This window comes from Castanea sativa, chromosome 6, assembly GCF_040712315.1.
Source record: "Castanea sativa cultivar Marrone di Chiusa Pesio chromosome 6, ASM4071231v1".
Classification (NCBI taxonomy): domain Eukaryota; kingdom Viridiplantae; phylum Streptophyta; class Magnoliopsida; order Fagales; family Fagaceae; genus Castanea; species Castanea sativa.
Window position 1 is genome coordinate 11,063,092 of NC_134018.1, and position 144,179 is coordinate 11,207,270.

General features: G+C 34.5%; 3 protein-coding genes, 3 long non-coding RNA genes and 7 pseudogenes across 6 annotated transcripts; 6 read left to right on the forward strand and 7 right to left on the reverse strand.

Annotated features, from left to right (window-relative positions):
• Positions 1-4,960: 4,960 nt before the first annotated feature.
• On the reverse strand, positions 4,961-79,764 carry LOC142637853 (uncharacterized). The gene is made up of 4 exons (XR_012844918.1): positions 79,522-79,764; positions 5,639-5,921; positions 5,406-5,472; positions 4,961-5,119 (listed from the first exon to the last, which is right to left on the reverse strand). It is a non-coding gene; the product is annotated as an uncharacterized LOC142637853 (long non-coding RNA).
• LOC142639163 (uncharacterized) lies at positions 6,394-8,150 on the reverse strand. Its single transcript, XR_012845136.1, has 3 exons — positions 8,070-8,150; positions 6,569-6,670; positions 6,394-6,473 (listed from the first exon to the last, which is right to left on the reverse strand). It is a non-coding gene; the product is annotated as an uncharacterized LOC142639163 (long non-coding RNA).
• Positions 29,619-32,149, forward strand: LOC142638802 (FBD-associated F-box protein At3g52670-like; annotated as a pseudogene).
• LOC142638803 (F-box/FBD/LRR-repeat protein At4g26340-like) lies at positions 37,567-40,371 on the forward strand (annotated as a pseudogene).
• LOC142641240 (expansin-A23-like) lies at positions 48,278-49,942 on the forward strand. The gene is made up of 2 exons (XM_075815640.1): positions 48,278-48,395; positions 49,326-49,942. Exons 1-2 carry the CDS (start codon positions 48,278-48,280, stop codon positions 49,940-49,942), a joined length of 735 nt encoding a protein of 244 aa, XP_075671755.1.
• Positions 57,260-59,972, reverse strand: LOC142638283 (FBD-associated F-box protein At4g10400-like; annotated as a pseudogene).
• LOC142641619 (F-box/FBD/LRR-repeat protein At4g26340-like) lies at positions 60,852-63,335 on the reverse strand (annotated as a pseudogene).
• Positions 66,632-67,338, forward strand: LOC142638288 (expansin-A9-like; annotated as a pseudogene).
• Positions 79,765-89,683: 9,919 nt separating the features above from the next.
• Positions 89,684-95,051, forward strand: LOC142639432 (expansin-A9-like; annotated as a pseudogene).
• A 4,017-nt stretch (positions 95,052-99,068) lies between these two features.
• LOC142637858 (uncharacterized) lies at positions 99,069-102,336 on the reverse strand. Its single transcript, XR_012844920.1, has 3 exons — positions 102,198-102,336; positions 100,419-100,504; positions 99,069-99,399 (listed from the first exon to the last, which is right to left on the reverse strand). It is a non-coding gene; the product is annotated as an uncharacterized LOC142637858 (long non-coding RNA).
• A 3,740-nt stretch (positions 102,337-106,076) lies between these two features.
• Positions 106,077-110,068, reverse strand: LOC142639433 (uncharacterized). Its single transcript, XM_075813615.1, has 6 exons — positions 109,896-110,068; positions 109,226-109,743; positions 109,097-109,115; positions 108,439-109,024; positions 107,036-107,688; positions 106,077-106,461 (listed from the first exon to the last, which is right to left on the reverse strand). The coding sequence occupies exons 1-6, from the start codon at positions 110,066-110,068 to the stop codon at positions 106,077-106,079; spliced, it is 2,334 nt and encodes a 777-aa protein (XP_075669730.1).
• Positions 110,069-116,736: 6,668 nt separating this feature from the next.
• LOC142641473 (sesquiterpene synthase 2-like) lies at positions 116,737-119,594 on the reverse strand. Its single transcript, XM_075815913.1, has 7 exons — positions 119,472-119,594; positions 119,092-119,359; positions 118,630-119,002; positions 117,710-117,928; positions 117,480-117,618; positions 117,143-117,391; positions 116,737-117,071 (listed from the first exon to the last, which is right to left on the reverse strand). The coding sequence occupies exons 1-7, from the start codon at positions 119,592-119,594 to the stop codon at positions 116,778-116,780; spliced, it is 1,665 nt and encodes a 554-aa protein (XP_075672028.1). The 3' UTR covers positions 116,737-116,777.
• Positions 119,595-133,865: 14,271 nt separating this feature from the next.
• Positions 133,866-136,489, forward strand: LOC142641663 (sesquiterpene synthase 2-like; annotated as a pseudogene).
• The last annotated feature ends 7,690 nt before the right edge of the window (positions 136,490-144,179 follow it).

Here is a 144,179-nt window from a genome sequence, read left to right on the forward strand (position 1 = left end):
TGTCATTATAGAGCAGCACACCATTGTTTTAATAGAGCAGCACACAGGTTATTGCTGTTGTGTTTCAATTGTCAATTGTTTCAATTGTTAATGATGTCCACAGGAAGCAATTTCTTAGTTGTATTTGATGGTTGTGTTTTATAAAGGTTGTTCCTTAGTTTTTTTTTTTCATGTTTCATTGTATTATAATAGATGAAAGGAAACAGTTCAATTGATGAAGATAGCCTTTGGACACCACAACTTGAGAAACTATTTATTGACATAATGTTGAAAGAGATCAATAAGGGAAATATGGCAGATGGGCAATTCAGTTCCGATACTTGGAAGAAAATGTTAGCTACATTGAATGAATTAGGTAAACAGAGTTTTACAATGGCTCAATTCAAAGGGAAGTTTAATAGGATGCGTTTGCTACATCCTGAGTTTTCTACACTCATAAATCAAACTGGTTTTGGTTGGGATGCTGAAACCAAAACTGTTCATGCACTTGAGGAGTCATGGCAAAATTATTGTCGGGTAAATATCGTTGAATACAATATAGTGTTTTATTTTGAAACATTATCCCCCATCATTTTGTTTTTCTTACTAGATGTCTTTATATTTTTAGGCACATCCTAAGGCAAAGATGTTTCGAACCAAAGGACTTTCAAATTATAATTTGCTTGGACTTATATTTAATAAGTCTACAGCTATTGGGGTCCTACATTGTGCATCCACCCAAGACCCTCCTAATTCAGATGAAGAGAATGCATTGGAAGAACCACTCATTCATGGGGGAGTTCATGTTAATTTAGAAAGTTCTACCCAAGACCCTGTCATGGCAATCCTTGAGTCTGACATTACAACTTGATCGAACAAGCGTCCTAGTGATAGTTGTGATCTAGTAAGAGTAAGCGAGAGTTGATAAGCTCCCAAATGAATGATGCCTTACAATCAATGGCTGAGGCCGCTAAGGCTAGGATAGAGGCATCTAAAGCAAAGGCTAAAAGGTATAAGAGGTATACCATTGATGAAGTTAGTAGCAATATTGCACCTACAAATGACTTCTCCTTAGGCAAGTGCATTAATATCCTTGAGACCATGGAAGAAGTCAATGATGAAATATTTATGAAGGCTGTTGAGAAGTTCAAGCAAGATCCAGATGATAGAGAGATCTTTGTTAGTATGAGTTTCGCCAGGAGGATGGTTTGGTTGGGTAGGCTGTAGGGGATAATGTCCAAACAATAATTTCCTATTAGATTATGCTTATTTTAATGTCTTCGAACTATGATTTGGTACTATTCTATGGTTATTTAATGTTGTTAAATGATGGTTTATTATTATTTTATGGAAATATTGTTATTTATTTATGTTCATAATGTTTTATTTATGTTAATAAAAAGCACCATTTGAGAACAAATTTGCTGTTTAATTCTCCAGGATGAATGTTGAACCAAATTATTATAGCAGTTCATCCTCTTCAGATGAGAAAGAGGACGATGATATGTTCTTCCTACTAATGTTTGTTGAGAATAAAAACAACTATATTCCAAAGGAGCCTCAACGTATCTCTATGTTGACTGGTGATGTATTTATAAAAGAGATACTGAATGGCAATCCTCGAATATGTTATGAGTTATTCCGCATGGATAGGCCGACATTTACAAGTCTTTGTAACTATTTGAGAACAAATAAATTCTTAACAAACTCACACTAGATCACAGTGGAGGAGGCAGTTGGTATGTTCCTATTAATAGTGGGACATAATGTGAGGATACGGGTAATAGCAGATCGTTTTCAACACTTAACTGAGACAGTGGACAAGCAATTTAAGGAAACTATAAGAGCAATATGCCGCCTGGGAAAATTCATTATACGTCCTTCTCAAAGCAATGAAGTGCATCCTCGAATTGCTAACAATACCAAGTTCTTTCCATATTTCAAGGTAATCCCAAGTTACTATTCATTTTATCATACAAATATTATTTGCTCGCATATGTTAATACTTGTGTTTATATATATATATATATATATATATATATATATATATATATTTTTTTTTTTTCTAGAAATGTATAGGCACAATTGATGGAACATATATCAGTGCATGGGCTCCAGCATCAAAGCAAGTCAGCTATAGGAATAGAAAGGCCACAATCACCCATAATATAATATGTGCATGTGACTTTGATATGAAGTTTACATTTATTTACACGGGTTGGGAGGGTACAGCCAATGACTCACAAGTATTCTTAGATGCACTTCAAAGGCCAGAAAATAATTTCCCATGGCCTCTATCTGGTAAGATATATTGTTGCCTCACTTACATATTTACAATTTTCAAGTTTCATTCATTTCACCATGTCATACTTCTCTTTATCTTATTATTTTTTTGTTAGGTGGCTATTATTTAGTGGATTCTGGTTATCCATGTACCTTGGGGTTTCTACCTCCGTACCGTACTGAGAGATACTATCTACGAGACTTTCGAGGTGGGGATCGTCATGAAGGTGCTAAAGAGCTTTTCAATTATAGACATTCCTCTCTTCGTAATGTAATTGAAAGATGTTTTGGCGTTTTAAATGCACGATTTCCAATCTTAAAATTGATGCCACGTTATAAACCATGTCGACAAGGGAATGTGATGAGAGCCTGTTGCACAATTCATAACTTCATTCGAATGGCAACAAGAAATGATCGCTTGTTCACTCAATTCAATATTTATAATCTTACTGTTGAAGGTGAAGGTAGGGATAATTCAGGTGAGCCATCGCACACTGTTGACTTAACTGATCAAGCCGCTGAAGCTATGGCAGCTTATAGGGATCAGATCGCAGGATTGATGTTGGCAAATAATAGGCATCATTGATGCCACGTTATTTTATTTTAGTTTTTGATGAAATTGATTCCATGGCATTGATGCCATGTAGTAAACTTTTTAGTTATTGATTATCTTTTATAACACTTGATAATTGTTATAGTTTCAGTCTTACTTATATGATTAAAGTTTTAGGCTTAGTTGTTATGTACAAAACAATTGATATATAATTTCTTTAGCTGTAAGGTTTTTAAATACTTTGGAGCAAACATGTTTTTGAATTAGAACAAATATTATTTAAAAAAAAATTAACCAAAGAAAACAAAAATTCAACTTTTTCAAAAACAACTACCAAACAAATTTCCTGAATTTTGTTTTTGAAAAATGTGTTTTTCTTTCCAACTAACCAAACGTGTTTTTCATTTTGAAAATAGGAAAAAACTATTTTCTTCTTTTTTCCTTAAAAACAAGAAAACGAAAATAGAAAACGAAAACAGTTACCAAACATGCCCTTAGTTACCTTTCTCTCTCTTTATTCTACCTTATTTCCAATCTAGTCTAACTCCACGCCCCAAATCTAAGTGCATTCTTCAACTTCAATTCCAATCCATTCCTTTATTTAGGTAAGTTTTCCTTCTATCACTTTACAAATATCTTTAAGAATTTAATTGACTTGGAAAAAGAAATTTAGTTGATAACATGTTCTATATTTTTTTTTAATAATTCTTCTTGATATCACAGATGTCAGCTTTGGGGCAATTGTAGCATGAAGTTCATGGTGAATGGCTAGTACAATGAAACATTTTTAAGAGCTTATTGATGGATTGAAGGCGATCTCAAAAGTATTATATCACTATTTCTTTTATATAAATTGTTTAGAGTAAAAATCTTTGATAAAATTAGAATAATTTTCATGTTAGTTAATGACTGTGAGTTCTGTGCGCTCACTTTTGGGGTTGTAGATGTGTGATGTCTGTACCTCGACATTATTATCTTTTTCTTGTATTAGTTATTGTATGAAGTTATAAGAGCATTGAGATTTCAATTAAAAAAACGTGTGCGAGAGTTTTGTACTTAAATTGTAAGGTTGATGGATATCCCTTTTTATTTCCTTGAATGATTAACTTGCTTTAAGTTAAGGAAATTTCTTTAAGTTGATGTTTGTATTTGTTATCATATCAGTATATCACTTCTCTTAAATAACAAATATAAACCAAAGAAAACATCATAAATTAATGAGGATAAAACCTGTCCAAAAAGATTTTAAAAAAGGGTAGATAAAGATCTACTTGCATGTAATCAAATTATTTGTGCTTGTGGAGTTCAATTCTCGCCTACACCAAAAACTGATTGGTGTCTTGGTTTGATCACACTACAAAAAAAAGGAGCTATAGCCGCATTTTTAAAACGTGGCTATAGCTCCAAAAAACGTGGCTATAGGACCATTTGGTCTATAGCCGCGTTTTTTTAGGCCACGTTTTTAACCATGGCCTAAAATGCGTAACTATAGGCCTATGGCCACGTTTTTTGTAGCCGTGACTATAGGCAGACCAATGGCCACGCTTTTAGAAACGTGGCTACAGGACATTCTGTAGCCACGGTTTCAGAACCGCGGCCATAGCCACGATCTATAGCCACGTTTACAACGTGGCTATAGGGCAATTGGTAACTTGCCCTGAAGCAAGATTAGCCGCGTTTAAAACACGGCCATAGACTTCTTCAAAACGCGGCCATAGAACATGGCTATGGCCGCGGTTCTGAAACCGTGGCTACAGTATGTGCTTTAGCCACGTTTCTAAAAATGTGGCTCTAGCCCATTACTATGGCCGCGTTTTGAAAACGCGGCTATAAGCCCTGTAGCGTTTTTTGAATTTTTCTATAGCCGCATTTTTAAAACGCGGCTATAGACTTTTTAAAAAAAAAAATCTGTACACATTCAGATGCAGCAACAAACGCTGCTATAAATTATAGAAACGCTACTATAAAAAACCTGTCACATACACAATTCAACCTGTCACATACACAATTCCAACTTCTTATTCCTGTAAAATTCCAACACATGCAACAAAATAACAATCTCAAATCTGTCACAATCTCAATCAAGCTTTAAAGACTATGGAAAATTATCAACCTTCAAGGAATATACAGTTGAATACAGGCTCTTGTCTACATAAATAAGCATCAACATATGATTTTTCAACCATCCTCAACTACAAACATTACATAGATGCTTCTAGGGGTTCCTTCCATCTCCAAGCTCTTGTCTACATGTGAATACCCTTGTTGCCTTCCAGGTAGAATACAGTTTATGTTTCAATGGTGCTACAAAAATATAATGGCAGTTAGACAAGATTTGCAACTTTTTACCCACTTTTTCGTAGTAAATAGTAAAAATTCATAACTTCTCAGTTGTCATACACTCAAAAGCAATAATAATTTCATATCATTCCCTATGCATGTCTCTTCCTAGACAATGTGACAAGTATAAACTTTACTCATCACTCTTAAACTAGCCCACTCGAAAAGCAATACAAATTCCTTTGAATATCAAATGTCAAATTCTTTCTAAACAACAACAAAAACAAATCTTTTAAAAGTGACGTCATACCTGCAACTTGCGAAGGTACTGAGGCTGACCATGTCCTGTCTTAATGGTCCTAGTGCGCTCCAAAAGCCTATCAGCAAAGGTAGGAATTGCCATTATCAACATAAGCGATAATGGAAACTTTCCTATACAACAAAATTACAGAAATTGAACTAGCAAAAAGTACTAAAATAACAATATAGAAAACAAATCAAACCACAAATTATGAAATGGTATTGTTCAAATTTCAAACTTACAATGAGAATGCATGGCTTCACTATTTAATCCTCTTGGTCTTCTATGTTGTTAAAGCATCAATGTAGTTGTCTACATATACAAAAGATACAACTACAAGGCCGTGTGTGCACAAAAAATATTGGCCATCTTTGAATGGCATGATTGACATGTGTATAATATCAAAATAATAATAATGTCTACCATACTCCTTCATGAACAGCCAAAATATTGAAACTCTGTAGATAATACAATATACAATCACAAAATATCCACGAAGAGTCTTCAATTCGATGCAGTGTTACCCTGAATACATTAAACACATCGTGTTATTTCTAACGTAACAATTCATTGCAATAAACCACTATTTTCTTTAAATTAAACTAAACACAACATTTTTAGTACCTAGAATTGCAGCTGTGAAGCAGTTATAAGTGGGCGTAAATCACGTACCATCTTGCCCATTACTTTCATCACCTCTGCCATTTTTTCGTCATGCCTTGCTTCTGATTGGGCAATTGCTGAGGTGAGTTCCGCCTTATGCTGCTCATGTAACTCCGCGATTTGCTCCTAATGCCTCTGCTCTACCTGGGCAAGTTGGTCCCTCAAAGTTTGGTGCGAAGTTTCCAATTCATTCATTCTATGGGTTGTTTCGATGGACAATAATGGAAATGTGTAGCATGAACGATTGGACCCATTTCTTCCTGATGGAGTTGGTCCAAAACCCACCCCACGAACACGTCCAGAATGTTTTACCCCCATCACTTGGGCAAAAGCATCATCCTTTGACCATAGGATTCCTTCGCGGCGTGATCCTTGTAGTGAGCTCCCACGTGCCAAAATTTCAGTCATTTGTTTCTGTTATCACACAAGAACCAAATAACATAGGCCATTGTTAGCTAAACAATTCACGCACAAAATACAAAAGAAATAAGTTACGATATACGACTTACGATCTTCTCCCCCACATCAGGAGTAACAGGATGCCCTTCTTTGGTGCTGTATACTTTCGCAAAAAGCACGGCACGCTCCACTGCCTGCCCAGTTTCTTTTGCCTACATATTCAACATTCTTATTACAATAGTGAAAATTTATGTTGGTGATATGAAGCGGCAATCGACAGTCAAACTTAGCAAACAGAATTTCACTCATAACATGCAGTATAATGTATACTAAAATACTAATCATTACATTATTACGTTCAAGAAGACAAGTTTTGTTATCTTTATGCAAATGCTTAGTATGAAACGGTTTTGGTCCCTATCTTTATGCATAGAAGCCAGCTTTGGTGTTGTATGTCATTGCATAGAAAAAATTGACCAACATGTAAATATACATCTATGACAACTGTTTATAGAGAAGCAAAGTGGACGAGTTAAAGAAAAAGAGTAAATATTACGCACATGTTTATATTCATTGAAATTAACTATACACTCAAGTTGTATGGTTTGTCATTGACTCAATATTAAGTAAAATGCATTACGCACTCGAGAATTACACCGTTGTAGTATAAAATCTAAGTTTTTAAATAAACTTAAATGACAATGTACACAACTCCTTCCATATGCATATTCCTTAATGGTTCATCCACTTTCATACATTCTTCCAACTCAACTATGACAATCATTTTTTCAATACCCTATTTTCTTTTAATATGGTTCACTTATTCTTACTTTGTTTGTACGAAAATAGTTCAGAAACATATTTTGAAAACACCAAAGTTGTATCCTTGTGTCAATACTTCTATCTTGTGCAAAGTGTAACAAATAGGTGTACTTTGATAGTACCTTCCATGCACAAGTTAAATCAGCTTAAGTTTAGATGCAACTATGAGTTTGGTAATTAATCGTGTGATAGCCGTGTTTATCAATCGAAACCACCAACTAGGCATCCTACAATTGTACATTAAATATAGTCACACATTATCACGCTGCATTAATCACTCCTATGTGTTGTATGCATGCACCAATGTCACATATGCATGCCAATTGTATTGCAGTTGTCCACTTTCAACCTATTTAGTTTTCCACAGAGAATGTAATAAAGGAAAGAACATTCAAAGAACAACCAATCGCTATATACCAAACCAATATAGCAAGTTCACAATGTGTCAAACATAGTTCTTAATGAAATCACTAATTAAGAATAGGAAACACCACAAGAAATGTGTATTCACGGTCATGAACATGCAAAGAAGCCAAGTCTTCCTTACCCCATCACTGTGCTCTCATTTGCATCAACATGAAACCTCACATGGTCCTCTAACCGAACGTTTTATTACGTAATTTTACTAATGAGGCAAGCAAGGCTAACAATTCCATATTAATTCACACAAAATGCTCAAGATTCTTCTGTAAATTAGTTTCAACAAACTCTTTATATTCTTTACCTTTCAATCTACATACATGTACAATATTAAAACCCTGGGTAGTTGTTATATAATGCATTTCTTACCATATCGTCTGCAGTTTGGGCAAAACTTATAGGCCCTGATCTTGCGATCTCCTTCTGTTTACCACGACGTCTTTTGTTCGTACTACTTAATGTCTACGAACAAAATAAAAACTAAAAGAAATCAGTGTGTCCATAAACTATACTCGGTAAATTCAAATACCGCATCCTATGTATATTACCAGTAACAGATAAAATAGCAAGAAAATTTTCATACCCGCGTGTCTTCATGAAACCAATAGTCAACTAGCTGAATAAACTCCTGCTCGTCAGCCCAATCTAGTCTGCTTTGAATGACATTTGCTCTCAACGCATCATCTTTGTAGCATTTCCTTTTCAACTTGCCCCGTCGATTCCTCCTCAATTCCCCCAGCTGGTGCATTGCCCAAGTCATTTGATCAGCTGGTTGGATAATTTCTGGGTCAATGATCCACCGTTTCTGCAATGCAAAAATTGAGTTAGCATAGTACAATAGTCCACCCTACTGAAAAATCCGAGACTTACCACACACACAATTATACATAACAGTTTAAAGTAGCTTAATTTGATACTACCTCAATTTCCGTCCAACTATCTACTTTGTGGCTAGTCGGGACACGTGTCCAAGCAGTTGGCACAAGTGGGCAGTAGACGTGGCTGAGGCAAAAAGTGCCCAACCACCTTTTGAATGTTTTTCCGCTCTCCCCAATTGGTTGTCATGTGGGTGATCTTCAATAAGTTTCACTTAAAATATCAATTTATAATTATCATAATTATAATTTTATTCTTTAAGTATAATTATATTTTTGTACTAACTCTTTCTTTTTGCCAAGAAAATAAGAGAATATAAATAAGTTCATTGGATATAGACCTAGGTTCTAATGATAAGGGCCAGAGCCAGAGCTAGAGCTAGAGCCGCTTCATTTTGTTAGGATCAAGAATTACAAGTCCCAACCGGATTCAAAGTATGTTGGTGTTGGATCCATCAACCCACGTTGGTAAAACATAATGTGTTTGTTTGTATAAACAAAAAAAATAAAAAGAAGATAAAACATAATGTGTGGCTAGTCATTTTTTTAAAGTTTTAACTCTTTCAAGAATTTTTTGTTTTTAAAATTATAAACAAGTTTGGCTATATTCCTTGTTTTTGGTCTATTAGGTTAAGTCCAAAATTATATGTAGCATCATATATTCTTGTTCTAGATAGAAGAAGTAGTTCTTGTCTGTTTATCAAAAAAAAAAAAAAAAAATTTCTTGCCTGTTTAACCAAGAAAAAAAACAAGGAAACAAAAAGATAGAGAGGTGTCTGCAACATTTTAGGGGTACGTTACTATGCCCAGCGTCGAAATATACATGCCAACACTTTCCCAAAAGTGCAACATGCTACATGAGGATCCCATGCATGGAAGATCTGAGCTTTGATGACAAAACTAAATGCCAAAATGAATGAACAACACAAAATAGATTTGGATATGGTATTGATTAGTAACATATATGATGAAAAACAGCTTGTAAATTTATCCAAGAAATGTAGCAACAGAAAGTATTGCATTTTTATCACATAGTTTCATGGAAATATAAAGAAGTTTCACTAACCTTGTTGCTGCAGACATTTAAGCAAGCCAATGGTGCAGTATGCTCAGGCTCTCAGAACTAGACCTTTCGTCTATAAAATGAAAACCAAAAGAAAGAGTTATAGAGAGAGTTTTAAGGAGAGGAAGATAGAAGAGCTTGAAAATATTAGAGCTATGGTGGGAGAGTGTGAGGGGTATATGTATATATAGAGGGTAGCGAGAGTGAATGGACGGCTAGGATTTCATGTGAGAGAAAAGCCAGATTTGGAGGCGAAGAAGAGAAAAATGATGAGAAGGAAACGTGACGAGGTTGAATTACAATAATCATGAAGATATCATCATGATTTTGACTAGGCTAGTTTTCTCTTTCACTAAACAATTAATAATAGTGAACGTAATTTAGCTGTCTTTGATATCGACATGTTTGAAACATGCTTGCTTTCATGGGCTTCTCTTCTATTTTTAATCAATCTTTTTAAAATTTATGTGAGACTTTAATATATATATTTTTTGTTTATTTTTGTAACTGTTATATCACTTTGATGGCCATGGCTATGTATTTCACTGCAATAAAATTATCAAAGATACATGCCAAAGATTCTTTATTTTGTTTTCTTTGAATTCTTTTTGGATTCATTTGGGGGAGTTTCAACTGAATGTGGGAAGCAGACTTTTGTGGCCTAATTAAAAGGGAATGAAAGATTATTATTACAATATTAGTAATTTTGTTATTATTCATTCATGGTAACTATCAATGGGAATGGACTAGACTAACAAAGACAAAGGAGGTCATTGTTAATTACTAGCTATTGTAGGGGCACAAATAATAAGTACTTTTGTTGATAAAATGATGTCGTTGGTTATACCAAATAAATTGGCCGGATGCTGAAAGACATGTGATGTGAGGATAGGGCGACACACATTGATCGAGTAGACTAATACACCATAAAAATTTCAACCAATGTGACAAGTTGTTATTGGTAAGTTAAGAACTAATGTCACCAATAGGTCCAAGTGAAAATTAATTAAAACTTGTTTACTCAACTATTGTGAAAATTATTGTAGAATTCACCTTTCAACTAGGTGTGGTCAGTACAATTCTGGAAGGTGATTCTCAGGTTCTCATGGGTGTTTTGTAGTGAAAATTTTGTTTATTCCTTAACAACCACAATACTTGTATATACAGGTTCTAAATTAATTGGGCTATTTTCATGTAAACATCAATGATTTTCAATCTCATATTAGGTTTAAACCTAAAATCAAAACCCTAAACCTAAAATCGAAACCCTACAATCACAAAATCGAAACCCTAAACCTAAAATCGAAACCCTAGAATCACAAAATCGAAACCCTACAATCACAAAATCGAAACCCTAAACCTAAAATCAATACCCTAAACCAAAAATTGAAACCCTAAAACAAAAATGGAAACCCTAAAACATAAATCAAAAAAGCCCACTTTAAAATACTTACTGTTAGTTGGCCCTCTCAGTGTCTTGAGTGAGATTGAGAGTTCGAGAGAGAGAGGGAGAGACTTAGGGCAGTGCTGGTGTGTACGATCGGTGGTGGAGATTCGATATTTTTAGGGGTTTTTATTTTTATTTTTTTCAGGGTAAGGCTTTTTGCCGCCGCATCGGACTTCGGTGCGGGTGAGGGTGGAGGCGGTGCCACAGCGCTTGGTCTGGAGGTCAGTGATGATGCTTTGATGAACGACGGCGCGGGCGGTGTCGGGTGGGGCGGATTGAGTTCGAGTTGGGTCTTGAGGGAATCGGGTTCGAAGGGCTGTAGACAGAGCAAGACTGTTGTTTGGGTAAGGAGATTTTTTCTAAACTATTTATAGTAGGGATTGTGGCCGCGTTTTTTAAAACGCAACTTCAAGGATTCTTGAAGCCGCGTTTAAAAAACACAGCTTCAGGGTAGACTATGGCCGCGTTTTTGAATAAACGCGGCTTTAGGAGAGGACTGAAGCCGCATTTTAAAAACGCGGCTTCAAGACATATATTAATATATATATATATATATATATATATATATATATATATATATATATTTCAGATGGGTCTAAAGCCGCGTTTTAAAAACGCGGCTTCAGCCCATTTCAGAAAAACGCGGCTATTGGTCCAAAAAACGCGGCTACAGAGTTGGGCTTGGGCTGCGTTCGTCACACACGGCCATAATATAGGTGCTGTGGGTGCGTTTGTTAGAAACGCAGCCCAAGTAGGGTCTTAGGCCGCGTTTTTACAAACGCGGCTGAAAAAAACGCGGCCTAAGACCCGCGTGTTTTGTAGTGTCATAAAGAGTTATCATCAGAAGCGAGCACCTTAAGTTGAAACTCTATAAAAAAAATTATTTGTACTTTTTTAGATTTTAAGCTACAACTTGCAATAGTAGGCTATAGACTAGAATATAATAAAACAATAGTTTTCATCTTATTTTTCCTTATATTCATAATCTTTTATTGTATAGTACTAATGAACATGGATTAATTAAATAAAAATATCGAAGCCACAGGCCTGAAGCTTTTTAATTATATTGCTCAAAATTCTTACCTTGTCTTTCTTTTCCCACCTTACTTTGTATGAAGTTGTGAAATAGAGATGTAACAAAGTGTCAAAAGTAGGGAATTAATCATACTCAAGAACATTACCGCTAATCTTGATGTTTGGAACCCAATGATATTTGGGGACTGAATAAAAATATGATGATGTTAAGTTTTTGAAGGATAACTATGTTCCTACTAGCCTATATGCATGTGTGTTGCACATGTTCAAAGACTCTTTTATTTTATTTTATTTTCTAAAAGACAACTTTTCATATAAACTATTTTGGAGTTGATGCATTTTCTAATCACATCATTTCCTTGGGTTTGATGATATTTATACATTTGTGAATCAAATAAAAATTTCGTGCTACATCTTAATATCTTATCACTCTCTTAGGAATTTTGGTGATTGAAAAATGCATCAATCCCGAATTAGTATACTATTAGGACATATGTGATTCATGTTAGGATCATATGTCACTATTTTATGTAATTGGCTAATTCTTTGACAAATCATTTTTTTCTTGTAATTGGGTAGATCTAGGATGTGTTTAATACTTCAAGAAACCTTGTTTCAAGTTCAAGTTTTGAAGCCATACAAGTTTGTCCAAGATTCAAGTGTGAAAAGTGTTGTTCATTAAAACTCAATAGCTAGTATCTATTAAGGATTAAAAGAGCTGCTTCAGCCCGTGGCTCGACAGTTGCTCGATAGCTAGAGTATCTGTCGAGGTTTGTGAAACTCAAAATTTCTGGTCTGCTTTTCATCTAATCCGTGATTGTATGTTTGGGCTTTCTTTTCTCACAACCTTAGACATATAAAAAGATTATTTTAAGGGCCATCAAAGGTTGCACAGCCAAGACACAAGTTGCACAAGTGTTGAGCAAAGTTTGTTCATGCAAATTGTGACCGAGAACAGAATTTGTCCTAGTTCATCTTTCTTGTGAAGAAGCTGTTGTGTTTGTGCACCATAGGGTTTTGTGACCAAGGAGCTTCTCAATCTTCATCGTGTGATGAACTGAAGAACTTTGCAGCCAACAATCTTCTCTAGTTGGTGATTGAAGTCCTCGACTTGAAATCCGACACCATGAAAACCTCATGAACCAGTCTTACCACCGTCCTCGTCTTGAAATCTAACACCATGAAAACCTTACAAGTCTTAGTAACGCAAACAACGCCGTTTCCCCAAAACATGCACTCAACCACATTCTCGTTGAAGTAATCTTGCCTTAGAATTGAGAGATTAGGCTCGATCAACTCCGCGTGAATGTTGTAGCGATAAATAGTGCCGACTTGAATGATATAGACCAAAGTATGATTGTCACTCCACGACAAACCGATCAAGCGACGACCGAGGTTCTTCCAAACGGCGTCGGAGAGGGAAACGCCAGCAGAGTTGAAGAGGCGAAGCTTTCGGAGCGCGGACTTGGAGTAGAGCTAGACGATCTTGGAATCGTCGTGGATGAGAGCGACCGGACCGCCAAATGGGGCGTAGGTGACTTTGTGGCGGCTGAGATCAATGTGCTTGCATTTGATCGGAGAGTTATGGTTCATGAGCCTTTCCTTTTGCACTGTGCTGTGTCTGGGTTTGTGGGGTTAGTGTATTCTAGATTCTAATTTTGTTTTGTTTTGTTTTGTTTTTTTTTAATTTTGTTTAAATTGATAAATTAATTTAAAAAAAATCAAAAGATTAGTGTATGCTGACGTGTGTTTTTTAATTATTATTTTATGCTGACGTGGCATTTTAAAATATTATTTTATTGGCCATGTTAGCCCAACAGTAAACTCTGTTTGTCACATCAGCATTTTCTGTTATTTGGGTGACAGTAAGGACTTAAATGTTACGCGTTAATTGGTTTAGGGACTAAAAGTGGTAAAAATAAAAATGTAGGGACCAAAATAGAAATCGGGTCAAAATGTAGGGACTAAAAATGCATTTATGCCTATAATTTTTTGCTTTTCTAACCATAAAAACTAGTAAGTCCCACACTTGAATCTATTGTTTGGTTAATGTTCTTTAAATAATTTTTAGAAAATTGGATTTTATTTTCCTTGTTGGCACAATTGTTTATCAGCCTTGATTTAGTTGAACTCTTGAAGACACTTGGTTTGGGGTACTACGTGGTATTCAATGACTCAAAATTTTGCTATTATATTTTGCCCACAAAGTTTAAAAAAAACCAAGTAGATCATTTAGTGTGATGTGAGAAGTAAAATCAAACTAATGTGGGGTTTATACTTTATATAGGCTGCATAAGAAGTTTCTCAGTTGCTTTAATTCTCAAATATCTTTTAAGAAATGTTTGAAGTGAACAGAAAAATATGAATATTTTTATCCGGATATTTAATTATTTACATTATTCATTCAAGAGGTTGGGTTTAATTTGTCTATTCACAAAAATTTGCTATGATTAGTTTATCTATCTTATCTTTTGTACTTTTCTTGCCTAGTGGTGTGATGAGATATATGCCTTTGGGAGAGCACAAACCATCATTACATGATAGTACAAACTCAATTATAAATTTTATTTACAATAACAAATGTGCAAACGTTGATATCAAATTTTCTCCTTTGTTGGCTAGACTTTATCGTTATCCGTAACAACTTAGGTGAGTTTCACTTGAACTTTATATATATATATATATATATATATATATATATATATATATATATATATGCACGTTTTTAAATTAAATTAGTTTGCGTGTTTAAAGGCTCTTCTAATTTTTTTTCTTCTAAAGGTTAGTTTCTTCCATTCATCATAATTTGGGGTTTTTACATTTCCTAATAAAAAAAATACTTACAAGTGTGATGAGATTTATATACAAAAAAAATTATTTCACCTACATGAGGAAGAGTTTTTTTTTTTTTTTTTTGAGAGGAAGAGATTTATATACATAAGGAAGAGATAAGATTTTGTGTGTGTGTGTGTGTAACCGTATATTAAAAGACTGTAAATAAAGAATTGTAAGACAATTAAGCTCAATTTTTTAAAAAACAATTGAGGAAAAACTCAATTATAGAGATACCCAAAAAAAAAAAGAAAAAAAGAAGTACAAGAAGAATATTAAAATATTTTTTTTAAAATCAAATGGTAATGATTTTTTTTAAATGGGAGGAAGATATATATATATTGTAGGGACATTGGGCCCAGTAATCTACAAAGGATGGTCCAACAAAGTCTCTTGGGCTAAAAACCCAATCCAAGAACGTTAAATGATCTATGAGTACATGAATGTACCTCATAAAGAAAATGCCAAGTAAAGATGTAATAAACGAGTGAACAATGATGTCCGAGGAAGAGATTAGTCCTCGGATATTAAAGCCGAGGTCATAGAAAGAGAAGTTTAATATCCTCAGGCTATGTTATAAAAAATCCTATGGCTACGGGAAGACACAGTACACGTGGAGGACAATGGAAAGAGTTGTGAAATATCTAAGGTAAAGCTGCTACCACCGCCCACACATTAAAAACTCTGCAATTGATATACTGACTGCATTAATGGAGACATGGGACCTGAGCATGAGGTTTGGAACTTGGTCCCTGACCCTAGAGGATTTCGAGGAAATTTGATGGGACAAGTATCCAAAGCTAACGTTACAACCATGAGGTGGAAGATGATAAAGAGAAGAAGAGGAAGTATAAATAAGAGGAAAGACCTTCAGAAGAAGGGGGGCTTTTTCTTGAGAAAAAAGAAAGAATAGCACATGATAATCTGACGATCTATAATTGTAATCAACCTTGAGAAGCAATACTATAAGCTATCCTCGGATTGTGTCCGAGGAAGAGCTTTCATTTATATTCTTATAGTTAACTTCTTGTTTGTGCCATTGGGCCCGAGGCCCATTATTTCTTTGTTGTTTGAACCACTCTCAAAATTTAGATTTCAAGCACACTCTCTACAAATTTATTGTAAAAGGCCTTTCAAGCCCATTCCCTTTGATTGTGGATTGGAGGTTCGAATTGTGTCCTTACAATTGGCGCCGTCTGTGGGAATTTAGTCTTTGAGGAGGTTTAAGACATCATGGCGGGCTCAAGACCACAACGCCGTGCAGAGTCTGTGGGCTCCCAACATGAGGATCACTCCCTGCATCCTGATCACGAAGAGAACTGGGAAGGTAGTGTGCATACTACGCACACTACCAGAAGTACGAGTCATTCACAAGGGGAAAGCGAAGCTCCTCATGAGAAGAATACCAGGACCATACAGAAAGAGATTGACAGCCTAAAAAGGAAATTGCGTCATGAGAGGCGGAAGCGAACTTCTTATGTCTCTGATCCCTCTTATGAGGGTTCCGAAGATGACAATTACAGACAGAGATCTAGGACTCCCCTAGATGAATCTTTTTCTTCCAAGGAGGACAACCTGCATGGGAGGCATGATAGAGACTACTCCTCTAGGGGCTTGGGAAATGATGCAATGGATAGGGCGTTACACTAAATCTCTAGATCACCCTTCATACGTAAGTTGGAAGAAGGGAGGCTACCTCGGCGCTTCACACAACTGGCCTTCACTATTTACAATGGCCGAACGGATCCTGTGAAGCATGTGAGCCATTTCAGCCAGAGGATAGCGGTACATTCCAAGAATGAGACCTTGATACGTAAGATCTTTCCTTCTAGCCTGGGGCCCGTGGCCATGAGATGGTTTGATGGCTTGAGGGCAGGCTCTATCAATTCTTTCAAAGAGCTCACTAGAGCATTTGGATTTCGTTTCATCACATGCAGTAGATTTCCTCGGCCTTTGGATTCATTATTATCCATGGCCATGAGGGATAGAGAAACCCTGAGAACATATTCAGACAGGTATTGGGAGATGTTTAATGAAATTGACGGGGACTTCGATGACGTGGCGATAAGGACCTTCAAGGTCGGCCTACCTACGGAGCATGACTTGAGGAAATCTTTGACGAGGAAACCTGTCAGAAGCGTACGTCAGCTCATGGATCGCATTGACGAGTACAAAAGGGTTGAGGAAGATCAGCAGCAAGGAAAGGGTAAGGTGAAGGTTATCCCACAAGAAATGAGGGATTCAAGGTCGGACAGATACAACAACAACAGGCCTGCAAGAGATTTTTCCAGACAAGCTGGTCATACGCCCCCAGTGCAGGTGGTCAACACCGTTTTCAAAGAACCAGTGCAACAGCTGTTGGAGAAAATCAGGCATGAGTCATTCTTCAAGTGGCCAAATAAGATGGCAGGGGACCCTTTGAGACGTAACCAAAATCTCCATTGCCATTATCACCAGGAGAGGGGTCATACCACCGAGGATTATCGGACTCTGTGGAATCATTTGGAGCAATTGGTTAAGAAGGGAAAGTTAAAACAATTTTTGTATCAGCCTAATGGGCAAGGAAACCACTTAGGGACGACAGGCCATGGGGGTTCTTTGTCAAGGCCTCCTCTAGGAACAATCAATGTTATTTTTGTGGCACTTGGAAGGACTGGCTCAACTCCTTTTAGGGTGATGTCTGTGGCTCAGACCCTGGCCGAGGAATCAAGGGATCAGTCGAATAGGATTAAGGCAAGTATACCACCAGTTTTGGGTTTCTCGGAAGAGGACAAAATCGGGATTATCCAGCCACATGATGACGCCTTAGTTGTTACCCTAAGAATAGGGAATTACGATGTGAAGAGGGTGATGGTCGATCAAGGCAGTGGCACAGATATCATGTACCCTGACTTGTTCAAAGGGTTGAATTTAAAACTTGAAGATCTTATGGCGTATGATTCACCCTTGATAAGCTTTGAGGGAAAGACTGTCATACCAAAGGGGCAAATTAGGTTGCCTGTACAATCAGGCATAGAAGTGGTAAATGTAGATTTCATCGTGGTGTACGTCTATTCTCCCTATACGGCTATTGTGGCAAGACCTTGGTTGCATGCTTTGGGTGCTGTTTCCTTAACATTGCATGTCAAGGTTAAGTTTCCTTCTGGAGATCAAGTGGTGGAGCTGCTTGGAAGTCAATCTGTAGCTAGACAGTGTGTCACGGCTGCAATTTTGCGTCAACCTGAACCGAAGTCCTCAGCCTCGGCTAACGGAAATTCGTAGCAATCAAAGTCTTTGGCCACAACCAAGGTAGATGAACCTGCATGTGAGGAATTGGAAAGGATTCTCATAGACAGCGACCCTGAAAAGTTCTTTCAGGTAGGGGTTTAATTGCCACAGGAGGAGAAGACAAAACTGATTTTGCTTTTGAGGAGAAATATGGATGCATTTGCATAGAATGATTACAAAGCCCCTGGGATTGATCCAAGTTTCATTTTTCATCATTTAAAAGTCAATCCAGCTGTGGTACCGAGGAGGCAACCACCTCGAAGGTCCTCCAAAGAGCATTCTGAGGTTGTGAAGGAGGAGGTGCTCAAACTCAAAAAGGCGGGTGCTATCAAAAAAGTTTTCTACCCTGAATGGTTAGCCCATACGGTCGTGGTGAAGAAGAAGAATGGGAAATGGAGAGTCTGTGTGCACTTCACAGATTTAAACAAAGCTTGTCTGAAGGATTCTTTCCCAATGCCTCGGATTCTTTCCTAATGCCTCGGATTGATCAGTTGGTGGATGATACTGTCGGGCATCCTCGGATAAGTTTTCTTGATGCTTTCCAAGGTTACCACCAAATACCTTTAGCTGTGGAGGACCAGGAGAAGACTGCATTTGTCACCCCCACAGGAAATTATCATTATAAGGTAATGCCCTTTGGCTTGAAAAACGCAGGGGCTACCTATCAAAGGATGATGACGAGAATGTTTGAGACACAGCTGGGAAAAACTATCGAGGTATATGCGGATGACATGGTGGTAAAGAGTAAAGTGGTTTCTACGCATTTGAAAGATCTGAGCAACACTTTTCAAATGCTAAGAGAGTATAAATTGCGACTCAATGCATCTAAATGTTCTTTTGGTGTGGGGTCGGGCAAGTTTCTAGGCTATATGGTGACTTACCGGGGAATTGAGGTGAATCCTACTCAGGTTAAGGCCATTAGTAACTTACATCCACCTCGAAATCCTAAAGAGGTGCAGAGACTAATAGGTATGACCTCTACCCTCAACCGATTTATATCTCGGTCCGCGGACAGATGCAGGCCTTTCTTTCAGTTGTTGAATAAATGAAAGGGTTTTGAATGGGCCGAGGAGTGTGCAGTGGCTTTTCAACAGCTTAAAGAGTATCTCTTGCAACCACCCATTATGTCTCGACCAGAAATTGATGAAGTTTTGTTTGCATATATTGCAGTAGCTAACTATGCAGTTAGTTTAGTTCTTATACGGGATGATAATAATGTCCAAAGGCCAGTTTATTATGTAAGCAAGTCTCTGCATGAGGCTAAGGTGAGTTATTTGCCATTGGAGAAAGCGATCCTGGTGGTGGTGCATGCTACGCGAAGGCTTCCTCATTACTTCCAGTCTCATACGGTTGTTGTCCTTACACAACTCCATCTTAAATCTATACTTTGAAGTGCAGATTATACGGGAAGAATTGCCAAATGGGGCACTATCCTAGGGGCTTTCGACATCAAGTATATGCCTCGCACCTCTATAAAGGGGCAAGTCATCGCAAATCTTGTGGCGGAGTTTGCTGAGCCCACATTAGAAGAACATATTGAAGGATCAAGCATGGGTAAAAAATCAGTAGGCATGATTTCATACAAAGAGCCTCCGTTATGGAAAGTACATGTTGATGGAGTAGCAAATCAAAGAGGATCTGGTGTAGGGCTAGTTTTGGTATCCCTAGAGGGAATTACTTTTGAGAAATCTTTGAGATTGGGGTTCTCGGCCACCAACAACGAAGCAGAATATGAAGCCGTCCTCGCTGGAATGAACATGGTTTATAAGATGGAAGGGAAAAGGATACAGATGTTCTCGGATTCTCTATTGGTGGTAGACCAAGTGGAAGGGAAGCTAGAAGCAAGAGATTCAAGAATGCAAGGATACCTAACCCAGGTCAGATATATGCAATCCAAATTTGAGTTTTTTTCTTTATTGCATGTATCCAGATGTGGGAATACTCATGCCGATTCCTTAGCCACACTGGTAACCTCCTCGGCGCAAAGCCTACCTCGGGTCATCCTTATTGAAGATCTGTGGAAACCCACTAAGACAAGTGGTAGCACCACTCAAATTCTTCAAATTAGGGTAGGGCCTAGTTGGATGGATCTAATTGTGACATTTCTCAAAGATGATATCTTGCCTAGAGAAAAATCCGAAGCAGATAAGGTTCGTAGGAGAGCACCTCGGTTCTGGTTATTCGAGGACCGGAAATTATACAAACGCTCTTTTTCAGGACCATATTTGTTATGTATGCACTCCGAGGCAACTGAGTTACTTTTAGAAGAGTTGCATGAAGGGATCTGTGGAAGTCACATTGGAGGAAGGTCTTTAGCTCATAGAGCCCTTACCTAGGGCTATTGGTGGCCCAATATGCAGAGGGAGGCACAAGATTACGCGAAGAAGTGTGACCAATGTCAAAGATTCGCTCCAAACATACATCAACCAGGAGGTGTTCTTAATCCTCTATCTAGCCCTTGGCCTTTTGCTCAATGGGGCTTGGACATTGTTGGGCCTTTCCCAAAAGCAACAGGAAACAGGCGGTGGCTCCTCGTCGAAACGGATTATTTCACCAAATGGGTTGAAGCTGAGCCATTATCAAACATCAGAGACATGGAAGCAAAAAAGTTTGTATGGAAGAACATTGTTACCATGTTTGGCATCCCTCATACTCTCATTTCAAATAATGGTCTACAATTTGATAGCAAGGCCTTTAGGAGATACTGTTGTGATCTAGGCAGCATGAACATATATTCCACTCCAGCTTACCCTCAAGGGAATGGGTAAGCCAAGGCCGTCAACAAAGTGATAGTTAATGGGCTCAAGAAAAGGCTGGGTGATGTTAAGGGAAGATGGGTGGAAGAACTGCCACATGTCTTATGGACATATCGAACTACACCATGAAGGTCCACAGGAGAGACACCCTTCTCCATGACTTATGGAGCCGAGGCAGTAATACCCCTAGAAACTGGGTTCCCAACCCTAAAGAAAAGCTCCTTCATTCCAGATAGCAACGATAATCTATTGAGGAGAAATTTAGACTTAGTTGAGGAATGACAAGAGAATGCCATGGTTCAGCTAGCTTGTTATCAACACAAGCTCAAGCAGGGGTATGATTCTCATGTAAAACTACAACCTCTTACACCTGGGGACTTGGTACTGAGGAAATTTTTGGGTACAACAAAGAACCCAGTATGGGGAAAACTGGGGCCCAACTAGGAAGGATCTTATCGTATTACTTCAGTCGCAGGCATAGGGGCTTATAATCTTGAAGATCTAGACGAACATGTTGTACAACGTCCTTGGAATGTAAATAACCTACGAAGGTATTATTATTAAATATAAAGAACTTCCGCCATTTTTGTTAACACTATATTACGTTTATTATTTTCTTTCACAAAGTATCAAACTGAATCTTGGTATGCCTGTATCCTCAGACCACATACCTCGTCTAAATTGATATGTTTTACCAAGTGTTAAACAGAACCTTAGTTATGTCTGGTTCTCGGATCATCTACTTTGGGAAAATTAACATTTTTTACCAAGTATCAAGCTGAAGCTTGGTATGCCTGGATCCTTGGACCACATACCTCGTCTAAATTGATATTTTCTGTCAAGTGTTAAACAGAACCTTAGTTACGTTTGGTCCTCGGATCATCTACTTTGGGAAAATTAACATTTTACATTTTTTACCAAGTATTAAACTGAAACTTGGTATGCCTGGATCTTCGGACCATATACCTCGTCTAAATTGATATTTTATCAGGTGTTGAACAGAACCTTAGTTATGTCTGGTCCTCGGATCATCTACTTTGAAAAAATTAACATTTTTATTTCTTTCACTAAGTATCAAACTGAAGCTTGGTACGCCTGGATCCTCGGACCACATACCTTGTCTAAATTGATATTTTCTATCAAGTGTTAAACAGATTCTTAATTATGTTTGGTCCTCGGATCATCAACTTTGGGAAAATTAATATTCCGTTTCGTTTTTATTAAGTATCAAATCGAAGATTGATATGTTAAACATTTGACAAAGCTTACTAAGGGTTTTTACCCCTTAGACGTGCCCCATTTAAGTGAAATTTAACCACTTATATCTTAAAAGTTTCTTTGAGACAGTGATAAATGGATAAAAATCCATGAGCATCACTTAATGCATCTACAGACATATTGAGCATATCTATGGTATAAAGTTCAATCCAGGTTGTTGCTTTAACTTTAGTAACTTAATAAGTGTGAAGTGGTGTAATCAAGGCAAAACAAAGGTAAAAAGCATCAACAAACAAGGAAAGTAGAACTTATGCTTTCATTCAAAATTCTCTGGAAATTACAAAAGTACTTACAAAATTATCAGAATTAAACTAAGTAGAAATAAAGGAAAGGCTAAAAACAAGAGAAGAGCAGTCACTGCTTCAACTTTATCTTCAAAGGGCCTTTAGGGTCTTGAGGAAGTGGAGGCTACACAGAAGACTCATCATCAATTCTTTTGCCTTTTGGATCATCCTTTAAAGTTATCAGATTCGCTTGATCACCCAGCACATTCTTGGAAGATTCATAAAGGTCACTTGAGGGCTATATGTCCTCTAGTGCCTTTTCTTATATTGGATCATCTTGCTTAGGGAGTTGATCTTCATCAAGAGTTGAGTCTTCAGCCAGTTCACCTCTTTTATCCTCAGATGGTAGTTGGGCAGCATCATCATCAGCTTGAGGAACGTCAGAGGCTCGAATGGCTGGAGGATAGTAGACACTCACTGCTTTCCAAAGAGTAGAAGAAGCATCAACCCCAGCTTGGGAAAGTGCCTCGTTCCACACTTGGAGGCAGTAATGTCTACATACCTCAGGAACCTGAGCCTTGAAGGTTTTTGTGATCTCCTTCACACCGATCTCGTAACCTTCCTGTTCAGCTCGGTCCTTTGAATTCTCGGCCTCTTCTTTTGCCTTTTCAGCCTCTTCTTTTTCTTGAAGGGCTTTCTCTTTGCCCTTGATGGCCTCCTCCTTGACCCTCTTAGACTCCTTCAGATCTTTTTTAAGATCCTCAATAAGCTTTCATGCTGCAGCAAGGTTCTTGTCAGTTTGTCGGAGCAGCAGTCCTTGGTCCTCGGTCTGTTTAGCAATTATTTTGAGAGCAATCTCTAAACCTAACCTCTCACTCTCTGCCTTAATCAGTTTGTCTAAGACCTCCTGCAGCTTTTTCTTCTGTAGGTCAGAGATCCTTTGGGTGGTTTCGTGCCTTAATTCCTCGGCCCTCAAAGATTTATACGAGCTGATGGCGATCTCTTCTGCTCTATGGGCAGATTGAACAGCCTGTGAATAAAAAATAAATAAATAAATAAAAAAAATATAAGTTTTATGAAATAAGAAATAGAAAATAGACAAGGTTTAGAAGAAAACTTACCATCGCAAGTTCCTTCTTCAGAATCATGAAAACATTGTGGTCTCTCTTCTTTCTGAGCTCACCCATGTCCTCGGGGAGTAGCAAAGCTTGCTCCAATGCATCTGCTACGCATGCAACAGTCCCCTCATCAGAGTTTCTGATGGACGCGTCAACAGTAATGGCACGGTCATCCATAGTCATGTCAGGGAGCCATAGTGGAGTGTGTACGGCCACGTGAGATTCGGTCCGTTTGTCCGACCTCGTCTGCATGGTGCGGGCTTGCTTCCCACCTTTTTCAATCTTAGGCTCTTTAGGGAGAGAGCCCTATCCTACCTCCATCACTTCCTTCCCCTTTTGCTGATCCCTTTTCCTTTTAAGGTCAGTCGGATTGGTACGTTGAGGTTGGGAAGGAGGAGGAGGAGGAGGGAGCCTAGACTCAGGGCCCTTTTCAGCACCCTTTATCTTGGACCCTAGGGCGTAGTTCCTTAGGAAGCTCTTGAGAACCTGCGTGACCCTCAAGTACATCTTTTAAGCTGAGCTTGGCCTTACGCTGAATGCCCATATTATTGGATTGTTGAATAATAGCTTGTGAGACTTAAGAGGAGGTGCCTAGGATAGAAATTGGGTCTTTAAGAGAGTGGGGTTGGTTGAAAATCTCGAACTTGTCCTCGGAATCAGATACTTCGACGATGTCTTTTTCTTCCTTTACGATAGGATGGGAAGAGGTTGCTTCACCAAGTGCGTTTTGTGTTGGAATAGGGACTAGGGGAATCCCAACCAGAACAGATTGTGGGGGTTGTATAGGTTGAGTAACCAGAGTACCCTGAGGAATAGGAGCCCCCTCGGGTAGCAGGAAACCTTCAACGGCAACGCTGATCCGCGGAAGGCGGGGGTCCTTGGCTTTGATCACACACTTCGGCGCTTGAAAAGCTTTGGAAATGGGATCGTAGCCGAGGATGAGATGAGTCGCTTGGAGTTGGCTGTCTATGTGCACGAAAACTTCGGCTCGTAGGATTCTGTCCAATCGACCAAAATCGACAAGGAGAGGATGACGATCTGCTGCGTGTGGATCTGTAGAATTATCCAAAAAGAAAAGGGGTAAGAATAAATAAAAAGACAAAAAAGGGTGGTTTTGAGGGTTCTAGATAAAATCCAAAAACTTCACTTGGGGTCCTCTCTCTTGTCAGACAGGGTAAGCCGTCGTGCCAATCTCCTGATACGATCAGGAAGTCGTTTTTAGACCCTTATTAGATTCATGTAGACACTAAATTAGCCTAATTATTGGATGTCTAGATTTTAGGTAATATTCATCTTTCTTTGTTAGGTAGTGGAGGTTATAAACCCAGTTCACGTCGTGATGGGTGAGCCCTAGGTTCATCTTCTCGTTTAAGGCATCTATGGAACCTAGGATTCTAAAGACATTTGGGGCGTACTAGGTGGGAGCTAATCTAAAGGCCCTAAGGTAATCCCTAGTCACAGTCCCCATTGGGATTCTCATTCCCCCTTCGATGAATGCAATCATCGGGATTACTACCTCCCCCGTTTTTCTTTTTACAAAATATTCCTCCTCATTACAGTAGCTAATAGATACGTTTGAAGGGATTTGGTATTTAGCCTTAAACTGCTCTATTTTTTCGTTTGAATCCACCAGAGATGCAAATCTACCCATCTTTGAAAAAGGGGGTGTAAAGAAACTAAAAAGACTATGCCGAGGACAAGAGAGTACAGAGAAAAAGAAAAAGAAAGGGAAGAAAAACAAAAGAAACAAAGAGCTGATAAGAAAGGGAGAGAGTGTGGGAGAACTTACTTTAAAAAAGAAGAAGGCACGGTCACCTCGGACAGGGTATTTGGAAAAAAGAGAAAGCACGTGAAGATAACAAATGTGGCAGGTACGTTATAGGGATATTGTGATGTGAGAAGATTTGAAGGAAATTAGTATTTATATATCAATATGAATTATAAAGCGGGAGAATTCCTGCCTCAACCCAAGAACAGCTCTCAACAGTTGGATATGTGTCACATCGTTGAAACGTGGGGGACATGGAGACGCTAGACTTTAATTCAGGGGCGTTTCGCATGCCGAAGCGTCGGGAACATGCGATAGGTAGTTCAAAAGTCATTGTCCCCGTCAGCAATGTTGCCAGAAATCTGCAAGATAAAAGGAGATGTAAGTCGAGATCCTTTTTTCATCCTGAGTTGAAGAAATAGAGAATCTCGAATGGCTATTGTAGGGACATTGAGCCCAGTAATCTACAAAGGATGGTCCAACAAAGTCTCTTGGGCTAAAAACCCAATATGAGAACGTTAAATGATCTATGAGTACATGAATGTACCTCATAAAGAAAATGCCAAGTAAAGATGTAATAAACGAGTGAACAATGATGTCCGAGGAAGAGATTAGTCCTCGGATATTAAAGTCGAGGTCATAGGAAGAGAAGTTTAATATCCCCAGGCTATGTTATAAAAAATCCTATGGCTACGGGAAGACACGGTACACGTGGAGGACAATAGAAAGAGCTGTGAAATATCTAAGGTAAAGCTGCTACCACCGCCCACACATTAAAAACTCTGCAATTGATATACTGACTGCATTAATGGAGACATGGGACCTGAGCATGAGGTTTGGAACTTGGTCCCTGACCCTAGAGGATTTCGAGGAAATTTGATGGGACAAGTATCCAAAGCCAACGTTACAACCATGAGGTGGAAGATGATAAAGAGAAGAAGAGGAAGTATAAATAAGAGGAAAGACCTTCAGAAGAAGGAAGTCTTTTTCTTGAGAAAAAAGAAAGAATAGCACATGATAATCTGACGATCTATAATTGTAATCAACCTTGAGAAGCAATACTATAAACTATTCTCGGATTATGTCCGAGGAAGAGCTTTCATTTATATTCTTATAGTTAACTCCTTGTTTGTGCCATTGGGATTGAGGCCCATTCTTTCTTTGTTGTTTGAACTACCCTCAAAATCTAAATTTCAAGCCCACTCTCTACAAATTTATTGTAAAAGGCCTTTCAAGCCCATTCCCTTTGATTGTGGATTGGAGGTTCGAATTGTGTCCTTACACACACACACACACACACACACATATATATATATATATATATATTAATGTTGATATTGACTATCCAAAAACTTGAAGGAAAGAAGTGATAAAGCAATTCTGTTTGTTTCAACATTAATATTTTCTGGAAAACTGGTCATTTTCCATAAAACATTTTTGCCTTCTAAGAACAATTAAGCCATTGTTTCTAATGTTTTGCCTAATAGAGTAAAAAGAATTCTGCCACATTTTTTTTTTCAATTTCTAATTTTTTATGAATCTTAGAGTGTTTTTAAATCTAATAAAACCATCTGAGATAATATTTGGGTTACTTTTGAGACTCTCCATCATATAAAATCAAAGGAATTTAGTAATTTGGGCTTTATAACTCTTAAGTTGGATATGAGCAAGACATACAACAGAGTTAAATGGCTTTTTTTTTTTTTTTTTAAATAATGTAGTGGAAAAAAAGGGGTTCCATAGTAAGTGGATTGAGTGGATTTAGAATGCATTAGTTCGGTCTCTTACTTCATTTTGGTCAACAGGAAACCAAAGGATCCTTTGGTTTCCTGTTGACCTTTATCCCTTATTGCTTTCTGCTTTGATCTAGAGGTTTAAATCGTCTTATTCAATAAGAAGTTATCAAGGGTAATATTCAAGGTTTCTCGTTGTGCAAAGATTTTTTTTTTCTTTAGATAGTAGTCCTTTATTTTTTTTTTCTATGAACATGCCTTTGGACAATATATTAATAAAGAGAAAAGTAATCTCCTTCTCAGTAAATTAATTCCTTTTCTATGAACATGCCTTTGGACAACATATTAATAAAGAGAAGTAATCTCCATGGTTTTAAAAACCGAACTGGGCATTGAACCGTTTTTTTCAAATTTCCATTTCAACCTCGGTTTTTTCCTAGTTTTTGACTGGTTTTAGGGCTTTTAATTGGACCAAACTGGTTTTCTTGGTTGAAGCAGTTGGACCAGTCAGTCTGGTCCGATTTTTAAAACAGTGGTAATCTCCCTTTCATTAAATTAGTTCCTAAAGCGACAAAGAATTCTATCAAAGTTTTGCTTGGTGTTCAAGAAATTAAAGAATATAAAAAATACCTTGGTTCACCTGTTGTTGTGGGAAGAAATAAAACAGCCAATTTGAACTATATCAAAGATAGAGTTTGGGAAAAATTGCTGGGCTGGAAGAAAAACTACTCTCACCAGGAGGCAAGAAAGTATTGTTGAAAGTTGTTGTTCAAGGCATCCCTATGTTTGCTATGAGCTACTTTAGATTGCTAGTGGGTTTGTGTAATGATATTAAAATGTTGCTCTATAAGTTCTAGTGGGGTCAATGAGGTGATTGTAGAAAAATTCATTTGAAAATTTGAGAATCTTTATATTAACCAAAATTGGCTGGTGGTATAGGTTTTAGAGATCTCTGTAAATTTAATGAAGCTATGTTGGTTAAACAAGTGTGAGGCCTTGTTCATGAAACTAATTCATTATGCTAAAGCCTCATTTGGTTCTTATGCATGGAAGAGTATCCTATGGGTTAGAAGGGTCATCTCGATGAGTGCTAGATGGAGGATTAGTGATGGAAAAAATGTTAGTATCTATGAAGATTGTTGGCTACCCAAGAGAGAATGGTTGTAGAATTATTTCGCCCCCTTCCCACTGATGCTAAGGCTGAGACTCTTATTGACGCTGATTCGGAGGGGTGGAGCTCTCATCCCATAGATCATGCGTTCCTTTCTTTTGAAGCTCAACGGATTAAAGTGTCCATCTCTTTGCAACCTCGCAAGATGATTTTCTGTTTTGGTCGAAGACTAGCAATGGGTCTTATTCTATCAAGTCGGGTTATCAACTTCTTTGTAAGGATAGTCATGGAGACTTTGCTTAGGTGTCAAACACTAAAGTTGTTCAAAATTTCTGGAGTAGGTATTTGGAAACTCAAAGTTCCTGGAGAGTGTAAACATTTTGTTTGTAAAGTCTGTTCTAATGCTTTACTGACAAAAGTTTTCTATATAAACAATAATCCTGCTTGAAACTGTATGTCATTTAAGCTTAAAGGCACCAAAGTCTACAATGCATGCTCTTTAGGATAGTGAAAAGATTCAACCAGTTTAATATCAAGACTTTGGCTGGATTGATTGGACAAAACCATCATTTGGATCCTTTGATGATTTAACAGTGCCCTGTTTTGTGTTGTGTTTTGGGTTGTAGAGGATGCAGTGGTTGTGTGGTGGTAGTGTTGGTTGGTGGCTGCTGGTTGTGACAGTGGTTGTTGGGTGGTGATCGCCGTCTAATAGTTGTGTTATGTATTGGACTGCATTATCAGTTAATAATTATTTTAATGTATTACATTAAAATAATTATAATACATTAAAATAAAGTTTTAATGTATTGTATATATTATTTTAAGGATAAAGTTTAGCTATAAAATTGGTTGTAACATTAAATAATATCTTTTTCTTGGTAGTGACAAATCCACTGTTGAATTACATTTCCTTCTTATATTCTTCATACTTGTAAAATTTATTGAAAATTAAAGATCAATAACTATGTTATTAATAAATTGTTTAAATTGCAAGTTTTTGTAATTTAAAATTATGCATAAAATATAAGTTTATATATCATATAGTAAATAATATCTAATTGACACAAAATTTGATATGTATATTAAGAGCATAAAGAACATGTAATTCAATAGTTAAAATTTTAAATTACGTAGTAATGTGAATAATATTGAGTGTAAAGTTGTAGTCTTAGACTATAACTACTTTTGTATCTAAATTTTGTCATTATTTTAATGTATTGGATTGAAAAATAGAAGATACAAAAAAAAAAAAAAATTAAATTAAATGCAAAATATTTTGTTAATGTAGCAAGCTCTTAAATTTATATAATTATTGACCATTTTTAGAAAAAAACTGAATAATTTTACACTCTTTTTTTCTATCATAGACGCAGACGTGGCTTTAAAATGATTGGTCTGGTGAGAAGAGTAGAAAGTAGAAACTTGAGAGTGGTCTGTTGAGGTCAAATAAAAAAACAAAAAATCCCAGCTCCAGCAAACCCTAACCTTCTTGATGGCCCATTTAAGTGCTCAATCGAACTCAAAATGCACGGAACATTTTTGGGACAAAGACAGGCTTAGCAATCTACCGGACTCTCTCCTTTGTTACATTCTTTCTTTCCTTTCGACCGACGAAGCCGTTGTCACAAGCATTTTGTCGAGCAGGTGGAAGACCCTCTGGACTCTCGTCCCAAAAATCGATTTCCAAGATACATCCATCAGGGGCCGCAGTGTTTCGCCTCTACGCATACTCTGCAGTGTTTTAGCTCAACACACAGCACCCATCCTCTCGAATTTCACCCTCTTATGGCGTTCTCCTTGTGACTCTTCTCATTTTGACAATTGGGTCGACACCGCCATATTGCGCAAAGTCCAAACACTCGATCTCCATTTTGAGTGTGGGCAACTTTTCGAGTTGCCCCATACCGTTTTTCATTGCAAAACATTAGTGGGTCTGGAATTATATGGCGAAATTGAGGTCGATCTTCCTCCTTCCTTTCAACTCCCAAGCCTCAAGATTCTGCGTCTCTGCGAAATTTGTTATACTTCCAACGACTCTTTCTCGAGCCTCTGCGCCGCCTGCCCGAACCTCGAAGATTTGACAGTGATATACGAGTTTATAGTCGGTAATGACAATATTGTGAATTTTAAAATAAGCTTACCCTTTCTGAAACGTTTACGTATCGAATTCATATCATTTGAAACCGAACCTCCTGATTACAAGCTTGAAATATGCACCCCAATTCTGGAGCGCTTTCGCTTTCTTGGTTATTTGTCAAACGTGGTTTTCCTTCAAAAACTAGCCCACTTAATTGAAGCACACTTCGTTGTTTGTGGACTAGGCCATGTATTTGAGATGTGTTATTCAGATAAGTTATTCAAGATTGTAAGAGCACTAAATAGCTCTAAATTCCTTGAACTATTTCCTGGTGATGTAGAGGTGAGACCCCTTTTATCTTTTGTTATGGTTTTCATGTTTTTTGTTGATGAATATTGTTAGGACTAAGCTTATTGTGTTTATAATGTTGCGGTGCAGTGCATCGGCTTTGGTTATATATATCCTTCCATGTCCAAAATTTGGTCCGGTTGAACTTTAAAGTTACTCAATCTAATTGGCACGTGCTACAATCCTTGCCTGTAGTGGCTCCTAATTTAGAAGTTCTTGTTCTTGATAAGGTTAGTAATCTAGTTAAGTTAGTCAGAACTCCAACTATATGGTTAATTCATGTACCCTAAACATACACTAATGATCTACTACCGTACTGTGTATGTTGTCACCAGCATTATTGTTGTAAAAATCAGTTATGCTGGATGGAGCCACCGGATGGTTCCCGTTGTTTGTCATCGCGCCTGACAACTTTTGATTTTAATGGATATGAAGAATTGGGACATGAAGTTGAATTCATAAAATATATTCTAAAGGAGGCAATAGCCTTGAACACAATCACAATTAAAGTTTCTGCTCTACATTCGAAGGAAAGTGTTCTCAAGAAATTATCAATGTTCCCAAGGCACTCAACAACATGTCTACTCACAGTTGAAATAGGTATATTACTTTAACTGGTACTTAGCAACTACATTTAAAGCTATGTTACAAATATTTTATCTTTATAATAGAGGCTCTCCACGTGGTGAAATGACATTACTATTTTCTGGTTGTTATTTGGGTGTGATATTGTTTGATAGAATTTGTTCCCTGGGTTTGTGACAACTAATATGCAGAACGTTTATTGACCTTCATACAATAAGCATAGTTGGTTTTGAATCAAGCTAAAATTTTGATAATGGAATGTTCATAAATAAGCTTTTGCCACCTCTTGATTTGTGCTGAAATTTAAGATTCTGGCTCACTCAATTTGTTGCCTAACTATGACAATTGAAATGGTAAAATAATTGATTGTTTCAATCAAAAGTGTGACCTCAGAAATTTCTTTTTGAAAGAAACACTTGTAAGTTCTGAAGTACTACCAATTAGCTCTAGCGCAAATGGCATTTACTCCTCCCTCAATAATAGGGTGGAGTTTAAGTTCATTGGTTCAAGACTCAGGAGGTGCATGTGTAACTTACCAATAAAAAAGATTGAAATACATTTTTCCTTTCAAATTTAGTTTTTTCTATATCCATCTTCACGAATATTTGTACTCTTGCAGACAACTCTTTGGAGTAATTGGTGGCAACTTCTTTTGACATAGCAACTTCATCATGTGGCTTGACAATGTGCTTGACTAGAGTACTATATGCACCCCAAAGGAGTTAGATATAGTAGTATGCACTACTTGGTGTAGATGAAGTGGTATAGTAAGATTGCAAAGTAAAATCTTTTTGGGAGCTTCTGCTTTATTACTGCTTGTATTTATTAAATCCTTGCAAGCCCTTTGTTTATTAATGAACTTCTAGATTCTTGTGGGAAAAGTACGTGGTGATCCATGTTTAGTTCATGAATTCATGTATATTGATGGTATTTATTAGTCAATTCCAAATGGTAGTACAATAGGCTAGGGATGCCTCATAAAGTAGAGGTCACTAGTTTGAATTTCCTCTTCCCCCTCCCCTGGGGCCAAAACTCACTTATCAAAAAAACAAAAAAGATGGGCATTTAGTAGTGGTAAGGACCTGTTTTTGGGCTGTTTAACACCTGTATCTTAAAATGTGTGTCTTAAAAGTGATTGTATTTTGACTAGGAAGCTTCTGGACCCAAACTGTTATAGTTCTTCTGATGTGAATCTTATTTGCTTACATGGCTTATGGAGAACCTGTTAGTTCGTGTTGCATCTGTAACAGGGGATTCATATCCTTTTAATTTATATTTTACTACAAAAAAACCATGTATAGACAGGTTTCCCATCCATCTAATTCTTATACTTTCTTCATTTTTTGTGTTGCTTTTATTTATATTTTTGCTACTGTTTTTGCTGTCTTTTGTCCTCCTTTTGCACAAGAGACAGTGCAAACAATTTATTATTTCAATTATTAATATTTATTAAAAATGAACCCAAATTTTTTTGATTTCTTTAGATTAGGATCTACCAATTTTCACTTATGCTTCTTCTCAATTTTCATTTCTTTATCAGTTTCTTTAAGAGATTTATCTTGTATGCTCATTCGGATTTTACCCTTGTGTTTCTTCATATTTCAATAAAGTTTGTTAGTTATCAAAAAAATTTCCTCCTTAGTTCCTTCTCAACCCATGAGATATGTTGAGCTTCTATGGCTTTCTGCTGTAATGTTGAGTTGCTTTGGCTTTCTTCTGTATGCATTAATGTTTCTCCTCCAGCATGTTCTAAAGTTCTACATTCTGATGAATACCAGAACCTCCCTCTGAGTATAAATGTTGTCCTAAAGATGGATGTTTGCCAAATGGAAGTTGGCCTTGTCAGTACGAACATTCCTCATTTTTTAGCCTGCAACTTCATTCTGGAAGTGTCTTTCTTGTCTGTTTATTGTCTAGTTATCATTGAATAGGATAGCATCTCTTCTAATGGTCATTTTATGTTTTAACATATCAATCTTTTATCGTTGTTTGTAAACTATGTCTCTACTCAATGGTCCTAATACTTCCGACGTTACCCTCTGTTTTTTTAATGTGGGAGGAGGTGTTATTTGATGTAAAGCTCATTGGCTTCAACGCACCAACCTATTTTCGGTTGGAAAAAGTTTCTCTCTAAACTTATCAAATATTTTTATATTGAGTGTGAAATTTAAAAATTTAACCGTTGGATTGCATGTTCTTATTATATTATTCATGCTTGCAAAATTTCAAGAAAATCAAAAATCAATTGCTATGTCATCAAACATATGTTAAAATTTCAAGTTTTTGTAATATAAAATTGTGTATAAAAAATAAGTTCATTGATCAAATAGTAAATAAAATCTGATTTGAATGAAATTTAATATGCATGTTAAGAACATATGGAACATGAAATTCAACGGTTAGATTTTCAAAATTCATACCGAAAAAAAAGATATATAATAAGTTTGAAGGGTTTCTCTCCAAATATTCTTTTGTATAAAGGGAGTACTTGATTTTCTAATGGTGGTGTTAATTGACCAAGCTGAATTTTTCTCCCAAATTCAAAATCATTAAAATTGTAAGTGAAACGCAACTGGAAGGAGAATGGTATAAATGGGATGGTAACGCCATTTTTTTTTAACAAGATAGAAATTCTATTCTAGCCTAATTTAAGTGTATATGTGTGTGAAGTTTCTTCCTGGAGATTTGAATTCTGGCCCTTGCTCTCCACACTCTACAAGCACTTATACTTGTGGAGTGACTATCGCACCAAGGGTGTGCAATGGTAGTTACGTCATTCTTGAATTGTGGATAAACTTAATTATTTTTGAGGGTCGCAATTCTTGTCAACAAGTTCATACTACTAAAACCTCTTGAGCTTCAACATTGAAAGTATCTTTAGTGCACTATGAGTTTTTGATAGAAATAATGAATTGATGACATAGGAAGTAGAGTTAAATTACAGAAATTTAACTGAAAAGAGCTTTAATATTTAGAGTCTGACAACAAACTAAAATGTTTTTTTTTTTTTATTTTTTAAGTTGTTACAATTGTATATAACTTGCAAGGTATATAATTTTATTAATCCATCCATTGATGGGAATGTTGTCAACTGCAGCAAAGTTGAAAGGCCAAAAAAGAGAGACCATATTATCGATGCGAAGGGGTATGAAAAGAACAAGTGTTCAGTTGCTTCATTGTGGTAAGAGTAAAGTGAGCAAGAGAAGTCAGATTAAACCCATTTTTCATTGGGAAGGGTTTGTGTCAAGTGAAAGTTATCATTGGACACGTCAGGATTCGGACACGTGTCCAAGAGTGGACACGTGTTCACAATTCAACGTGTCTAGTGATAACTTTCACTGGACACAAGCCACACTCTTTTTCATTAAGAACATATTTGGTAGGCAAGATATTCCGTACTAGTTTCTACAACATTAGCTTTAGCCTTACTTTTATTTTGAGGTTCCCTAAGTGTTTCCACCCTGTTTGATCAAGAGAGCCTGTGTCCAGGAAGCCATCTAATCAACTAGCTATGCTGATTTAACAGAAAATTTACCTTTGCTAGCATGTGTTCGAATCAGCAAAGAGTAATGTTAGTGCCACATAAAATGAGATAACTTGTACTACAACTCGCCCACATGGTAAGTTATAAGGAGTAGATATCTATTTTGAGAATGGCATAAACCGTAGGAGTGTCAAAGAGATTGTAGAGCTTATCCAAGTCTCATTGGGTTCTATCTTAAGTCAAGAGGTCAGCAACCCAATGAATTGTAGGTAAGCTATCATTAATAGGCCTTGGGGAGAAATTTGTGATATATGGGATCGTGGATCCTCCCATATATTAATTGGGCGCCCAGTGTCAATTCAAAAACAAGAAAAATTTCTTTATGAGTTTCCTGGAACTTAAAATTCCTTTCCATAAGGGGCTTTGAGTAAGGAATGGCCCCTAAGTACCTGGATCTCCTCATCTTCACCCCCATTCTTCGCTATTTTCTTCTGCAAGCATCTGGCCTAATTTTGCCATGAGAGCTTTATTAAAATCCACTACTTTCCTGAGATCAAGACCCCCAACACATTTCGGTTTGCATAAAGAATCACTAAATTCCATACAACATTAATTTCTTCTTTATCCCATCTGATCCAAATAATTTTTTTTTTTATAGAAACATCAATGTTAGAGCAAAGATGAGATAACCCAGGAATACGTAAAATGGCAACATGTACAGATTTTGCTAAGGTAACCCTGCCAGCATATGAAAGAACTTTTGATTTCCATCCTTGTGTTCTGGAATTGATTTTCTCAACAATATTAGCAAAGAAATGCTTTTTGTTTCTATTCAAATTAATCTAAAGAGAAAAAGAAAATAGTCGTTGGAAAATTGTAGTGAGCAGAAACAAGATAAGAGAATGAGAGAGAACACTAGGGTTACGTGGTTCGGCCTATGTCTGCTAGACTGTTACTATTAGCAATATTATCAATGTCTATTGTACAATAAACCCTAATAGAGTATATATAGAGACTACATGTTCGAGGGTTAGTAGTACATGGATTTATTATATAGCTGGACCTCTTGAACCATTACACGTTAATAACTAAATAAGCCAATATCTTTAATAGTTTCTATTGAAAACCCAAGGAAGCCTCAGGTAAGTAAATCCTTTTGGAGATTGTTGCTTAGGTTGCTACTGAAGAAGATTGAAGATTTGGATGACATACTTCTATACAAATTCAGACACTCCATGACAGACATCAGCCCATTAAGATTTGCTCTTTGAAATAAATGAGAAAATATTTCGGTACATATGATGAAAATAATGGGGAGGGGGAGCCTCCCTGCCTTGGGCCTCTGTGGGGTTGAGAGAGACCAAAAGAGCCTCCAATGAGCAATAAGGAATTGTTAAAAAGAGGAAGTTGTAACTTGTAATGCACTGCAAAATCATAACATCTTGTAACTTCAAAAAGGAAAATCAGATACCATTCCTTGGAAATTTAAGCCTTCTCTAGAGGATATAATATGTTCAGCTAAAGACTTAGTGAAATGCTTGTTTTGGGTGGGTGAATGGAGAGGTAAATATTTCCTCTAATAATTGACATAACCTAGTCGTTAATATGCGTAATCCATGAGAAAATTCAATAAAATAATTTTATATTAATTAATCAGTATCAATAAATAAATTCATATTAGTGAATTTGTAGTGTTGGTTACTTTTTCTCATTTAATTTGTCAACTTATTATTTAATTAATTTATTAAAAATACATTATATAATATTCAAATGTATCACATTTAGAAAATGCATATAAGATACTTGATGAAATTAAAGTAGGTGTTTGATGAAAGAAAATTGTTATATCAACAACATTTTCACAAAAAATTTTAGGTGGCAGGATGTTACTAGTACTAATTTGGACTTACTATTGAAATTATTTTTTTACTCACCAGTAACAATATGCCACTTTGTATTTTTGTGAAAATATTATAAATATAACATTTCTCACGATGAAACGATTAAGAAAAAGTTCACCGGTGTGTTTTTCATCGATCAACCCAATATCATTTAGTTGAGTAAACCGAATTTGTTGCAACATGGTTTTGTTGTTTCCTCATTGCGATCTAGTGGCCATATTTTAGAACCCATTCAAAAAGTTTATTTGATCCTAAAAGAAAAAAAATAATAATAAGAAGAAGATTATTTTTTTTAAATTAATTTTTTTGAAAGAAGGTGATAGTTTTTAAATTTTAGTTTTAATTATTTATTTAAAAATTTATAGTATTTAGCATTAAAAATATATTTTTTCAAATAGTTTTTGGACCGTAACTTTTATTAAGCAAAAATATATATATATATATATATATAGGGATATTTATAACACATTGGTTGTGTGTGTTAGAGTTTTAGTCCTTATAATCCCAAGCTACTATTATAAAGATTAGGTCTTTGTATATTACTTTTGTGTTCGTGTGTTCTAATAAGTATTACAGTTTCCTTAAAAAAAAAAAAAAAAGTAAATGAGACATGTAGAATTTTAATGTGAACCTAAACTCAAATAACAAAAATAAAATGGAACTTCATGGATGAAAATGACAGTTGATTAAAGTGTAATCTATATATTTATTTTAAACAAAAAAGGAAATGAGCCATGCGCATAAATTTAATCTTTAGATAATGTTTAAAATCGAGTCAAGTAGAAACAACCAGAAACTATTTTTAACCAAAAAAAAAAAAAAAAACACTAGAAACTTAAAACTATGACTATAGAAGAGAATAGCCTAGAGAGTAGAGAGGTAGAGTGACTTCACAGTGTCTGTTGAAGTCAAATAAAAAAACAAAACATAGAACTCCAGCTCCAGCAGACCCTAACCTTTCTTGATGGCTGAATTAGCTGCTCAGGCGAACTCGAAATGCACAGAACTATCTTCGGACAAAGCCAGGATCAGCAATCTACCGGACTCTCTTATCTGCGACATCCTTTCTTTCCTTCCAACCAAAGAGGCTTTTGTCGAGCAGGTGGAAGCCCCTATGGACTCTCGTCCCAAAACTCGACCTCGATCACAACTCCATCAGCAGCCACATAGTGTACAGTGTTTAAGTTCAACACGCAGCACCCATCCTCCGAAATTTTACCCTCTCATGGAATTCTCCTTGTGACACTTCCCATTTTGACGAATGGATCGATATCGCCATAGCGCGTAATGTCCAACACCTCGATCTCTATATTGTCTGTGGACAACTTTTCGAGTTTCCCCATACCGCTTTTCATTGCAAAACATTGGTGGCTCTGGAATTTAGTGGCAGGATTGAGCTCGATCCTCCTCCTTCCTTTCAACTCCCAAGCATCAAGATTCTGGGTCTCTACGAAATTTATTATAAATCCGACAACTCTTTATCGAGCCTCTGCTCCGGCTGCCCGAACCTCGAAGATTTGGCAGTGGTAAACGATTTTGTAATCGGTCCTGTCATTGTGAATTTTAAAATAAGCTTACCTTTTCTGAAACGCTTACGTATCGACTGCTTATCATTTCAACCCGAACCTCTTGATTCCAGACTTGAAATATACGCCCCAGTTCTGGAGTGCTTTCAATTTTTTGGTTCTTTGTCAAACATAGTTTTCCTTGAAAAACTAGCCCGCTTAAATGAAGCACATTTCAATGTTTACGTAGTAGGTCATGTATTTGAGAGGTATGATTCAGATAAAGTATTCACGGTTGTAAGAGCACTAAATAGGGCTAAATTCATTGAATTATTCCTGGTGACGAAGAGGTAAGACCCCTTTTTATCTTTTGTCACGGTTTTCATGTTTTTTGTTGATTAAGAGCATCCAATTTTACACATTTTGAGCCAAAAAATGCACACATCAGTGGGTGTAAAAACATGCAAAATTGTGCAAATCCATCCCCGAGCTACAGTAACGTGTAAATATACACGGTTACTGTAGCTCGTTTATCCATTTTTTAAATTAATTTCCATTGGCTCCTTTTTTTCTCTCTCCTATCTGTGCTCAACAACCCAGTTAACTGCTCATCTTCGTTTTCCTCAGATGCACACAAATACACCCACAAACAAACACACAGAAATCATCACAGCGATACACTTCTCAAAAAAAAAGAAAAAGAAAGAGATACACACAGATAGTAGATCGGAGCTCAGATCGGAGCTTGTGGCTGTGGATTGGACCTTGTGGATCGGAGCTCTGAGCTGGTGGATCGTGGATCGGAGCTCGAAGCTCGGATCGGAGCCGGTGGATCAGTGCGGATCGGAGCTGGTGGATCGGCGCGGATCGGAGCTGGTGGATCGGATCCGAGCTCGGAGCTGGTGAATCATAGATCGGAGCTCGGATCCAAGTGGATCGAAGTGTTAATCGAGAGAGAGAGAGAGAGAGAGAGAGAGGGAGATGATCTGAAACGGGATGGTAGAGAGAGAGAGATGATCTGAAACGGGATGGTAGAGAGAGAGAGATGATCTGAAACGAGTAGAGAGAGAGAGAAAAAAAAGTTTGAAATGAGAAAGGAGAGAAAGAGAGAGCGAGAGAGAAAAGAATGAGAAATGAGAAAGAAGAGAGAGAGAAAAAAATCATAAATGAGAAAGAATCAGAAATGAGAAAGAAGAGAGAGAGAAAAAAAATCAGAAATGAGAGGAGAGAGAGCGCGCGTTTGTTGGTTAGGAAAAATAATAAAAAATTGTGAGAGTATTGATTATTTAATTAAAAGATGGGTAAAATAGAGGAACTGATGTAAAGATTTTGTAAAAGTGATAGTGTAAAATAGAAAAGGTAGATTTTTTGTGTAAAATAGAGGAAATTTTTAAAAGAGCTGATGTGGTTGCTCTAAGAGAACGTTTGGATTCGGCGTCTACGTTTTGCGTTTGCCCATTTCGTGTTTTCAGCCTTTTTTTTTTTTTTTTTTTTCAGCCGCAGTTGTTGACTAAGTCTTCCGTGAACAGTGCATCTGTGCACTGTTTACAGACCCATAAATTTCATTTTTCAGCAACTTTTTCATTAAAAATGGGTCCCGTGATACTATTCACACATTTTAAAATTATTTTGCTACAGTGTTTTTAGTTTTCAGCAATAAGTTCTATTCAAACAGACTCTAATATTGTTAGGACTAGGCTTATTGTGTTTATAATGTTGTTGTGCAGTGCATAGGCTTTGGTTATATATATCCTTCCATGTTCCAAAATTTGGTCCGATTGAACTTTAAAGTTACTCAATCTAACTGGCACGTGCTACAATCCTTGCTTGTAGTGGGTCCTAATTTAGAAGTTCTTGTTCTTGATAAGGTTAGTTAAGTTATTCAGAAATCAGAATATATGGTTAATTAATGTATCCTAAACTTACACTAATGATCTACTGTTGTACTGTGTATGTTTTCATCGGCATTATTACCATAAAAGTCAGTTATGCTGGATGGAGCCACATGATGGTTGTGGTTATTTGTCATCGCGCCTGACAACTTTTAATTTTAATGGATATGAAGAATTGGAACATGAAGTCGAATTCATAAAATATATTCTAAAGGAGGCAATAGTCTTGAACACAATCACAATTAAAGTTTCTGCTCAACATTCGAAGGAAAGTGTTCTCAAGAAATTATCAATGTTCCCAAGGCACTCAACAACATGTCTACTTACAGTTGAGATTGGTATATAACTTTAACTGGTACTTAGCAACTAATTTTGAAGGTATGTTACAGATATTTTGTCTTTCTAATAGAGCCTCTCTATGTGGTGAAGTGACATTACCATTTTCTGGTTCTTATTTGGGTGTGAGATTGTTTGATAGAATTTGTTCCCTGGGTTTGTGGCAACTAATATGCAGAACATCCATTTGACCTTCATAAGGTAAGCATAGTTGGTTTTTGAAACAAGTTAAAATTTTGATAATGGAATGTTCATAAATAAGCTTTTCCTACCTCTTGATATGTGCTGAAATTTTAGATTCTGGCTCACTCAATTTGTTGCCTAACTATGACAATTGAAATGGTAAAGTAATCGATTGTTTTAACTTTTAATCAGAAGTGTGACCGCAAAAATTATATTTCAAAAGAAACACTTGTAAGTTCTGAAATACTGCCAATTAGCTCTATCTCAAATGGCACTTAATTCTACCTCAATAATAGGATGGATGGTTAGTTCATTGGTTCAAGCCTCAGGAGGTGCATGTCTAACTTACCAATAAAAAAAATTGAGATACATTTTTTCCTATCAAATTTAGTTTTTCTATATTCATCTTCACGAATATTTGTACTCTTGCAGACAACCCTATGGAGTAATTGGTGGTAACTTCTTTTGACATGGCAACTTCATCAAGTGGCTTGACAATGTGGTTGACTAGAGTACCCTAAGCACCCCAAAGGAGTTAGATATAGTATTATGCACTTCTTGGTGTAGATGAACTGGGAAAGTAAGATCTCAAAGTTAAATCGTTTTGGGAGCTTCTCCTTTGTTACTGGTTGTATCTATTAAATCCTTGCAAGCCCTTTGTTTATTAATGAACTTCTAGATTCTTGTGGGAAAAAGTACTTGGTGATCCATGTTTAGTTCATGAATTCATGTATATAGATGATAATTATTAGTCAATTCCAAGTGGTAGAAGAATAGGCTAGGGACCACGCCTCGTAAAGCAGAGGTCACTAGTTTGAATTTGCTCTCCCCCCTCCCTTGGGTCCAAAACTCACCTATCGAAAAAAACAAAAATGATGGGTATTTAGTAGTCGTAAGGACCCGTTTTTGGGCTGTTTAACACCTGTATCTTAAATGTTTTTCTATTTTGACTAGGAAGCTTCTAGACCAAAAATGTTGGAGTTCTTCTCATGTGAATCTGTTAGTTCATGTTCATGTTCATGTGTTGCATCAGTAACAGGGGATTCAAATCCTGTTAAACATGTATTTTACCACCAAAAAAAAAAAAAAAAATGAATAGGCAGGTTTCCCATCCATCTAATTCTTATACTTTCTTCTTCATTTTTTGTGTTGCTTTTGTTTATATCTTTGCTATTGTTATCTAAGGATTGTAAATGAACCATGCCATTCATAAATAGCTTGGGTTTAGTTTGACAAAAAGCTCGTTTATGTTTATTTTTTTATAAACAAAGCCAAGCTTGAGCTTTAGTTTTAGGCTTGTTTAATAAATGAGCTGAGCCCGAGTAAAAAATATTGTTCATGAACAAGCTCGTGAGCACCAAGGCTCTATACAAAAGTAACAAAACAAGTTGAGCCTAGGCTTATTTATGAGTTTGGTAATGAAATTGATATGAGCTTGATAAGTAAACTCATATCTTTCTAAAACTTTAATTAATTATAAGTTGAGATCACTCATCCAAACCAAATAGGCTAGATAATAAACTTGATATATGATTGATAATATACTTGTGTTGGATCTCAAGCTCAAAAACATGATATTGAGCTTGAGTTTGAGCTTGATATAGAGCTCGAGCTTGGCTTGAGTAATGAACCCAGCTAAACCAAGCCGAGCTCAAACTTTTATACTTTATAACAAGCTCAAGCTTGAACATTATTTATAGGCTTGTATTAAGTTCAAGCCAAATTTGAACATTCTGCTTTTGCTATCGAGCCGAGCTTGAACATTCATTACTTGACAAAGCTCGACTCGTTTACAACCCTTATCTTTGTCTTTTGTCCTCCTCTGGCAAACATATTATTATTTCAATTATTTAAAAAAAGAAAGAAAGAAAGAACCCAAAAATTTATGATTTCTTTATATTAGGATCTACCTATTTGCACTTATGCTTCTTCTCAATTTTCATTTCTTTATCAGTTTCTTTAAGAGATTTATCTTGTATGCTCACTTGGATTTTACTCATGAGCTTCTTCTTATTTCAATAAAGTTTGTTACTTATCAATAAAATTTCCTCCTTAGTTCCTTCTCAATCCACATGATATGTTGAGTTGCTATGGCTTTCTGCTATAGTGTTGAGTTGCTGTGGCTTCCGCTGTAATGCAACTAGCTTTGGATCATGATCCACTTGTATGCATTAATGTTTCTCCTCCAACATGTTCTAAAGTTCTACATTCTGATGCAATACCAGAACCTCCCTCTGAACATACATGTTGCCCTAGCCTTATCAGAACCAGCTTTCATCATTTTCTTAGCCTGCAACTCCATTCTGGAATTGTCTTTCTTTGCTGTTTTGTGTCTAGTGATCATTGAATAGGATAGCATCTCTTTTAATGTTCATTTATGTTGAACATATCAATCTCTTATTCGTGTTTGTAAGCTATGGCTCTACTCAATGGTCATAATACTTACAACATTACCCGCTGTTTTCTTACTATTGGAGGAGGTGTTATTTGATCTAAAGCTCATTGGCTTCAATGCACCAACCTATTACAACCTATTTTGATTTTTGACTGACTTGTCTCTAGTTTGAAGTGCTTCCAGAGATTCTTTTGGACAAACGGAGTACTTGATTTTTGGTGTTAATTGGCCAAGCTGAATTTCTCGCCCTGATTTAAAATCATCAAAATCAATGGCGGCTCTAAGAATTTTTTTTAGGGTGGTCACTAATAACTTAAATTATACAAAATTTAATAAATAGTAATAAAGTAAGAGAATTGAAATGATGATAGAGAAGAGAAAGTGAAATGGATAATATTTCCTATAACTACGAGCTAAGTGAGTCACTATAGAGAGCAAAATTATTATGACTGCAAAGCTAAAAAGAACATAATTGTTGGTACTACTAAAGAGAACTCATACTAGCTACAATATTTTTCTTGAGTCCTTTCAAGGAAAAATGAAATTAGAGACTATTTTCTTGTAATAGGTTAAAAGTGTTACAAATTTGAATGATTATTTTTCTTTTTGAATATGCTTTTTTGTTGAATAATTATTGTTTGTTCGGATTTTGTTTTCGTTAGGGTTATTGTTGTTGTTATTTGGGCATTTTTTTGTTGTTATTTAAGGTTTTTTTTTTTTTTTTTTTTTTTTTGGGATTAAGGATTATGTTTAAGGGGCTAGAATTATTTTTGGAGTAATGCTACATCTCTAACATTTTTAAAACAAATCTTACACAACAATTTTTTATTAGTTAGTTTAAAAGTGATGTCAATATTGGACCCAAATTAGAATTAGAAACCAATTTTCACTTATCACATAAGATTTGTAATGAAATTATTATAAAAATATTGTGAATGTAGCATTACTTTTATTTTTATTGAACCTAAATTCTGGTAATTCTCAAGTGAGGATGGTCAATATTTTCATTAGGGTGGTCAAAATAAGTTAGTTTAGTATATATTTAAATTTTTTTTTTGCAAGTATACACACACACACACACACATATATATATATATATATATATATATATATATATTTTTTTTTTTTTTTCTTTTTGACAAATTAGGGTGATCCTGTGACCACCCTGAGTTACAAGTGGAGCCGTCTATTATCAAAATTGTAAGTGAAAAGCACTTCACTAAAAAAAAAAAAAAAAAAACCAAACCTGGAAGGACAATAGTATAAATGAGGATAGTAAAGCCATTCTTGGACTGTGGATAAACTTAATTAATTTCTACAAATGGTATTTAGTTGTCTTGAGGACCTACTTTTGGGCTTCCTAAGTGCCTCATGTAAAATTTTATTGGACTTTGATTAGGAAGTTAATATGCCAAAAAAAAAAAAAAAGGTTAAGTAATTCTATTGTGAAATTTGTCGTATAATATGCTTAAATTGATGATGTAAAACCTGTTACTTCATCAATTGCGAGGGGATGCAAATCTTATCCAAAAGTTTGTTCATACAACTATGAAATTTCATTAGATCAATTCCATTGGATATTGGCTAATCTATTTGTTGATCAAGACCTACAAATCACTGTTCTAGCTTTGTGCATTAAACTATAGGTGAAAAACAGTTTTTAAGTTAAAGTTGAAATTTTGAGCTTTATCATTAAATGGTAAGAACCCAGGGGTGTTTTTGGAATAAAAATAAAATAAATGGTATTTTTTGTAAACATATGCGAGGCGTGACTAGGCAACCTAAATCCATCCTTACTCCGTCCTAAGGTGTAGGGCAAAAATCTCACCCCATCACCACCTCAATACTTGTGTGGGGAGGGAAAAATATGTGCGGGGCAAAGTAGATTAGTTTGGGGTGGACCAAAATTGCCATCTCTATATTGATAAGGACTCTTAGTCGATTAAAAAGGCATTAAAGACCCTTAAAATCAATGGAATACCAATTCTACATCTAAACTTTAGATAATTACTTGAAAATATCAAATTAATAAAGAACAAAAATTATACTACGTTTTTTGCCCTACATGGGCATGACAAAAGAGAAAGGCCTCATTAGCTGAAGAAGTTATGAGTTTGTGTTATAGGATGCTCTAAAGCCTCTAATACAGATGGGACAGACAATGTAGTTTATGGGCGTGCACTTGAGGTCTCCAAGCCTTCTTGTTTTAGACTTCTTTTGTTGCTTCCTTTGTGTATAAAAAAGGATTTAACTTCAATCAATAACTTTATCATGTTCGACTCATGTTAATGGGTGCTTTTAGGACAATTATTAATAAATTAATTTAGGAAAATTTTGACATCATTTTTATAGAAAATATAGAAAGCTGTCAAAAAAATTGATTTGCTTTTTTCTTTTCCCATAAAAAATTTATAAAAATATATCATAAAGCAATGCTCTTAGTTAAGGCATCCAATAAATTTTTCCTGTTCATATTTAAATAACTAATCTTATTAGTTTGTACATTTTACTACCTTTTTCTTATTTCATTGAGACCTATGTTAATAACAAGTTTTTTTTTTTTTAATTTTAAATTCAATTTTTTTATCAAGTCTAATTGGTCTTTTTTATTATTATTTAATTACAAAGAAGTGAGTGACCTACGTTAATAAAAATTATTTTTAATGTTTGTATGGTTTGTTGGAAATAAAGGAGAGATATTACCTGATTTTTTTTTGGAAATTACATAAAATGATATTACCAAAAGAGGCGGAGAAGATGAGGCATGAACCAACTCACTATCTTGAGACAAATCGTGTCGTCTACGGACTATCTAATGTAGTTAGACAAATAATTTTTGCATGTTGTCTCTAGGATACAACAACCTAACCACTTTTGCTGATTATTCTTACGAGCCTACACTGCTCATAGGATATAAGCTCTCTATAACACTTTCTTTTCCCAAAAAATAGAGTAAAAAGTGGAGATGATTATTAAAAAAAAAAAAGGTGGAAGTTAAAATCCACTACCACTTGTCATTATATATTTAAAATAAAAAGGACATGTCCAATTAAAAAAGTACTGGAAGTAAGCCAAATCCATTCAAATAAGGTTATTTTTGAAACTTTTTATTTCTTCCTATATATATAAAAGTCCGACATGAACTTGTCTTTTACGAAAATCTATGTTGAAAACAATTAGAAGGAGTCATAATGCTATTGATTTTTTTTTTTAATACAAGATATAAATTCTACTCTAGCATAATCAAGTGTATATGTGTGTGAAGCTTCCTTTTGAAAACTTGAACCTTTGTCCTCACCCCCCACACCCCATAAGCACTTATACTTATAAAATGATCATCATACCAAAGGTGCACGGTAGTAATGCTATTGGAATTAATAGCCCATAAAGTGGCTGAAATTTGAATACCAAGCCGTTTAGAAAATTTCAGAATTTAAAATATTCCCAAAAGATTTGATTTTCTTTTCAACCAAATAGTAAATGCTATTATATATTGTAACATATTATAACATATAATTCAAAAGAGAAATGATATGTCCACAACATTTTTACAACAAATCTTAGGTGGACATTTTTACAACAAATCTTAGGTGGTAGGTTGTTACTGATTGTTATAGTTGGGGCAAAAAAGTAATCTTTGTATTAGATTCAAATTTGAACCAATAATAACTAACCACCTATAATTTGTTGTGAAAATGTTGTGAACGTAGCACCTCTCAATTCAAAAATAGTTATATAGAAATAAGTTTTTGATACTTTCCATCACTTTCCATTTATAATGTAACAACATTAATATATTAAAAGAATCCTTTCAGAGCAAAAGTTTATAAAGGAAAATATATATAATGTAATAAAACTGAAAAGCTGGCAATAGATGGTACTAAATAATCACGTTAAAGATAGGAAAACTTTCCTAACTAAAAACATTGACAACGGCTTTTCAAATTTTAATTTATGAGAGGTTTTATGTCCACAACATTTTTACAATATTTTCACAACAAATCCTAGGTGGTTAGTTGTTATTGGTTTAAATTTGAACCTAACACTAATATTACTTTTTTGCCCCAACAATAATAACCAATAACAACCTGCCACATAGGATTTGTTGTAAAAATGTTATAGACATATATTTGAATTTCAAATTTAGCAAATAAACCGATTTGTCATTAAGGGAATTATTTCCTCAAATCACTTAAATGAACATTAAAATAGATTATGATATTTTTGTAAAAATATCCAACATGGTTTAATAAGAATTCTCTGGTTTCAAAAAAAAAAAAAGAATTCTCTTAATTTTGTTCCTAAAAAAAGAAAAAAAAAAAAAGAAATCGCTTAATTTTATTACTAGAAAAATATGCAAAGATTTTTTTTTTTAAAATTTTTTTATTTTTAGTGGGGGTGGGGAGAATCTGAAATATTTAAAGTTAGCTATGCCACTTAGGGAAAGGTGAGACATCCTAGGATTTACAAAATTGAACATTCTCTTTACTTCTCCATGGATTTACAAAATTGAATATTCTCTTTATTTATCTAGATATATTTTCAGAAAATTCATATATTAGTAGCTATATCATCAATCAAATGTTTAAATTTTCAAGTTTTTGCATGTCAAATTATGCATAAAATAATTTTATAAATTAAATAGTAAATAACATGCGACTGACGTAAAATTTGACATGTATATTAAGAATATAAAGAATATATAATCCAATAATTAGATTTTCAAAATATGTAATTATGTTAGTATAGTTTAGTGGGAGTTTTAGCCAAACTTTATAAATGTATGATAGGAGCAAATTAATTAGACTAAAATTACAGACAAGCTTCCCCTGTATATGTTTGCCAAATTTGTGTTGAATGGAAATTGTCCTTTTATCTTATCCTTTCATCTTTTATTTATTTTTAACCATGTTTGGCTCTCTACTAGCCACATTTCATGGGCTTTAAAGAATATAAATATTCTCTTGAAAAAAAAAAGGAAAGAAAGAAGAAGAATACACCTGTCATTATATTTTCCCCCCTTAGAAATTCCTTATTATTAATTCCCATTAATTATTATTTTTTTCAATCATAAAGTCTTTTTTTTTTGAGATAAATAGAATTATACTCCAGTCTAATCTAAGTGTATATGTGTATAAAAGTTTTATTTTTAATTCTCACAATTGTTAAGTTGTATAGATATAATAAGAATTAATATAATATTTTTTTTTACCTTATTTGTTTTCCTTGACGCCTATAATTACCATCTCCTTGACCTTGCTTAAGAATACAATAGTCTCTCTCTGCCCTCCTTCCCTTTCACTTTATCTTTATCAGTCAATAGTCATGGCTAGGTCTCAAAATTTTTTTACATGCATAATATTCATGACTCTTTTTGTGATAGCCATGAGCAGGAAAATCAGCATTGGCAAGAAAATAACTAGTACTTGGATTGATGCACATGCAACGTTTTATGGTGACATGAATGGTGGAGGAACCATGCGTAAGTGTGTGTGTCTATATATATATATATATATATTGTTGTTGAATAAGTACAATTATATTGTCATAACTAGGGGTGGAAGGAATTTAGCTATAACCCTAATTTTTTAAGAGTAGCGTACAATTTTAATATTTAGGGGTAATTACATTCCCTTTCTTTAAGGTTTAGGGAATGACACTTTACCCCAAAATAGAAGGGAAAAAACCATCTTCCACTGACTTTTATTTGACCAAACTCTTTTAAATTGATGTTAAAAATATTGGGTTGTTAAGATATATTTAGTGAGCAATATATATATGAAGAGAATAGCGCTTTACTAAACAAGGTTAATAAGAGATCAAGCCTTAGCATAATGAGATAGTAAGCACCTATGTTTGGCAATTGAATTTGAATACTATCAGTTGAATATGTAGTACAATCTTCAATTTAAGTCTGCTTGTTTACACACCAAATTGAATTGAGTTTATAATATGATCTTTTTACTATTCATGGTTAGATTTAGATAACGAGATCTTTTAAAAATATGGAACATTTCGTTACTAATATTAATAGAAGGGGAGGAGTATTATTTTCTTCAAAATTCAAGGGAGGGGAGCATTTTTTTTTTTCCTTCAATTAGAATCTAATCTGGATTCTTGATTAAACTTTCTTCCAGGTTCCATTTTAATATAATATATATGATTTTCATAGTTATAACCAAAAGTCTTGTTAATTTTTTCTTTGATAAATTGCATATTTTGTCATCAACCTTTTTTATATTTATTTTGAAATTGCTCTTGTAGTTTAAAGTGTTTTATTTTAATCTTTATATATTTTCAAAATTGTTTCAAAATGTTCTTTACAAGCATCAAATGGATAATAAAAAATTTTGTGGGTTATGAGTGTTAATTGTCAAGATTATAATTTCAAAGTTGAAACTTTATGTGACAGAGGGAGCTTGTGGATATGGTGATCTTTTCCAACAAGGGTATGGCCTCGCGACAACAGCCCTAAGCACTGCATTGTTCAACAATGGAGCCACTTGTGGTGCTTGTTTTGAGATCATGTGTGTCAATGATCCACAATGGTGCATACCAAATGCTGGCACAATCACAGTCACTGCCACCAATTTTTGCCCTCCTAGCTCTAACCCTAGTGGGAATTGGTGCAACCCACCACTTCAACACTTTGACTTGTCCATGCCCATGTTCACAAAACTTGCACCAGCTAAAGCTGGGATTATCCCTGTTAAGTATCGTCGAGCCCCATGCATTAAGCAAGGAGGGGTTAGGTTTCAGATAACGGGAAATCCAAACTTTTTGCTTGTATTGTTGTACAATGTTGGAGGCGCTGGTGATATTTCTAATGTCAAAATCAAGGGCTCTAACACCGCTTGGATTCAAATGTCACGCAAATGGGGCCAAAATTGGCAAACTGGCACACCATTGGTAGGGCAAAGCTTGTCATTCCAAGCCACTACTAGTGATGGAAAAATGTTGGAGTTTGACAATGTTGCACCTCCTAATTGGCAATTTGGTCAAAATTATCAGGCCAAGATTAATTTTTAGAAGTTCACTAGTATTTTTTCCTTAGTTGATTTCTAAGCAATGTTACGTTGTCTAGATTCATTAGTATGCCATTTGTAATAATTTATCAATAAATTAATTGAATGAAGATGTATGTCTTTGACTTTCAGTATCGTGCCCGTAGATCTAGTGACAAACGTCAAATCATGGGGGCGTTGCCAGTTTAATGGGGTTTATGTGCCCTCGAAAAATCTCCGTTGGTCCTTACCAAGTTTTGCCTCTTCTTTTTTTCTTCTAATTTTTTTTGATGAAATACCAAGTTTTGCCTTTGTTGACTAATATGCTCATAATCATAAACTTTAAGATAGTTTTAAGCTTTAGGTTCAATTTTTTGTTGTTGCAAGTCATGCACTTCATCAATACTAGTTTTGAAGCACATGCACAGCACGTGCTAACCAGTAGAAAGATTACAATTAAGGTTAGAAATGAAATTTATTTATAATTATTTAATTATTGAATTGCTTAGACATTATACCATTAAATGTTTCAAAATATTCAGCTTTATTATCAAATCTATGGTTAACTTCAACATAGCCACCAGTACTCCAACCCTGTTCCCATTACTTTTTTCCCCAAATGCTATTTTCATATTTTACTGTGAAAGATCACATACATAGCAAATATGTTATTTGTTATATTAAATAAATGATATAATCTTTCAAGTTATATTTATGTCAAAATCTAAATACAGGATGGGATAAATTAACTACAATAATAACGTTAGATCAAATTAGACCTTATACAAAAAAGAGCTTCAATATCACAAGCGTAGTTTATAAAGATGAGTATATAACGTATACCAAAAAAGGTCTATAATAAAGTGTTTATCCATATCTAGACATTTGACCTACAAAAGGGAAGACAAATTGATACATAATTGAGTAACAATTATGTCTCTATCTGACTTCCATGATCTTCAAAAATTCATTTTTTTTTTTATACCTCTAGTGAAGTTCTCAAAAACATATACATATTAATTTACTTGTCAAAGTAGCTTGTATTCATTCATTTCCTTTTGGCAAATCAAAGCTGGAAACAATATTAAATCTATTTTGCGTTTCTCCTCGAACTTCATAGCTTGTAGGTTTGAGATGAATACTGAACTCTTGGTCGGAAGAAGGCCTTGTGATGTTTTCTAAATTTTGTATTCCATCCTACATTAAAGCAAGTATGTGAAAATTTCATATATTTTCAAACATAATCAAAACAAGAGATTTATGAACTATTAAACTATATCTTTGTAAGTTTAATGAACAAATAAATAGAATTTTGTAATTGTGCTTGTATTATACCTCAGTGTTTGCTAGCATCAAAGTTTTCGATGTGCAATTCAAGAAATTTTCTACATTGTTTCCAAATAAGGTGGCTAGCAATGATCCAGTTTCATCACATAAATCAACTTCAATTTGACACCTAAAATGAAAATTATAATAAATAAGCAATCAAATAGTAAGAGTTATTATGGAATTATTGACCAAAAGAAAGGTTATATCTTTGATAGTGTACATGGCTAGGTTTAGCGACAGCCTCTTCCTTGCAAAATAGGCATCAAAATGGCTCATTGTATTCAACACCAGTACCTTTGTTACATTTGTTGCATGCCATGTACTAGAATTTTTTATCCAACTTTTTGTCAAAGATCGATGCTCTAACCCAAAATTTACTTGTTGTATTCATTGAATATAATTTTTGCCTCTTTACTCGCTGGGTTTTTGTGAAAACATTATTTATATAAGAGAGAGAAAATTATATTACCGTTTTAGGCAAAGTTGCGATAGCACCAATATGTGTCAAATTTTCCATTCGTGGCATTATAGAGGTACTAGATGAAGATGCAGGATCATGTTTTTTGCTAATGATATCCTCAAGCAACTTTTCATTCCTAGCAGCCTTATGGGGATGGAAAAAAAAAATAGAGAGTGATAAATATACACACAAAAGATAAGAAATGACTAACAATCTTAGTGGAGATTTAGAAATATGCAAAAAAAAAAAAAAAAAGCCTATGATTATAAGTAGTCCTATGTGCAACAACCAAAGATTGTATCATTCCATTCAATTAAAACCATTTATTTATTTTTAAATAAAAAATTACATACAACCACCAAAGAATGTGTCATTTTATTCTAGTAAAGGGACTCATTGTATTAAAGTCACTTGTGAAATCAAAATATTTACAACTAGAGCAATGATATTAATCATGAAAAAGAGGATCTGAAGAAATTAATTAGAATAAGATGTTTGTTATAATTCAAGTAAAAAGGTAAAATAAGCTACGAAATATCTTAAGAATTTATAATCTTAGGGAAGAAGTTCATAAGAGATTCAAAATTTACCATCCTTCCAATGCAGTTGCTTTAGAATGATTTGGATTTATGACAAAGGAGTTGGATGGCTTAGTTGACAGAAAGATTCCTACAATTAATATTAGATAGGTGTTTTAGTTTATAAAGAAAAAAGATTTTGGAAATCTTTTACCATTATGCGAAACCACTTTCAATCTCATTGCTATAATAACAGGTTTGTAATTGATAATTTCCAAAATAGTTGTTGATTCATTCGTGAAGAACTGGTCCCACATTGTTAAACCAACAGGCTTAAGGCTGAAACATATAAATCCAATTATAGTAATCAATATTTGTGTAGTACTTAGATCATATTTCATTATAATGAATATAAGTTTAATAATTATGCTTTAAAAATATTCTTTTTACTGTTAATTTTCTTGGCTATCTATATAAACTAATTAGATTGACGCAAAAAAAATGTAAAATGTAACTAATCACATGAAAAAACTGGACAGTGTATAATATTATTAATTTTTGTTTCTAACCTCTTTATCAATCAATATAAGCCTCTGATATGCGCTGACACCTTGCGTTGATGTTCGTGGCATTGTTTTTCCAGCCACTAGAACTTTAACTTTCCAATTTTTCATCTCGGGGTGAATGTCCTTAACGGAATTGTAAATCGTCCGCATCCTAGTCATTTGAGAATAGGAGAAAGGAGAAACATTGCATTAGTTTTTTATTTTTATTTCAGTAGGTAAATAATTTGAATAAGAAATATAGATCAAAATTTTGTATAAATTATAAATTCTATTAGTTACAATTAAGTTATCTTATTGCTTTTAAACAATAAGAGCAAGAGCATATTTGTATCAGCAAGTAATATTAATGTTATCACAATACAAATTACAAACATAAAAACAAAAATACATAAAATAAAAAATAGAAACTCATTAAAAAAATAATCTTAACCAAGAAACTAATCAAAACAAAATTTAGATGAGAAAAGCCAAGAAACAGATAGGAGAAAGAAAGATCGAAGAGATACATACTTTCTCTAAGGAGAACCTCACTGTGATTTTCAAAGGGATGGAAGAGGGTATGAGGATGCTTGGAGGGGTCCTTTCTGCACCTACAAAGTATCTATGCATCTATATAAATGAAAAAATTGATTTGGGCAGTGGTATTGATAATAGAATGCTATGGCATAACAATCTAGAGAAGAAGCAGTCATGATTTTTTTTTTCCTATGAACCTAACAGCGAGGTAATCTAGATCATAAATTTTGGAGAAAAAATTGACTTGTGTGTCCATATGGATAAGTAAAAAAACATGTATGCCGGTAAAATTTAAAGAAGAAGCAATCATGATTCCCATTTTTTTTTTCTCTTTGAACCCTAATAGCGAGCTAATCCAGGTGATAAACTTGGGAGAAAAAATTGACTTCTGTGTGTATATGGATAAACAAAAGGCGTAAATGCACTTTTAGTCCCTACATTTTGCACTTTTTCCATTTTAGTCCCTACATTTTATTTTTACCATTTTTAGTTCCTAAACCAATTAACGCGGGACATTTAAGTCCTTGAAGCACTATTCCGTCAGCCAACTAACGGGGAAACTGACATGAGCATTGAAATATTATTAAAAAAATTATTTACATTTTTTAAATGCCAAAATTAAAAAAAAAAAATTAATTACTCAATTTTTTACAAGTTCTTCCCAAATTTGAGAAATAAACCCAGTACCCAAACCAATATATGACAAACCCCGAATCTAAATCCAGCAACCAAATCGTTTAAAAAAAAAAATCCAGCAACCAAATCTAATCTCTATCAAATCCAGAAAAATAAGAAACAAATCAAAGAAACCAACAGTGCATGTCGAAGAGAACAAGAGCAAACCCAGAATCAAACTTCACCTTCTCACAATCAAACCCAGAACAAGAGCAACAATACCCAGCAAACTTCATGTTCTCACAATCAAACCCACCACCACCATCGATTAAGAGCAAGTCAAACCTAACCAAACAAACCCATCTCTTGACCTATTATGGTGGTTTTAAAACTGTTGCTATAGGGTTTACTTTTTACTTCTTTAAATGACCTATTACAGCGGTTTTAAAACCACTGCTATAGGTTTGCTCGTATTGAAGACCTATTACAGCGCTTTTACAACCGTTGCTATAGGGTTTACTCTTTTTCTTCTTTAAATGATATATTGCAGTGGTTTGTAAAACCGCTGCTACAAGTTTACTCATATTGAAGACCTATTACAGGGATTTTAAAACTGCCGCTATAGAGTTTACTCTCTTTCTTCTTTAAATGATCTATTATGGCGATTTTAAAACCGCCGCTATAGGTTTACACATATTGAAGACCTATTACAACGCTTTTAAAACTGCCGCTATAGGGTTTACTATTTTTCTTCTTCAAATGGCCTATTATGGCGGTTTTAAAACCGCCACTATAGGTTTACTCATATTGAAGACCTATTACAATGCTTTTACAACCGCTGCTATAGGGTTTACTCTTTTTCTTCTTTCTTCTTTAAATGTCCTATTCTGGCGGTTTTAAAACCGTTTCTATAGACTTCTTCATTTCGATCACCTATTGCAGCGGTTTCAAAATCGCTGTAATAGGTCTTCGCCTAGTTATTATCTATTACAGCAGTTTAAAACCGCTGCAATAGGTGTTGACTTTGTCAATACTTATTATGACAGTTTTGATAACAACTACAAATAGGTAGAATTTCGCCATAATAAGTCTATTTACCTAGTGCAACTGTTTTAAAACTGCCACAATAAAATTTTTAGGATTCCCAATCAACTTTTTAGGTTCCCACTTAAAATTTTGTTCTCCCACACACCCTTAAACAAAACTTTCGGTCTCTCACTTGGGTCAAATGCAAAAAAAGAAAAAGAAAAGAAGCTATACCTCACTCTCTCGCCAATCAGCCTACCCATCCCACCACCATCCAACCCACTGATGGCTTGACCGGCCTCTGATCTAAACCTCCACGCTGTCCATCTCGCCCCCGGCCTTACCCATCATCTTGCCTTTGTCCATCTTTCTCTCCATCGTCAATTGGGCAGATCTAATCGTCCTTACACTCCGCCGCCTCTACCACCACCTTCCTTTACAGCCACCACGGCCATCCTCGGACTCCTCCCCTCCCTCGGCCGCTTAACACATCCCCGATGGTATAGCTTCCCCTTTATTTTTATTTTCTTTTGTATAAAAGAATCTGTTTACTTGGAGAATTTTAATCCGTTTATAGGACCTAAAATCTGTTTGTATTTTGTGTTATTTATGGAGAATTTTAAGTCTTTACATGCTTCCCCTCTATTTGTTTACATTTTTTTTGGTTTCTAGGTATGGGTTTGGTCATATTCGGGTCGACACAATTGATTTGTTTAATAAACGAGTCGTATTTAGGTTCAACATGTGAACTCTTTTGACTTGTTTAGCTTATAAAGATATTATCTTTTGTTATTATTACTTAATTTATAGTTGTAATTATATGTTATTACTATATTTATGGTTGTAATTGTATTTTAATTTTAGATATATGGGAATTGATAACATGTTATTTAGGTTAGGTATAACCTATTAATCAAACAAGTTATTAAACGGGTGATTTTTATTAACTTCACATAACTTGTTAATTAAATGGATTAAACGAGTTGTGTCCGATCGACCAGTTTAATAAACAGGTCGTGTTAGGGGGTTGAGGGTTCCTAACACGTTTACTTAACGGGTCGGGTTCAGATCAATCCATATGGCCAAATGCTCATGGCTCGACATGACATAAACTTGACTCGTGGACACAAATTGCCACCCCTAGTTACATTACAATAGTTATTGATGGATTTTTAATCATTGCTTATGGAAATGAGAGCAATAGCAACAAGACACGTAGCAAAAGAAATTAAAATAATTGTCAAAGTATTAGATATAAATAGAGACACACTTTGATACAAGACATGCACATTGTTCTCAGAATCCAAAGGTTATTACTTCATGCTTCTAAGTGCATTAGACTCACCATGCATGAATTAGGCTTTGTAACTTAACTAGCTAGGCTACATAACTTAGGCTTTTTGTAACTTAGGCTATAATTATGGTGAATTGAGAAGGCGGAATTAAAGAAAACGCTAGAGAAGAAACATCAATGCATACAAGTGGATCTTGATTTAGAACAATTGGTTGCCTACAGCAGAAACTTAAGGCAATTCAACATAATATCCACAAAAAATCTGTTTGTATAGAATGGATTTGCGGAATAATTTTTTTTGATAAGTAGTCAACTTTATTGAAATAAGAAGAAACTCGAGTGTAGTTAATGCATATGAGTAGATCCCGATCAAAAGAAATCACAAATTTTTGTTTGTCCTGTCTGTAGGGTAGAAGGATGACAAAAGACTAAGAGAACAATATCAAAAGCATCGATAAAAGCAATACAAAATTGAAGAAGAGAGTATAAGAATTAGATGGATGGAAACCTGTCTTTTCAAGGTTTTTTGCAGGAACATACGTGACGACACAATTAGAAGCCCCTGTTTCAGTTGCATTACATTAACTAATAGGTCCTCCATCATCTATCTTAGCATATCAAAATAGCAGACACATTGAGTGAGCCAGATCCTAAAGATTTCAGGCATATCAAGAGGTAGTCGAAGCATATTTATGAACATTCCATTCTGAAAATTCAAAAACCAGCTAGTTATCTTATGAAGGTCAACTGAACGTTCTGCATATTGGTTGAAACAATTTCTATCAACCAAGGAGGTTAGAGTACTTTGGCTAGTTGATCCTCTCTCTCTCTCTCTCTGATACAATCCAAATAAGGGCAAACCAAAAAAACAAATTCATTGACAACCAGAAGATAGTAATGTCACTTTAGCACCTAAAGAGTGTCTATGACAAACATAAAGTATTTGTTACAGGATCTATTACAAACAAAAATAGTTGTAACCTACGTTGTTGCTAAGTACCAGTTCAAGTTATAAACCTCAGTCAACAGTAAGTAGACATGTCTTTGACTGCCTTGGAAACATTGATAGTTTCTGGAAAACACTTTCCTTAATATTTATGGCAGAAACTTTGATTGTTATTCTGTTCTGGAGCCTTGCCTCCTTTAGAATATATTTTACCAATTCAACTTAATGTTTCAAATCTTCAAATCTATTGAAGTTAAAAGTTTTGAGGCGTGATAACACACAACCAGAACCATCCGGTGGCCCCATCCAGCATAAATAACCATTCTGATGACAGCATACACGGTACAGTAAATCACAAGTGTAAGTTTATGGAACAATAATTAAAATATCCTCTGATTAAGTTAACTAACCTTAATAACAACAAGAACTTCTAAGTAAGGAGCCACTAGAAGTAAGGCTTGTAGAACGTGCCAGTTAAATTGGTTAACTTCGAACTTCAATCGGACCAAATTTTGGTACATGGAATTGGAAGGAAAAATAGAACCAAAAAGGATGCACTGCACCGCATGATTATAAATATATACACAATATTAAGTCAAAAAGCTTGTACTAAATAAAGTCCTAACAAAAATGAAGATAAAAATGGACTATTACCTCTTTGTGACCAGGTAAAAATTCAAGGAATTTAGCGCTTTTTAGTGCGCTAAGAAGCTTGAAAATACCAAATCTCCATAATGTATGTTCAGAAACTAAACCTCATAAGTGCCAAGATTTACAATTGCTTCAACTAAGTTGGGTAGATTTTCAATGAAAACGAAGTTCCCCAAATCACCATTAAATCGAAAGAAGTCGAGCACTAGGGCGTATATCTCAAATTTGAAATCACGGACGTAGGTTTCAAATGATTCCAACTTGATTTGTAAACGTTTAAGGGTAGGTACGTTTATTTTAAAATTGATGGCACCATCCGAATCTTCTCTTAAATGACAGTCAAATCTTCGAGGGCTGGGCAGCCAGATAAGAGCCTCGAGAAAGAGTCGTTGGATCTATGTAGAATCTTGTGGAGACACAGAATCTTGAGGCTTTGTAATTGAAAGGAAGGAGGAGGATCGAGCACAATATCGATTCTTAGTTTTAGTATCAAAACTGTTTTGCATGTAAAAACGCAACGGGGCAACTCGAAAAGTTTTTCATCAAAATGATAAATCGCAAGATGGAGTTGTTGGACATTACGCTCTATAACGGTGTCGACCCATGTGTGAAGATGGAAAGGGTGACAAGGAAAAAGAACAGTGAGGCTAAAATTTCGGAGCAACGGTGCTTTGCGTTGAGCCAAAACTCTGTACACAATATGTGTGGGTTCTTCGTAGAGCTCTTCTAATCATGTCTAAAGCTGTTAACGTTCAAACATAGGGCGCGAAATAGCAAATGAAGCAAAATTTGAACTACCATCTGGTTTTTTATTTATTTTAATTTAATTTTTATTGTTAATATCCAAATACTTCATAGACTGTATAATAAGACTACAAAAGTTCCACTATCATTCGTTCATTTATTTTCATTTTTAAATTTACTATAATTTACATTTAACAATTACAAAGGAAAACAATGATGATGGTCGAATTTTGGCTATTGATTATATTCCAAAACTTGGCATTAAATTAATGAATATGGAAGTAATTTTAGATTTGGTATTCCTAAAGAATGGTGCAATAAAAGTAATAAAGATGGTTTGATGACTTCAAGAAAATTTAATTGTTATAAAGAAGGATTTAGAACCTCCTGAGAGATGGTGAAAAAAAAAACAAATAAGTTGAAACAAGGACAGGTTGTAATGCTCATATGATAATTTGATAAAGAAAAGGAGAATATGTGTTTATAATTAGTCTTGAGCTCACCATAATTAGTCTCCATATTCCACAATGTGCTCATATCATCATCACATCACATCATAGGGAAGAATTTTATTATATTTTACACAAAATAATTTTTTAAATAATGGGAAGTATTATACCTTGGCTCCTACCACTAATAAAAAAATTTGAGGGGTCAAAGTAGTATTTTTTGTTTGGATATACTTGTAAATATCTTATATAATATGGGGAATTAAAGGAATTCTAAAAAATATGGGGGCAATCGCCCCCTAGTCTACATGTGGCTCCGCCACGTTGTGTGTAATAGGCATGTGTGTAATAGACATTGCCCAAACTCTTTATCACAAAAACTCTGTAGTTTAAGCTCTACTTCCGATAGCAATGTCAAACAGGCACTAACTCTACATTGGATTCAAGCATTCTTCCATTCAATTTTGAAATAGCTTATAATGACTCGTCCAGGGAATGCTGCAAAGGAAACAATGAGGAAATGACAGTGGAAAGCAACGCCTCATCAAGACAACAAGAATCAGGAACAAGAAATACAAAAGGAGTGTATATTCTTTTGAGGCCAAAAATGCAGCAGGAGTCGGACTCCTTGAAGGTTGCAATAGCTTGAATGCATATTCCACCCCCTTAGCAGGTCAAGAGGTCATTGTGGAAGCAGTCATAAAAGCAAAGGAGGTGGGATAATGGGATTCATCAGTAAACTAGTTGTGTTAACTAATACTTGGAGCACAGAGAAGACATAGAAAGGTACTGGAAGAGCTAATTGGAGAGAGCATGTTCTGCTCAATGTTCTGAAGACCCTTGCGCAGCAGGGAATGATGCTGACCATCAAATCTACCCCTTCCAGTATTTTGGACACCACCTACAAAAATTCCATTTTCACATCCAAGGAGGCTATACATCATTTTTGGGTTCATCCAGACTTGAGTAATGAATAATAACCCCTATATATGACGGGATTTATATTTCCAAGTTTGGTCTTTTGCGTTTTTTTCGCTTTGCTCTGTTTTGTAACTCAGTTGCGGTTTTGTTGTGTTTCCATGCTGTATCTCTGTTGTTTCTGGACTGTTATCATTCAGTACATAAAAAATAAAAATAAAAAAAAAATAAAAATAAAAGAAAGAAAGAAAGAAAGAAGAAGAAGAAGAAGAAGAAGAAGAAGAAGAAGAAAAGTTTAAACTACAGAGGACTATCCAATTATGAGATGGCTGACAACATAAACACCATGAGCTAAGATCTAACACTTTATGTAAAACCTTATAATTACCACTAGATCCCCCAAAATAGCAAACCACTCTCCAAAGCAACCACTTATTTTACAACTTATTAGTATACAACAATCCACCTGCCAAACCATTCCACCAAAAAAAAAAAAAAAAAAAACCCTATTAGAATATAACATAATTGCATAGGGATGGCAACAAGGCAAGGTGGATTGCCCCATCCTCATCCCATCCCTTATCTAGGGTGGAAAAAACCTATGCAAGATGAGAGAGAGGGAAAGTTTGTCCTGTCTGTAGTGCAAAAAGAGGACAAAAGACTAAGAGATTAATATAAAAAACATTGATAAAAGCAATACAAAAAGTGAAGAAGAGAGTATAAGAATTTGATGGATGGGAAACCAGTATCTTCAAGGTTTTTTGCAGGAACATACATGTTGACACAATTTGAAGCCCCTGTTTCAGTTGCACTACATTAACTAATAGGCTCTCCACCCACTAACTAAGCAAATCAAAATAGAAGACACATTGTCATCAAAATCACAACATTGTGGGTCAATAACCTTCCTAGTCGAAACACACACATTTAAAATACGGGTGTTTAAACAGCCTAAAAATGGGTTCTAAAGATTACTAAATATCATTTTTTTTATAAGTACTAAATATCATCTTTTTTTTTTTTTTTTTCTCCCTTTAATAAGTGAGTTCTGACCCCATGGCGAGCGGAAAGGGGAAATTCAAACCAGTGACCTCCTCCTTATGAGCTGTGGTCCCCAATTGATTGCGCTACCACAGAAGTTCAATTATAAACAATGGACTTGCAAGTATTTAATAAATACAACTAGTAATAAGGAAGAAGTGCATCTTACTACATCTAACCCCCTTGGAGTACATAGAATACTCTAGTCCTTGCATACATACCTTATGAACAATACATAAAGCATTCAAAACCGGGCACATGGTCAGGACAACAGGACAAGTAATGGAGATGCCATGCCAATAGAAGTTGCCACCAACTACACCAAAGAGCTTTCTGCAAGAGTAAAATATTCGTGAAGATTGATTATTATTTTTCTTTTTGTCATAGAAAAAACTAAATTTAATAGGAAAATAGTATTTCAAATTTTATTTTTATTTTTATTTTATTTTATTTTATTAGTATGTTACACATGCACTTGCGAGTCTTGAACCCAAATCTTACCCACCATCTTATCATTAAGGAAGAAGGAAGTGCCAATTGAGCTAGAGCTACTTGGTAGTACATCGAAATTTTACAATTGTTTCTTTCAAAATATAACTATTGATGTCACATTTTTTTTTTTTTTTATAGAAACAATCAATTATTTTGCCATTTCAATTGTCATAGTTAGGCAACAATTTGAGTCTACTAGAAAGATAAAATATTGTAACATACCTTCAATTCTACCTAACTCAACTGTAAGTAGACATGTTGATGACTGCCTTGGGAATATTGATAGTTTCTTGAGAACACTTTCCTTCGAATGTAGATCAGAAACTTTAATTGTCACTCTGTTCAAGACTCTTGCTTCCTTTAGAATATATTTTATAAATTCGACTTCATGCTCCAATTCTTCAAATCCATTAAAATTAAAAGTTGTAAGGTGCGATGACAAACAACCAGGACCATTGGGTGGCTCCATCCAGCATAACTGATTTTTATAGTAATAATCCTGAGGACAACAGACACAGTACAGTAGTAGACCATATAAGTTTAGGGAACATTAAATTAATAAACCACATATTTCGATTTTCTGATTAACTTAACTAACCTTATCAATAACAAGAACTTCTAAATTAGGAGCCACTACAAGCAAGGATTGTAGCACGTGCCAGTTAGTTCGAGTAACTTTAAAGTTCAATCGGACTAAATTTTGGAACATGGAAGGATAAATAGAACCAAAGCCGATGCACTGCATGGCAAGATTATAAACGCAATAGCATCAAAAAGCTTAGTCCTAACAGTTCTCATCAACAAAAAAGAAGAAGAAAAACATGACAAAAGATAAAATGGGGTCTTACCTCTTTGTCACCAGGAAATATTGAAAGAAACTTGGCGTTACTTAGTGCTTTAAGAAGCTTGAACACCCTATCTCCATAATATAACTGAAATACACGAATCCAATCGTTATCTGCGGAAACATTGATACGTGCTTCAACTAAGTTGGCTAGACTTTCAAGGAAAATGATGCTGCGCAAATCGCCAAAAAAATGGAAGTACTCGAGAACTGGGGCATATATCTCAAGTTTGAAATCAGGGAGTTCATTGAAACATGACACAACCTCGATATGTAAACGTTTCAGAGTAGGTACGTTTATTTTAAAATTAGTTACAATGTAATTATCATCTCTCAGTACTTTCAAATCTTCGAGGCTCGGGCAGGCGGAGGCAGAGCAGAGGCTCGAGAAAGAGTAGTGGGTTGTATAACATATTTCATAGAGACCCAGAATCTTTAAGCTTGGGAGTTGAAAGGAAGGAGGAGGATCGAGCTCAATTTCGCCGCTTAATTCCAGAGACTCTAATGTTTTGCTATGAAAAACGGCATGGGGCAGCTCGAAAAGTTGTTTACTCTCAATATGGAGATCGAGTTGCTAGAGATTACGCGATATGGCGGTGTCAATCCATTTGTCGAAATGGGAAGAGTCACAAGGAGAATGCCATGAGAGGGTGAATTTTGAGAGGATGGGTATGTCGTGTGTTGAGCTAAAACATTGTAGAGTATTCGTAGAGGCGAAACACTGTGGCCTGTGATGGATTTATCGTGGAGATCGATTTTTGGGACGAGAGTCCAGAGTGGCTTCCACCTACTCGATAAAATGCTTGTGACGATGGCTTCGTTGGTAGGAAGAAAACAAAGGATGTGGCAAAGAAGAGAGTCCGGAAGATTGCTGATTCTGTCAGTTCTGCCAACCGCTGTGTCTTTGTCCGGAGAGGGTTTCATTTTCTTGCATTCTGACTCCGATTGATTAGCAGCTGAATCGGCCATCCAGGTGCCGCAACAAGGTTAGGGTTTGTAAAGGATTGAATTGGAGTTTGGATTTTGACTTCACAACGTAGATAGAAGGTTTATAAGCCTTTCTACGCCACACCCATATCCAATTTACCGAATGGGCAGATGCTGTTTGATTTGTGCTTTTTGATAATTATTTTCAACATTTTTATCAGGTTATTTCTATTTTTTTAGGGTCATAAATAAACTTCATAAATGGCTTAGGCTTAGTTTGATAAATAAATTTGGTTTAAGTTTTGTTTATAAACTAGTTAAGCTTGAATCTTAATTTTAGGTTTGTTTAATAAATGATTCGAGCCTAAGTGAAAAAAAAAACTGTTTGTGAGCTAGCTCGTGAAACAATAAGACTTGATAAAAAATAAAAGTCAAGCTTAGGCTAGTTTATGAGTTTGGTAATAAGACTAATATGAACTTGAAAAATAAACTAATATCTTATTAAGGTTTTAATTAATTGGGGGTTGGAACCACATGTTTAAATCAAATAAGCTTTACAATGTACTTGTATTGTATCTCAAGCTCAATATCAAGCTCAAAAACTTGATATTGACATTGTGCTTGAGCTCAACTTGCCTAATAAATCAAGTCAAACTAAACCAAACACAAGCTTTTGGACTATCTAACAAGCTTAAGCTCAAGCTCAAACAGAGTTTGAAAGCTTAGTTCAAACTCAAGCCAAACTTGAACATTTTATATTTGTTGTTAAGCCGAACTTAAACATTCAATGCTCAACAAAGCTCAATTCATTTATAAACCTATTTTGTTTTTAAACTGTAATTTTTTTATTAAAAAAAAGAAAGAAAGAAAGACAATTCTCATAAATTAGTCATATTTTGTTATGATTACACTATTGATATGTGATGGAACATCCTCTATTCATATTTAAAAACCAATAACATATCTAGCATGTCTACCTAGTTTTTTTTTTAATATAATTTTTTAGAAACATGTTCTCGTGTGTGTGTGTGTGTGTGTGTGTGTGTGTGTGTGTGTGTGTGTGTGTGTGTGTGTGTGTGTGTGTATATATTTTTTTTTTTGATAATTCGATAATTGGAGTTTGGGGAGTTTGAACTCTAAATGTCTTTGTTGGAAACACCAAAAAGTGCAAATAAGTTAAGGTACAAGGCTCTTGCTTGTATATATAGAGGATAAAGTTTGGCTAAAGACTTATTTATAGTTAATGGCTAAAGACTTATTTGGCCTACCCGACACCGGTGACAGTCGGCAGCGGGTTTCAACCTCCAGAAACCGATACAGGCGGGTCGATCGATGGGTTTGCTCTTCTAAAATCCAATTCCAACCAATCCGACCACTTATATATCGGAAACACCCACCAATTTTCTTAGGTATGAGGATTTCCGATCATTTCTCGACAAATCCATTGAGATTTAGCGAAATCTCGTTGAGATCTTGACAGATCCATTGAGATCCAGCGAGATCTCTTCGAGAACTTGTCGAGATCTCTTCAAGATTTGGTGAGTAGGTTTAGAAATCTTGCTGGTTCTAGCCATGTTTCGGCCAATTCCGGCTTAATTTCGTCTGGGTTCGTCTTCCCCAAGTTCGACCGACCATAGACCAATCTGTACCCGATGTTCGAGTCGCCCGAACTGACTCATCTAACGGTTGGCGGTGGGTCTGGATGTTGGAGACTCGACATGGTCAAGTTGGTTTCAGGTTGGGCACAAGCCTGACACGGACCAACTCGTGGACATGCCTATTTTCCAATAAAAAAAAAATAACTCTGGAAATTTCAAACTCATTTTTCAACAATAAAATCTTGAATGCATAAGCAACATGTTTTACCTCATAATTTTGAGGCATGGCACCACTAAGGCGTGACTGAAATGAATGAAGACTTGTCACCTTTTTTTTTTTTTTTGCAAATGTGTTTTGGGGGGAGGAGATTGTTAACATATATTTAGGAACAATACACACACACATGAAAATGAAAATAAAAAAAAAAATTTCTAAATAAGGTTAAAAAGCAACCAAACCATAGCATAATAAGATAGTAAGCACCTATGTTTTACAATTCAAATTTGAATAATATCAGCTGAATATGTAGCACAATCTTCAATTTAAGTCGAATTGTTTACATACACCAAATTGTATTGAGTTTATAATATGATCTTTTTATTGGTTAAACCTTTTTTTTTTTTTTTTTGCGAAACTTTATTGGTTAAATTTAGATAAAGATAATCTTTAAAAATTTTGGAATACTTCATTAATAAAATTAGTGGAAGGGAAGAGTATTATTTTCTTCAAACTAGGGAGGGAAGTGTTTTTTCCCTTCATGTTTGGGATGAAGTCTCAATTTCAAAACCTCAAGAGGGGGAAGTGTAATTACTCATAATATTTGTTTTGTGGTTCTTGTGAGTTGTAACAAAGTCTTAGACTTATAGTTGCTTTTACTGCCACATACTGACTCTCCATAATTGTTTTTGACATTAAAAATAACTTTGTCCCATGCACATGTATAAATACATTTAAAAAATAAACATAATTAGACAAATATTAAAATTTTTACACTAGTTAAACACTATCGATGGTCATTCTTAGATATTGTCCACTCTTAAAAAGTATTAATTGGTAGAACATGCAAGTTGTTCTTCTTCTTTTTTTTAATTTCAGAAAAAACATAAAATTTTATACTTGTTAACTTAATTTTTGTTATGGTGATGCAACAAATTTATTTTATGTGTGCATTTTGAAATAAGACATGGTATAATTTTTCATTGAAATTTAGATTTGAAATAATTATAACTTTTGTACAAAATTTAGATTTTAAAAAAATAGATTAGAAGTGGTTTCAAATGAAATCTAAATAGAATGGGCTAGAAGTAGTTTTAAATGTATTTAAATAGGTTGAAAGTATTATTGTATTACACATTCTAAGTTTTACATATAATAAATTTTTAATTGAGTCATTTTATATGAATCTACATGTAAGCATACACACTACAATATGAGAGATTGAATGACTTCTCGGACAAATCGAAGCTCATTTAAAAGATAGAGACATGTTTTTTTCAAATTAGTAGACAAGTAAAAGAACACTTAGCACAAAATTGGAGTTCAATTAGAATCTAATATAGATTCTTGATGAAACTTTCTCTCAGCTTTCATTTTAATATATTATGTATGATTTTCATAGTTAGAACCAAAAGTCATGTTAATTTTTTCTTTAATAAATTTCAAATTTTGTCATCAACCTTTGATATTGGTTTTAAAATTGTTCTTGTACTTTAAAATGTTTTATTTTTAATCTCCATATATATTTCAAAATTGTTACATAACGTTCTTTATGAGCATCAAATGGGTAAAATTTTTTTTTGATGGGTTTTGACTTATGAGTATTACTTGTTAAGATTATAATTTCTAATAAAGGTGAAACTTTATGTGACAGGGGGAGCTTGTGGGTATGGTAATCTTTTCGAACAAGGTTATGGCCTCGCGACAACAGCCCTAAGCGCTGCACTTTTCAACAATGGAGGCACTTGTGGTGCTTGTTTTGAGATCATATGTGTCAATGATCCACAATGGTGCATACGAAATATTGCCATAATCGTCACTGCCACCAATTTTTGCCCTCCTAGCACTAACCCTAGTGCAAATTGGTGCAACCCCCCACGTCAACACTTTGACTTGTCCATGCCCATGTTCACAAGAATTGCACAATATAAAGCTGGGATCATCCCTGTTAAGTATCGTCGAGTCCCATGCAAAAAGCATGGGGGGGTTAGGTTTCAGATAATGGGAAATTCATATTGGTTGCTTGTATTGTTGTACAATGTTGGAGGTGCTGGTGATGTTTCTAATGTCAAAATTAAGGGCTCTAGTACCGCTTGGATTCAAATGTCGCGCAACTGGGGTCAAAATTGGCAGACTAGCACACACCATTGGTTGGGCAAAGCTTGTCATTCCTAGTGACTACTAGTGATGGAAAAATGTTGAAGTTTGTGCATATTGCACCTCGTAATTGGCGATTTGGTCAAAATTATCAGGCCGGTACTAATTTTTAGAAATTTACTACCATATTGCCCTTCAACATTACTAGATGATTTCTAAGCTTGTAAAACTACTTATGGGACAATGGCAAATTGGCAATGTTGTCTAGATTCATTAGCATGCCATTTGTAGTAAATTATCCATAAATTAAGTAAATAAAGATGTATGTCTTTGACTTTGGGTATTGTGGACGTTGATCCAGTGACTCACGTCAAATTTCATGGGCCAAAGGAGTAGTCAGTTTAATGGGGGTTTATATGCCCTTGAAAAATCTACATTGGTCCATACCAAGTTTTAGTTTTTGACTAATATGCTTATAAACTTTAAGATAGTTTTAAGCTTTTTTTTTTTTATTTTTTTATTTGGAGTAAAATATCATTTTCGTACTTAAACTTTTACAAAAGTTTGTTTTTGATCCCCAAACATTCAAAAGTTTGTTTTTTGTCCCTAAATTTTACAAAACGTTATACTTTTCATCCTTCTGCCTATATCCGTTAGTTTATGTCATGCGTGGCTTAACGGAGTGCTAATATGGTATGAGAACTGATATGTCCACAACATTTTTACAACAAATCCTAAGGGGCAGGTTGTTACTGGTTGTTATTGTTGGGGCAAAAAAGTCATCTTAGCGTTATATTCAAATTTGAACCAATAATAACTAGCCACCTATGATTCGTTGTGAAAATGTTGTAAAAATGTTGTGGACGTAGCATCTCTTGTTATAGTATACTTGAACTAAACTAATTTATTTTTTAAATTATAAACACGTGGCACACAATGATTGGCACACGTGGATTAAAATTTCCAGTGGGACAAAATTACCCTCACACCCAACAGAACTTGATCCGAAATTCCAAACAGCCCAATCTCAAATTCCCCAAATATGAAATGATGAACCCTAGGTCTCCCAATGCCATAGTCCCACTGGCCTCAATCGGCGACCCCAACCCACAATGAAGAGTTCAAAGGCAGACTCCCTCCGCTGTTGAAGCTAACAGATACTAAAGCAACACAAAGAGTTAGAGCGTTCCTGTTACACACAGAAGAGAAGACTTTCGAATAAGAAAAGGAATTGTCTTCATTGGTTTGCTCAATAAATCTTCACTAGAGTACCCCGTACTGGTAGTGGTGTAGTAAACCTTTATAAAAAATAAGAGAGGGAAGCTGCAATGTTGGCGAGAAAGCAGAAGACTAATTCTATTTTGGATGATGAAATTGATGAAGATAATATTGTTGTTGAGCATAAATATGAAACCAAAAAATAAGATAAAGATGATGATTATTGAAAGTCAAGATAATGATGAAGATGAGGTAATAAGGAGATCTATTGATGCTTTTGAGCAAATTGACATAACAATTAACAACTATGGCATTGGGGACCTGGGGTTCGTACGTCCTTTCAAATTTAGGGATTTTGGAAACTGCGTTGTTTGGATTGGGAAGTGTGGGTGTAGGGGTAATTTTGTCTCACTGAAAGTTTAAATCCATGTGTTCCAATCATTGTGTGCCACATGTTTATAATTTAAAAAATAAATTAGTTTAGGGAAAATGCAGGGACACAAAAAGTCTAACTATTGACATAATTTGTCTCACACCAGGCTGTGAATGGTGGAGGTCAAATGGTGGGTCCACACCTCCACCACTCATTACTCACCACATGACAAATTGTGGCAAAAGTTGTGAAATTTTTTGTGTTTCTAGCATTGCTCTTAGTTTAGTCCAAGTCAAATATCACATCAGCATAGAGGTGTCAAATAGGTGGATTTACGTGGGTTTGGAGTAGGCATAATTGGGTTGAGTATATAAAACTCATTCACCCATTAAAACCCATTTAATTAATTATTTCTAATCCAAACTCAATCCAACCCAATTATAATGAGTAAACCCCAACCCACCCAATTACCCAATTATAAAAATTACCAAAATGCCCATAAACACAGTAATAGCTCAGCAACAGGAAAATAGAGGAATAAGATAAGAAACTAAGTGGTCCACTGTTTGGTTGCCGACAAAATTTAGAAAAATAAGGAAATGAATTTTGAAAATTGGATTCCAATTATTTACGAACCGAAAACCAACACAAAAAAAAAAAAAAAGAAGCCAAATGAAGCAACTTTGACTCAATCAAACCAAATATAGCCAAATGGCTCTATTACATACACCAAATTAAAAAATAGAAGACAATGAAGAATAAAAACTATCAATTCCTCAACTTTCTCAGCAACCAAACGGATTTTGGATCTGAAAAAAGAAACCGCGAGTTCAAAGCGAAGGGAAATAAAGAGATTCAAGCGAGAGGGGAGACCTTCAGGCTAAATTGATTGGTGTTGGGAAGGTGGGTACGCTTGATGACGATGCGAGCGATGAATTCTTTGACAGTATTTCAGAGAGTACTTGATGTGGGTATGGGTTTACAAAGGAGTTTTAGATTTTAGCTTGAGGTTGAAGATAAAAAGATGTATCGAGATTTTCTGAGACACTTACTTTGTTTCACTTGGAATTTTTCTGGATTTTTAGAGAGGGTATTTGAGTGCTGTTGTTTGGTTGCCAAGAATGTGAGAGAAAAGGAAATGACAAAAATTTTCTTTGTGGTTTCCGAGAAAAGGCAAGAAAGGACAAGAAAATGAATGGATTTTAAAATTGAGAAATTAATTTTTTTTGTTTTTTATTTTTATGGAAAGGGCTGGGTTGAATTTGGGTTTATTGTTTTTGGGTTAAATGGGGTTCAATGGGTTTTTAGTTAAAACCCAATAATCACTGGGTCTAATTAGGTTGATGCCCATTTTACCTAATTAATAATTGGGTGGGTTTGAGTTCAATTAGAGTGAGTGAGTTTGAGCGGCAAATGGGTTTGGGCTTACTTTGCCACCCTACATCAGCACTTTGTTAAGCCGTGAAGGATATAAACTAATGGATATAGACTAAAGGATGAAAAATATAACCTTTTGCAAAGTTTCGAGACAAAAAACAAGCTTTTAAAACTAATGGATATAAACAAGCTTTTATCTATTTTTTTTTTTGGCAAGTTATGCATTTCATCATAGATTAATGCTGAACTCTTTACAATCAAAAGAAAAAAAAAAAAAATCAATCCACAACTTGAATAGAAAATCAAGGAATTTGCTACTTGAAGTAAATATGGGATTCGAGAAATCGATTATATTTATATAAAATTTAAAGTTATAATACATGTTTTATATGTTTAGTTATAGGAAATGTGTATCTATCTATACTGACTATCCTTTGAGCACGTGCTCACGTGCACAAATGTATAACACTCATCATAACCCTAGGTATTTTTACGATTAGAAAATGTAATAATTTCATATTATAATCGATACAAATTATTAACCTTTACTTAAAAAAAAAAAAAAAAAGCCTCTGAACATGTGCTTAAAGGCTAGTCTTTCTTTATTTGTTTATATATCTTTTTAATATCACAGGTATCATCTTTGGGAGCAAAGGTAGCATAGATTTTGTGATGAAATGCAAAGAACAAAGTAATTTTAAAAAAAATAATAATTTGGAATTCTTGTTTTAATTGGATTTTATGTTGAATCTTAGATTTGTTAATTTGAAAAATTGTTTCTTTTGGCTTAGTTATAACTTTCAAAGTGCCTTTTCTTTTCACCTAGCTTATTTTTATTTTTATATTTAATAAAATTTCAATTTTTTATTTTTTAGATTTTGTTTTGTCTTTCATGTTAAATAGAATTTTATCAGATTGATTTAACATCCTTTTCCTTCTATCATTCGAATGTACGTATATATATGCTGAACCAATTAAATCCGTTTGTTTTTTCGTTTTGGGCCTGGGTGAATTTTCATTTTTTTCTTTGCTAATTTTTACATTTACTTAAGAATTTCAATTGATTAGGGGAGCAAGGATTTGGTTGAGAATGAGTTCTGATTATCTTTCTTTATTGGGATAATTGCAGTAAATCCACTTGAGGTTCAACCCGAAATTACTTTGTCTCTCGTAGTTTGAAAAGTGTCATTTTACCCCACTGAAGTTTGGTTTGTTAGGATTCCATAATCCACCTCATCACTCTCTCCATTAAAGCATAAAATCATAACAAAACCAATAAAAACAATGTCAGAAAGGTCATATTTGTAAAAATTGTTATACTTTTTCATAATGAACTTCAATGGAACAAACACCTAATTTCAACGTAACGCACTAACCTTTCACAAAAAACAAAAATGGAGAACCTTTTGTTGTTAAGTAATATTATCTGAGTAAGAGAGAGCCACTACATTGTGTACCATACATCCAGTAAAGCAACTCTTGTCTATTTCTACTAATAATATAGGCATTTCTCTCCGTTTTCACACCTCCCAGACCTGCAGTGGCAAAGGGCAATTATATGGTGTTTAGATGGTGTTTTGGGAAGTGGGACCTGTGGTTGGATCAACTTGGTTTGATATTGAAATGGTGGCCATGTTAGTGAAGTAGCAAATTAGGGGTTTGGGAGGCATGTGATTTGGAGTTTGGTTACTAGAGGCATGGTTGTCAAAATCGCGACCTGGATCGTAAAATCGTACGATTTTACGATCTCACCTCATCAAAAAGTTTAAAATCGTAGCAAGATCGCAAAAATGATAGGATTGTAGGATCGTATGGGATCCTACTGATCCTACCATTTGGCTTGACATTTTTTTTTTTTTTAAGTGGGATCCATTTGGGTAAGATAATCCACCTAAATCCATAAGCCCAACGGGTTATCAGAAATCCAATAATGAATTGAAGTCCCAAATTTACACCTATGTCAACATAAAATCATATTTGTAATTAGCTAGTTTATCTTAGATTGAGAATTCTCTTTTGGATTACATATTGTAAATTTGTAGTTTACTAGTTTTTATATGCTAACTAGCCTAACTTATTTTGGATTTGGAACTTAGAATTTGGAAAACATTTTCCATGTGTAGATAATATTTTGGTACTTATTTATAATTAAACATGTACTGAACTTTTTAGATACATTATGTCAAAAGTTAAATATATTTTGTTTCGTTAGAATGACATAAGAACGATGTAGTGCGTGCAAATTACATTTTATGATGCAATTTTTTTTAATGGATGGATTCATATTTTAAGTGATTATATAACATACAAAGTTACTATCAATAGGTTTTTTGCTTAAAATCTGAAAATAGGTAAGATCTTATGATCCACGATCCGATCCTACGATCCATGATCCTACATAGAATCCCGATTTTGACAACCTTGACTAGAGGTCCGAGATCTTGCTTTTGGTGGGTCAAATTGTGGTGGATCTAGTGATTCCATGGGTTCTGGGTTGTTGATTAGCTTTGAAATTTTCGCTTTGCTTCTACCATACCCAGTGAATCAAGTAATTTTTATTCTACTGTTCACAATTTTGTGATTTTTTCTGGTGGGTTTGTTATTTGGCCTAGAAACCTTCCTCTCTCATATCTCTATTCCCTTGGTCAAGCTTTGTTGATCCTCCCCTTGGGTGCTGCCAATGTATATCCAGTGGCTCTGTGTGAGTGAGATCTTGGATGTTGGAAATCAAAGCTTTGGAAATTAAGTGCTGGAAATTGTTGATCCTCCATGTCTTCATGTTATAAACTCTATTATGCTTTGATTTTAATAAATTTGTTAGTTCATGCACAAAAAATAAGTATGAGGAAGAAGAGAAGAATAGAAGCCTTGGAGACAAAACTATTTAGGGCATGTTTGGTTGTATTGTTTAAATAATGAAAAACATAACACGTATTTTTACAATACTTTTTCACCTTGTAGACACCGTATTTTGTACCCCTTACGACTTGGGCCCCTGTTCTCCAATGATGCTCGAACTCTAAGGCCTAAGGCCAGTTTAGAGCCCAACCAAATATCAAATTGATTTGAGGAGTGTTAAAATAGAAAATATCACTTTTTAAATGCACAAAAATCTATTTTTGGAAATAAAAGACCAAAGTGGCCCTTGGCCCACGTACTTGGATGGAAGCCTACGTACGCAAGCCAAAGCATGCATATGCAGACACAATCTTGCGTACACAGCTAGGGTTTTAGAAGCATGGAAAAGTCAAGTTTTTTTGCAATAATGATTGAGGTTTGGAATGAATCCCATATCATCTGAGAGCTATTCCAAACCCATATTTTTCAACTATAAAAAGCCTTATATGGTACATTTTCAAAACACACAGAAATCCCATGAGAAAAACCTAAGATTCACTAGAAAATAGTGAATCAAAAGGGAGTTTTTCACAAAACACCCCCAAGTTATTTTTATTTGATTGAGACCTTTTCTGACCCCAATCCTTTGAGTTTAAAGTTTCTAATCACTGTTTTATTGAATTGTAATAGATTTGACTGAGGGGAACGGTCAAAAATCAAGCCTAGGAGCTTTTGCTTTAGAGTATTCTTTCTTTCTTCTTTTTTTCATTTTCTGTCTTTCCTTTTAGTTTTAATCCTACTTCTTTGCTCAGTTTAGATTTTTATATGTTTTCTTAGGGTAGTTTTATAGTTCTGTTGTGTTCTAAGCATGCTAGATAGTTAGAATTAGGGTTTTTGTTTGTGTTCTATTTTTAGTTTCAGGTTTTTGGGTTAGGGTTCTTGAACAAGACCCACGCACGCATATCAGGAGCATGCGTACACAAGTTAAATCCTGCGTACACAAGTGTCTAGTTGCGTACGCAGACACTTGCCCAAAAACCCTAATCTAGATTCCTTATGTTGTTTGTTTGGTTTGCTTCACATGCTTTATCCCTTTTTTAAATCCTTTTCATATGTTCATACATACTTGTACCTGTGCCTCACATACTTGTTTGCTATTACATGTTTAGATCAGGGTTCTTTAGTTTTAATGCCATGCCATTCATTCACATGTCCGTGCATTAATACCATAGGTGCTATGTTATTGAAAGGTAAGTAAAGGGGAAGTCATGCATTAGAAACGTCCACGCATTTGTGTTATGATTTTATTTTGATGATATGATGAAACATTTTTGGATGTATGATTAGGGTTTATAATGTGCTAATGTCTTGTTTATGATATGTGTTGTATGATAGGGTTTTTGCATGTTAGATGAATGCTAGAGTTTCTTATGTGTGTTTGGCTCTCTTTTGCTTTGTGGGTAGATAAGTAGGCTGGTTTAGGGTAAAGATGCCATGTTGTTTGTTAGATGCATGATTAGTGTATGTGTGTGTGTGTGAGAGAGAGAGAGAGAGAGAGTTTAGAATACAAGTATTTAAATAGTTTTTAATAGGGTTAAGACATAAGAAACAACGATGGGAGGCCAATCTTAGGTTTGGGAGATCTTGGATGCCTAACACTTTCCTAAGAGCGTACCTAAACTCCAAACCCATACTCTGGTAGTTAGAACAAAGGTCCTTCCTCAAAAAGGAAGCTATATATATGGTTCCTAGACCATTGCAAAAATTAGGTGGCAAATCCAAACTCTTGGGTCGACACACCTACACGTATTTCCACAACACTTAAACAACGTTACTAGAACAACATTACTAAACGGGCCCTTCGTGGCAGATGTGTTGAGTTCTGTTGGGTGAGAGAGAGAATGATAGAAACACACTCCAACAGAAGACAACAAACCCAAAATATTTTTGGGTTTTTTTGTACACTTTTCTTCATAACTTAATATAATTGAGATTTCCTTCCCAAAAAAAAAAAAAAAAAACTTGAGTTTATGTGTTCCAATGAAGTTTTTCAACTAAGTCTTTTTAATTTTTACAAAAAGAACTTTTTGATCTTGTTTTCTCTTTTATTTTTATGTTATTTTTGTTTTGGAGGAGAGAGACATTAAATTGGATTAAAAATACATATTTACCCTTGTTTTTAATAGATGTGGGTTACAGAATCTTAATGGAGTGAACCTCAAGTGGGTAAAGTGATACATTTCAAACTACGGGTAGACAATAATTTCGGGTCAAACCACATGTGGATTTACTGCAATTACCCCTTCTTTATTTGTTTATATATCTTGTTAATATCACATGTCTCATGTTTGGGAGCAAAGTTAGCACAGATTTATTGATGAAAGGTAAGAACAATGTACATTTTTTTTATTAAAAAAAATTGTTTAGAATTCTTGGTTTAGTTGGATTTTACGTTGAATCTTAGATTTGTTAATTTGAATATTTGTTTCTTCTGGCTTAGTTAGAACTTTTAGGGTGCCTTTTGTTTTTTGTTTTTTTTCCCTAGCTTATTTTTACATTTAATAAAATATTAATTTTTGATTTGTAATATTTTGTTTTTCCTTTCATGTTAAATAGAATTTTGTCAGATTCATTTAACATATTTTTTCTTCTATCATTCGAATGTGTTAGGTTCTAAGACCTTAGGGATTAATGTATTAAAACTTCAATGTGTATTGTGTTGGCAAACCATGATCAAAACATTTAGTCTAGGTTTAGACTTGCTCAAAGTTTGGTTTAATGTAAGTTTGGAATTGAGTAGTTGCAGGAAATTACTGTTCTATTTCTATACGGCTTGATCGATCCAAGAATAGACTCGATCAATCGAGAATCGTGGGTCAGGAATTTTCTGCAGAATTTTAAGTCGGCCCAAACAGGAGTTCAAGCCCATTAAGGATTAGGGTTTCAGATCTACTTCTCCCACTATATAAAGGAAACCTTAAGCACGTTTTCAAAGGCTTCTAAGAGAGAAAAGAGAGTACCTCTTTTTGTATCTAGGGTTTGTACCCAAAAGCTCTCTAGAGTCTTTGTTGCTCATATTGCTGTTTGTGTGAATCTCTTGTGAGATCTGAGAGGTGCTTGCCTTCACACAAGCTTAGGATTATCAAGAAGGAGATTTCTTCAAGAACTTGTTGATCATTCAGTTGCTGCCATAAGTGTTTAAAGATATACAAGCGGGAGTGCTTGTACTTGCTGGAGAATCCAAGAAAGAAGGAGTCCGTGGTCTCGGAGCTTGCATGTGGTCGTGTCAGTAAGTTTTCTACTAGTGGGTAGTAATAGGATGTTAGTGGTCTAAGTCGCTATTGTACAAACTTCGATTCTTTCATAGTGGATTCAGGTTTACCTTGAGGATAGCTAGGTTAAATCCTCCCCAGGTTTTTTACCGGTTTGGTTTTCTTGGGTCATCATATCTTTGTGTTTTTTTATTCCGCACTTTACATTGATATGATTATATGATTGTGTTAACCTAGATCTAGAATTTGGACTAAGTAATAATTTGGCTTGTTAACTAGGCTAATCCAATTGTGTTTTAAGGGGTCTAAATAACTTTACAAAATGTATGTAGGGGAAGCAATTGTACATATGGAGTGGTTTCACAGGATTATTGAAGCTTATATATGATGTACTAATCGAGTTTGTTTGTTTTTTTCTTTTTGGGCATGGATTTATTTCTCTATTAAGTTTTTCCTGATTAGTTTTCGGCATAATCTCATCTAAGGTCAGATATTACACTTAAATATTGATATTGACTTACGAAATCTATTAAGTTTTTTCATTAAAAGTTGTAAAGAAACCTTCTATTACCATTAAGATAATTGAAAAAGTTTACCTATCTCTCTCTTTATTCTACCTTATTTCCAATCTAGTCTAACTCCACGCCCCAAATCTAAGTGCATTCTTCAACTTCAATTCCAATCCATTCCTTTATTTAGGTAAGTTTTCCTTCTATAACTTTACAAATATCTTTAAGAATTTAATTGACTTGGAAAAAGAAATTTAGTTGATAACATGTTCTATATATTTTTTTAATAATTCTTCTTGATATCACAGATGTCAGCTTTGGGGCAATTGTAGCATGAAGTTCATGGTGAATGGCTAGTACAATGAAACATTTTTAAGAGCTTATTGATGGATTGAAGGCGATCTCAAAAGTATTATATCACTATTTCTTTTATATAAATTGTTTAGAGTAAAAATCTTTGATAAAATTAGAATAATTTTCATGTTAGTTAATGACTGTGAGTTCTGTGCGCTCACTTTTGGGATTGTAGATGTGTGATGTCTGTACCTCGACATTATTATCTTTTTCTTGTATTAGTTATTGTATGAAGTTATAAGAGCATTGAGATTTCAATTAAAAAAACATGTGCGAGAGTTTTGTACTTAAATTGTAAGGTTGATGGATATCCCTTTTTATTTCCTTGAATGATTAACTTGCTTTAAGTTAAGGAAATTTCTTTAAGTTGATGTTTGTATTTGTTATCATATCAGTATATCACTTCTCTTAAATAACAAATATAAACCAAAGAAAACATCATAAATTAATGAGGATAAAACCTGTCCAAAAAGATTTTAAAAAAGGGTAGATAAAGATCTACTTGCATGTAATCAAATTATTTGTGCTTGTGGAGTTCAATTCTCGCCTACACCAAAAACTGATTGGTGTCTTGGTTTGATCACACTACAAAAAAAAGGAGCTATAGCCGCATTTTTAAAACGTGGCTATAGCTCCAAAAAACGTGGCTATAGGACCATTTGGTCTATAGCCGCGTTTTTTTAGGCCACGTTTTTAACCATGGCCTAAAATGCGTAACTATAGGCCTATGGCCACGTTTTTTGTAGCTGTGACTATAGGCAGACCAATGGCCATGCTTTTAGAAACGTGGCTACAGGACATTCTGTAGCCACGGTTTCAGAACCGCGGCCATAGCCACGTTTGCAACGTGGCTATAGGGCAATTGGTAACTTGCCCTGAAGCAAGATTAGTCGCGTTTAAAACACGGCCATAGACTTCTTAAAAACGCGGCCATAGAATGTGGCTATGGCCGCGGTTCTGAAACCGTGGCTACAGTATGTGCTTTAGCCACGTTTCTAAAAATGTGGCTCTAGCCCATTACAAAACGCGGCTATAAGCCCTGTAAGGTTTTTTGAATTTTTCTATAGCCGCGTTTTTAAAACGCAGCTATAGACTTTTTTTTTTTTTTATAAAATCTGTACACATTCAGATGCAGCAACAAACGCTGCTATAAATTATAGAAACGCTACTATAAAAAACCTGTCACATACACAATTCAACCTGTCACATACACAATTCCAACTTCTTATTCCTGTAAAATTCCAACACATGCAACAAAATAACAATCTCAAATCTGTCACAATCTCAATCAAGCTTTAAAGACTATGGAAAATTATCAACCTTCAAGGAATATGCAGTTGAATACAGGCTCTTGTCTACATAAATAAGCATCAACATATGATTTTTCAACCATCCTCAACTACAAACATTACATAGATGCTTCTAGGGGTTCCTTCCATCTCCAAGCCCTTGTCTACATGTGAATACCCTTGTTGCCTTCCAGGTAGAATACAGTTTATGTTTCAATGGTACTACAAAAATATAATGGCAGCAGTTAGACAAGATTTGCAACTTTTTACCCACTTTTTCGTAGTAAATAGTAAAAATTCATAACTTCTCAGTTGTCATACACTCAAAAGCAATAATACTTTCATATCATTCCTTATGCATGTCTCTTCCTAGACAATGTGACAAGTATAAACTTCACTCATCACTCTTAAACTAGCCCACTCGAAAAGCAATACAAATTCCTTTGAATACCAAAGGTCAAATTCTTTCTAAACAACAACAAAAACAAATCTTTTAAAAGTGACGTCATACCTGCAACTTGCGAAGGTACTGAGGCTGACCATGTCCTGTCTTAATGGTCCTAGTGCGCTCCAAAAGCTTGTCAGCAAAGGTAGGAATTGCCATTATCAACATAAGCGATAATGGAAACTTTCCTATACAACAAAATTACAGAAATTGAACCAACAAAAAGTACTAAAATAACAATATATAAAACAAATCAAACCACAAATTATGAAATGGTATTGTTCAAATTTCAAACTTACAATGAGAATGCATGGCTTCACTATTTAATCCTCTTGGTCTTCTATGTTGTTAAAGCATCAATGTAGTTGTCTACATATACAAAAGATACAACTACAAGGCCGTGTGTGCACAAAAAATATTGGCCATCTTTGAATGGCATGATTGACATGTGTATAATATCAAAATAATAATAATGTCTAACATACTCCTTCATGAACAGCCAAAATATTGAAACTCTGTAGATAATACAATATGCAATCATAAAATATCCACGAAGAGTCTTCAATTCGATGCAGTGTTACCCTGAATACATTAAACACATCGTGTCATTTCTAACGTAACAATTCATTGCAATAAACCACTATTTTCTTTAAATTAAACTAAACACAACATTTTTAGTACCTGGGATTGCAGCTGTGAAGCAGTTATATCACTGCGTAAATCACATACCATCTCGCCCATTACTTTCATCACCTCTGCCATTTTTTCGTTATGCCTTGCTTCTGATTGGGCAATTGCTGAGGTGAGTTCCGCCTTATGCTGCTCATGTAACTCCGCGATTTGCTCCTGATGCCTCTGCTCTACCTGGGCAACTTGGTCCCTCAAAGTTTGGTGCGAAGTTTCCAATTCAGTCATTCTATGGGCTGTTACAATGGACGACGATGGGAGTGTGTAGCATGAACGGTTGGACCCATTTCTTCCTGATGGAGTTGGTCCAAAACCCACCCCACGAACACATCCAAAGCGTTCTACCCCCATCACTTGGGCAAAAGCATCATCCTTTGACCATAGGATTCCTTCGCGTCGTGATCCTTGTAGTGAGCTCCCACGTGCCAAAATTTAAGTCATTTGTTTCTGTTATCACACAAGAACCAAATAACATAGGCCATTGTTAGCTAAACAATTCACGCACAAAATACAAAACAAATAAGTTACGATATACGACTTACGATCTTCTCCCCCACATCAGGAGTAACAGGATGCCCTTCTTTGGTGTTGTATACTTTCGTAAAAAGCACGGCACGCTCCACTGCCTGACCAGTTTCTTTTGCCTACATATTCAACATTCTTATTACAATAGTGAAAATTTATGTTGGTGATATGAAGCGGCAATTGACAGTCAAACTTAGCTAACAGAATTTCACTCATAACATGCAGTATAATGTATACTAAAATACTAATCATTACATTATTACGTTCAAGAAGACAAGTTTTGTTATCTTTATGCGAATGCTTAGTATGAAATAGTTTTGGTCCCTATCTTTATGCATAGAAGCCAGCTTTGGTGTTGTATGTCATTGCATAGAAAAAATTGACCAACATATAAATATACATCTATGACAACTGTTTATAGAGAAGCAAAGTGGACAGGTTAAAGAAAAAGAGTAAATATTACGCACATGTTTATATTCATTGAAATTAACTATGCACTCAAGTTGTATGGTTTGTCATTGACTCAATATTAAGTAAAATGCATTCGGCACTCAGAATTACACCGTTGTAGTATAAAATCTAAGTTTTTAAATAAACTTAAATGACAATGTACACAACTCCTTCCATATGCATATTCCTTAATGGTTCATCCACTTTCATACATTCTTCCAACTCAACTATGACAATCATTTTTTCAATACCCTATTTTCTTTTAATATGGTTCACTTATTCTTACTTTGTTTGTACGAAAATAGTTCAGAAACATATTTTGAAAACACCAAAGTTGTATCCTTGTGTCAATACTCCGATCTTATGCAAAGTGTAACAAATAGGTGTACTTTGATAGTACCTTCCATGCACAAGTTAAATCAGCTTAAGTTTAGATGCAACTATGAGTTTGGTAATTAATCGTGTGATAGCCGTGTTTATCAATCGAAACCACCAACTAGGCATCCTACAATTGTACCTTAAATATAGTCACACATTATCACGCTGCATTAATCACTCCTATGTGTTGTATGCATGCACCAATGTCACATATGCATGCCAATTGTATTGCAGTTATTCACTTTCAACCTATTTAGTTTTCCACAGAGAATGTAATAAAGGAAAGCACATTCAAAGAACAACCAATCGCTATATACCAAACCAATATAGCAAGTTCACAATGTGTCAAACATAGTTCTTAATGAAATCACTAATTAAGAATAGGAAACACCACAAGAAATGTGTATTCACGGTCATGAACATGCAAAGAAGCCAAGTCTTCCTTACCCCATCACTGTGCTCTCATTTGCATCAACATGAAACCTCACATGGTCCTCTAACCGAATGTTTTATTACGGAATTTTACTAATGAGGCAAGCAAGGCTAACAATTCCATATTAATTCACACAAAATGCTCAAGATTCTTCTGTAAATTAGTTTCAACAAACTCTTTATATTCTTTACCTTTCAATCTACATACATGTACAATATTAAAACCCTGGGTAGTTGTTATATAATGCATTTCTTACCATATCGTCTGCAGTTTGGGCAAAACTTATAGGCCCTGATCTTGCGATCTCCTTCTGTTTACCACGACGTCTTTTGTTCGTACTACTTAATGTCTACGAACAAACTAAAAACTAAAAGAAATCAGTGTGTCCATAAACTATACTCGGTAAATTCAAATACTGCATCCTATGTATATTACCAGTAACAGATAAAATAGCAAGAAAATTTTCATACCCGCGTGTCTTCATGAAACCAATAGTCAACTAGCTGAATAAACTCCTGCTCGTCAGCCCAATCTAGTCTGCTTTGAATGACATTTGCTCTCAACGCATCATCTTTGTAGCATTTCCTTTTCAACTTGCCTTGTCGATTCCTCCTCAATTCCCCCAGCTGGTGCATTGCCCAAGTCATTTGATCAGCTGGTTGGATAATTTTTGGGTCAATGATCCACCGTTTCTGCAATGCAAAAATTGAGTTAGCATAGTACAATAGTCCACCCTACTGAAAAATCCGAGACTTACCACACACATGATTATACATAACAGTTTAAAGTATCTTAATTTGATACTACCTCAATTTCCGTCCAACTATCTACTTTGTGGCTAGTTGGGACACGTGTTCAAGCAGTTGGCACAAGTGGGCAGTAGACGTGGCTGAGGCAAAAAGTGTCCAACCACCTTTTGAATGTTTTTCCGCTCTCCCCAATTGGTTGTCATGTGGGTGATCTTCAATAAGTTTCACTTAAAATATCAATTTATAATTATCATAATTATAATTTTATTCTTTAAGTATAATTATTTTTTTGTACTAACTCTTTCTTTTTGCCAAGAAAATAAGAGAATATAAATAAGTTCATTGGATATAGACCTCGGTTCTAATGATAAGGGCCAGAGCCAGAGCTAGAGCTAGAGCCGCTTCATTTTGTTAGGATCAAGAATTACAAGTCCCAACCGGATTCAAAGTATGTTGGTGTTGGATCCATCAACCCACGTTGGTAAAACATAATGTGTTTGTTTGTATAAACAAAAAAAATAAAAAGAAGATAAAACATAATGTGTGGCTAGTCATTTTTTTAAAGTTTTAACTCTTTCAAGAATTTTTTGTTTTTAAAATTATAAACAAGTTTGGCTATATTCCTTGTTTTTGGTCTATTAGGTTAAGTCCAAAATTATATGTAGCATCATATATTCTTGTTCTAGATAGAAGAAGTAGTTCTTGTCTGTTTATCAAAAAAAAAAAAAAAATTTTCTTGCCTGTTTAACCAAGAAAAAAAACAAGGAAACAAAAAGATAGAGAGGTGTCTGCAACATTTTAGGGGTACGTTACTATGCCCAGCGTCGAAATATACATGCCAACACTTTCCCAAAAGTGCAACATGCTACATGAGGATCCCATGCATGGAAGATCTGAGCTTTGATGACAAAACTAAATGCCAAAATGAATGAACAACACAAAATAGATTTGGATATGGTATTGATTAGTAACATATATGATGAAGAGCAGCTTGTAAATTTATCCAAGAAATGTAGCAACAGAAAGTATGCATTTTTATCACATAGTTTCATGGAAATATAAAGAAGTTTCACTAACCTTGTTGCTGCAGACATTTAAGCAAGCCATTGGTGCAGTATGCTCAGGCTCTCAGAACTAGACCTTTCGTCTATAAAATGAAAACCAAAAGAAAGAGTTATAGAGAGAGATTTAAGGAGAGAAAGATAGAAGAGCTTGAAAATATTAGAGCTATGGTGGGAGAGTGTGAGGGGTATATGTATATATAGAGGGTAGCGAGAGTGAATGGACGGCTAGGATTTCATGTGAGAGAAAAGCCAGATTTGGAGGCGAAGAAGAGAAAAATGATGAGAAGGAAACGTGACGAGGTTGAATTACAATAATCATGAAGATATCATCATGATTTTGACTAGGCTAGTTTTCTCTTTCACTAAACAATTAATAATAGTGAACGTAATTTAGCTGTCTTTGATATCGACATGTTTGAAACATGCTTGCTTTCATGGGCTTCTCTTCTATTTTTAATCAATCTTTTTAAACTTTTTGTGAGACTTTAATATATATATATATATATTTTTTGTTTATTTTTTTAACTGTTATATCACTTTGATGGCCATGGCTAAGTATTTCACTGCAATAAAATTATCAAAGATACATGCCAAAGATTCTTTATTTTGTTTTCTTTGAATTCTTTTTGGATTCATTTGGGGGAGTTTCAACTGAATGTGGGAAGCAGACTTTTGTGGCCTAATTAAAAGGGAATGAAAGATTATTATTACAATATTAGTAATTTTGTTATTATTCATTCATGGTAACTATCAATGGGAATGGACTAGACTAACAAAGACAAAGGAGGTCATTGTTAATTACTAGCTATTGTAGGGGCACAAATAATAAGTACTTTTGTTGATAAAATGATGTCGTTGGTTATACCAAATAAATTGGCCGGTTGCTGAAAGACATGTGATGTGAGGAGAGGGCGACACACATTGATCGAGTAGACTAATACACCATAAAAATTTCAACCAATGTGACAAGTTCTTATTGGTAAGTTAAGAACTAATGTCACCAATAGGTCCAAGTGAAAATTAATTAAAACTTGTTTACTCAACTATTGTGAAAATTATTGTAGAATTCACCTTTGAACTAGGCGTGGTCAGTACAATTCTGGAAGGTGATTCTCAGGTTCTCATGGGTGTTTTGTAGTGAAAATTTTGTTTATTCCTTAACAACCACAATACTTGTATATATAGGTTCTAAATTAATTGGGCTATTTTCATGTAAACATCAATGATTTTCAATCTCATATTAGGTTTAAACCTAAAATCAAAGCCCTAAATCTAAAATTGAAACCCTACAATCACAAAATCGAAACCCTAAAACTAAAATCGAAACTCTAGAATCACAAAATCAAAACCCTAGAATCACAAAATCGAAACCCTAAACCTAAAATCAATACCCTAAACCAAAAATTGAAACCCTAAAACAAAAATGGAAACCCTAAAACATAAATAAAAAAAGCTCAATTTAAAATACTTACTGTTAGTTGGCCCTCTCAGTGTCTTGAGTGAGATTGAGAGTTCGAGAGAGAGAGGGAGAGACTAAGGGCAGCGCCGGTGTGTACGATCGGTGGTGGAGATTCGATTTTTTTAGGGGTTTTTATTTTTATTTTTTTCAGGGTAAGGCTTTTTGCCGCCGCATCGGACTTCGGTGCGGGTGAGGGTGGAGGCGGTGCCGCAGCGCTTAGTCTGGAGGTCAGTGACGATGCTTTGATGAACGACGGCGCGGGCGGTGTCGGGTGGGGCGGATTGAGTTCGAGTTGGGTCTTGAGGGAATCGGGTTCGAAGGGCTGTAGACAGAGCAAGGCTGTTGTTTGGGTAAGGAGATTTTTTCTAAACTATTTATAGTAGGGATTGTGGCCGCATTTTTTAAAACGCAACTTCAAGGATTCTTGAAGCCGCGTGTAAAAAACACAGCTTCAGGGTAGACTATGGCCGCGTTTTTGAATAAACGCGGCTTTAGGAGAGGACTGAAGCCGCATTTTAAAAACGCGGCTTCAAGACATATATTAAAAAAAAAAATATATATATATATATATATATATATATATATATATATATATTTCAGATGGGTCTAAAGCCGCGTTTTAAAAACGCGGCTTCAGCCCATTTCAGAAAAACGCAGCTATTGGTCCAAAAAACGCGGCTACAGAGTTGGGCTTGGGCTGCGTTCGTCACACGCGGCCATAATATAGGTGTTGTGGGTGCGTTTGTTAGAAACGCAGCCCAAGTAGGGTCTTAGGCCGCGTTTTTACAAACGCGGCTGAAAAAAACGCGGCCTAAGACCCGCGTGTTTTGTAGTGTCATAAAGAGTTATCATCAGAAGCGAGCACCTTAAGTTGAAACTCTATAAAAAAAATTATTTGTACTTTTTTAGATTTTAAGCTACAACTTGCAATAGTAGGCTATAGACTAGAATATAATAAAAACAATAGTTTTCATCTTATTTTTCCTTATATTCATAATCTTTTATTGTATAGTACTAATGAACATGGATTAATTAAATAAAAATATCGAAGCCACAGGCCTGGAGCTTTTTAATTATATTGCTCAAAATTCTTACCTTGTCTTTCTTTTCCCACCTTACTTTGTATGAAGTTGTGAAATAGAGATGTAACAAAGTGTCAAAAGTAGGGAATTAATCATACTCAAGAACATTACCGCTAATCTTGATGTTTGGAACCCAATGATATTTGGGGACTGAATAAAAATATGATGATGTTAAGTTTTTGAAGGACAACTATGTTCCTACTAGCCTATATGCATGTGTGTTGCACATGTTCAAAGACTCTTTTATTTTATTTTATTTTCTAAAAGACAACTTTTCATATAAACTATTTTGGAGTTGATGCATTTTCTAATCACATCATTTCCTTGGGTTTGATGATATTTATACATTTGTGAATCAAATAAAAATTTCGTGCTACATCTTAATATCTTATCACTCTCTTAGGAATTTTGGTGATTGAAAAATGCATCAATCCCGAATTAGTATACTATTAGGACATATGTGATTCATGTTAGGATCATATGTCACTATTTTATGTAATTGGCTAATTCTTTGGCAAATCGTTTTTTTCTTGTAAGTGGGTAGATCTAGGATGTGTTTAATACTTCAAGAAACCTTGTTTCAAGTTCAAGTTTTGAAGCCATACAAGTTTGTCCAAGATTCAAGTGTGAAAATTGTTGTTCATTAAAACTCAATAGCTAGTATCTATTAAGGATTAAAAGAGCTGCTTCAGCCCGTGGCTCGACAGTTGCTCGATAGCTAGAGTATCTGTCGAGGTTTGTGAAACTCAAAATTTCTGGTCTGCTTTTCATCTAATCCGTGATTGTATGTTTGGGCTTTCTTTTCTCACAACTTTAGACATATAAAAAGATTATTTTAAGGGCCATCAAAGGTTGCACAGCCAAGACACAAGTTGCACAAGTGTTGAGCAAAGTTTGTTCATGCAAATTGTGACCGAGAACAGAATTTGTCCTAGTTCATCTTTCTTGTGAAGAAGCTGCTGTGTTTGTGCACCATAGGGTTTTGTGACCAAGGAGCTTCTCAATCTTCATCGTGTGATGAACTGAAGAACTTTGCAGCCAACAATCTTCTCTAGTTGGTGATTGAAGTCGCGTACAGGGATCCGCACAATTGGTTAGTCACATATTGGGAGCCATGCATTGAAAGGAGAGATTGTCACTACAAAATAAGTCCAATTGAGTATTGAGGTAAGGATTCAACTGTAGGTTGGTGTAAAGTACTGTGATTCCTTTACTTGTAACCGCTTGTTGTGATAATAGTGAATTCTCAGGAGTGATAACCTTAAAATCACCCGGTGAAATTTTTGCCTCAGAGGTTTTCCCCATTCGTAAACAAATCATCGTGTCAAATTTAATTTCCGCTGTATTTAGTTATTTGGTGATTTGTTTGTGCTACTACGCATTTGCATGATAATTTGATTAATTAATAAACTTGGCTAATTAATCAATTAATTCATCACACGGGATCAATAGATTCTTGGCCTATCATATACATTTAAATAGAATAACTTCTAAGCATACGCAATGTGCGTGCACAGAGGCTAGTTTTAAAATATTTTTGTTTCATAAGTAAATGAGAGATTTGTTTGTTTGTATTTTTTTTTTTTAAAGAATACATACATACATACATACATACATATATATATATATATATACACACACACTATACAATATGTTACGCATATTTTCTTCACTATCAAAACTTGATATCACTCTTAGAGATGACGTAACTTTTTATATACATAAATATATATAGATATAATATTCATTACAGAATAACGTTTATTCGGATAAAGGATACAGTTTTTAGTTTTTACCGTTCATAAATACCATGTAATTTTTCTCAAAATAAAAAAAATGCCACGTAATATGTATTTCATGCTAATTTAGCTTTGATTTCATTTTGTGACAAAATTTTAGTTATACCTATAATGGCAACAACAATTTTATAATAATAATAATAATAATATAGCAATGAAAATTTTATAACTAAAATTTCTTAAGACATTGGTAGACAATTAAATCCATAAATCACTTAATCCTTAAAAAAACCATAAATCATTCTAAATTTGATTTTAGTCTGCACCTTCAAAGTTATTTCGTAATGTAAATTGGATAAATTATAACACTCCTAAAGGTTTTAATTAATTAAGGATCTGAATATACCTCGGCCTCTTCTATCGTTGTTTTCAAGAGGGAAATCCACACTGTAGAAGTTACCGCTTACCACAAGAACCTTCCAAGTTTTCAACAAATTGATGAAAAATGATCCCAAAATACCTCTCCAATATTCTTAACCCTGAGCTACCATCCAATCAAAATTTGCTTTTGGATTATTGGCAATGGCAACCATCAAGTGAAACGAAAATCAATTCTATGGTTCAAATCAAATAGTGCCAAGTATGCAATCTTTTGTAAATGTTGGTTTACCACAAGGTTGCTATTGGTATTGGCAAAAGGAACCAACCAGGCATTTTTTGGTGCCTTGATTGCATAGATGAAAGTTACAACACAAATTTAGCAGCAGCCACCAGAGAATTCCATAACACCATTCATCCTCTACACTCACCACATCATAACTCGTCACCCTCTCTTCTCCTAAGACAATCAGCCCTGTCCACAGCCAAGATTTTATGTGTTATATATATTGTCTCTCCTCCATTAGGCCATAGAATTGGTTCTATTTGAACACTTTTCCTATGTAAATCTTAGCTCAACATAAATACCTTTTTAGTCCAAGCACCATATCCTATTAGTCATTGAACCACGGCTCAATATGACACCAACCCTGGTCACATCAACTCCTAACCGTCCCATTTTTAATTAGGCCAACAGTTTGATAGCGTGGGCTAAGAAACACCATGCTAACCTGCCAACATCGCTACTTGTTTCTAGGCCAACAGTTTGATAAAAGCTGCTCACTCTAGCATTTTAGCTTGACCCATCAAACACTGTGGCCTCTAGTGGATGTATCTTGGAGATCGATTTTTGGGACGAGAGCCCAGAGGGGCTTCCACCTCTCGACATAATGCTTGTGACGATGGCTTCGTTGGTTGGAAGAAAACAAAGGATGTGGCAGAGAAGAGAGTCCAATAGATTGCTTATTCTGTCAGTACTGCCAACTGCTGTGTCTTTGTCCAGAGAGAGTTTCATTCTTTTGCGTTTTGACACGGATTGATTAGCAGCTGAACCGACCATCCAAGTAGGAATAGCAACGGGTCGGGTTCGGGCCGGGTTTTTGCATACCCGGACCCGACCCGCAGGCCAAAACCCGAAACCCGGACCCGGCCCGAATAATAATCAGGTTTTTTTCTCGGGGCCCAGACCCGCCCCGCCGGTCTGATAAGCTACATAAATTTACTTACGAATTCCGGTAATGCTCTCACAAGTACTTAGGCTTTGAATAAATGGAAACTACTAAATCAATAATAGATTCACTGCAAAATAGCAAATACTTCACTAAAAAAAAAAATCTTATAGCACTGCAAAATAAGGATTTGGCTCTATCTCGGAAAGCTGGACAAGGATTTGGCTCATTATGGCCTAAGAAGCATTTAAACAAACACTTTGTATGCAAAAAAAAACATATCATGCGCCATGTTTTATATAATGACCCACTAGCCACAACTTACACGACAACATTACAGATCCAAACACCGAATTGGGTAACAATTGCAAATCCAAATCACATTACAATCAAACCCCAAATAGTAGATTTATCCCAAAACTATGAGATTCAAATCATCAATAATTATAGTATAAGAAATTTCCACAAAAGATTTAAAAAAAAAAATTGCACTCACCGCTTACGCCTTTACGGTACAGATAGCTATTCTCGTGAATGAGGCTTGGAGCGATGGATTAGAAGAGGAAATATCTTTGATATGGACCATACAGAGAAGAGTTCGGAGGTGCTTTCATTTTCGTTTGGGCTAGATTGGTTTTTGTTTTAAATGAATACTGAAACACATCAAAGAACGAACTGAACCAACCACTGCAAGGTGGCCGCACAGTGAAGTTCCACCATGCTGACGGAGATGAGAGAGGCTGACGCGAGGCCGCGAGGCGAGAGCTGCGGGTTGAGGCGAGGTTGCGAGGCGAGAGAGCTGCGGGCTGAGGCGAGAGGGCAGGGCTGTGCTAAGGCAAGAGGGCTGGCAAGAGGGCAGGGCTGTGCTGAGGCAAGAGGCAAAAGGGCTGAGTGTGAGAGAGGCGGCTGTGTCTGTGTGTAGTAAGTAGAGAGTAGAGACTTAGGGTTATAAAATCAGAAGAAAAAAAAAAATATATATATATAAGGGGTATTTTAGTAATTTAATATACCGGGTATTTATCCGGGTCGGGTTTCGGGTCGAGTCTGGATTTTTTTGATAAAACTCGGACCCGACCAGGACCCGCTTCGATTTTTTTTTTAAAACCCATATCCGACCCTATTCTTTATCGGACCGGGTAAAACTTGGCCCATTAGGGTCGGGCTAGACCGGGTATTCGCGGGTCGGATCTATATTGCCATCCCTACATCTAAGTGCCGCAACAAGGTTAGGGTTTGTAGAGGCTTGAATTGGGCAAGCTATAAAACAAGTAAAGGTTAGGCTGGTTCATGGGCTTAGTAATAAGACTTGAATGAGTTTGAAATATAAACTAATATCTTACTAAGCTTTTAATTAATTGGGATTTTTTCTCAAAAAATAAAAAAATTAATTGATTTTTTTTTTTTTTTGAGGAGAGAATTAATTGAGAGTTGGTGTCACATGTTCAAATCAAATGTGCTTTATAATATATTTGTATTGTATCTCAAGTTCAAAATCTTTTTTTATTTTATTTTTTATTTTATACAAGATAGAACTTCTATTCTAACATAATTTAAGTGTATATATGTGTGAAGCTCCCTCCTGGAGACTTGAATCTTAGGCCTTGCCCATCACACCCCACAAGCATTTATACTTGTGGAGTGACCACCACACCAACTTAACTAATAAATCAAGTCAAACCAAACTGAACCAAGGCATTTAGACTAGCTATCAGACAAGCTCAAGTTCAAACAAAGTTTGAAAGCTTAGTTCAAGCTCAAGCCAAACTTGAATATTTTATATTTGTTGTTGAGCTGAACTTAAACATTTAATGCTCAACAAAGATTGATTTTTTTATAGACCTTTTTTGTTTTTAAAGTGTAATTAAAAAAAAAAAATTGTTTTGAGAAGAAAGAAAGACACTTCTCAATAAACAGAAAATTGTCATAGTTGGCTATAAGTACATTAATGATATGTGATACTAAAAAACCACTAACATGTCTACCCAGTTTTTTATTTTTATTTTTATTTATATAGAAACATGTTATCGTATAGATATAGATATATAATATAAATAGATATAATTTTTTTTGTTGGTTTTGATAATTTGATATTTGGGATTAGGGCGGGGAGGGATTTGAACTTTAAATGTCTTTATTGGAAACTCTAAATAGTGCCAATAAGTTGAGGTATATAGCTCTTGCCTGTATCCACGGAGGATAAAGTTTGGCAATAGATTAATTTATAGTCGATGGCTACAATTTCACTTAATAGATTTTTATTGGACATGAATTTTGACAAATTCATCAATGGACTACACTTTGTTTCTATATCCTCTATACTTGCAAAAGTTCCAAAAGATCAAAGATCAATAATTATGTCATTAATCAAATGTGCAAATTTAATGTTTTTACATGTCAAAATGCATAAAAAATAAGTTTATGACTTGAATAGTAAATAACATATTATTAATACAAAATTTAACGTGCATGTCAAGAACATAAAGAACATGTAATCCAACTATTAGATTTTCAAAATATGTAGCCATGATAGTTTTTTTAATAGGAGTTGTAGCCAAACTTTGTCCATATATTCTTCTTAAAAACAAAAATTGTCCATATAAAAATACAGGAAAAACTTCTTGTGTATATATTTGCCAAATTTGTGCATTGTAATGGAAATTCTCCTTTATCTTTTTTCCTTTCCTCCTTTAATATTTTTACCATTTTTGGCTGGCTCTCTACTTCTCTTATATATTTTCCAAATTTGTACATTATAATGTAGAGTAATGCTACACTGCAAATTATTTTACAATATTTTTATAAACTATTAATGTGGCTAGCTTTTTATTGGTTTTCATCTAAGTCCATCATTATATCACTTTTTTATTTACCAATAACAACTCATCCTATCAGCAATTTGTAAATTTTTTGTAAAAAAGTTTGTATCTCCAGCATTGGTAGTGGGTTTGTAAAAATCTTTTTTAGCTAGAAGTCTCCTTTTATTCTAAATATACAATGGCAAGCAGTAGTGGGTTTTAATCTTCGCATTTTATTTAGTTAGTGAGTGATATGACATTTTTCATTAAAATAAAAAGAGATTCTAGTTAAAAAAGTACTAGTGGTAAGCCAAATTCTTAAATAATATACCTCTTCTCTCAAAAAAATTAAAAAGATTCCTTCAATTAATTTTTTTTTTTTAAGACAGAAAGTCATTGTTTTTAATTCTCATTAATTATTTTTTCTCAGTCATAAATTCCTTATTTTAATTCTCACGATTGTTGAGTTGTATAGCTATAAGAATTAATTAATGTCATATTAATTTTGAACCTTATTTTGTTTCCCTTCACATCTATAATTAACAGCTTCTTGTCCTTGCTTAACAATGCAGTAGTCTCTCTCCTCTTTCTCTTTCTATTTCGTTTTAGCAGTCAATAGTCATGGCTAGGTCTCAAAATTTGTTTACATGCATAATATTCATGACTCTTTTTGTGATAGCCATGTGCAGGAGAAGCAGCATTATTGGCGAGAAAATAAATAGTAATTGGTTTGATGCAAATGCAACATTTTATGGTGACATGAGTGGTGGAGCAACCATGCGTAAGTATAACCACACTGTCATAACTAAGGGTGGAAGGAATTTAGCTATAAGCCTAAAAAAATTTAATAGTAGTGTGCAATTTTAATATATAGGGGTAATTATACTCCCCTTCTATTTCTTGAGGTTTGGAGAAATAATACGCCACCTTAAACTTGAAGGAGAAAAATACTATCCTCCATTGACTATCATTTGACTAAATTCTGTTAAATTAATATTAAAAATATTGTCTACCATTTGATTACGGGCAGATTTTCCAATAAAAAAAATTGACTCCAGAAGTTTTAAACTCATTTTTCAACAATGAAACCTTGACTGCTTAAGCAACATGTTTTACCTCATAATTTTGATGCAAAGCGCCGCTAAGGTGTGACTAAAAATAATCAAGACTCATCACCTTTTTTTGCAAATGTATTTTGGAGGGAGGAGATTGTTAAGATATATTTAGGGAGCAACACACACATATGAAAATAACAACATTCTAATAAATAAGGTTAAAAAGTAACCGAACCTTAGCATAATAAGATAGTAAGCACCTATGTTTTGCAATTCAAATTTGAATAATATCAGCTGAATATATAGCACAATGTTCAATTTAAGTTGGAACTGTTTACATACACCAAATTGTATTGAGTTTATAATATGATATTTTTTATTGGTTAAACTTATATAAAGAGAATCTTTTAAAAATTTGGAATACTTCATTAATAAAATTAGTGGAAGGGAAGAGTATTATTTTCTTCAAACTAGGGAGGGGAGTGATTTTTCCCTTCATGTTTAGGACGAAGTCTCAATTTCAAAACCTCAAGGGAGAGAAGTGTAATTACTCATAATATTTGTTTTGGGTTTCTTGTGAGTTGTAACAAAGTCTTAGACTTCTAGTTTCTTTTACTGCCACATACTAACTCTCCATAATTATTTTTGACATTAAAAATAACTTTGCCCCATGCACATGTATAAATAAATTTTAAAAATAAACATAATTAGACACATATTAAAATTTTTACACTAGTTAAACACTATTGATGGCCATTCTTAGATATTGTCCACTCTTAAAAAATATTAATTGGTAGAACATGCAAGTTGTTCAATTTTTTTTTTAATTTCAGAAAAAACAAAAAAATTTATACTTCTTAACTTAATTTTTGTTAAGGTGATGCAACAAATTTATTTTAGGTGTGCATTTTTAAATAACATATGTACAACCAATTTTTTGAACATGGTATAATTTTTCATTGAAATTTAGATTTGAAATAATTATAATTTTTTGTACAAAAATCTAGATTTGTTTTAAATAGATTAGAAGTGGTTTCAAATGAAATCTAAATAGAATGGGCTAGAAGTAGTTTTAAATGTATTTAAAATGGTTTTAAATAGGTTGAAAGTATTATTGTATTACACATTCTAAGTTTTACATATAATAAATTTTTAATTGAGTCCTTTTATATGAATCTACTTGTAAGCATACACGATACAAAATGAGAGATGGAATGACTTCTCGGACAAATCAAAGCTCATTTAAAAGATAGAGACATATTTTTTCAAATTAGTAGACAAGTAAAAGAACACTTAGAACAAAATTGGAGTTCAATTAGAATCTAATCTGGATTCTTGATGAAACTTTCTCTCAGCTTTCATTTTAATATATTATGTATGATTTTCATAGTTAGAACCAAAAGTCATGTTAATTTTTTCTTTGATAAATTTCAAATTTTGTCATTAACCTTTGATATTTGTTTTAAAATTGTTCTTGTACTTTAAAATGTTTTATTTTAATCTCCATATATATTTTCAAAATTGTTTCATAAAGTTCTTTATGAGCATCAAATGTGTAAAAAAAAAATGTTGATGGGTTATGACTGACAGGGGGAGCTTGTGGGTATGGTAATCTTTTTGAACAAGGTTATGGCCTCGCGACAACAGCCCTAAGCATTGCACTCTTCAACAATGAAGGCACTTGTGGTGCTTGTTTTGAGATCATATGTGTCAATGCTCCACATTGGTGCATACGAAATACTGTCATAATCGTCACCGCCACCAATTTATGCCTTCCTAGCACTCACCCTAGTGCAAACTGGTGCAACCCCCCACTTCGACACTTTGACTTGTCCATGCCCATGTTCACAAGACTTGCATATTATAGAGCTGGGATCATCCCTATTAAGTATCACCGAGTCCCATGCAAAAAGCATGGGGGGGTAAGGTTTCAGATAATGGGAAATCCAAATTTTTTGCTTGTATTGTTGTACAATGTTGGAGGTGCTGGTGATGTTTCTAATGTCAAAATTAAGGGCTCTCGTACTTCTTGGATTCAAATGTCGCGTAACTGGGGCCAAAATTGGCAGACTGGCACACCATTGGTAGGGCAAAGCTTGTCATTCCTAGTGACTACTAGTGATAGAAAATGTTGAAGTTTGTGGATGTTGCACCTCGTAATTGGCAATTCGGTCAAAATCTCAGGCCAGTATTAATTTTTAGAAGTTTACTACCATATTGCCCTTCAACATTACTAGTTAATTTCTAAGATTGTATTACTACTTATGGGACAATGGAAAATTGGTAATGTTTTCTAGGTTCATTAGCATGCCATTTATAAATAAATTATACATAAATTAAGTAAATAAAGATGCATGTCTTTGACTTTTGGTATTGTGGACGTAGATCTAGTGACTCACGTCAAATTCATGGGCCAAAGGAGTTGTCAGTTTAATGGGAAGGAGAAATCCACAATGGGAAAATTAAGTTGATAGCTTAAGACAAGAAAAGACTAAATCATGCATTTATATATGAAGAAATGATGTTCCCGTGGTGCAAAATGGCTTTCTAAAGGAAGAATACAAGTGAAAATTCTAGCTCTCTTTTTCTCTCTTGTTCTTGCTCAAATCCTTTCTTTTTCTCTGGATCCCCTCTCTTGTTGCTATCTTCCTCCTTTTATAGCTATATCCCTTCATCCTCCAGCTGTCTTGCTCTTAGTTGGATTTAGGAGATACTTGTCCCATCAGCTTCTTGCCCTGCCAATCATAAAAAAAAAAAAAAAAAAAAAATGGAGGTGTTTCTATTGTTTATATCAGTCATTTATCATTTAATGTGGCTGACATTAGGTGAGGGGAGCTCATTAATGTGAAGGTGACTTGTACATTGGGCATTGCATTTTCTTCAATGTGTTCCTTAGGAGAGAAGCGAACAACAGGTAGCCCCATGCTAAAAGAAAAGTTTCTCCTCAAATAGTCTTCAAGTTCTTGGGAAAGAAGGATTCCTGGGTAATGAGCCTTGATGAGCCTTGGGGAAAATGGGTACCACGAGTTACCTCGGTCATGGGCTCAAATGTTCTTTTCCAATCAGAGGTCCCTCTTATCTCTTGTTGGACTCCAGACTGAGTCCATTCCTCAAATACTTCTTAGGTTTAGGTCCTTGAGGCAGATTTAGGTCCCCCTGCTCCTCCCCCTCACATTAAAATTTAGTCAACACATGTAGAGTACGGAAAACTTTCAACACATGTTTTATATGTTTAGCTACAGAAAATGTGTATTTTAAAATTTTTTGTTTCATTAGTAAATGAGAGTTTTTTTTTTTAAATGCATATACAATATGTTGCACATTTTTTTTAACTATGAAAAATTGATATCACTCTTACGGATGTAGTAACTTTTTATATATACATAAATATAGATATAATATTCATTGCAGAATAACGTTTATAAGGATGCAAGATACAATTTTTAGTTTGGCTTAAATGTACTTTTGATCCCTACATATTGCGGTCATTTTTATTTTGGTCCCTTCATTTCTATTTTACCACTTTTAGTCCCTAAAATGAAAAACGCGTTCCATTTTGGTCCTTATCGTCACTCACTTAACGGAAGAATCCTACGTGGCAAACAGAGTAGAATACTGACACACTTTATGCTGACATGACTATTAAAATAATAATTAAAAAAATTATTTGGCAATTAATAAATGACAGATCAGCAGTTTAAATATATAAAAAAATCCACATCAGAAAAAATAAAATAAAATAATTAAAATAAACTTATTATTTTTTATAAAATAAAATAAAATATTATTTTCATTAGATTTTTGGAAGACATGTTCTTCACTAGAACATGATTGTTCATGTTCTTCCCTGATCTCTCCTTTCTGAGCTCAAAATATCTTGCTCAAACTCTCTCAATCTCTTAGCTGAAAACCCCAAATCTTTCTCTTTCTCTATCTCAGATCACTGTCTCTCTCAAAATAGTGGGGCTCTGCCTCAAATCGGTGGGTCTCTGCCTCAAATCGGTGGGTTTCTACCTCAGATCGGTGGGTACTCTTGGATCGGTAGGTGGTTTTTGTCTATCTCAGATCACTGTCTCTATCTCAGATCGGTAGGTGGTTTTTGTCTATCTCAAATCACTGTCTCTACCTCAGATCGGTAGGTGCTCTTGGATAGGTTTCTCTTTCTCTATCTCAGATCACTGTCTCTCTCAGATCGGTGGGTCTTTGCCTCAAATCGGTGGGTTTCTACCAAGATCGGTGGGTGCTCTTGGATCGGTAGGTGGTTTTTGTCTCAAATCGGTGGGTCTTTCTCTATTTAATCTCTCTATCTCTTAGTTCAGTGGTGGAGATTTCAATGGAGATAGGTGGCAGCGCACTCCGATGGTGGGTTTGTGGGTGAAGATTTTTGTTGATCTGAGTGGGGGTTTTCACCTTGTTCAAATTTGGTTTTTTGATGACGGGTTAAGATTCGGTTAAGGGAGTTCACTGAGTGAAAGAGTTTGAGGTGTGCTAGGTTAATGGTTTTGTGGGTATTTTGTTTGGGTGGGAGTTGTGTTTGTTTTTGTTGGTATGGTTGAGGGATTGAGCTGAGTTTGTTCAATTTTGTGGGTATTTTGTTAATGATTGTATTGATTAAATTTTGGATTTAAATCTATTTTTTCTTTTGGATGATTTGGTTTGTGCATATATATGGATTGATTATGTTTTTCACAATATTCTTTTATGATTTTTCTGTGTTTGATTTTCTAGGTTTGTATGATTTTTTTGGGTTTGTGCTCTTGTTTGTTCTTGATGGGTTTGTATGATTTTCTGGTTTTGTTTGCTTTTCTGGGTTTGTATGATTTTCCGGGTTTGTTTGATTTTCTAGGTTTGTAGGGTTTTCTGGGTTTGAATGATTTTCTGGATTTGTATGATTTAGATTTGAATTCGTGTGTTTTTTTATTTTTAGTTATGTTTTTTTTTCCTTTTTTTTATTTTATTAAAATTGATAAATTAATTTTTAAAATTCTAAGTTGACGTAGCATTTTTAATTCTATTTTTTCCTTTTTTTTAATAGTATTTTAATGGACACGTCAGCATTTACTGTGCCAACAGTGCACTCCGTTTGCCACGTAGGATTCTTCCATTAAGTGAGTGACAGTAAGGACCAAAATGGAACGCGTTTTTCATTTTAGGGACTAAAAGTGGTAAAATAGAAATGTAGGGACCAAAATAGAAATGAACCCAAAATTTAGAGACCCGAAGTGCATTTACGCCTTTTACCTTTTACGGTTCATAAATATTAGATTCATCTACTATGTAATATGTATTGCATTCTAATTTAGCTTTAATTTAAGTTTGTGATAAAATTGTATATAGTTAAACCTATAATGGCACTAACAATCTTATCAAAAAGAAAAAAATAATAATAGCAATGAAAATTTTATAATTAAAATTTCTGAAGACATTGGTAGACAATTTAATCCGTAAATCATTCTTAAAAAAATCAATAAATCATTGATAAATTTGATTTTAGTCGGTACCTTCAAAATTAATTTGATCTTATAAATTGGATAAATTATAACACTCCTAAGTCCTGAAGGATTTAATTAAGGATCCGAATATACCTCGGCCCCTTCTATCAATGTTTGCAAGAGGGAAACCCCTCCTCTAGGAGTTACCACAAGAACTTTCCAAGATTTCAACAAATTTTCGAAGAATGATCCCAAAATACCTCTCCAATATTCTTGCCCTGTGCTACCATCCAATCAAAATTTGCTTTTGGATTATTGGCAATGGCAACCATCCTATGAAACGGAAATCAATTCTATGGTTCAAATCAAATAGTGCCAATTATGCAATTTTTTGTAAATTTTGGTGGACCACAAGGTTGCTATTGGCAATGGCAAAAGGAACCAACCAAGCATTTTTTGGTGCCTTGATTGCATAGATGAAAGTTACAACACAAATTAACTAGCAGCCACTAGAGAATTCATTCATCCTCTACACTTACCACATCATAATTCGTCTCCCTCCTCCTCAAGACAACCAGCCATGTCCACAGCCAAGATTTTGTGTTTATATATATATATATATATATATATATATATATATATATATTGTCTCTCCTCCATTAGGCCATAGAATTGCTTCTATTTTGAACACTTTTCCAATGTAAATGTCATGCCTCAAACCCAAAATGGTCCAAAGCATGAAAAACCAAGCCTTCAAGAGAACTTGTATGGGATTTTTTTTTTTTTTTCATTGACGAAGTAAATAAATATATTGATCTCTCCACAATATAAGTCAGAGCTCTATGACACATTTACAAGCAATACAAACTACAAATCATGTGTCTCCTAATACACTTAACAATCCAACGCTTCAAATAAAATGAACACAAAGTCACAATCCTCTCTAAGGTATGCAACCTCAACAAAAAATCTAGGCCTACCACACCCAAGGCTAATAGACCTCAAGTATCCAACCTCCAATAGAATTAATTATGATCTTGTTGAACTTTGCAAGATTAGGTCATCAACCATTAACGGCCCAAGTCTCCCAATTTAATATAGCACTCCAATCACCACCAATAAATTAAGCTCCATGCCCGATGTATAACTAATTTATCTGAAAAACTGTTGGAAATTGGGATGAGCTAAAGCCCAATAAGTAGCATAATTAATGGGGGCGGGGGAAATGCAAGTTTCATTATTATAAACAGTTTGCAAAACATATTTTTGTTTGGGAAATTGCTAATTGAATACTGCAAGATCTTTTTCAATAATAATGTAACAATTATGATTAAATGATGAAACACAAAGTTTCTCAAAAAAATACCATAAAACTATATATTATAATCTATGAGCACTAATAATATAATTTCCAAAGCCATAAAATCTAACATACGATAATTTTATCACAAATATACCATACTACCACATAGACCGGTCAGGGGATCCACCCATTCACAACTGGCATGATATTGTCCTCTCTGGTATGCAGACTCTTGGCCCCATGGACAGCAGCCCCCATACCCTCAAGGTTTTTCTCTCTCCCCATGGGCAACAGAGAAAGCGTATCAAATAGACCTCTCTTGCATGTGGTCTCTTGGTCCCATGGGCGCTGACCTAGATTTGGTTCTGTTGTCATAAAAACTACGGAACCAAATCGAGTGATCACCGGGAAATCACACATGGCATGGTGTTAAAACCACATAAAGCTCACAGGTTACATATACTTTGAAACACATAGTTTATATCTAGGTAGTTTCAAAAAACCTTAAATAATCTAACTTCCACAAAGTTTGTAAGGTTTTCAACTTCATTCTTGTCAGAAAGATTTTCTATCAATTTCCCACATAACAAGATAAGATAAGCATCTTTAATTTTCTAATATACCATAAAATCCATGATTTCCTTATCAAAGATTAAATAAAAGATGCTCATTTTTCCATATCAACAATTCATGCATTTTCCCAAATGCAATACAAATATGATACATTTTCATATATAATCATAAATATATTAAGGTTATGACTCAATAGTTTTTAGGAAAATATAGTTTCTATAGGTAGTTTCCAAAAGCATGTCTAACCCAAAAACAACATTTATGCAACATGGTTATTTTTCAAAAATCCCATTAAAAAGCTACTTACCTCAGCAGTCCATTCCAAATTTACCTCAAGCAGGCACCGCATTCAACCAATCAAGTTACTAGTTCCATCACGAAGTACCTTGAAACCTAGAAACACAAATATCAAGCCAATTAATAACAAGACCGACTACACACATTATGCTATCAAATTTGTCTCCATAAATCAGAAAGGATTCCATCAAAAATCAAACCTAAGGCCCTAAAGCCTAGCTTGACCAGCCCAAGACAAGTACTCCTACCCAAAAGGGAGCCAAACAAGCATACAAGAAACTCATAGGACTACAACACAACTAACCCCTTTAATTTCCCTTTCGCAAACAATATGCATTTACCAACTTGATACAACGTATGTCACTACCAACCCATGATAAAATTAGCCAAAGTAAAAAACTTGTCAAAGAAAGCACATATGGACTTACAAGCTAAACCACACCACAAAAGCTTGGAGTAAATTCCTTAAAGTCTCAGAATCCTAATCACACTTCTAAATAACTTCCAACAGGTCAGCCCTTATTATAAAATTCGTTTGGTCCACTTAGTGTTATCCAAAAATTCAGCTCAAAATGATTTTTCTATAATTTATTAAAAATCATGTAATGCAGCTTACTCAGGGACAGATTTACAATTCCAAAATAAAATTACTATAATCTTAATACTATGCCAAAAACTTTTAGACTTGATTAACCTCAAAGCTGCATGTTTTAGCACATGATAACAACTATGAATGCAACCAATAACCTCATATAATAGTCATCACAACACAAGTCAAGAAATTCGATCGTCTAACTCATATAGGCAATTCACCAAACACTTGACATGCAACAAGCACATGCCCACATTCACATATGTCAAAGCCATTGAAATGCAAAGGAAACACTTTGGAATCAACTCATGCAACAACAAAACCCATATAGCTACTCTAGGAAACCAAACCTCAAATACCCATTAGTAAAATATACAACCAAAACATTTTAAATTCATTACCACAATAATGTGCATCATAAGATAATATAGCATACTCATGAATCTCTTTGGGTACTTAATAATTCATTTAAGCTAAGATAAGATCAACCAAGGTTTGAGATTAATTCCACAATTTCTCAGCGTTTTAGTCTTGCTTTCAGATTTAGTACATAGCAGGGCAGCCATTTTGTAAAACAATTTTGGTTAATGAAAAGTTATCCAATTAATTCAAAACTTTAAGGGAACATTCCCCTATATCTATACAATGTACTACAGAAAATTCAGCCGAAAAAGATTTTTTTGTAATTTATTAAAAATCATGCATTGCGGCTGACTCAAATCTGTCATGACAGCTTTAGAAAATTGTTATAGTTGTAAGACTAGCCCAAATTATTTGAGAATTCACTCACATTAAAACCACCAGATTTAAAGCATATTATAAACAAGGAATCAAACCCAAAATCTCATAGAGGCAATATACCAAACACTTGGCATGCACAAGCACATTCTCAATCACCATGGCAAGTAATAGTTAACATTTCATCAACTTCTTACATATGACAAAAACCATTACAACAAATCAACTCAAAACAGAAAAATCATCATAAAACACATAAAAGTCAGCCCCTCCTTCCTCCAATAAACCAAGTGCCCAAAATCTCCATGGTTGAATGCCCTAATACCAACCATCACATACCCACCCCAAAAATCGTAGTTAACCCCTACCAAAGTGTTATCCCCATCCATTGGATCAACCCCACATGAGCATTGAGCCATAAACGTAATAATCAAGGAAGTGGGTCAATGGAAAACTTACCTTAAAATCATTGTTTGGGGCAGCCAAAACTCATGGAAGATCATACTTGTTGGATTCAAGCTATTGAGGAGGTTATTTGAAGTGGTGGTAAGGATATAGGACCTTCAATGGATCAGCCATGGAGGACGGCAAGAACAAGAAGAGAGAAAATACAAAAGAGAAGACAAGGGGGAGAGAAAACGTGTCAGCTGGGGGGGGTGACTTATGGGATGGGGCTTAATTACAAGTTTGCCCCAAAAATATCTTGTGTTTAATTACCACTCCACCCTTAAGGTTCTTCCCATATTTCATCTAGCCCCATAAAATCACTTAAGTATTCATAAGTCCTCCACAAAATAATTAACCACACTGATTAAAAACAAAGTCCAATTTAGATATTATTCTCTTTGGAAAAATTGCTTAAAAAAATATTTGGGGTGCTACAGTAAATCTTAACTCAACATTAATACCTTTTAAGTTCCAAGCACCATGTCCACTTAGTCATTGAACGACGGCTCAATACGACACCAACCCTGGTCACATCACTCCTAACTTTCCCATTGTTAATTAGGCGAACAGTTTGATAGAGTGGGCCTAGAAACACCATGCTAACCTGCCAATATCGCTTCTTCTTTTAAGGCCAACAGTTTGATAAAGTTGCTCACTCTAGCATTTTAGCTTGACCCAATAACATAAATTGATGCTCTGTTTGTCTTGCTGGAAAACTTTCTGTAAAGATAGTTTTCCACATTTTCCAGTGTTTGGTAGCACAAAAAAATGGTCAACGAAAAACTATATTTAGTCAATGGAAAACCCTAATAAAAATAAGGCTTGCTTTTTATAGGGTGTTTTCCAATATTTTTTTTTTTGGAAAACAATCTCTCTCTCATGGTATGCTCTCTCATTCTTTCTCTCTTCCCTTTTCTTTTTCTTTCCTCACACCCTCACTGTCACTAACTCTGGTCTCTCCTCTTCCACAGATCTCTCTCTCTCTCTCTCTCTCCATATTTCTCATCCCCTTTATAACACAATTCTCTGATTAGATTTTTTTTCTCTCATTGCTCAATAATTATTTCATTCCTCTCTACCAACTTGCAAAAGAGAACATATTTGCAATGGTAATTATTTCAGTCATCTCTACTGAAATCCCAATTCTTTACTTTAAATTTCAAACTTAATTTTTTTTTTTCTCTAAGAAATTTTTGGTTTGATGGATTCCAGGTAGAAGTTTTTTTTTTTGCACATAAAAGTACTAAAAAAAGAAAAAAAAAAAAGAAAAAGAAAGAATGAATGAATGAAGTAAAAGATGAAAATTTTAAACATAGTGCCTATATGGCTCTAAATTGCTTTTACATAGGATAATCTTTTTTGTTGATAGATACATTATGTAGATACTATGTAGTGATGATATATTATGTAGATACATTATATAAATACATAATTATGAGTAATATTAAAGACTTATGGTTGACCATAGTAGATAATTAGTGTACCAACAAAAAGAGTAGACAATTAAAAATTATTGTTATTTGTACTTATTAAAGACGTATTCCCCTATCAATTTTATGTATATAGACAAATGGTTGATATATATATATATATATATATATATATATATGTGTGTGTGTGTGTGTGTGTGGACGTTCCCGTCCATATATATGAGCAAGATAAGTGGTAGAAATCATGAAAATTTGACAACTAATTTTGATTGTATCTATTGTCAAAATTTTAGTATGAAAACCAAATTCATTCTTGGTTTTTTATTATTATTTATATTGATTACGATAGTTGATTTATATAATACACATGTTTTAAATTACACAATAAATATAAAAAATAAAAATAAACCATTTTCAAGCACATTTTTAAGGTCGTTACCAAACACTGGAAAATGATATAGTTTTCTAGAAAATGCTATTTGGAAAATGAACCATTTTCCAGAAAACTTTGATGCTGAAACAAACAGAGTTACAAGAAAATATATTGATCCAAATGGAGGTAATGTATCGCCAAAATGGTGTAACTGGAAGTAGAAACTAGGATGGAGCTAGACAAGTACCATAAATTCATTAAAAAGTTATTTTTCAAAAGATATCATTTGTTTGTATTTTAGAAAAGAACATGAACTCATCTTCAAATTGGGCAACCTTTTATGTTCGGAGCTTGTTTAATTTCATGAATATGGATGAAATCGAGAAGGGGATGAATAAGAAGCGGCCAATGCATATGAGTGGACCAATTGATAAAGACTTATAGGATTTTGATCAACAAATAGATTAGCCAATATCTAATGGAATTAATCTGATGCTGTTCATTATATAATGCGAGTTTGGGGGCAGACTCATCCTTGTAGTAAACAACTTGTCTATAGCATTTGCTTCCCCCTCTTGGTTGCAATAGATAAAATAACAAGTTCTTATTCAACCATTTAGGCATACGATCATAATGGAATACAATTTCACATTAGAGCCAGTTAAATTTTTTGGTATAGGGGATTCCTAATTAAAATCCAATACCATCTTACGTACTTGTATTTAAACGGTCCAAAAGTGGGTCCTTAAGATTTAACTTTGAGGTCTGCCTTTACAATTTCATCTACACCAAGACATGCATCTAACTATATCTAACCTTCCCCCCCCCCCCCCCAAAAAAAAAAAAAAAAAAAAAAAACCTATATCTGACTCCTCTAGAGCACATAAGGTTATTATGTTGCTAATCTTCAATAACATTAAACTAAGACAGAAGTACAATTGCAAGGTAATCCTCCCTACAAACATACTCGATAGGAGGTGGCCTTTATTGAAACAGAAAGACTGATAGGAGCTTATAACAAATTTAGCAACTATATGAGCTGCAGAATTGCAGTTTCTTGGGACCCAACTGAACTTAAAAGCAGCATATGTACCTTATAAACAATACAAAAAGCATGCAAAACCGGGCACATGGTCAAGACAAGTATGAAGATACCAAGTCAACCAAAGTTGTCACCAATTACAACAAAGGGTTATCTGCAGGAGAAGGGCATGTTAGTGAAGATGGATTTAGAAATGATGAAAAACTTAGTAATTAGTGAGTTGAGTTTCAGTAATGATCACGAGAAGAACAAAGTTTATCCAAACAAACACAGTGAAGGAAAGTCTGAGAAAGAGAAAGAAAATGCAAGAGAGAGAGAGAGAGAGAGAGAGAGAAACTGATTTTGTATTTGAATTATAGAAAATTCTAGATAGATTACACAGATGCTCAATTAAGCTGTTTATATACTACAAATCTTGGAAATTAGGGATTTAGTTGAGCTGAAGACAACAAGTCCACGCACCAACAGTAATAGATATTTTGAGCAAGGTATGATGCGCACCGTTTCAGTAAGTAATAGAGGAAACCAATAAGTAAAACGGTGCGTTGGATAATACTCTCAAAACCATTTATGAAACGGTGCGTACTGGTTCGTTCTCACTATTCTTCTTTCTTTACAGGTCTGGTTCTCTTCTTCATAGGTCTAGTATTGTGTTCAACATCCCCCCTCAAACTGATGGGGGAAGAATCAATTAGTAGTTTCGCGTGATGAAATAGAAAGGGCGGAGCAGGAAAAGGCTTAGTAAAAATATCTGCAATATTATCCTTGCCAGACACAAAGCCAATTTGTAATTGCTTGCAAAGAACTTTCTCACGAGTGAAATGGTAATCAACTTCAAGGTGTTTGGTGCAAGAATGAAACACTAGATTCGCAAAGAGGGCAATGGCAGACACATTGTCACACCAAATAACAGGAACTTGAGAGAGAAAAATATTCAGTTCAAGAAATAAAGTGAGAAGCCATGATGATTCAGCAGCTGTAGAAGCCAAGGCACGATATTCAGCCTCGGTGGAGGAACGAGACACAGTGCCCTATTTCTTGGCAGACTAGGAAATAGGATTGGGGCCAAGAAATATGAGCAACCCAGTAGTGGAACGATGATCCGTAGGATCACCAGCCCAATCCGCATATGAAAAGGTAGTGAGAGTCAAAGGGCCTAGTGTAAAAGAAACCCCAAAATGCAATGTTCCTCTAATATAACGGAGAACCCTTTTAGCCGCCTCAAAGTGAGTTGTTGTAGGATTACTCATGAATTGACACAACTGATGCACACTAAAGGCAATATCAGGGCGAGTGAAGGTGAGATACTGAAGAGCACTAACCATGCTTTTGTACAGAGAAGGATCTGAAAGGGGAACCCCATCACGAGGAACCAAACGAGTAGAAGAACATGAGGGAGTCTTTGTAGGCTTAGATTTTTCCATGTGGAACCTATGCAACACATCAGAAGCATACTTGGATTGGTGAGAGTGAGACCATATGAAGACTTAGTAAGTTGGATGCCCAAGAAGTAGTTAAGGGACCCCAAATACTTAAGCTCAAACACTTAACCAAGAGCAGAAATCAAATTCTAAATTGAAAAGAATCATTCTCAGTGATTATGATGTCATCCACATACAAAAGAAGATAGATGATTGTCTTGGCTGAACAGAAAACAAATAAAGAGATGTCTGTCATGGAAGAAGTGAAGCCAAGATGAAGTAAGTGAGATGCAAACCTCTCAAACCATGCCCTGGGTGCCTACTTAAGTCCATAGAGTGACTTATGTAATTTACAGACATAATCTGGATGAGCAGAATCAACATATCTAGGAGGTTGTTGCATATAGACCACTTCTTTCAAAAAACCATGGAGAAAAGCATTTGACACATCAAGCTGCCTCAATTCCCAATTACAACTAACAGCAATACTCAAGACAAGTCTCACAGTTGTAGGCTTGACAACAGGATTGAAAGCCTCATGAAAATCTACACTAGCCTATTGATGAAACCCCTTAGCAACCAACCTGGCCTTGTATCTAAAGATAGACCCATCACTATTTAATTTGAGCTTAAAAACCCACTTGCACCCCACCAAGTTAACATGAGGAGGAGCAGGAACAAGGGACCAAGTCTGCTGCCTCTGAAGTGCCTGAAATTTAGCATCCATAGCCTCACACCACTTGGGATATTGAGAGGCAATTTTGTAGGAAGGAGGTTTAGTGTAGGAGTAATCAATGGTAGCTTTATAACACAGTTTAGACTTGGGTTTGGTAATCCCACTTTTGGATCTGGTTTGCATAAGATGGGAATTTAGAGATGGCATAGGTAAGGGCACAGATGAATTGATGTGAAGAGGATGAGTAGATATAGAGGCAGGAGAAGAATGTGAGATAGTATTAGATTGAGAAGATGGTGTATCAGAAGTGGAGGAAGACATAGGAGTAGGAGACACAGATGGGGTTGAGGTAACAAGTGCTGATTGTGAAGTGGTAGAGAATGAAGGAAGTGTGGAAGATGGATAAGAACCCAGCAATGAGGGTTGATTTGTAGAGTGAAAGTAAAGCAAATTGGATAACCAAGCAGGGATAAAAGTGTGAGAAAAGGAAGACACAGACTGAGTAGATGGTAAACCGGGAAATTTAGTTTCATTAAAAACCACATGTCTAGAAGTATAAACCTGTTTAGATTGAGGATCAAGATAAGGATAGCCTTTAGAATGAGTAGGGTAGCCAATAAAAATACATTCTCTAGTCCTAGGTTCAAGCTTGTGAGCAGTGTAAGGTCTAAGATGGGGATAACATGCACAACCAAACACTTTAAGCTGAGTAAGGTCAGGTAAGGTGGAATAAAGTTTAAACTAAGGAGATTTCCAATTGAGAACTGAGGTAGGATGTAAATTAATCAAGGTAAGGACAGTATGAACTGCAAAGGTCCAAAAGGATGAAGCCAAAAAGGCTTGTGATAAGAGGGTAATTGTAGTCTCTATTATATGTCTATGTTTCCTCTCAACAACACCATTTCTTTGTGGTGTATGAGGACAGGAAATGTGATGTGTAATGCCATGGTTTAGCAGATAGGATTTGAATTCATTTGAGGTAAATTCACCCCCCCCCATCAGACCTAAAGGTCTTAATGGTTAAGGAAAATTGATTAGCAACCATAGCATTGAAATGAACAAATTTGGTAAAGGCTTCTGATTTAGACTTTAGTAGATAAATCCAACTAAATCTAGAGTAATGATCAACAAGTAGAATGTAATACCAAAATCCATTAATAAAAACAACAGGTGTAGGACCTACAAGTCAAAATGCACAAGTTCAAAAGGAGAAAAAGCATGAAAATCAAAATGAGGAAATGAAAATTTGTGCATTTTCCCATACAAGCAGTGAGTACAAGGTTGAGTCATAATAGTTTTATTATTCTATACAGAATGGACTCTAGGAAACAAACTAGTGAGAGCTTGATCATTAGGGTGACCAAGCCTCATATGCCAAAGAGACTTATTAAAAACAGATGATCTAGAAGCTTGATTACATGACTTAGATGAAAAATGTAGTGAAGAAGGTTGATGTGGATAGATGGGGTATACACCCCCTTCACTCCTGCCCTGGTAGAGAGTTTTCCCCATGTCCAAGGCCTGGATTGAAAAAGTATGTTCATCAAAATAACACCAGCAGTGATTATCATGACAGAGTTCATGGACAGATGCAAGGTTACATGCAATGGATGGAACTCTAAGGACATTATTGAGATGAAGATCAGAAAAAGAAGAAGAAGGAATGAGAGATGTACCAACATGTGTAATTGGCAAGGATTGACCATTACCAACAGTTAGATGATCCTGAGAGGTGTAGGGCTTGGGAAAACTGAGTTGGTTAAGGCTAGATGTTACATGATCAGTGGCTGCACTATCAGCTAGCCAAGGCTGATCTTGAGTGAAGCAGGCATTTGAAGCAGTGGCCATTGCAGCCAGCTTTGCAGGTGGATGTTTTCCTTGATAGGCATAATCCATCCTGTGATAACAATCCACAGCCAAATGTCAAACCTTACCACATATTTGACAATAGGTCTATCTGATCTAGCACCTCCAGAACTTCACTGACCCTGTTGAAAATGATTGAATGGACTGAATTAAGAGTGGAACTGTGAATTGAATTGTGGAGATGAACCATTGGATCCTCTACTACCTCTGCCTCCTATATTGTTGAAGTTACCTCTGCCTCTTCCTCTATTATGATTCTGATTATAGTTATGACCATTAGGTTTTTGATTGGTTGATGCAGCTAAGGTAAAAATAGAATCTTTAATTTCTAACCCTTCATTGAGAGCTTTTTCTTCAGCATTAAGCATAGTAGAGAGTTCATCAAAACCTAGTTGTGTGCTCCTGGTCCTAATTGCTGATCTAAATGCATTGTACTCTTTAGGAAGCCCTTTAATTGCAATGTGGAGTAATTCTTCATCATCAAAAATTACTCCAACAACTAGCAATTTGTCTCTTACAACTTTAATTTTATGAAGGTAAATATCTACTGTATCACCTCCTTTCTTCAAGTTGTGAAGCTCACTCTTAAGATTCTTGATGTGAGACCTAGATACTGATGAGAACCTATTTTCGAGTACCTTCCAAACCTCCACTGTAATAGCACATCCAACAGTAAGTGCGAGTATAGTTGACAGAGTTGAACTAATAAAGGTAAGCAAAGCTTTTCCTTTGATTTCCAAATCAAGAAATCTGGATTCACAATTGCAGTATAAGATCCAGATAGATCCTTGAGAAATTTCTCAGGAATTATTTGAGGCTCTTCAAGCAACTCATACAAAGAATAGGTTTCAAGAATCATAGTAATCTGATGCTTCCAAACTATATAGTTTGTATTATCTAACTTCACAGTCATCATATTGTATATATTAGAGAGAAGTAGAAGAGGTTGATTTAACAAATTAGATGTTGTACTAGATGACATAGAGGAAGTAGATGAGGACGATGCCATTGTTGAAGATGAGGTTGCCATTGTTGAAGATTGATTCGTAGTAGCAGTTGCTTGCTCTGATACCATGATGAAAAACTTAGTAATCAGTGAGTTGAGTTTCAGTAATGATCACGAGAAGAACAAAGTTTATCCAAACAAATATAGTGAAGGAAAGTATGAGAAAGAGAAAGAAAATGCAAGAAAGTGAGGTAAGAGAGAGAGAGAGAGAGAGAGAGAGAGAGAGAGAGAGAGAGAGAGAGAGAAACTGATTTTGTATTGAATTATAGAAAATTCTGGATAGATTACACAGATGCTTAATTGAGTTGTTTATATACTACAAATCTAAGGTAATCACAATTAAATTAACTGCCCCAAATTATGCTGACCAACTCCTGGAAATTAGGGATTTAGTTGAGCTGAAGACAACAACTCCATGCGCCAACAATAATAGATATTTTGAGCAAGGTGTGATGCCCACCGTTTCAATAATTAACAAAGAAAACCAATAAGTAAAACGATGCGTTGGATAATACTCTCAAAACCATTAATCAAACGGTGCGTACTGGTTCGTTCTCACTATTCTTCTTTCTTCACAGGTTTGGTACTCTTCTTCAAAAAACTAAATTTGATAGTAAAAAACTATTTCAAATCTCTTTTTCTTTGTTCTTTTTTTATTGGTAAGGTACACTCTCATGCACCTTGTGAGTCGTAAACTTGCGAGCTTACACTCCATTCCATTATTAAGGAATAATCATTCGCCATTTGAGCTAGAGCTAATTGGAAGTGTTTCAAAATTTACAAGTGTTTCTTTCAAGATAAAATTTTTGAGGTCACACTTTTAATAGAATTAGAAACAATCAATTATTTACCAAAGTTGGATACTATATTGACATGAGTGAGACATATCCTAAAATTTCAGGCAAATCAAGCCATGGATGAAGCATATTTATGAACAGTCCAAAATTTTAGCTTAATTAAAAAACCAGCTATAGTTATTTTATGAAGGTCAAATGAAGGTTTCTGTATAATGGTTGAAACAATTTCTATCAAATAAGGTGGTTCATGTACTTTGGCTAATTGATCCACCCCGTTCTCACTCTCTCCATATCATACAATCAAAAAATTGCAAAACAAATCTTCAAAAAAAAATCATTAATCATAAAATAGGTATGTCACGTTACCACCTAAAGAGTCTTTTCATAAACATAAAATATTTGTAACATACCTTCAAAAATTAGTTGCTAAGTTCCAGCACTACAAGAAAAAAGACTTAATACAACGAAAAAGTCGTTGCAATAACAACTAATGTTGTTATAATAGGTGTTAGGACATATGTGGTTCAATTGTTAAGAACACATGTCATTATTTTATGTAATTGGCAAATGGTTTGACAAAACGCACTTTACTTGTAATTGGATAGATCTAGGATGTTTTTGATACTTCAAGAAACAAAGTTTCAAGATCAAGTGTTAAAGCCATCCAATCTGTCCAAGAAACAAGCTAAAAAGTGCTCTTCATTAAAGCTCGACAGCTGGCTCGACAGCTACATCTATCGAGCTTTAAGAAGCTATTCTAACCCCGTGGCTCGACAGCTACTCGGCAGCACCTCGACACCTCTAGTTGTCAAGATTTAAGAAAAACAGTTTTTCAGTACTGTTTTGATTCTAATCTGTGGACATCTCTTTGGGCCTTCTTTTCTCATAACCCTAGACATATAAAAGGATTATTTTAAGGGCCGTCAAAGTAAGTACAAGTTGCACAAGCATTGAGCAAAGTCTGTTCAAGCAATTTGTGACTGGAGACAAAGTTTGCCCTAGTTCATCTCTTTGTGAAGAAGTTGCTGTGTCTTTGCACCATAGGGTTTTGTAACCAAGCATCTTCTTGTTCTTCAAGGTGAGGATGAACTGAAGAACTTTGCAGCAAACATCTTTGTTTGTGCTACCACGTGTTTACATGTTAATTTGATTAATTAATAAACTTGGCTAATTAATCAACTTAATTCATCACAAGGGGTCAATATGTTTTTGGCCTATCAATAGGTGTTATTGTAACGACAAAAAAGTTGATGCAAGCCGTTGTAATAAACTCCGAGGCAATAGGTTTATATAACACTAAATTTTTGTTGCAATAAATTCTACATATTGTAACGATTTACTTTGAAAATCTTGTTGCATATAGTTTGATTTTTTAATTAATTTTTTTAATTTAAAAATAAATAAATCATTTTTTAAATAATAATTTTTTCATTAACCTGTTTTGCAATTCAAAAACCATATCTAGGAACTATACTAACAAATTAAAGATATGCATAAAAGATGAAAAAAATTGAAATACTCTATTTCAATATGTATGTCAAAAAACACAAATATATACATAGCTTGTTGAATTTACATTCAATCACATAGTTTCAAAAATTATGCAAAAATCAATACAATATGAAAGAAAATTTTCTTCTCAAAGGTGTTATCCAAGCATACTTCACAACCATTTCATTGACTTACCACCTATTTTGGAAAAAAAAAAAGTATAAAGTTGAAAAATATCATATATACAACACAATGACACCAATATACACCATCATTGATTCTAAAAAAAAAACACATAAAACAATAGTACTTGAAGATTGTGCAATTAAACAAAGAAAAATTAAATTAAAAATTAAAGAGAACCAAAAGATTACCTGAAAGTTAGAGAGAAAATCTTTTAACTGAGAAAGAGTCTCTCTAAAGAGATTAAGAATTAAGAGAGATAGAGAGAAAATTTAGAGTTAGCAGATATGAGAGTGAGATGGAAATTTGAGAGATAAGTTTTGTAGTTAGTAGATAAATTCAAATTTTGAGATAGGCTTAAGAGAAAGAAAGAGGGAACGTGAAATGAGAAAAAAAAAAAAAAAAAGAGATAGATGTGGAGAGAGAGAGAGAGAGAGAGATAAGAAAATCATTGAGATAAATGTGGGTAAGAGAAAGAGGGAAACTAAGATGAAAAAAAAGAAAGAAAAAGAGGAAGGCGTGAGATAGAGAGAGGGAGAATTTGAGATTTTTTTAAAAAAAAGCAAAAAAAAAAAAAAAAGGAGATAGAGGTGGGTGATATAAAGAGGGAAAATAAGATGAAAAAAAATGGAAAAAAAAAATAAAGAGTTAGGCATGGGTGTGAGTGTGAGTTAAATTTGAGATGAGAAAAAAATAGGAAGATAGATGTGGTGAGAGAAAGTGGAAAATTGAGATGAGAAAAAATTCTTGTTGTAATAGTATATATATTACATCCATTATTTTATTTTATTTTTTTGTAATAATACTTGTTGTATTATGTCTTTTTTCTTGTAGTGCTCTCTCCCTCTCCTCTCTTAGACTCCCTCTTGTTCGTCTCTCTCTCTCTCTCTCTCTCTTGACCCTACCTCTCTCTTTGATCAAATCTGTGGGTTTCGTTTGTGTTGTTTGTTGCCGTTGGTGGTTTTCAATTGTGGGCATGGGTTGTTGTGTATAGGGGTGTCCACCCACCCGTAACCAATTTGAGAGCTTCGACAGTCGGCGGCGGGTTTCAGACTTCAAAAACTGACTCCAATGGGTTGATTGGTAGGTTCTCTTCTCTTAAACCCGACTCACTGGACCCAACCATAAAACCCAAAAAAATATGGAAACTCCAAGCATTTTTAGGCAAGTATTTGGTGAAAATTCATCAAATCCGACTAGATTTATGCCGGATTTGGCGAGATCTCACCAGATTCGACTAGATAGAAAAGTAGGAGGATTAATTTTCTCTCATATATGTTTGGTTGAGTGGAAAGAAAAGTAGATAGATGAAAAATTATGAAAAAAGATGGTATAAATTTATAATTATGCTCATATTAAAAAAAAAAAAAAAGTAAAACATTTTTTATGCTCATTTGTTATTAAACACAAATGTGTATAAACACTTTGCTTTTTTTTTTTTTTTTAATCACAAGCCAAAAGGATCCAAAACAAATAAAAAAAAATGAGAAAAAAAGGAAAAAAATGAGAACAGAAGAAACAAATAAAAGCAAAAGAAATTAACAAAAAAGACAAAAAGTGAAATGAGCACCACCAGAAAAAAAAAAAGTAGAAAAAAAAACCTTCGCTTGTTGGTGGCAAAGCAAAATTTTGTCAAAATCATGGTTCATCATTTTCGCTTCCATTTTCTCCCTAATTTGGGGAGATCAAGTTTTGGTGGGCTTAGAGAGAAAATAGTCGGGCCCTATCATTTCTCTACCCCCTCCCATCTCACCCATTTTCTCTCATATTTTCCACTCTCATTTTTTCAGCATTTTCAAAATTATCCCAACCAGACATACCATTAGATAAGAGAGAGACAAAGAAGAAGAGAAAGAAAGAGATATAGAGGAAAAATAAAGAAAGATTAAAAAAATAATATTTAAATAAAGTGTTAAAAAAATAAAATATTTGATATTGGATATATTGTAAAGTGAAATATTAAAATAGATCTTTTAGTTGCTCTTACTCCTGCATAACCCCTCAAATTCTCACCATTAAAAAAAAAGTAAATAAATGAAGATCAGATAAGATTTTGTACAAATCTAGAACACAAACTATATATCCAATGTCCATCCTTTTTGTTGGTCTGTCTTTCAAATCTCATATAAGAGCATTAGTACATGCACTACCATATGCCATATGTTGGCATATTTTACCATCAAAGCACAAGAAACATGTTTTATCTGAGCTTCTAATTATAATTGTTTTTACAATACTGCTACAATACCATCTTGTAAGTAAGATGGTACTGTAGCAGGCTTGTATAAATTATTTACTAATTTATTCTCTCTCCTTCATTAGCTGTCTCCCACTTTGTCTCTCTGTCTCCCACATTTCTCTCTCTCATTTCTTTGGTTCTCTCTCTGTAGCAATGTAGCCTCAGTCCCACTTTGTCTCTTCATCTCCCTCATGTCTATCTCTCTCTCTCATTTCTCTAGTTCTCTCATGTCTATTTAATAGATAAAGTAACTTTTAAGATGGTAAAATAAAGTTTTTTGAAGAAACTGGATGTGAATGCTCTAAACATGGAAAATCGACACACGTATGCTTTGACCCTGTACCCCAACACGCTTTTGCCTTCTTCTTCTCTTTTGAGTTTTCTTCTCTCATGATTGTTTTTGTTGACCAAGCTTATTCCTCATCTCTGCCACCATCGTTTCCTCTCCAACAGAAAAGTCCTTTGACTGCCACTTCCCTAACAACATTTGCAGTCTTTCATCCTCCTATGATAGAACCAATTTGTAATTGTTGATGCTTTCCAGAATAGGACTTTGGGTAACAAATTGGACTTCCATTTGGGTAGGTAACACAGAGAGAGAAAGAAAGATGCATCTATTTTTGTCAAAGATGATCACTCACTGGTTCAAGCATCATTACTTGGTAAAGCTTGAACTCGAAAGAATGAAAAGGAAATGGTCTTAGCATAACAGAAAAAGAAGCTGTGAGTCTTACAACCAAACCCTGTTCAGAGATTGGTTGTGGGCCCGTATGGTGTGGAAGGAGATATTGATTGTTCTCTCTAGCATTTTCTGCTCTAGAGGTAAATTTGATATTGGATTTTCCTTGTGTTTGGACTTGGGATTTTCCTTTTGTTTTGAGGTGGTTTAAAGAGTTTTTTTTTTTAAATTTTTTTTTATAATAGTTTAAAGAGGTCTACCTGAGGGTATTTCACGCTATTAGATAATAAAGTGATAAAGTCAAAATAAACCTAGCCACAAATGGGTTTATAGTTTACTATAATTTCTATAAAGTAATTAAAAAAAATATTTAAATGTAAACAAAATCAATCCAATCATATTTAGCACAAAATAAAAGTCAAGGTTACCGTGATTTCCTTGACTATGTATATGAGGTAACCTGTATGGCATAAACACAACACAAGGAAAAAAGTGGAAAAAAAAAATCAATGTTGAAGAGAGGGAGAGAGAGGTTGGTAATGACAAAGCCCCGGGAAAAAAAAAAGTCAAGGTTTTCATTATCAGGTTCCATTCGTTGATGATTCTAAAGAAAAGACGACGGTTCCATTCATAGATGCCTTGATGACATAAACAAAACCCAGGAGGATAATGGTTGTACGCAATTTTTTTTTATTTTTTATTTTTATTTTTGATATGTTGCAGCACACTATTTGAAAAGGATAATTTGAATTTTATTTGTTGAAGTTGTTATGTAGATTAAAGAATAACTATTAGTTAAGGATTTTTTAATGAGGAATAATTATTTTTTATTTTAAATAATAATTATATATAAGAAGAAAAAAATGATTCTTTGTAATAAAAATGCAACTATCAAGGGTTGGTTATTCATAAAGTATAGTTATTGTTATTTCACTAGAGGTTCTATTATACCAAACTGTGCTAATTGTGTTTACAAAGAGCTTCCTTAACCTCTCAATTACCCTCGCTCCCTCACAGTATATAATAAACGGTAGAGTAGGGAAGCAAAAGATAATAACTTGATAATTATTAAGATAAACTTTACATACCCACCCATACTAGAATGGCACAATAATTATTATCTCCCATAAAAATATACCAGCAGTAAATCCCATCATCATTATAAACATAGTGCTACATTATTAAATAAGAAACCAGCAGTTTATCCAGAAATAAAAAATAAAAAAAACCAAAGATTTTCTTTTTATCTTCAATATAAATGGGCCTTATATATATTTGAACATCAACAGACTTGGATCCTATTCAAGTCCTTTATTTTAGTTTATTTATTTATTTATTTGATGGACAAGTCCTTTATTCTTTAAGCAGATACTTATTTTGTCACCCCATTTATATTGGTATTGGGTCTATAAACACTGATGCAACATTATCTTTCATCTCTTTTCCAGCGTGAGTGTAGCTATCCTCTTCCTTGTAAAAGACATCTACTACTCGTGTAAGATTAAGAACACGCATAAGTAGAGGCATGGGAACAACAGTAGGTCTTATACACTCCTCATTAATGTCCTTCCATGCATTAGCAACTTGCCTGTTGAATTCATCATGGACTACTTGCTCTGAGACGCCATGTTGCTTCATGTAGCATTCGACTGCTGAGGGAGCATGTCCTCTCTCTTGCTCAAACTACATACAAAGTTTTTCAAAAGGGTAAGTAGAAAGTTGGAAACACATATGAAATAGACCTCTCACACTACCTTATGTGACTTCATGTCATCCATGAGTCTACAAACTACTGATGAAGCTTTAATAATCTTGGGGTTGCTGAAGATCCAATCAAATGCCTCTTTCGTAACGATGTCACCCATGCCAAGGAAAGAGATAGCTGTGAGCATAGGGTAAGCAGAACTTTTAAGTGCAACATGCATATACTCCTCCATTGTTGGGATGTAATTTTGGTATAACCATTTGGCTTCATCAAAGTAGGCCCGAACCAAATGTTTCATCTAAGGTTTAAACAACATGGATGAAATAAGTACGTAGCATGAAAAAGTAGACAAAAAAACATGAAAAGTTAAGTTGCTTGACGCTTACAGCATCTTTTGCATAGCTAACACGGTATGATCTTTCTTTCTTGGCCAACTCATTTTCAATTTCTTTGAATACATCAAAGAGTGCACGACAACATATTTGCATGTATTCTGGAAGTTGATCTATGCAGCTAATATCCCACCTGAAAATATCATGTACCAATTACAAAAGTTAGATTGACATTATACATCATAGTCTTAACATATATATATTAATTAACTCAATTTAGGAACCTCTCAATTGCTTCTGTGAAGGGTTCGAGTTCTTCAAGTGTGCCATAAGCATCATATATATCGTCTACAATAGATGTCATGGAAATAACTTTGGTCGATATTTTTCTTCCAAATGAATATTGGGGCTCAAAGTAGACTGAGACTATCCAAAAGTAGCATTCGACAATCCTATCTCTTGCAAAAGGTAGCTTCGTTGCAAAATCTAAATCTTTCCACCACCTACAATTTGAATATAACAATTAATAAAAATTGATTGTAAGCAACCAAATATTTATAGCAAAATGCTAGGGTTGCTATAAATTTTACTACAAAAAACTAATAAATTGTTGTATCAAGAATATGATTACTGCTATATACCACTTCAAAAATCTAATAAATGAATTTTGAATTAATATTTTGGGTAAATTACAACTTACACACACACACACACCTATGTTTTGGCCGAAATTTAAGTTGCCTACTTGTGCTTTGAAATTTGACACTTTACCTACCTGAGGTTAGTTCAGTTAGATTTTCTTAACCACTTTTTTTAAAAACATGGCTAAATATGTGATTTTGCTTCACTTTTATGTTTCTTTCCTCCAAAACCACAAAAAAACATAAAAATAGATGATCAAATAATAATAATTAAAAAAAATCGAGTGGAACACTTACATCATGGGATTTCAAACCACAGGTAGGCAACTTATATTTTGGTCAAACCTTAAGTGGGTAAAGTGTCAAATTTTAAACCACAGGAAGGTAACTTAAATTTCAGCCAAACTACAAGTATGTAAATTGTAATTTGACCTTCTTTTTTATTATTATTTGTAACACGTTATTTTGCAAGGTTTATATAGTAAAATTTGTAGTATACTCTTCATTATTTTCAAAAGTATTCGTACTTTGTCTTTTTGGATCATGGTTTTAGAACTAATTACCTTGTGATATAACTAAGTTCCTCTTTGTGCAATGACTGAACTAGATTGAAATCTAATATTGAAAGCTTGAGCAAAACTTTGTTATGTGAAGCATCTTGTTCATAGAAAGAAATATATCGCCGAGCCTCTAGCCGTGGTATGCCCTTGTGCAAGGGCTGCTTTAGGGCACAAGTTATTTGTGCTGCCAATGGATTGCCTATAAGGGATGCTGTGGACTTAAGGTGAGTGGTAGTGAACTCAAGGGCCTCATCAAGAATGTCTTCTCCATGCATCCTCAGATGGGTAGCTTCATAGAAGGCTAGCATGCCTTCAACGTTACTGGTCAAGCTTTCCTTGAATTGACCATCTTCATCTTTGAACTTTTTGAAAACATCTGTTTAGCAAAAACCAAACTTGTTTTATGGAAAAAAAATGTCTCTAACTTGCTATTACATGAAGAAATTAATCATACTCGGGTCTTACCACATGAAACCTTAAATCCTTCTTGGCGTAGCAATCGAAAACTGAGGGAAACTTTGTAGAGATCATCAACATCAATTTTGTCATTAAAAGTCGTGTATATACATTCTAGAGCTTCTTGGATTTCTCTTTCAAAGTGGTAAGCGATGCCAAGGCGCTGGAGTGCATCAATTAAGCCTAGCTGTTGTGAAAGATGACCTGTGGCAAAGACCTCATTTCTCACCTCATCTTTCAGCTCTTCAACTTCATGTACTTTACGGAAATGAATATCCTACACCATGAGTTGCATGAACAAATAATTATATTGTAACAAAAAATGCTAAAAATATTATAAATTTTACTACGTAATTTTCATAAACTAGGGTAGCAACAAATCGTGTTACCTTGTCCTCAGAAGTATTGTTGACGAAACGGTCGCCCCAAATGCTTGGATGGAAATTTGCTGTCCGGCGAACAACCTCTAATTTGGCTTTTTGGGATGGAGCCCCTGAGACTGGGATAGACATATTTTTTCTAAGTTCAAGGAGGAGTCTAAGTTTTGAATGGTATGATGGGATTTTTTTTCTCTGTGAACTTCTTGAGTGCGATGTAGAAAGCCTTCAAGGCCACGGTATTTATAAGCAATGGGGAGAAAGGTAGGTGAGTGAGCTTTATGAAATAGATTAGAAAAGTCAGTAAAGTACAATTTTTTAATGCATATTTTAGTTTGATGAAACATATAAGAGATCTTGAATTCAATTTTTGCCTACACCAAATATCGATTGATGTCTTGGGATGATAGAGCTATTGTCAGGAGCGGACGCCATAAGTTAAATCTCTCTTAAAAAAAAAGTTTGATGAAACATATGTCATTAGAATTATCATTTAAGTATAATGTTTTGATGCACACTTAACCTTAAGTATAATGAAACATTTCATTGGAGTATATAACCATTTGAGTACAACTTTTTGACTAATAACTAAATATGTTGAACGTGCATATGTCTCTATTGAATAGAGATAAAGGACATTGCACATATTCTATATGTCAAAATTCACTTTGTGGAAAAGATGGGGAGGGTGGTAGCCATATTGATATGACCCAAAATTTTGAAAAGTCTACTTATTCCAAAAATAAATAAGCTTTTTTTTTTTTACTTTGAAATGTCTAATTATAATAATAAATTATTTATTTCCTTGTACCTAATTACGAGCTATCCCTCTCTCTTCCATGGAAGAAAAGAAGGAAATTTTACATCCCGTGTATTCAAATATAATCAAAGGTTAAGAAAACAATATAATCAAAAGTTTAGATATTGAAAAAAAGTAAAAAATTATCTCATAAAATAATTATTAGCATATTATAGAAATAAGACTTTGTTAGTGTTTAATTTTAATTCAATCTTTCTATATTAAATTTAGAAATTTAACTTTATTATGCTAAAAAGTTTAGAGGAGAAAATTGACAATCTCAAAATATGAAGTTTCCTCTTATGTTGTAGATTCATTTTTATGTGTGTGTACGTGTCTCTTTTGAGCAATTTTTTTTGGTTCTACACTTGGCAATGCTTATTTCTGTTTATATAAGCGAACTAGAGTAATCTAATTTAGGTGACAAGGTATATATAAGAAAAATTTTACCTTCAAAATGGTCTAGAAGAAATTTTGTCAAACTTACTATGTGATAATTGATAAGATCATTTATGTAAATTTTTAGTTACTTAACTTATTTAATGAGTTTTGTGACTCTATTTAAATAATGTACATAGATGGTTTTATGAGTCATCATGTAAGCCAGTGAAAATTTCTCCAAGTCGTCTTGGAAGGAAACTTTTTCCATACATAAATATTTATTTAATTTTTAAATCATGTATTATACATATTTACGTATTTGTTTATTAGAAAAAAGAAGAAGAAAAAAGTGTTACTTGATTCAATAAAATAGGTGGTATTACCGAGAGTCTTATAGCTCAATTGGCTAGCATTTCTTAGTTTTTTCAATGGAGATATTCAAGGTTTTAATCCTTCCTCTCACAACTATTGAATTATAAAAAATAAAATAAAAATAGTAGTATTGGTTATTTAATTAGATTGCTTCCGATTCAATTGCTAATTGAAAACGATTTTGTATTAGCTACAGTTTCAAGTACATTTTCCCCCATTTCGACAGCAAATTAGGTAGTATTCAAAACTGTTTATAATTTTTGGAGTAAAATATAATTAGAATAAATTGGATAAATGTACTAAATTACAAACAAATTGAAAGATTCAATGGTGTAGTGAACTTGCTGTGGTGAACTTTCAATTATCACTGCCTTGTAACTTAAAGTAGGTTTAAATATGTGATTGGAGGTGCTAAGTGACCATTTGGATCCGGATGATAATTGCTGCGTTTTGCGTTTTTGCGTTTTCTCTTTTTTTTTTTTTTTTTCCAATGTGCATGAATAGTAACTGGTACTGTTCATGCACGTTAATTCACTATACCGATTATCGTTCATAAACAGTACAGGTACTGTTTAGCACTGTGCAGGAGACAAATTTACTGTTCATGCACTGTTCACGCACTATTCATGGGACCCACAAGCACTTTATTCAGGAAAAAATATTAAAAATGGGTCCCACGTTACTATTTACACAGTTAAAAATTATTTTACTACAGTGTTTTCAATTTTCAGCAATGAGTTCTATCCAAATGGACCCTAAATATAATCCTGGAATGATGACATGACGTAGCTCTTGGATTGCAATGGAGTTGGTGCTAGGAAGTTTCACCGTATATGCATGCTTGCATGAGGGATGAAGCTTTCATTTTTTTTTTTCTTTTTTTAGTTAAAATGAAAATTCATTCAACTAAAAAAAAACGCAGCAACATCAGAGTTAGTACATAGCCTAACATGGTACAAACCATACAAATCCAAAAGATAATAGTCACACAAACATGTAGGGGGTATTGTAATACATTATATAGACATGACAAAACGGGTCAGAATTTTTTGACCCGACCCGACCCAAAAAATGCCAGAAATAAACACATTTTTTTGACTCAAAGCAAAAAAGGGTTGACCCGTGACCCGACCCGTTATAAAAAATTTTGCTAAAAAAAAAATTTAAACTATGTCTTGAAAAGCACAAAGCACAAAAACCAAACCAATGCAATAGTCAATAAAGCATTAAAGCTTCACGAATCACAACGATTATTTAACCAAAAAAAAAAGAATCATAGCAAATAAAGCATTAAAGCTTCAGCTCTCCACTGCCTCCATAGTCCACAGACATGACAAATTGAGTAGAAAGAACGAGACAATTAGTCTCTAGAAAAGACAACAACTATATAGTGTTACACTTACACAACACAACCATTAAAAAAAGAAGAAGAAAAAATCTAATGAGCTTGAGTGCTTGACTAACTTAGCTTTTAGCTGTAGTCCAAACTTTCAAAGCCAATTACGGACTTACCAAAGGCAAAGTTTAGTTACAGACTCACAAACAGCCACATCCACGAGGCTCATAATTATACAATTTTAATTCTTTATTGATTTGCTTTCATGGTACCTTAAAATATAATAAAATATTGTATTTTAGATGAAGATGCTGACGAAATCGGCCAACTTGAGCTACAATTTGCAAGTATGAATATTTGCAGTACTGAATCTACTACCAACGTTAAGTAGATTGAAATTGAGGTGTAATTCTTATAAAATATTTACTTATTCTTCTTTACTTAATAACTATGTTTACTTTTAAATCTTTTTTTGTTTAGTTTATCTTTCTAAGTAATCTAACTTTACTATTATTTTAAATGAAACAGGAACATGTGCACTTAAGAAGGCCGATAACTTAATATGCTCCATGACATGTAGTTTTTTTTCATTCTTTTTTTCTTTTGTGGGAATGATATTATTAGTAATGTAAACTTAAATTATACTCTTTAAAAGTTTACAAGTTTGCTATCATGTGTGTGAATGCAGAAGCAAACGCTGGCTTGCTATCATATGTGTCAATGAATTGTATAGCTAAATCAAAATGAATGAATGGAGGATCTAGAAACTAAGCGCATGAATTGTGCTTTTGATGTGTTCACATCAGCACTATAGTGTCTTTTGGCTTTGGTGAGGAGCAACGGAAATCACAATTCTTTAATATTAGTGTACAATGCATGTGCATGTGATACGTGATGGTAAATTACTAAATTGGATGTATACATCAGCTGGTTGTACTCCATTACTGTTTTTCATTCTTTACTTGCCGCATTCATTTTTTCTTCCTACTTTAAACTGATCAATGATTATACCAAGATTAGCTTCTAGAAAGCTGGAACAAGAGTTGCACCAAATTTGGGTATGAAGTGTTTAGTGGTAATTGGTAACAGTATCACCAGTGAGAATCTAATCACAGTTGAAGAACTCATAAACGATTGACAAATTGCGTCTATTTCAAAACAAAACAAAACAAAAAAAAAAAAAAAACTTCTTTAAAAAAAATGGGTCAACCCAGCCCGACCCGCGACCCGATTGACCTGTTTAAAAATGACTCATTTTGACCCGCGACCTAATTGACCCACAAACCCGATGGACTCGACCCGCCCGTTTTGCCATTTCTAACAATATATCAACATCAAGTTGTTTGTTTCCTACTCTATCAAGACCATCAGCACAATAGTTTGTTTTCCAATAGTAATACGTCACGTTAACTTGCGGAACTTGAGAAATTAGAAGCCTGCAATCAGCCACCACAGCAGAATTTATAGCATTAGAATTACTAGAATTTGTCATCAATTCAGAATTAGTTTTAGCATCCAACTCAATTTCTAGAGCCTTCATTTGAAGGTTTTGACACATGATTGGACCATCCCTTAAGGCCCAAAATTCAGCGAGGAAACTCATGCCATAAATAAACTCGTGCTTTCTATGAAATTAAATTAACTTGTGCATGAGGCCACGTGCTGTGAGGGTATTATTAGTTTTTCTTCAGGACAAAACAAGGCTGTCAAACTTTGTCTCCTTCCGCAGCAAAATTTGAATTTATGGATAGACTATACTCCTTTCTTTTGGCTCCTTTTTCTATACTATTCTCTCATTGTATACCTCATACTAATAAGTCTATCAATTTTTTTTTTCCTCTCCAAAAGTAAGAAAAATGAGACTGATCGAAATGACACTTGACATAGAATAAAAAAGACAAATAAATAACTTAATGTAAATCAAACATCAATATAGCTTAATGCAAATCCTTATTACTGGTCGACTTTTTTTTTTCTTGGTTGGTTGTAAAAACTGCTAACATGTGCATTAATTATCTGCTTGGGGTATTCTCGTTCCATTACGTGAGCTGCGTAGAAGTCTCACCAAACATATTTTTTTGACTCGAAGCAAAAACGGGTTGACCCGTGACCTGACCCGATTTTTTTTACGGGTCAACCCAACTCGACCCGGATAACCCGTGACCCGACTCGTTGTAAAAAATTTTGCTAAAAAATATATTTAAACTACGTCTTGAAAAACACAAAGCACCAAAACCAAACCAATGCAATAGTTAATAAAGCATTAAAGCTTCATGAATCACAACCAATATTTAACCAAAAAAAAAAAGAATCACTGCAAATAAAGCATTAAAGCTTGAGCTCTCCACTGCCTCCACAGTCCACTGACATGACAAATTGAGTAGAAAGAATGAGACAACTAGTCTCTAGACAAGACAACTATACAGTGTTACACTTACACAGCACAACCATTAAAAAAACAAGAACAAAAATCTAATGAGCTTGAGTGCTTGACTAGCTTAGCTCTTAGCTGTAGTCCAAACTTTCAAAGCCAATTACGGACTTACCAAAGGCACAATTCAGTCACAGACTCACAAACAACCACATCCACAAGGCTCATAATTATAAAATTTTAATTCTTTATTGATTTACTTTCATTGTACCTTAAATTATATTAAAATATAGTATGGTAGATGAAGATGCGGACGAAATTGGCCAACTTGAGCAACAATTTGCAAGTATGAATATTTTCAGCACTGAATCTACTACCAACATTAAGTAGATTGAAATTGAGGTGTTATTCTCATAAAATATTTACTTATTCTTCTTTACTTAATATGTTATGTTTATTTTTAAATATTTTTTTGTTTAGTTTATCTTTCTAAGTAATCTAACTTTACTATTATTTGAAATGCAACAGGAACATGTGCACTTAAGAAGGCCGATAACTTGATATGGTCCATGACATGTAGTTTTTTTTCTTTTGTGGGAATGATCTTATTATTAATGTAAACTTAAAATATACTTTTTACAACTTTACAAGTTTGCTATCATGTGAGTGAATGATTGTATAGCCAAATCAAAATGAATGAATGGAGGATCTCGAAAATAAGCGCACGAATTGTGCTTTTGATGTGTTCACATCAACACTGTAGTGTCTTTTGGCTTTGATGAGGAGCAAGGGAAATCTCAATTCTTTAATATTAGTGTACAATGCATGTGCATGTGATACGTGTTGGTAAATTACTAAATTGGATGTATACATCAGCTGGTTCTACTACATTATAGTCTTTCATTATTTAATTGCCGCATTCATTTTTTCTTCCTACTTTAAACAGATCAAAGATTATATCAAGATTAGCTTCTAGAAAGCTAGAACAAGAGTTGCACCAAATTGGGGTATGAAGTGTTTAGTGGTAATTGGTAACAATATCACCAATGAGAACCTAATCACAGTTGAAGAACTCATAAACGATTGACAAATTGCGTCTATTTCAAAAAAAAAAAAACGCTTCTTTGAAAAATATGGGTCAACTGGGCCCGACCCGCGACCCGATTGACCTGTTGAAAAATGACCCGTTTTGGCCTGCGACCCAATTGACCCGAAAACCCGATTGACTCGACCCGAACCCGACCCGCCCGTTTTACCATGTCTAAAACTATATCAGCATCAAGTTGTTTGTTTCCTACTCTAGCAAGACCATCAGCACAATGGTTTGATTTCAAATAGTAATGCTTCACTTTAACTTGTGGAACTTGAGAAATTAGAAGCCTGGAATCAGCCACCATAGCAGAATTTATAGCATTATAATGACTAGAATTTTCATCAATTCAGCATTAGTTTTAGCATCCAACTCATTTTCTAGAGCATTGATTTGAAGGTTTTGACACATGATTGGACCATGGCTTAAGGCCCAAAATTCAGCTAGGAAACTCATGCCATAAATAAACTCGAGCTTCCTGTGAAATTAAATTAACTCATGCATGAGGCCAGGTGCTGTGAAGGGTGTTATTAGTTTTTCTTCAGGCCAAAACAAGGTTGTCAAACTTTGTCTCCTTCCACAGTAAAATTTGAATTTATGGATAGACTATACTCCTTTCTTTTGGCTCCATTGTCTATACTATTTTCTCACCGTATTCCTCATACTAATAAGTCTGTCACTTTTTTTTCCTCTCCAAAAATAAGAAAAATGAGACTGATCGAAATGACACTTAACATAGAATAAAAAATGCAAATAAATAACTTAATGTAAATCAAACTTCATAATAACTTAATTTAAATCCTCATTATTGGTCGATTTTTTTTTTCTTGGTTGGTTGTCAAAACTGCTAACATGTGCATCAATTTTCAGCTTGGGGTATTCTCGTTCCATTACGTGAGTGGCGTAGAAGTCTCACCAACCATATTTTTTTGACTAGAAGCAAAAACGGGTTGACCCGTGACCCGACCCGATTTTTTACGGGTCAACCCGACTCGACCCAAATAACCCGTGACCCGACCCGTTATAAAAAATTTTCTTAAAAAAAATATTTAAACTACGTGTTGAAAAGCACAAAGCACCAAAACCAAACCAATGCAATAGTCAATAAAGCATTAAAGCTTAATGAATCACAACCAATATTTAACCAAAAAAAAAGAATCACTGCGAATAAAGCATTAAAGCTTCAGCTCTCCACTGCCTCCACAGTCTACAGACATGACAAATTGAGTAGAAAGAACGAGACAACTAGTCTCTAGACAAGACAACTATACAGTGTTACACTTACACAGCAAAACCATTAAAAAAACAAGAAAAAAATCTAATGAGCTTATGTGCTTGACTAGCTTAGCTCTTAGCTATAGTCCAAACTTTCAAAGCCAATTACGGACTTACCAAAGACACAATTTAGTCACAGACTCACAAGCAGCCACATCCACAAGGCTCATAATTATACAATTTTAATTCTTTATTGATTTGCTTTCGTTGTACCTTAAATTATATTAAAATATTCTATTGTAGATGAAGATGCTGACGAAATTGGCCAACTTGAGGTACAATTTGCAAGTATGAATATTTTTAGCACTGAATTGCTACCAACGTTAAATAGATTGAAATTGAGGTGTAATTCTTATAAAATATTTACTTATTCTTCTTTACTTAATATGTTATGTTTATTTTTAAATCTATTTTTGTTTATTTTATCTTTCTAAGTAATCTAACTTTACTATTATTTTAAATGCAACAGGAACATGTGCACTTAAGAAGGCCGATAACTTGATATGGTCCATGACATGTAGTTTTTTTTTCTTTTGTGGGAATGATATTATTAGTAATGTAAACTTAAAATATACTTTTTACAACTTTACAAGTTTGCTATCGTGTGAATGAATTGTATAGCTAAATCAAAATGAATGAATGGCGGATCTAGAAACTAAGCGCACGAATTGTGCTTTTGATGTGTTCACATCCGCACTGTAGTGTCTTTTGGCTTTGGTGAGGAGCAAGGGAAATCTCAATTCTTTAATATTAGTGTACAATGCATGTGCATGTGATACGTGTTGGTAAATTACTAAATATGATGTATACATCAGCTGGTTCTACTCCATTATAGTTTGCCATTCTTTAATTGCTGCATTCATTTTTTCTTCCTACTTTAAACAGATCAAAGATTATACCAAGATCAGCTTCTAGAAAGCTGGAACAAGAGTTGCACCAAATTTGGGTATGAACTGTTTAGTGGTAATTGGTAACAGTATCACCAGTGAGAATCTAATCACAGTTAAGGAACTCATAAACGATCGATAAATTGAGTCTATTTAAAAAAATAAAATAAAAAACTTGTTTGAAAAATATGGGTCAACCCGGCCCGACCCGCGACCCGATTGACCTGTTTAAAAATGACCCAATTCACCTGCAAACCCGATTGACTCGACCCGAACCCGATCCGCCCATTTTGCCATGTCTAACAATATATCAGCATCAAGTCGTTTGTTTCCTACTCTAGCAAAACCATCAGCAAAACGATTTGTTTTCCAATAGTAATGCGTCACTTTAACTTGCGGAACTTGAGAAATTAGAAGCCTGCAATCAGCCACCATAGCAGAATTTATAGCATTAGAAATAGTAGAATTTGTGATCAATTCAGCATTAGTTTTAGCATCCAACTCAATTTCTAGAGCATTGATTCGAAGGTTTTGACACATGATTGGACCATCCCTTAAGGCCCAAAATTCAGCTAGGGAACTCATGCCATAAATAAACTCGTGCTTTCTATGAAATTAAAATAACTCGTGCGTGAGGCCACGTGCTGTGAAGGGTGTTATTAGTTTTTCTTCAGGACAAAACAAGGTTGTCAAACTCTGTCTCCTTCCGACGCAAAATTTGAATTTATGGATAGACTACACACCTTTCTTTTGGCTCCTTTTTCTATACTATTCTCTCACTGTATACCACGTACTAACAAGTCTATCAATTTTTTTTTTCCTCTCCAAAAATAAGAAAAATGAGACTGATTGAAATGACACTTGACATAAAATAAAAACGAAAAATAAATAACTTAATGTAAATCAAACATTATTATAACTTAATGTAAATCCTTATTATTGGTCGAGTTTTTTTTTTCTTGGTTGGTTGTCAAAACCGCTAACATGTGCATTAATTATCTGCTTGGGGTATTCTCGTTCCATTACGTGAGCTGCGTAGATGTCTCACCAAACATATTTTTTAGACATGAAGCAAAAACAGGTTGACTCGTGACCCGACCCGATTTTTTTACGGGTCAACCCGACTCGACCCGGATAACCCGTGACCCGACCTATTATAAAAAATTTTGCTAAAAAAAATATTTAAACTACGTGTTGAAAAGCACAAAGCACCAAAACCAAACCAATGCAATAGTCAATAAAGCATTAAAGCTTCACGAATCACAACCAATATTCAACCAAAAAAAAAAAAAGAATCACTGGGAATAAAGCATTAAAGCTTCAGCTCTCCACTGCCTCCCCAGTCTACAGACATGACAAATTGAGTAGAAAGAACGAGACAACTAGTCTCTAGACAAGACAACTATACAGTGTTACACTTACACAGCACAACCATTAAAAAACTAGAAAAAAATCTAATGAGCTTATGTGCTTGTCTAGCTTAGCTCTTAGCTGTAGTCCAAACTTTCAAAGCCAATTACGGACTTACCAAAGACACAATTTAGTCACAGACTCACAAACAGCCACATCCACAAGGCTCATAATTATACAATTTTAATTCTTTATTGATTTGCTTTCATTGTACCTTAAATTATATTAAAATATTGTACTGTTGATGAAGGTGCTGACGAAATTGGCCTACTTGAGCTACAATTTTCACGTATGAATATTTGCAGTACTGAATCTGCTACCAACGCTAAGTAGATTGAAATTGAGGTGTAATTCTCATAAAATATTTACTTATTCTTCTTTACTTAATATGTTTTGTTTATTTTTAAATCTATTTTTGTTTATTTTATCTTTCTAAGTAATCTAACTTTACTATTATTTTAAATGCAACAGGAACATGTGTACTTAAGAAGGCCGATAACTTGATATGGTCCACGACATGTAGTTTTTTTTCTTTTGTGGGAACGATATTATTATTAAAGTAAACTTAAAATATACTTTTTACAACTTTACAAGTTTTCTATCATGTGAGTGAATGAATTGTATAGCTAAATCAAAATGAATGAATGGAGGATCTAGAAACTAATCGCACAAATTGTGCTTTTGATGTGTTCACATCAGCACTGTAGTGTCTTTTTGCTTTGGTGCGGAGCAAGGGAAATCTCAATTCTTTGATATTAGTGTACAATGCATGTGCATGTGATACGTGTTGGTAAATTACTAAATTGGATGTATACATCAGCTGGTTGTACTACACTATAGTTTGCCATTTTTTACTTGCCCCATTCATTTTTTCTTCCTACTTTAAACAGATCAAAGATTATACCAAGATTAGCTTCTAGAACGCTGGAACAAGTGTTGCACCAAATTTGGGTATGAAATGTTTAGTGGTAATTGGTAATAGTATCACCAATGAGAATCTAATCACGGTTGAAGAACTCATAAACGATTGACAAATTGTGTCTATTTCAAAAAAAAAGAAAAAAAATTTGGTTAAAAAAATGGGTCAATCTAGCCCGACCCGCGACCCGATTGACCAGTTTAAAAATGACCCGTTTTGACCCGCAAACCCAATTGACTCGACCTGAACCTGACCCGCCCGTTTTGCCATGTCTAACAATATATCCGCATCAAGTTGTTTGTTTCCTACTCTAGCAAGACCATCAGCACAATGGTTTCTTTTCCAATAGTAATGCGTCACTTTAACTTGCGGAACTTGAGAAATTAGAAGCCTGCAATCAGCCACCATAGCAGAATTTATAGCATTAGAAATACTAGAATTTGTGATCAATTCAGCATTAGTTTTAGCATCAACTCAATTTCTAGAGCATTGATTCGAAGGTTTTGACACATGATTGGACCATCCCTTAAGGCCCAAAATTCAGCTAGGAAACTCATGCCATAAATAAACTCGTGCTTTCTATGAAATTAAATTAACTCGTGCTTGAGGCCACGTGCTGTGAATGGTGTTATTAGTTTTTCTTCAGGACAAAACAAGGTTGTCAAACTCTGTCTCCTTCCGCAGCAAAATTCGAATTTATGGATAGACTATACAACTTTCTTTTGGCTCCTTGATCTATACTATTCTCTCACTGTATACCACGTACTAACAAGTCTATCAATTTTTTTTTCCTCTCTAAAAATAAGAAAAATGAGACTGATCGAAATGACACTTGACATAGAATAAAAACGACAAATAAATAACTTAATGTAAATCAAACATTACTATAACTTAATGTAAATCCTTATTATTGGTCGACTTTTTTTTTTCTTGGTTGGTTGGCAAAACTGCTAAATTGTGCATTAATTATCTGCTTGGGGTATTCTCGTTCCATTACGTGAGCTGCGTAGAAGTCTCACCAAACATATTTTTTAGACACGAAGCAAAAACAGGTTGACCCGTGACCCGACCCGATTTTTTTACGGGTCAACCCGACTCGACCCGGATAACCCGTGACCGGACCTACTATAAAAAATTTTGCTAAAAAAAATATTTAAACTACGTGTTGAAAAGCACAAAGCACCAAAACCAAACCAATGCAATAGTCAATAAAGCATTAAAGCTTCACGAATCACAACCAATATTTTACCAAAAAAAAAAAGAATCACTGCGAATAAAGCATTAAAGTTTCAGCTCTCCACTACCTCCACAGTCTACAGACATGACAAATTGAGTAGAAAGAACGAGACAACTAGTCTCTAGACAAGACAACTATACAATGTTACACTTACACAGCACAACCATTAAAAAAACAAGAAAAAAATCTAATGAGCTTATGTGCTTGTCTAGCTTAGCTCTTAGCTGTAGTCCAAACTTTCAAAGCCAATTACGGACTTACCAAAGACACAATTTAGTCACAGACTCCCAAACAACCACATCCACAAGGCTCATAATTATACAATTTTAATTCTTTATTGATTTGCTTTCATTGTACCTTAAATGATATTAAAATATTGTATTGTTGATGAAGGTGCTGACGAAATTGGCCTACTTGAGCTACAATTTGCACGTATGAATATTTGCAGTACCGAATCTACTACCAACGTCAAGTAGATTGAAATTGAGGTGTAATTCTCATGAAATATTTGTTTATTCTTCTTTACTTAATATGTGATGTTTATTTTTAAATCTTTTTTTGTTTAGTTTATCTTTCTAAGTAATCTGACTTTGCTATTATTTTAAATGCAATAGGAACTTGCGCACTTAAGAAGGCCGATAACTTGATATGGTCCATGAAATGTAGTTTTTTTTCTTTTGTGGGAATGATATTATTATTAAAGTAAACTTAAAATATACTTTTTACAACTTTACAAGTTTTCTATCATGTGTGTGAATGAATTGTATAGCAAAATCAAAATGAATGAATGGAGGATCTAGAAACTAATCGCACGAATTGTGCTTTTGATGTGTTCACATCAGCACTGTAGTGTCTTTTTGCTTTGGTGCGGAGCAAGGGAAATCTCAATTCTTTGATATTAGTGTACAATGCATGTGCATGTGATACGTGTTGGTAAATTACTAAATTGGATGTATACATCAGCTGGTTGTACTCCATTATAATTTGTCATTCTTTACTTGCCCCATTCATTTTTTCTTCCTACTTTAAACAGATCAAAGATTATACCAAGATTAGCTTCTAGAACACTGGAACAAGTGTTGCACCAAATTTGGGTATGAAGTGTTTAGTGGTAATTGGTAATAGTATCACCAATGAGAATCTAATCACAATTGAAGAACTCATAAACGATTGACAAATTGTGTCTATTTCAAAAAAAAAAAAAGAAAAAAAAACTTGTTTAAAAAAATGGGTCAACCTGGCCCGACCCATGACCCGATTGACCTGTTTAAAAATGACCCGTTTTGACCCGTACACCCAATTGACTCGACCTGAACCTGACCTGCCTGTTTTGCCTTGTCTAACAATATATCCGCATCAAGTTGTTTGTTTCCTACTCTAGCAAGACCATCAGCACAATGGTTTCTTTTCCAATAGTAATGCGTCACTTTAACTTGTGGAAGTTGAGAAATTAGAAGCCTGCAATCAGCCACCATAGCAGAATTTATAGCATTAGAAATACTAGAATTTGTGATCAATTCAGCATTAGTTTTAGCATCCAACTCAATTTCTAGAGCATTGATTCGAAGGTTTTGACACATGATTGGACCATCCCTTAAGGCCCAAAATTCAGCTAGGGAACTCATGCCATAAATAAACTCGTGCTTTTTATGAAATTAAATTAACTCGTGCATGAGGCCACGTGCTGTGAAGGGTGTTATTAGTTTTTCTTCAAGACAAAACAAGGTTGTCAAACTCTGTCTCCTTCCGCAGCAAAATTTGAATTTATGGATGGACTATACACCTTTCTTTTGGATCCTTTTTCTATACTATTCTCTCACTGTATACCACATACTAACAAGTCTATCAATTTTATTTTCCTCTCCAAAAATAAGAAAAATGAGACTGATCGAAACGACACTTGACATAGAATAAAAACGACAAATAAATAACTTAATGTAAGTCAAACATCATTATAACTTAATGTAAATCCTTATTAACGGTCGACTTTTTTTTTCTTGGTTGGTTGTCAAAACTGCTAGCATGTGCTTTAATTATCTGCTTGGGGGTATTCTCGTTCCATTACGTGAGCTGCTTAGAAGTCTCACCACGCAAGTTTTTTGATTTTTCTATCACGAGTGTAAGAGGACCTTCGTTCCAGAAGGACAAATATTTCTTGTGCTTTGTTCTTCCAAAACAGACAATAAGAAAATTTGGGAAATTGCTATAGTCCATCTGGATGATTCTTGACCCATTCAACATAATGATTCTCTGCACCTGATCGAAGAATATTAAACGCTATATCTAAAACTCATCAATCCGACATGATAATTATTTGTTCATGTAACTCATGGTGTAGGATATTCATTTACGTAAAGTATGTGAAGTTGAAGAGCTGAAAGATGAGATGAGAAATGAGCTATTTGCCACGGGTCATCTTTCACAACAGCTGGGCTTAATTGATGCACTTCAGCGCCTCGGCGTTGCTTACCACTTTGAAAGAGAAATCCCAGAAGCTCTAGAACGTATATGCACGACTTTTAATGACAAAATTGATGTCGATTATCTCTACAAAGTTTCCCTCAGTTTTCAACTACTACGCCAAGAAGGATTTAAGGTTTCATGTGGTAAGACTCGAGTATGATTAATTTCTTCATGTAATAGCAAGTTAGAGACGTTTTTTTTATAAAACAAGTTTGGTTTTTGCTAAACAGATGTTTTCAAAAAGTTCAAAGACGAAGATGGTCAATTCAAGGAAAGCTTGACCAGTAACGTTGAAGGCATGCTAGCCTTCTATGAAGCTACACATCTGAGGATGCATGGAGAAGACATTCTTGATGAGGCCCTTGAGTTCACTACCACCCACCTTAAGTCCATAGCATCCCTTATAGGCAATCCGTTGGCAGCACAAATAACTTGTGCCCTAAAGCAGCCCTTGCACAAGGGCATACCATAGCTAGAGGCTTGGCGATATATTTCTTTCTATGAACAAGATGCTTCACATAACAAAGTTTTGCTCAAGCTTTCAATATTAGATTTCAATCTAGTGCAGTCATTGCACCAAGAGGAACTTAGTTATATCACAAGGTAATTAGTTCTAGAACCATGATCCAAAAAGACAAAGTACAAATATTTTTGAAAATAATGAAGAGAATACTACAAATTTTACTATATAAACCTTGCAAAATAATGTGTTACAAATTAAAAAAAAGAAGAAGGTTAAATTACAATTTACCTACTTGTAGTTTGGCTAAAATTTAAGTTACTTGCCTGTGTTTTAAAATTTGACACTTTACCCACCTAAGGTTTGACCAAAATATAAGTTGCCTACCTGTGGTTTGAAATCACATGATGTAAGTGTTCCACTAGATTTTTTTATATTATTTGATCTTCTATTTATATGTTTTTTTTTGTGGTTTTGGAGGAAAGAAACATAAAAGTGAAGCAAAATCACATATTTAGCCATGTTTTTAAAAGAAGTGGTTAAGAAAATCTAACTGAACTAACCTCAGGTGAGTAAAGTGTCAAATTTCAAAGTACAGGAAGGCAACTTAAATTTCGGCCAAAACATAGGTGTGTGTGTGTGTGTGTGTGTAAGTTGTAATTTACCCAAAATATTAATTCAAAATTCATTTATTAGATTGTTGAAGTGGTATATAGCAGTAATCATATTCTGGATACAACAATTTCTTAGTTTTTTGTAGTAAAATTTAGAGCAACCCTAGCATTTTGCTATAAATATTTGGTTACTTACAATCAATTAATATTAATTGTTATATTCAAATTGTAGGTGGTGGAAAGATTTAGATTTTGCAACGAATCTACCTTTTGCAAGAGATAGGATTGTCGAATGCTACTTTTGGATAGTCTCGGTCTACTTTGAGCCCCACTATTCATTTGGAAGAAAAATATTAACCAAAGTTATTTCCATGACATCTATTCTAGACGATATATATGATGCTTATGGCACATTTGAAGAACTCGAACCCTTCACAAAAGAAATTGAGAGGTTCATAAATTGAATTAATTAATATATATGTTAAGACTTTGATGGATAATGTCAATCTAACTTTTGTAATTGGTACATGATATTTTTAGGTGGGATATTAGCTGCATAGATCAACTTCCAGAATACATGCAAATATGTTGTCCTGCACTCTTTGCTGTATTCGAAGAAATTGAAAATGAGTTGGCCAAGAAAGAAAGATCATACCGCGTTAGCTATGCAAAAGATGCTGTAAGCGTCAAGCAACTTAATTTTTCATGTTTTTTTGTCTACTTTTTCATGCTACTTACTTATTTCATCCAAGTTGTTTAAACCTTAGATGAAACGTTTGGTTCGGGCCTACTTTGAGGAAGCCAAATGGTTCTACCAAAATTACATCCCAACAATGGAGGAGTATATGCATGTTGCACTTAAAAGCTCTGGTTACCCTATGCTCACAACTATCTCTTTCCTTGGCATGAGTGACATCGTTACAAAAGAGGCATTTGATTGGATCTTCAACAACCCCAAGATTATTAAAGCTTCATCCGTAATTGGTAGACTCATGGATGACATGAAGTCACATAAGGTATGCGATAAAAAAATCTTATCAAGTTTCACAAGCTAGTGTGAGAGGTCTATTTCATATGTGTTTCCAACTTTCTACTTACCCTTTTGAAAAAATTTGTATGTAGTTTGAGCATGAGAGAGGGCATGCTCCCTCAGCAGTCGAATGCTACATGAAGCAACATGGCGTCTCAAAGCAAGTATTCCATGATGAATTCAACAAGCAAGTTGCTAATGCATGGAAGGACATTAATGAGGAGCGTATAAGACCTACTGTTGTTCCCATGCCTCTACTTATGCGTGTTCTTAATCTTACACGAGTAGTAGATGTCATTTACAAGGAAGGGGATAGCTACACACACGTTGGAAAAGAGATGAAAGATAATGTTGCATCAGTGCTCATAGACCCAATACCAATATAAATGGGGTGACAAAATAAGTATCTGCATAAAGAATAAAGGATTTATCCATCAAATAAATAAATAAATCAAATAAAGGACTTGAATAGGATCCAAGTCTGTTGATGTTCAAATATATATAAGGCCCATTTATATTGAAGATAAAAGGAAAATCTTTGGTTTATTTTATTTTTTATTTTTGGATAAACTGCTAGTTTCTTATTTAATAATGTAGCACTATGGTTATAATGATGCTGGGATTTACTGCTGGTATATTTCTGTGGGAGATTATAATTATTGTGCCATTCTAGTGGGGGTGGGTACGTAAAGTTTATCTTAAAAATTATCAAGTTATTATCTTTTGCTTCCCCACACTACCGTTTATTATATACTGTGAGGGAGCGAGGGTAACTGAGAGATTAAGGAAGCTCTTTGTAAACATAATTAGCACCCTTTGGTATAATAGAACCTCTATTGAAATAACAATAACTATACTTTATGAATAACCAACCCTTGATAGTTGCGTTTTTACTCCAAAGAATCATTTTTTTTCTTCTTATAAATAATTATTATTTAAAATAAAAAATAATTATTCCTTATTAAAAAATCCTGAACTAATAGTTATTCTTTAATCTACATAACAACTTCAACAAATAAAATTCAAATTATCCTTTTTAAATAGTGTGCTGCAGCATATCAAAAATAAAATTAAAAATTAAAAAAAAAAATTGTGTACAACCATTATCCTCTTGGGGTTTGTTTATGTCATCAAGGCATCTACGAATGGAACCATCATCTTTTCTTTAGAATCATCAATGAATGGAACCTGATAATGAAAACCTTGATTTTTTTTTTCCGGGGCTTTGTCATTAACAATCTCTCTCTCTTCAACATTGAATTTTTTTCCCTTTCTTTCCTTGTGTTGTGTTTATGCCATACAGGTTACCTCATATACATAGTCAAGGAAATCACAGTAATCTTGACTTTTATTTTCTGCTAAATATCACTGGATTGACATTGTTTACATTTAAATATTTTGTTTTAATTACTTTATAGAAATTATAGTAAACTACAAACCCATTTGTGCCTAGGTTTATTTTGACTTTATCACTTTATTATCTAACAGCGTGAAATACCCTCAGTTAGACCTCTTTAAACCTTTATCAAAAAAAAAAAAATCTTTAAACCACCTCAAAACAAAAAAAAAAAAAACATTAAAAACAAAGATCGAAACTTTAGAGTTTTGTAAAAATTACACAAACTATATCTCTATCATCCCCTCTCTTGTCTCTCTTCAAATCTCATATATCTATTACTAATCTTCAAACACATCATGCTAAAAAATTAGCTATTTATCAAGTTTGTATCATTCAACCACAACTCGAGACATCAATGGGTAGAGGTGGAGAATGAGCTCGGTTAACAAAAAAGAGCAATAGTAAACATAAACAATCAAAGACACACATGAAAAAACCTCAATCCCAAGTCTAAACACAAGGAAAATCCAATATCAAATTTACCTCTAGAGGAGAAAATGCTAGAGAGAGCAATCAATATCTCCTTCCACACCATACGAGGCCCACAACCAATCTCTGAGCAGGGTTTGGTTGTAAGACTCACAGAAATAGATGCATCTTTCTTTCTCTCTTTGTGTTACCTACCCAAATGGAAGTTCAATTTGTTACCCAAAGTCCTATTCTGTAATTGTTGATGCGTTATGAGAAAATAGTGAACAATTTATGTAGTGAACAAAGAATAAGGGATAATTACACTTTACCCACCTGTGGTTTGCCTCTAATTTGATGTGCCTACATGTGGTTTAAATTTTGACACTTTGCCCACCTGTGGTTACCACCGTTAGTCTCCTATTATCCACCTCCGTTAAAAAGAAGGGTAAATATGTATTTTTGCACTATTTTTATGTCTCTCTCCTCCCAAAACATAAAAATTCAAGAGAAAACAAGATCAAAATGTGCTATTGGTAAAAAAAAAATTATGCAATTTCTTAGAACTTCAACTTGAATTTGAACCTATCATCTCAACCATAAGCAAACAACAAATTATAAATCTGAAAGCATGATAAAGCCGAATGAGAAAAGAAAAGAAACAACTTCATATAAATCCAAATTTAGATCCAATTTTTACAGAGCAATGAACTTTTCATATACAATTGCTCTAGCGAAAATATGAAGAAAAAAAAAAAAAAACCCAGAAAAGTTCTTGCCAACAAAAATTAAAAACCCAGAAAAGTTCAAAAACTAAAAACCCAGAGAAGTTCAAAAAATCCCAGAAAAATTAACAAACCCCAATCTTGCCGTAAAAATAAATAAAAAATAAAAACCTAATCTTGTTTTGGAGTCCATTGCAATCAAAAAACCCAAATAAAACCAACACAATTTTGAAACCCACTCTTCACTCTCTTCCACCTCAAACCAAAACCCAGAAAAGATCTTCCACCTCAAACCAAAACCTAGAAAAGAAAAAATCAACGACAATCACAATGCCCATTCTTCTTCATATTCCTTTGTCACACCATCGCCCATACCCACCACCATCTGACCGCAACTTAGCCAACCCAACAATGGAATCAATCACAATCAACATTTACCAAACCAAATCATATCAAAATCCAATCAAAACTCCCAAATCTGAAATAAATCTCAAAACGCCAAAGAAAAAATATACAAAAATTGCTTGCCTTTGATCCGAATCATTGTTGCGCCTGGAGAATAGCCTCACCATCAAGACATCTTAGCAGTTCTCGTGGGTCTCTCTCTTGTGCCGACATGCATGTTCTTATGGGTCTCACATGGGTCTCTCTCTTGCACTAAGAAAGGGTGGCTTGTTGCTTAGGTGTTGCAAGCGTAGAGAGAGAGAGAGAGAGAGAGAGAGATTTGTTTAAGTAGAGCTGTAAATATAAACCATTTTTAATCTTGTGGTAGTGTTCTCATTGAAGCTCTTAAAGCCTTCAAATATTTTTACAAAAATCACTTTTTGATCTTGTTTTTTCTAATTTTGTTATATCTTTGTGTTTGTAATAGTTTAAGTGATGGGGTAGGTAACGACAAACTAACGGTGGTAACCACAAGTGGGCAAAGTGTCAAAATTTAAACCACGAGTAGGCACATCAAATTAGAGGCAAACCGCAGGTGGGTAAAGTGCTTGGTTGTAAGACTCACACCATACGGGGCCTACAACCAATCTCTGAGCAAGGTTTGGTTGTAAAACTCACAGCTTCTTTTTTGTTATGCTGAGACCGTTTCCTTTTCATTCTTTCGAGTCCAAGCTTTACCAAGTAATGATGCTTGAACTAGTGAGTGATCATCTTCGACAAAAATAGATGCATCTTTCTTTCCCTCTTTATGTTACCTACCCAAATGGAAGTTCAATTTGTTACCCAAAGTCCTATTCTATAATTGTCGATGCTTTATGAGAAAACAGTGAACAATTTATGTAGTGAACAAAGAATAATTTATGCAAAAATGAGAGTGAACAATTTTTTAAATAATTCTGAACAAGAAATAATTTTATGCAGAATGCTAGAAAAATTTTATGCATAAAACAATGAACAATTTTTATGAGAAAACAATGAACAATTTTAATTAATGCAAAAAATAGATTTTATGAATGCAGTAAGCAGATTTGAATATACAATAAACATGATGTACAGAGAGCAAATTTTATTAATGTAGAAATAGATTTTATAAATGCAGAAAAATATATTCAATTATTGTGAAATTCAAACATGAAAAAGCATTCAGATTTGGCTTTTAAATTTAGAAAACACAATTTCACTAGGTGTTTTATGAGAAAACAGTGAACAATTTATGCAGTGAACAGAAAATAATTTATGCAGAAAAGAAAGTGAACAATTTTTCAAATAATGCTGAACAAGAAATAATTTTATGCAGAATGCTAGAAATAGTTTATGCAAAAAACAGTGAACAATTTTTATGAGAAAACAATAAACAATTTTAATTAATGTAGAAAACATATTTTATGAATGCAGTAAGCAGATTTGAATATACAGTAAACATGATGTGTAGAGAGCAAATTTTATTAATGTAGAAATAGATTTTATAAATGCAGAAAAATAGATTCGATTATTATGAAATTCAAACATGAAAAAGCATTCAGATTTGGCTTTTAAATTTAGAAAATAAAATTTCACTAGGTGTTTTATGAGAAAACAATGACCAATATATGCAATGAATAGAGAATAATTTATGCGGAAAAGAGAGTAAACAATTTTTTAAATAATGCTGAACAAGAAATAATTTTATGCAGAATGCTAGAAATAGTTTATGCATAAAACAGTGAACAATTTTTATGAGAAAACAATGAACAATTTTAATTAATGCAGAAAACAGATTTTATGAATGTAGTAAGCAGATTTGAATATACAGTAAACATGATGTGCAAAGAGCAGATTTTATTAATGTAGAAATAGATTTTATCAATGCAGAAAAATAGATTCGATTATTGTGAAATTCAAACATGAAAAAGTATTCAGATTTGGCTTTTAAATTTAGAAAACACGATTTCACTAGGTGTTTTATGAGAAAACAGTGAACAATTTATGTAGCTTAAACTTCTTTCAATGTGCCCATAGCTAAAAATAGAGTAAGATTTTTCTTTTACATGTTGTTATATTTCTCATTGTAGCCCCAATATTTTAACCAATTTGACCATAACGCTTCCGAGAAGTAAGAAATTGATGAGTGTGTTAAAAATGAATGAACAAGGGGTATGAGTGGCCTAAAAATTCATATTTTGAAATTAAAATCTCTATATTTTATAATGCTTCTATTTAAATAAATAAAAATATAAAAAAACTACTTACTTTTATGTTTATGTTTATTTGTCGATTATCCAAAAAAAATTATAAGAAACTCGAGTTTAGCAAACTCGAGTTCCATATTACAAGGAACTCGAGCTTGGTGAGCTCGAGTACCGTAGAAAAAAAAATAAACACAAACATTTTATTTACAAAGAACTCGAGCCTGGTATGCTTGAGTGTTGTGTTGCATGGAACTCGAGTTTACCAAGCTCGAGTACCACATTATTTTTTTTAATTGCACAAATTCCAGTCCAGCAGTGCCACGGCGGCAGAACTTCTAGGAACTTGAGTTTCATAAACTCGAGTACCATTTAGAACTCAAGTTTGTAAAACTTGAGTACTAGAAAAGTGGTAGATCACTAATAAGTTCTGAAACAGTGCTTTTTTGCTACAAATTTTGCAAAATGGTGGTATTTGGCCATTTTCACTATCCAGAAACATCAAACAGTAATTCAATCTTGTCACCTGCGACGGCTAGGGCATGGTATTGGTTTGTGAATTTCTTAGGTGTAAATTTATTTTGTAATTTTTTAATAAAAAAATGCCACATCATTAAAAAAAAAAGTTGTTAAGTAATTGTTGCATTAGCCATGTAAATAATACCATTAATAGCAATTAGTAAAAGGACTAATAAAACTCAATTTTAAAACTTGAGGGACTAATTGTGCTCCCTTGAAACTTGAGAGATCAATTGCGCAGACAGAGCAAACTTGAGGGACCAATATTGTAGTTTCGCCGAGAGAGAGAGAGAGAGAGAGAGAGAAATTGAGATAACAAAAACATGGAGATAAATGTGGGTGAGAGAAAGAGGGAAACTAAGATGAAAAAAAAAAAAAGTGGTAGGTGTGAGATAGAGAGAGAGAATTTGAGATTTTTTTTAAAAAGAAAAAAAATAGGAGATAGAGGTGGGTGAGATAAAGAGGGAAACTAAGATGAAAAAAATGAAAAAAAAGATATAGAGTTAGGCGTGGGTGTGAGTTAAATTTGAGATGAGAAAAAAATAGGAAGATATATGTGGTGAGAGAAAGTGGTAAATTGAGATAAGAAAAAAAAAAAAGACATGTGTGGTTGAGAGAGAACAATTGAGATGAGAAAAAAAAAATGGATAGACATGAGTGGGAGAGAGGAAATTAATGAAAAAAAATAGCACCAATTTCTCAAGTTGTTAAAGAAATAAGGATTTAACCTATTACAACAATATAGTTCGATGTGAAATAAAATATTACCTATTATAACAACATATCTTAATGTAAAATAAGAGTTATCTATTACAACAATATATTTCGATGTAACATAATAATTATTGCCACAATCTCATATTGATGTAATAAATTTAAGTTACTATTACAACAACAAAAAAAACAACCTAGAAATGCAATAGTATATGTATTACATCCATTATTTTATTTTATTTTTTTGTTGCAATAATATTGGCTGTATTATGTCCTTTTTCTTGTAGTGTTTGTAAAGTTATATACCTCACTCAACATTAAGTATACATGTTGTTGAGTGCCTTGGGACCACTGATAGTTTCTGGAGAAGACGTTCCTTCGAATGTGTAGCGAAAACTTTCATTGTCACTTTGTTTAAGAATCTCGTCTCCTTTAGAATATATCTTACAAATACGACATCATTTTCTACTTCTTCAAATCCATTATAACAAAAAATTCTAAGACGCAAAAAATGAACAAACAGAATCATCTGGTATCACCACCCAATAAAACGGTTCCCCTTTAGCATCTTGTACTTCCTGATGACAGTATACACGGTACAGCAGATCATAAGTTTTAGTTTATGAAACAATAACTATAAAATATCCTCTGGTTAAGTTAACTAACCTTATAAACAACAAGAGGTTCTAAATTAAGAGCCACAAGGAGCAAGGATTGTAGCACGTGCCAGTTAGATTTTACTTCAAACTTCAATCGGACCAAATTTTGGTATATGGAAGGATAAACAGAATCAAAATAGAAGCACTGCACCGCAGGGTTATAAACACGTACAACAACATCGTCAAAAGGCTTGTACTCGATATAGTCAGTAAAAAGAAATGACAAAACATAAAATGCGATTTTTACCTTTGTACGTAGCAGGAGATAACTCGAGGAATTTAGCAATATTTAGTGCTCTTAAAAGCTTAAATATCCTTGCTCCATAATGCCTGTTGTCATGATTCCGAACCCGATGACCCTCAGCGAAAATATGGACATGTGCTTCAACTAAGTTGGCTAGCTTTTCCAGGAAAATCACTATGTCCAAATCACCATCATATCGAAAGTAGTTGAGGTTTGGGGCGTATATCTCAAGTTTGCAATCAGAAGATTCGGCTGCAACTGAAGTAAACTTGATGGTTAAACGCTTCAGCTTAGGAACTTTTATTTCAAAGTCGGTCACACCATCCGGACCGTCTCTTGCCACATTCAAATCTTCGAGTACTGGGCAGCCATATAAGAGCCTCTAGAAAGAATTGTCGGATTTATAAGAAATATACAGACTCAGAATCTTGAGGCTAGGGAACTGAAAGGAAGCAGGAGGATCGAGTGCAATTCCTCTGCACAATTTCAAATCCACAATTGTTTTGCAAGTTAAAACGATACGGGGCAACTCGAAAAGCTGAACACTATTATTCAATATTCAAGAGATAGAGTCGTTGGACGTTACGGATTATGGAGGTGTGGATCCATGTGTCAAGATCAAAAGAGTCACAAGGAGAAAACCATATGAGGCGCAAACTTGTGAGCATCTGTGTTTTGCGTAGAGCCAAAACTCTGTACACAATTTGTTTAAAACTGGGCTCGACTGCCAATTCATCCTCGAGTACATTGAGTGTTGGGACTAGAGTCCAGAGGAGTTTCCATCTGCTCGACAGAATGC

Bases quoted from the DNA above. Each gene is read 5' to 3' on its own strand.
- LOC142639433 (XM_075813615.1), bottom strand. From the start codon at position 110,068: ATGGTATCAGAGCAAGCAACTGCTACTACGAATCAATCTTCAACAATG. The intron at 107,689-108,438 runs GTATAGAATAAT...CAATCTAAACAG, and splicing joins TGTTTCCTAGAGTCCATTCT to GTTTATACTTCTAGACATGT. The intron at 106,462-107,035 runs GTTGGTTGCTAA...TGTGTTGCATAG, and splicing joins ATCTTTAGATACAAGGCCAG to GTTCCACATGGAAAAATCTA.
- LOC142641240 (XM_075815640.1), top strand. From the start codon at position 48,278: ATGACTCTTTTTGTGATAGCCATGAGCAGGAAAATCAGCATTGGCAAG. The intron at 48,396-49,325 runs GTAAGTGTGTGT...TTTATGTGACAG, and splicing joins GAATGGTGGAGGAACCATGC to AGGGAGCTTGTGGATATGGT.
- LOC142641473 (XM_075815913.1), bottom strand. From the start codon at position 119,594: ATGTCTATCCCAGTCTCAGGGGCTCCATCCCAAAAAGCCAAATTAGAG. The intron at 119,360-119,471 runs GTAACACGATTT...CTCATGGTGTAG, and splicing joins ACAATACTTCTGAGGACAAG to GATATTCATTTCCGTAAAGT. The intron at 117,929-118,629 runs GTAATTAGTTCT...TTCAAATTGTAG, and splicing joins GAACTTAGTTATATCACAAG to GTGGTGGAAAGATTTAGATT.